This window comes from Phytophthora cinnamomi, assembly GCF_018691715.1.
Source record: "Phytophthora cinnamomi strain GKB4 chromosome Unknown Contig39, whole genome shotgun sequence".
In the NCBI taxonomy this organism is placed as follows: Eukaryota; Oomycota; class Peronosporomycetes; order Peronosporales; family Peronosporaceae; genus Phytophthora; species Phytophthora cinnamomi.
The window spans coordinates 1,234,909-1,356,804 of NW_027150972.1; the positions used below are offsets into that span (position 1 = coordinate 1,234,909).

The 121,896-nt window shown below is 54.8% G+C and overlaps 17 protein-coding genes across 17 annotated transcripts; 9 read left to right on the plus strand and 8 right to left on the minus strand.

Moving 5' to 3' along the window:
- Window positions 1-25,320: 25,320 nt before the first annotated feature.
- IUM83_10702 (uncharacterized protein) lies at window positions 25,321-27,212 on the minus strand (the record flags this gene model as incomplete). Its single annotated transcript, XM_067935218.1, has 2 exons — window positions 25,321-25,627; window positions 26,767-27,212. The coding sequence occupies 2 exons, from the start codon at window positions 27,210-27,212 to the stop codon at window positions 25,321-25,323; spliced, it is 753 nt and encodes a 250-aa protein (XP_067791576.1).
- Window positions 27,213-64,134: 36,922 nt separating this feature from the next.
- IUM83_10703 (Protein Kinase) lies at window positions 64,135-65,942 on the plus strand (the record flags this gene model as incomplete). Its single annotated transcript, XM_067935219.1, has 2 exons — window positions 64,135-64,603; window positions 64,684-65,942. 2 exons carry the CDS (start codon window positions 64,135-64,137, stop codon window positions 65,940-65,942), a joined length of 1,728 nt encoding a protein of 575 aa, XP_067791577.1.
- A 1,158-nt stretch (window positions 65,943-67,100) lies between these two features.
- Window positions 67,101-68,591, plus strand: IUM83_10704 (Glycoside-Pentoside-Hexuronide (GPH):Cation Symporter Family; the record flags this gene model as incomplete). Its single annotated transcript, XM_067935220.1, has 1 exon — window positions 67,101-68,591. One exon carries the CDS (start codon window positions 67,101-67,103, stop codon window positions 68,589-68,591), a length of 1,491 nt encoding a protein of 496 aa, XP_067791573.1.
- Window positions 68,592-84,424: 15,833 nt separating this feature from the next.
- IUM83_10705 (uncharacterized protein) lies at window positions 84,425-84,721 on the minus strand (the record flags this gene model as incomplete). The annotated part of the gene is made up of 1 exon (XM_067935221.1): window positions 84,425-84,721. The coding sequence occupies one exon, from the start codon at window positions 84,719-84,721 to the stop codon at window positions 84,425-84,427; it is 297 nt and encodes a 98-aa protein (XP_067791436.1).
- Window positions 84,722-86,402: 1,681 nt separating this feature from the next.
- IUM83_10706 (Transposase, Tc1-like protein) lies at window positions 86,403-87,713 on the minus strand (the record flags this gene model as incomplete). The annotated part of the gene is made up of 1 exon (XM_067935222.1): window positions 86,403-87,713. One exon carries the CDS (start codon window positions 87,711-87,713, stop codon window positions 86,403-86,405), a length of 1,311 nt encoding a protein of 436 aa, XP_067791502.1.
- Window positions 87,714-91,728: 4,015 nt separating this feature from the next.
- IUM83_10707 (uncharacterized protein) lies at window positions 91,729-92,694 on the plus strand (the record flags this gene model as incomplete). The annotated part of the gene is made up of 1 exon (XM_067935223.1): window positions 91,729-92,694. One exon carries the CDS (start codon window positions 91,729-91,731, stop codon window positions 92,692-92,694), a length of 966 nt encoding a protein of 321 aa, XP_067791574.1.
- Window positions 92,695-93,285: 591 nt separating this feature from the next.
- On the plus strand, window positions 93,286-94,071 carry IUM83_10708 (uncharacterized protein; the record flags this gene model as incomplete). Its single annotated transcript, XM_067935224.1, has 1 exon — window positions 93,286-94,071. One exon carries the CDS (start codon window positions 93,286-93,288, stop codon window positions 94,069-94,071), a length of 786 nt encoding a protein of 261 aa, XP_067791571.1.
- A 903-nt stretch (window positions 94,072-94,974) lies between these two features.
- Window positions 94,975-95,847, plus strand: IUM83_10709 (uncharacterized protein; the record flags this gene model as incomplete). The annotated part of the gene is made up of 1 exon (XM_067935225.1): window positions 94,975-95,847. The coding sequence occupies one exon, from the start codon at window positions 94,975-94,977 to the stop codon at window positions 95,845-95,847; it is 873 nt and encodes a 290-aa protein (XP_067791572.1).
- Window positions 95,848-100,764: 4,917 nt separating this feature from the next.
- On the plus strand, window positions 100,765-101,828 carry IUM83_10710 (WRKY transcription factor 19; the record flags this gene model as incomplete). Its single annotated transcript, XM_067935226.1, has 4 exons — window positions 100,765-100,843; window positions 100,910-100,984; window positions 101,417-101,566; window positions 101,638-101,828. The coding sequence occupies 4 exons, from the start codon at window positions 100,765-100,767 to the stop codon at window positions 101,826-101,828; spliced, it is 495 nt and encodes a 164-aa protein (XP_067791411.1).
- Window positions 101,829-103,182: 1,354 nt separating this feature from the next.
- On the plus strand, window positions 103,183-103,977 carry IUM83_10711 (rna polymerase ii subunit a c-terminal domain; the record flags this gene model as incomplete). Its single annotated transcript, XM_067935227.1, has 3 exons — window positions 103,183-103,409; window positions 103,500-103,806; window positions 103,876-103,977. 3 exons carry the CDS (start codon window positions 103,183-103,185, stop codon window positions 103,975-103,977), a joined length of 636 nt encoding a protein of 211 aa, XP_067791454.1.
- A 68-nt stretch (window positions 103,978-104,045) lies between these two features.
- On the minus strand, window positions 104,046-106,860 carry IUM83_10712 (DNA replication licensing factor MCM9; the record flags this gene model as incomplete). Its single annotated transcript, XM_067935228.1, has 3 exons — window positions 104,046-104,778; window positions 104,989-106,190; window positions 106,261-106,860. 3 exons carry the CDS (start codon window positions 106,858-106,860, stop codon window positions 104,046-104,048), a joined length of 2,535 nt encoding a protein of 844 aa, XP_067791453.1.
- Window positions 106,861-106,940: 80 nt separating this feature from the next.
- Window positions 106,941-108,482, minus strand: IUM83_10713 (protein early flowering 5; the record flags this gene model as incomplete). Its single annotated transcript, XM_067935229.1, has 4 exons — window positions 106,941-107,888; window positions 107,985-108,035; window positions 108,106-108,159; window positions 108,234-108,482. The coding sequence occupies 4 exons, from the start codon at window positions 108,480-108,482 to the stop codon at window positions 106,941-106,943; spliced, it is 1,302 nt and encodes a 433-aa protein (XP_067791452.1).
- A 1,263-nt stretch (window positions 108,483-109,745) lies between these two features.
- On the minus strand, window positions 109,746-110,126 carry IUM83_10714 (DNA replication licensing factor; the record flags this gene model as incomplete). The annotated part of the gene is made up of 1 exon (XM_067935230.1): window positions 109,746-110,126. One exon carries the CDS (start codon window positions 110,124-110,126, stop codon window positions 109,746-109,748), a length of 381 nt encoding a protein of 126 aa, XP_067791645.1.
- A 911-nt stretch (window positions 110,127-111,037) lies between these two features.
- Window positions 111,038-113,029, plus strand: IUM83_10715 (Dicarboxylate/amino acid:cation (Na or H) symporter (DAACS) family protein; the record flags this gene model as incomplete). The annotated part of the gene is made up of 1 exon (XM_067935231.1): window positions 111,038-113,029. One exon carries the CDS (start codon window positions 111,038-111,040, stop codon window positions 113,027-113,029), a length of 1,992 nt encoding a protein of 663 aa, XP_067791451.1.
- Window positions 113,030-114,533: 1,504 nt separating this feature from the next.
- IUM83_10716 (CAMK/CAMK1 protein Kinase) lies at window positions 114,534-115,984 on the minus strand (the record flags this gene model as incomplete). The annotated part of the gene is made up of 4 exons (XM_067935232.1): window positions 114,534-114,611; window positions 114,709-115,255; window positions 115,348-115,662; window positions 115,737-115,984. 4 exons carry the CDS (start codon window positions 115,982-115,984, stop codon window positions 114,534-114,536), a joined length of 1,188 nt encoding a protein of 395 aa, XP_067791450.1.
- Window positions 115,985-116,144: 160 nt separating this feature from the next.
- On the plus strand, window positions 116,145-116,768 carry IUM83_10717 (uncharacterized protein; the record flags this gene model as incomplete). Its single annotated transcript, XM_067935233.1, has 1 exon — window positions 116,145-116,768. The coding sequence occupies one exon, from the start codon at window positions 116,145-116,147 to the stop codon at window positions 116,766-116,768; it is 624 nt and encodes a 207-aa protein (XP_067791449.1).
- Window positions 116,769-116,813: 45 nt separating this feature from the next.
- On the minus strand, window positions 116,814-117,620 carry IUM83_10718 (Zf-CCHC type zinc finger protein; the record flags this gene model as incomplete). Its single annotated transcript, XM_067935234.1, has 1 exon — window positions 116,814-117,620. One exon carries the CDS (start codon window positions 117,618-117,620, stop codon window positions 116,814-116,816), a length of 807 nt encoding a protein of 268 aa, XP_067791448.1.
- Between the last annotated feature and the right edge of the window lie 4,276 nt (window positions 117,621-121,896).

Sequence of the window (121,896 nt, forward strand, 5' to 3'; positions counted from 1 at the left end):
GGCGGGTCCAGCCGGACGAAGCTTGGTGCCTGGAATCCCAGGTTGTCGTTGGCCATGACCGTAATGACAGTCTGCCACTCTGGAGGGACTGGGGTTCCAGACTCCAGATGGTCCAGGAGGTCCGGGAGCCTAGGCCAATTCATCATGACCGCCGCGTGCGCGTGGAGAAAGTTCATCACGTGAGCCGTTCGGAGACGCGGTCCGTGGAGCCAGGGGCGGTCGAGACGCCCGCGCGACCTTCAACTCCGCTTCCAAAGTCTTGACTTGAGCGCGCAAGCCCCGGACATCGCTCTCACGCTCCTCCATCAGAAGTAGGAAGTCAGCACACGCTTGAGCCATGGCCGCGTTCTTCTCTTTCTGGAGCCCCGCCACTTTGGAAACCCAGTAGTCCGCTTGGAACTGCTGCGCGCGCTTGAGCCGAAGAACTTCCTCCTGAAGTTCGACCTCCGACTTCACTGCTGCGTCCTGTCCCAGTCGACGCTTGATCATGTCGTACTTGGCTGTCACCTTCCGAAGGAGGGATACCGTTCCGAATGTGCGATAGGCTAGTTGCTTGGCGTCGAACTGAGACAGGATGCTCGCCAGCTCGCCCTTGACCCGGAAGCTCTTGAGTTGGGCTGTGAGCTCGGACTCCGAAAGCGGATCCTCGCGCGGAGTCAGGATGAAGTCGCTGATGACATCGTCTACCTCGAAGAAGTCGTAGAGGTGGGCCAACTCAGTGGCCCCCAGACTCTCCATCTGGACCAATGCCTACAGACAGCCGAAGCCATCTTGCACGAAGGTCCTGCCGTCGTAGTGTCTCTCGGTTGCCGGGATCCCGACAACTCGGACGGTGGTGTCTGGAGCCTCCCCTGGCGCGATGTCAAACGCCGCAGGCCGACTAGGCGTGGAGCCCTGCCCGGACGAAAGCCGACCCTGCGCTTGGAGAACCTTCGCTTGCTCTGTGTCGAGCGTTTGAAGGCTATTGAGGACCGCGGCACCTGACCCTTGTGGCTGATTCGCCGGGCTCGAGGCTCTTCTGCTGGGTGGAGGCGTGGGCGTCTTGTTCTTGGATCCGGAGGCCGGAGTCCCCCCTTTCGGGGCGGGCGGCTGCCACTCCGTCTCCTCCTCCTCCTCCTCCTCCTCTTCCTCCGCCTCGCTCTCATCGCTCGAGCTACGAGAGGCGCTCGGACGAGGTCCATCGCCTACGCCTGATGTGGCGGAGCCAGCCCCGGCCGGGGCGCTACTCGCGGCGCTCGCTGCAGGCGCGACCACCATCGTCTTGTTTGGTTGATGGGAAATCGCGATTTGGCTGCGTTTCGACGAAAGAAGTTTCCGATTGATGTTTTGCGACCCGATTGGCTGACGCGACATGGGACAAAGAAGGGAGGCCACATCTGCGAGCTGGGCTACCTTGCTGCCCTCCGGACCACTCCGACGTTTGGACATTTTCGTCCGCCTTGCTACGCGTGGTCTCATCGCAACCTATCAGTTCGGGAGTAAATTCCTCTATGAGAGATTGGGATGAGAGGGACGGTTGACACGAAGCGGCTCCAGAAAATTTGCCCAAGTCTCTGCTCAGTGACCCGGCCAGCGACAGGCCCGTAAGACATGCGACGGAAGAGCACAAGAGAAGAGCGAAGACACAAGCGAGAAAGAAGACTCAAGCAAGTCCAGACAGAGAGCCGAAGAAGATTGCTTAAGATCGTCCAGACTCCCGCCATAGTAAAGTTAAGTCAAACTCCAGACTCATTGGTCTCCGGACCCCGGACGCAGGATTCCAGACACCAGGCTCCGGACGAAGATCTTCGATGGGCGACCGGTCGCGCCCTGTCCCAGCCTGATTTGTACCCAGAAAGGCCTTCCAAGTTTCAAGTATACTCCGACCAAGATGTTAACGACCGACCAAGACGACCGACCATGATATGTTATGCACTGACCAGATTCCTGCCCTATCCATGACCTGCTCGACATGCGACGTGATTACGCCACGCCCCGACTATAGTGAAACCAAGATAAAAGAGCTGATTCCAGAGAGAACAGTGGATACAGAAGCCTAAGAAAAGATAATCAGAGAGTTCAATTTGCCAAGAAGGGCGCAAGTGCTTCCCCGTCCCCAGGGACGAGGTGTGCTGTCAAGTAAGCGAGAGGAACAAGCCTCGACCGGAGGGATTAACCCTGCCGGCGGCCCTAAGCTACAAGACCTGCGTTTGGACGCGTCGTGACCGCGAATACCGCCGTGGAACTCCCCCAAAGGCTAAGACCAAGTTAGGCGGTGATCGGGCGACGCGCGCTCCGAGGTGACCTGTCCTATTTCATATTCCAGTTGTTGGTCCTTCGTTCGGAGGTCCCATTCCATATTAACTGCGTTTCTAGGAGGTTGTGTGTAGTCACCCCTAGATCCGATCGATTGACTACTGTGTGATAGGATTGTATATTGTCTGACCGGAGGTTGTTCTCCTTTTTTTGGAGTTGAACGTTTGGAAAGTCTTCCGCCTGGAGCTAATTATCTCCTTGCGGGAGCTGGTGCGCGTGAGTGAAGGGTGCTTTCGGACTCGACCGGTGGTCCGGAAGAAACTCCAGTAGACCGGTGTACGGGCCCCCCGCTCAAGGCCCCTCCAAAGAATAAGTAGCGGCTGTATATTTGTATATTTGCATATTAACTCTCTGATTTTGAAGGTTTGGGCTGGAAGGATCTGCTTGTGATCTCAACCCAAGTCGTGGAGACCTACGTTTGAAGTAACGTAAGCGCTCTACACCAAGACCTTATCATTGTGAAGACAACTCATCAGGTGAAGTTCGTTCTATCGAAGATAAACGATACCTACAGGGATTCACAAGGTCACACGCCACCTCCGTTGGGAGCACCTAGTGCTGCTATCGGAGTCTGACCCCATTGGGAAAATCCGTAAGGAGGAGTAATTCTCCGGACGGGCGGCCCCGTGGCATCGTGCTATACACCTGGGCGGCAAAAGGCGCTCACCCGCCTCGCCAATTCCTCTAGGCGCGAGAGCTCGTCCTCGACCGCGCCGATCGTGCGCGGAGGTAACTGCGGACCAACCGCTGAATCGTCGTGCGGGAGCCGCTGCTCGACCTCCCCAGTAGCATGCGGGAGCCGCTGCTCGACCGCCACAATAGTTTGCGGGAGCTGCTGCTCCACCGCCTCGGTAGTACGCGGGAGCCACTGTTCGACCGCCTCGTTGACATGCGGGAGCCGCTGCTCCACCGCCTCGGTAGTACGCGGGAACCACTGCTCGACCGCCTCGTTCTTCATTCGCGAGAAGCGCGGATGCTCACTTGCTTGTCTCTCACACGCGCCCTCCCGCGCGTGTTCTTTCTCGTCTTCGCCAGTCAACAGCACTGCGTAGGTCGTGCAGAGAGGACCATCGCTCGCTCTGTGCACAATGCGGGTCGTGGACTCTCCGTCCACGACTGTGATGTGGGGCCAATCTCTTGGTGCAACCACGAGATGTGTGAATACCTCGCTCACGTCGAAGTCTTGGGGGACGCTTGACTGAACGATCCAGCCAGTCGATCTGGGGCTGGTACCGCGTCAACCATGGGATGCCCAGGATACAGTCAAACGCGTAATTCTTCTCGATCACGAGAAAGTCGTCGTTGCTGTGAAAGCCGTCAAACGTGTACGGCAACGAGACCTCGCGCCGCGCAACGCGGCGAGACTTTCCGTCAGCAAGCTTGATTACCACTTCGCCCGGACCATTCCGGACGCGAACACTATCGGGGAGCACCGACAGGCACGACGCGCGGAAGAAGTTGTTCGTCGCGCCTGAATCCAGGAGTGCGCGGAGAGGGCGCCGGGCGCCGGCGACAAACGACTGACGATGATGAGTCTCGAGTCGCCGCTGGCAGTGGTGGCATTGAAGTGTGCGTGAAGCACGGGGGGGGGGGGCTAGGAGGTCGGTCTGCCACCGGTGGACCCGGACCTCCGTTCCAACCAGTAGGGCACCCAGCCCCTACTGGTCCCGACCGTTTTTTGGTTGTGCGGCCGGGGTGGCCTCGCCGGACGTGGAATGTTCCACGTAGGTAATGACGGGAGCCGGCGCACCGCACACCGCCGCGCGATGTCCAGGCTTCCGGCACCGGAAGCAAACCATCGGACGGTCGTCTCGGCTGCTTCGTCCTCGCCTCGAGGACGGCCACTGCTGACGCTGCGACGCCTCAACGTCGTCGATCTCCATGGGTTCAGGACCCGGCTGACTAGTCTCTGTGGGGGTTGTCCTTGCATACGACGATGTCACCACGTAGTCCTCGCGTAACGCGTGGGCGAAAGCTTCTTCCAGTGGCGCGAGTTCGGCCCGCGTAAGACAATATCGCGTCATCCCTTCGCGCATCGCGGATACAAAGATATGGACCTGGGACGCCATGTCGATCGGCTTCGTGACGATGCAAGAAGCCAGATGGCGCGGCTTCTGGATATAGTCGCGCATGCACATTTTGCCTTGCTTGAGGGCGAAGAACGTCGTTCGAACGCGTGACTCGTCTTGTGGTGGTTCAAATGCGAGACGAAGGTCACGCTGGGGTGTGTCCAGGGAACGCGTGTTGGTCGACGACAAGCTTGCCGAGGGCCCATTCCTTGGCCTTGCCGGAGAGGCGGGATAGTAGGAAATTCACTTTGGCCGACGGTGCCTCGATTAACCTCGAGGCGATTGCGATATCAATCTCTCTGAACCAGCGGTTCAGAGGAAGACGATCTGGGCCTGTCCCAGAATATGGAGAGGTCTCCATCTTCACGGCGTCGTTCCGTGAGGGTTGCGAGGGAGTTGATACTCACCGCTTTGCTTCGGCGAGCTCGCGGACAATGAACGCTTGGATGGCTTGGCGCTGCTGGTCGGGGGTCGCTGAGCTCAGCAGCGACGTGACGACCACTTCTCTTGACACCGCCGCAAGGCGGTGGAGCGCCTGCCACTCGATGGACGTGAGGTGGGGGAAGGCTGCGTGCCCCAGCGTCATGGCATGGAGGACCGGCGGGCTGGTTCTCACTCATCTCGAACTTGGTCATGGGAAGGACTACAAAGTGCTACCAGGTGTAACGGGCCAGGTGTATGCCCGTTACTGGCTTACACCTAGGTGTTGAGGAAGCGTTTTGTTCTCAGTAAGACTGAGAACTAAGTATTAAGTCCGATGTAAATTCAACTCTGATTTATTATTAGACCGGGGCGCGAGCCCTTAGGACTAATGTGAACCACTCAAACAAAGGTCGACAGCTGATTGGCTGAAGATGGGGACTGGCTTCCCCACCTTTCAGCCATCAGAGGATGACGAGTCAGCACACGCTAGTCGTGTGCCGACCATGCCTACTTATGTAATATCGGAAAGATGTCGAGCTACTTATGTAAATGGAGGGCCATTACAGGGAGGAAATCCTCTCTAGCGATTACGAAACGAGCCCTTTGAGGGTTCGTTTTCGGGATACTATGGTCAACAATCCGCTCAACAATCCACCGGGTTGAGCCGCGGGCGTCACGGATCAGCGGCGGTGGGGGTGGGAACACGCCCCGGGTATGATCAGCCCCGGGCTGATCAGTATGCGCCTCTCCACGACCGGGTGACCGCCGTGGAACGTCTGCAGGGCGCTGAGTTCGCCGCCGTGAAGCAGGAGCTGGCGAACCAGAAGGCGTAAGTCGCGGCGGTCTCGCAGACCGCTTCGAATATACAGGTCGAGTTGGGGACCGGAATGAAGGGGTTGCTCCAGCGCGTCCGCGCGCTGGAGGAGAGGCTGCTCGTCGCCGAGGCCAAGGCTTCCGCTTCTGCCTCGGCTCCTGTCGAGGCTTCGGGTCAGCCGAGCTAGATGGCTCGTGCTGCAGATATGGCTCCAGCCGTCCGACGTAAAAGGTCGGATGGAGGCGCACACTAGACGGTATGTCTAGCGTCTAAGCGTTGCCGTGCCGTGCCAACACAGTGAACGGCCCGATGAAGCGCGGAGCAAGCTTGCTTGCTCCGAAGTCCGAAACTGCATGTTTAGGCAGGTTTTGAGTAGCTGACAAAACCAATGAACTAACTTCGAATTCGTTTGTGTTGCCTCTGTCCACATTGACTGCGTTCAGCTTCTGTTGATCAACAGAAGCTGCTATTGCATCTTGGACAAACCGAATCACGGTTTATCTTTTCGTAAGGAAGTTGATTGCATCCGAGCTGAAGTCATTCAGCTCGCTCTCCGCTAGAGGCCCGGCCTCTGCGTGGTTCTTCGCGGTGGCTGCTCCCTGCGCAGACCCGTGGTCTTTGTCCTTGTTGTTGGAGGAGTCTGCGCAGGGCGCAGACTCATGTGGTTGGTTCATTGTTGCAGCTGACACTGTGCAAGTGTCAGCGGTTTTCTGCGGCTGCTGTATTGCAGTCGTAGATCCTCCCCCACTTAAAGTGGGAGCCATCACTCCGAGTACACTCGGTAGACGTGGAAGCCACAAGGCATTCACGTAGAACGGTGTATGCCCGGTCGAGGCATGCACTGAGTTGTTGATGGCGAACGCTGCCACCGACAAACACTCGCTCCAGTATTGGAACGAGTGAGCGTAGCTCTTCAACATATCGACGAGCACGCGATTCACGCGCTCGGTTTGACCGTCCGTCTGCGGATGGTCCGCAGTCGACATTGAAAGTTGGCTCCCAAGAAGTGTAAACACTTCGTGCCTCAGGTGCGCTGTGAAGCGCGGGTCTCTGTCCGACACGATGTCGGTCGAGATGCCATGGTGTTTGAACACCACGTCGACGAACAGACGGGCCGTCTGTTTCGCGGTCACCTCTGCCGGCACAGCAGCAATATGTACCATCTTGCTGAAGCGGTCGACGAAGACCACAACACCGGTGTTCCCTCCGTTGTCCGGGGGAAGACCAAAGACGAAGTCCAAAGACACGGACTTCCAACACTCCGACGGAGTCGGTAGTGATTGTAGCGGAGCCTGCGCGAATGGCGCAGGCTTTACGCGTTGGCATACCTCGCAGGCACGGATGTACTTGCGCACCCACTTACACTGGTGGTGCCAGTAGAAGTCGCGCGTGAGAAGGACGTGTCTTCTCACGTCCGAGATGTCCCGCAGTCGTGGCATCATGGTATTCGTACATGGTCCTGAGTCACACGTCATGGTCATTCGGCACGACAACGCGATCCGCGTTGTCGTCGACTGCATTATAAAGCAGTATTCCGTCGTGCAGTGTGCACGCGCACGAAGGCGCTTGGGCAGCTTCTGACGAGACTTGTCAGAATGCGCTGTGCCATAGTCCAGCAAGAGTTTCATGTCCGCGTCGTGCGCGTACGCGGCCTTCACATCGTCCAATAGAGATGATGTGGGTTTGCTCGATCGCATGGTGTCAATTGCATTGACGTCAGCAGCTTCTGCATAATCCGGCCGACGTGATAACGCGTCGGCCACCACATTCCATCTTCCGGGTTTGTATTCGACCCGGAAGTTATATTCTGCAAAGAATGAGAGCCATCTCGCCATTCTTTGTGATATGTGTGGCGACTTCACTGCGGTACGCAGTGATGCATGGTCGGTGTAGACCACAAATGGTCTACTTCCAAGTAGATACACTCGGAACTTTGCGAGTGCGTATTTCATGGCAAGGAGTTCCTTGTCATGTACCGGATAGTTGCGCTCAGCTGGCTTCAGCTGACGCGATTTGTAGTAGACGACACGATCACGACCCTCGTGATCGTGCTGCATCAACGCGCATCCGATCGCGAAGCCGGATGCGTCACATACGACGTGGAATGGACGATCTTGGTCAGCCACTGCAAAGATCGGTGCTTCAGTCAAGCCCCGCTAGACTGCATCGAATGCCTTTTCACAATCCGTTGTCCAATTCCACACAGCTTCCTTCTTAAGAAGCTGTGACGACGGGCGGATCTTGCCCGCATAATCCTCCACGTACTTGCACAAGTACGTGGCCAAACCAATGAACTGCCTCAGTTCCTTGACACTTGAAGGAGTTGGCCGTTCATTAGTCACTCTGACCCTTTCCGGGTCAGGGCGAACGCCATTTTTCCCTACGAGACACCCGAGGACGGGTATCTTGCTCGCCCGGAAGATACACTTCTTCAGGTTCGCATAGAGCTTATGCTTTCGCATAAGCTCAAGTAGCTTCCGGAGATGCACCCTGTGCATCTCTACGTCGGTCTTCCCACCCACAGCCCGGCTGTGGATGAACACGTCATCGAAGTAGTTCAGCGCGAAGTCGCGCACCGAGCGCAACAAGTGTGTCACGCACCTGCTGAAAGTCGCAGGGTTCTTAAGCCCCTGTGGCATTACTAGCCATTCCCAGAGCATGCCGCTTGGCGTGCTCACTGCCGTGAGAGGGATATCGCTCTCACGCATTAGGATTTGATAAAATCCATCTCGCAAGTCGAGAGCACTGTAAACGGTGCTCCCGGCCATCGAATCGATGATAACATCTTTTCGTGGTATCGGCGTCTGCGCCGGTACCGTCGCATCGTTCAGCTTGTTGTAGGCATGAACGATGCGCCATCCGCCCTGTGGCTTTTTGACACAGAACGTCGGAGCACTGTGCGGGGACTTTGATTCCCGCACTTGTCCTGCTTTGCGACGACTTTCAAAGAAGCCGTCGATTGCTTTTACTTGCTCTCGCGGCAGTAGCCACTGCCGCGTGACACAGTACTTCGTGCCCGGCACGAGATCAATCTCGTGCTGAATGCCCTTATCCTGCGGAAGCTCCGCAGGAATGTCTTCCGGGAGTACGTCTTTGTACTCCCTCAACAATTCGTAATAGGGACTCGACTTCAGCGAGTCCCAGCCTTGTTCCTTGAAGCGCTCTCGCTTCGTCTTCGTACTGAGAGTGTCTTCACTCTCAGTGGTACTTCCCATGAAGAGCTGCCTCAGCTCTTCGCTCTCGCTCTTCGTTCTTTCGCTGTCCGAAAGAACGCAGACCTGCACGATGCGTCCATCGCGCAAGTCGCGCGTGAAGCGCTTCCAGCTCATGGCTGGAAGCGAAGTCAACTCCGACGCCGTCGTCGGAGGATTAGCGAGTTCCATGTCGCGATACTGGAATCCAGTATCGGTGCGCGTCAAGACGCTTAGCGTCTCGACGTCCGACGTCACCGCCTCAGTCTGCCCAGCAGACGGTTCTCGTGGCGTCTCGGCCTCGGACCGAGACTTGCGCAGCGTTCTTCCCATGTGCCGTCTTCTTGTTGTGCGGAGCCCGACTCCGCACAGTTGTTCTTCTGGTCCAGGCCCGGCCGTGGACAGTTGTTCGCCGGCAGACCCTGTCTGCGGGCGCGCGATATCAAGCCCGGCTTGATCGCATGGCGCTTCGTCGTGCAGCCCGGCTGCACGACAGCATGCAAATTGCGTCAGTGCGGTACGTTTGCAACCGTCCGCACTGTTTGCAGCGTCAACTCCCGGAGTTGACACGCCTTCGTCACCTCGACGCCATTCATTGGCGGAGTCCCTCATGACCGAGCATGACCGAGGGTGCGTCGGCTCCCGGAGCCGACGCGTCGTTGTCGACCTGACCGCTTCGGGTCAGGGATTGTCCCTTAAACACTTGAACGTGGGTGTTGGTTCCCGGAACCAGCCCATCTTTTTCATCCAACGTCGGCAGCATTGCCGACGTGGATCTCACCTCTTGGACACCCCGGGACAGCGGCATAAAGCGCTGTCTCGACTGGTGAGCCGCGCGCACCTGCTGGTGCGTGCGCTGCGGTAACAGGGCCATCGCTCTCTGTTCCGCTGTCGCGTCCGAAGCGCACGAGCGTGCGCTTCTTCCAGTCTATCACCGGATCATGCCGTGCAAGCCACGGCATGCCCATCACTACGTCGAACTTATCGTCCAGGTCCAGGACGATAAAGTGTTCGACAAACTCTCGTTGTTTGTACGAGAAGCGCACGTTCACGACGCGCTTCTCGGTCTTTACGATGGCACCTGTTGCCAGTCGTACCTCCAGAAGACTTCGAGATGTATATATCTCCTCGAAGTCAAGTCTCGGCAGGCTTCGTAGTCGAACAAAGTTGTTCGACGCGCCTGAATCTACCAGAGCTCGAAGAGAGTCACTCGCTCTCTTCGAGTAAACCTTCAAGATGACTAGGTTCGGCATGTCATCTTGTTTCTTGCAATGAGAGCTAGTCTCACTGGGGGCTGCAGTCCTCAGTGTCGCGTGCCCGATGTCGGCACGCGCGACTGCATTACCAGTAGGGCGCCCCGCGCCTACTGGATGTTCGCGTTTTTTGTTGGCCCGCAGCGATGCCTAGCATCGCCACGACGGCCTCCTCCAGGGGGCATGGGAGCTGTGCACTCCCGTGCAAAGTGACCGATCCTTCCGCAACGGAAGCATCGCACGTTACCTCCCTGCTGCTGGTGACCAGCAGCCGTTGCATTCGAGAGGTCCATTGGTTCCGGACCTCCCGTGCTCACTACCAAGCGCGGTAGCGGCCTCGGCACGTTCACATGCAGTTTAGCCTGCGGCAGGCTAAACTCTTCTTGCATGGCAAGAGTAATCGCACCTTCGAGGGTACTCGGGTACGCTCGGAAGAGATAGGTCTTCACAGGCCCATCTCTCAGTCCCTTCATGAACGTGACGACTTTAGTCGCCTCGTCTATCCGGTTGGTCACGATGTTCAAGACCAAGTACCGTGCACGCTGCGCGTCAGCATGGATGTCTTGCTTACCCTGCTGCAGGTCGAGAAATTCCGCCCTCGACCGGAACTCACTTTGCGGGGGCTCAAACACTTGTCTGAGATCCGCTTTGAATATTGCGTACGTGCTAAAGCACGTAGGATCTGAGAATCGGCGTCCGTACGCCCAACTCCTAGCGCGTCCGCCAAGGCAAGACATGGCGAACGCGACCTTCGACAGCGGGTCGACGATGCGTCGAGCCGCTATGGCTGTGTCGAGCTCGACAAGCCACCGGAGGAGAGGATCGCCCTCTCTTCCCACGTAATTGCTTACGCTCAACTTTAATGATTGAGCACGCGGCGTCGTCAGGGACGACGCCGTAACTGAGGAAGCAGCATCACGCTGCTCCTTCATGACCAATCCTAGAGCAACACCATGTTGCTCCGTCGGCGATAGCGTACGCAGCATCGTTGCTATCGCCGCTTCTCCAATGACAGTTGACAGTCGTTGGAGGGCTTCCCACTCTGGGTCAGACAGGTGGGGGCAGTCAGCGCGTGCAACATGCGTTGCAGGCGTGTTGGAGCTCTCCATGGGCACCTCCGTGCTCATGTGGTTCTCGGCTCCGCGTTCGTACACCGCGTACGAACGTCAAGCAGTCGGTCGTTGGACAGACTACAAAGTGTTACCAGGTGTAGTGGATCTAACTTGACTCACTACTTTTGCTTACACGTTGCGCCACGTGTATGAGAAAGTGTACGAGTTTATTAATAATTTGAATTAATTATACGTGAGTCCACAAGTATAATATAAATCAAATAAAACAGCAAGTAGCTAGTTTAAGATTAAATGAGAACTGTATTGTTTGTAAATTGATCTTCCTCCTCAATCTGCTAAAACTGTTTATCATCTATGAAAGGGTTGACAGCGGCTGGCTGTCAGAGCCCCGCCAATACGCACGTCTCTAATTCGTAGAAAGATGCTGCTTTCTACCAATATGATTTTTGGGTAGGTGTGGACCACTCATTGTGGTGGCCCACTTCAATGTATCCATTGGCGTGACTTACACCAAGGTGAGGAAGTATCTAAAACTTTTAACAGATATTTCATCTGTTAAAATCACAATTGGCTTGTAGCCACTTGTGTGTGTAACCCCGTTACAGCAAGTGAGTAACCGCATGTATAAATTCATAGCCATGCGCCGCTGAGCGTCTTCGTATGGCGTCAACTGCGCATTTGTACTCCACAACTCATCATTTATTCGTACACTCTTTCGCAATATTTTTGTCCCTACGAAATTGATGGTGTCGTCTGTTTCTCCAAAGAATCGCATGGCCTGTTTCCATGATGGTAGTTTCCGTTTTGTTGGTGTGGGGACAAGTGGTGGCGGACTTAGCAATGTAGCGAAAAACCCTGTTGGTACTTCGGGTGCTCGTTTGCGTGTCGTGTCAACACCTCCATGAGAATTCACAGGCGGCTCAGCGCCATCATATTCATATGAGAAGCCTTCGCCACGTAAGGTTGCCGCGGTATTCAACTCGGCTCCATCGTTTCTTCTTCATCCAAAAGGAATTCATTTCCTTCAGGTGTCTTGCTCTTCGTTTTCGTCATAACTTTGACTGGGTTAAATTGGAGCTTTTTTCGCGCTGGACGACCTCGACGAGCACTCAATTTATGTTCGATAGATTTACCATTGTGTTCGCAACCGCATCGGTTGCACGAAGTACAGAGAATACAGTGAGGTGAATGACATGTACAAGTTATAGCGTGCATCTCGGCAATGGTACCCAAAACATTTCTCCTAGACACAGCGCACACAAACACCGTACTGTTGTTACCAATATGATCAAAACCAAACTATCCAATGATCTTACCGTGTATTGCAACTTCTACCATTCGACCCTTGTTCCGTCGCCAGCACCGCCGAAGTTGTCGAAGTCACCACAGCCGTCTTCGCGACCAATGCCGAGGCCGGAGATGCCGGCAAAGTCTCCACCGGCTTTACATCAGCACCACCGGACGGCGCATTCGTTTCCAGCTCCCCCGTCAGCACCGTCGAGGTTAGTGATGCATTGGGCGATACCACGACACTTGCTTTTGTTGCTGCTCGTTGCCGCCTTGTTGGGATTACTAATGCGCGACTAGCCGATCGCCGCCGCTTCGCGGCGGTGGGTGTGTGGTTAGTCGGAGCCGGTTACGCTCGCTGTTCCAGCTCGCTCCACTAATCGAGATAGCCCCCTCTGCTTCGCTCCGGAGGGTGTACCGTTCGTCCCAACCCGTTACGCTCGCTGTGCCAGCTCGCTACACTACTTGGTATACCGTTCATCGCAGCCCGTTACGCTCGCTGTTCCAGCTCGCTACACTACTTGGCCTACCGTTCGTCTGAACCCGTTCCGCTCGCTGTGCTAGCTCGCTTCACTACTTGGTCTACCGTTCGTCTCAACCCGTTACACTCGCTGTGCTAGCTCGCTTCACTACTTGACTTCCTGTTGGTCGCAACCCGTTACACTCGCTGTTCCAGCTCACTCCACTACTGAACATACCGTTCGTTGCAACCCGTTGCCTACTATTCGTCCCAGCCCGATCCGCTCGCTGTGCGAGCTCGCTCCACTACTGAATATACCGTTCGTCCCAACCCGTTACGCTCGCTGTGCCAGCTCGCCCCACTACTTGACTTCCTGTTGGTCGCAACCCGTTACGCTCGCTGTTCCAGCTCGCTTCACTACTTGGTCTACCGTATGTCCCAACCCGTTCCGCTCGCTGTTCCAGCTCGCTCCACTACTATGCGATCGCGCGAGGTGCTTGAAGGTCCTGCGGGCTTGAAGGTCCGACGTGCTTGAAGGTCCGACGTGCTTGAAGGTCCGAAGTGCTTGAAGGCCCAGCGTTCTTGGAGGTCCGGCAGGTCGCGCTTGAAGGACCATTCATCGTAATCCGTTACGCTCGCTGTGCCAGCTCGCTCCACTACTACGCGATCGCGCTCGGTGCTTGAAGGTCCGGTGTACTTGAAGGTTCGGCGTACTTGAAGGTCCTGCAAGTCGCGTTTGAAGGTCCGGACTCACCCCTGTCCAGCGCACGTCTTGTATTTCGCGCGCTGTACCGCGAAATGTGTGTGGCACCCTGAATAGCAATGTATTCTAAAAGAGAGGGTTTCGGCCAATCACAGAGCAGTAATAATATATTATGTATTTATCCAGTCAACGCTCAAGCCCAGAAGGTCGTCGTCTATTCACTTTATTGACTTTAGGGCGTATATACGGGTTGCTATACCTTGTACGCAGCGCACCGTCGTCGCTGTGCGGTGCTCGCGTCCTGTGGTGCTCGCAGCGGCGCCCGCCGTCCGCGCGCTTCCTCGCTCCGCCGCGCGCGGAATTCAAAAAAAGAAATGTGAGCGCTGAGGCAAAATCGGCCAATCACAGCGCGTTATAATTATCACGCATGGCTATGTTGTAATATCGGGCAAAGATAAGCCAGTCCGGAAGATGGTGAGATTCCATAGGGCAGGCTACTAATGCGCTAATGCAGGGCGATAGGACGATGCTCTATGGCAGGCTGATGCCCCAAGGGCGGAATACGACGGACACCAGACAAACACACCGGATACTCTGTTAGTTGTTTAGGACTAGCCGAGCGCCGCCGCTTCGCGGCGGTGGGTGTGGGTTTGGCCACAGTAGTGTGGACCGCCCGCCTCCGCTTCGCTCCGGTGGGCTGGTTGGTTGGCTTATACAACGCTTGACGTTGGGGTATGGGTATGCCCGCCTCCGCTTCGCTCCGGCGGGCGATGGTTTCGTCAAAGGAATGCATTGCTAAAGTGAAACGCACTTCCAAAACAGATATGAAATTATGTACTTATGAAGTGTGTACTGCTGATCGCCTACTCCGCCTAAGCATCTTCGAATATCTGCCTGTACACAATGTTGTCAGTGTATGCACCGTCGTCTTCCTCCAGCTCCGGATACTCGATCAAAGCCTTGAACTTGGACCTGGATGTAACTCTCGACAGCGCCACGTAGAGCTGTCCGTGGGAGAAGCAGGGTGTCGCCAGATACAAACCTAGGTTCTGGACGGTTTGGCCTTGGGCTTTGTTGATGGTCATGGCGAACGCTGGTACAACTGGAAACTGCTTGCGTCGCAAGCGGAAGGGGAACTCGCGCACGTCCCCATCGCTGACGAAGACGATCCTTGGAATTAGAACGTTTTGGCCTAGGCGCTCGCCAGTCATGATGGTAGCATGAATAACGTGAGGCTTGAGCTGGACAACCCGTAGTCGTGTTCCGTTGCAGAGGCCCAAGTCGGGGTTCAGGTTTCTCATCATCATAATTGGTGCGCCTTCCTTCAATGTAAGCTTGTGTGGAGGAATACCGTTGATAGTCACCGAATGCGACACCTCCGGCTCGAAGAAGTTTCCTTCGTTGTCGTCATCCACTGAATCCACCGATAGATACTCGCGGGCCTCCCCGGAGAGTCGTTCAGAGACAGCTTGGTTGATGCGGTGCACCACGGCGTTGGTAGTCGTCAAGATGGTCCTGTTGGCGAAGTACTCGTCCGTAGCAACCTCGGGATCGTTGATGTCGGCGTACATCTTATCAAAAATGTTCTTCAAACCCCGTGGAACAGCTCCAGGTGCGATTGCTTCGTCTTCAATGTCGTCTCCTTCTTCGTAGATGTTGTCGATCAGCATATCGCGCGGAATCTTCACAAAGTCCCTGCCCAGGGACCTGTTGACCTCGTGTCTACCCTCTCCCACTTGAAGGAGAAACTCCGAGAAAGCCGCGAGCTCTGCGGCGGTGCTTTCGTTACTTGCCGATTGTACACGCATGTTTTCCGTGAGATGCAGCTGCCTGAAGTGTCGCCAGAGCGTAGATGACTTCAGACACGCGTCGATGGTCTCCGCTGGTGTGCCGCGCACTACCACCGGCAAAATCTGGCGGAAGTCACCCGAAAGTACAAATACTTTTCCTCCAAAAGGCTCCTGGTCGTTACCCATTATGTCACGCAAAGACCTGTCGACCGCTTCGAAGGCGTGCGTGTGAGTCATCGGAGCTTCGTCCCAGATAACCAAACTGGCCCGCTCGATCAACATCTTGAGGCGCGATTGTTTATAAATCGCACACGTCGACTTGTCGTTCAGCTTGAGAGGTATCTTGAACGTTGAATGCGCTGTGCGCCCACCCATGAGCAACAGCAAAGCAATTCCACTCGAAGCCACAGCAATCGCGATCTTCCCGGACAGTCGCACCTTCGCCAGGATATGCCGCAGCAGAGTTGACTTTCCTGTGCCTCCCGGGCCGTCAATAAGGAACAGCTTGTTGCCTTGAACTGGTGCTTCGGCCGCCTGGATGATTTCGTCGTAAATAGCTCGTTGGCCGTCGTTCAGCTGGCTTTCTTGGTCCACAATGGCTTGAAGGGTAGAGTGCTGGTACCCCTCCAGTTCGCGTCGAATGAGGTTGTTCCGCATCAGCGAATCCAGCACCAGCCGCGGGTATTCATCCAGCTGAGGGAGGTCAAAGTCCGCCACTACGTAGCCATTGATCTGGAGCAGGTCGTTAAGGTCCTTGAGTGTGTGGAACCTGATCATGTCTTCCTTCTCCTGTCCTTCCAAGCCCCGGTATGTGTGCGCGAAGTCTTCAGAAAGAACCTCGTAGAATCGATTCCACAGTACGCGAACCTCCGAAACTTGAGAATAAACGATGATCGTCGCGAAGAACTGGCGGAGTTGGTACGGCATCTTGAAGGCAGCGGCTTCTTCCATACACGCAATCCATTCTGCGTCGTCTTCAAGGTAGCCCAGTTTGAGTGCGGCTTGGCGGTACGACGCATACGTAGCACCATCCACTGTCCGAAGCTTGGCAAAGGACTGAGGTCCCTTGCGGTGACACAGCAGTACACGCATGTAGAACCGCTCCATGTCCCGAGGGGTCACATGAACCATCCGCCCAAGCGCCGCTTGGTATTGTTTGCGACGAACCCATTTCTTTGCCTTGTCATCCCATCGGAACAGCTTCGGAATGTCTTGGTACACCATGGTCTTTGCCACTTGGTTCTCCGGGGCCTCGCTCGCACAAAGTTCGAAGAAACGGGTCAACATCGTGTGCCGACCGCGAGTGAGAACTCGATCCGGGTTGTCGCTCGAACGGAAGGTCACGAATTGCTCGTTCTCTAGGTGAATCGTCAGCTGTACAATGGAGTGTGTCTTGCCTTGAACGGAGAAGTCGAGAAGCCGCATACATGCCTCTATCGGAGATATATACCTTGCGTTCAGGTACCGAAGAATCTCGTTGGGATCCATCCTTGCACCGTTCGACTCCCCGCCCACCGTTTCCACAGTTATTACAGCCTTGTCGGACCCCTTGTAGACGTACTTGTACAGGTATTTGACCGCCGTGAGGGCCGTACAAACCTCCACGTTGATATGGCAGTTGTACTTCTGCGAAAGGTAGGGGTTGTACGAGACCACCCACTGGTTAATGGTGGCGTTGTCGTACTCCCTTCCCTTGAACTTGAGTACTCCTGGAGGGCGGCGGCGACGTCTGCAGACAGGAAACCCGTTCACGTTTCCTTGGGTAACCTCTACCAACGGCTTCGGGTATCCCTTCGTACACTTTCCGTCCTTCATGCAGGGGCTGGAGGGGTTGGCCGCGCCACATGGACCATGCATCATGCAAGTGAGGATGGTCTCGTACAGCTGGGGGTTGATCTCGGCGTCCGGGAGTTCCGAAGAGCACAACTCGTCGATGATTTGTCTTGTACGCGGCTTGTCTTCGTCTGCGAGAATAATCAGAATGTGTGCGTGTGGGAGGCCCCTCTTCTGGAATTCCACGACGTAGATCCTCGCCAGAACACGTCCCAGTACGCCCTCATCCAAGTCTTTCAGCATCGCCGCGAGTTTCTGCTGCCAAACGCGGGCTACGATGTCCGGGCGGTCTTGCGCGCTTTGGTTTGGCTCCGGTATCTTCTCCTGGATCTCCTCCCACGTAGGGTTGCACGTCATAGTAACGAAGACGTCCGGGTTCCCGTACTCCCGCACGATAGCCATGGAATCTTGGTAAGAATTGTGCATGGCCCGCGGACTCCCCGAATGCGTGGCTGGTAGAACGATGCGCTTGCCGATTTGGTCCAGGAAGTGTCCCGAGCGGCGTTGCGGTTCGTCTGGGTGTTGTAGCGCCCCAGTTTCGCGGTTGTACTCCGTCAGCAGAGCTTCGCCCTCGCGCAGAACCGCCGTGTTTTCACTTAGAAGCGCGTCTTGAACCCCGCCGTACTGATCGGCCCGTAGTTCGGCTTGATGTGATGCTACCCAACGCAGTTGCTCTTGCTCGCACTTGGCTCGTTGATCTACACAGTACTGCTGAAATAATCGTCCACCCTGGTGCAGTACCGACTCGTCACCGACTTTCTGGAATAACCGGTAGGCTACGTGCTCGCGGAGGGATATTTCACGCTTCTTTCTGCGCACCACGTTGTTTGCATACACGTCTGTGTAGGTCCAACCCAGTTCTCCATGCGGAAGAAGTAGGGGATACTGCAACGGGTCATACACAGAGTGCGTCTCGAAGAGCCGAAGCAGCGAGTGATCTTTAGTACGCAGAAGGATGTCGCGCGGGCTGTCCAAGTTGCCGTCCTCGATAAGAGTCGCTCCAACTTCCGAGACCGTGGGTAGGTTGTGGGTTCGCGGGTTCGATCTCTTTTCGTGTAGCCGGAACACCATATCAACCACCTCCTTTCCTGCTGCCTAGTCGGCGCGCAGCTTCTCCGCGAAGTTGAGAAATTGTTGCGCGAACGGATTGGACTCCTCCATCATTTGCTCGATCTCCAGCAGTATTCCGGGATGGAGATCAGCGAAGATACCTCGGCGTCGCTCCGCTCGCTGTTGCATGTCTGGATCGACGATGTAGATCTGGGCAAACTTGGGAGGCATGGGCTCGTTTGTGAACGTATCGATACGCGGAAGTAGAGATCCCAGGTAGTGCCCCATGGCTCCTTGAATACGATACGTGTATACGCAACGTTGTCCAGCAACGCTCTCGTCTTGGTTCACGTCCCTGAAGTTGGACCGGTTGCTACAGGAAGCCCCAATCGACGTGAAGGCAAACACTTGGTTGTAGGCACGAATGCGGCGACGAAAGTCGGCATCCGTATACAACTGGTGCAGTCGCGGAGGCGCGGCTCGTAGTGGAGGTAACTGCACCGCTCCCTCCAAACAGCAGCCTTTCTTGGACTCTGCAGGCCATTTCCATGCGTTGCAATGAGGGCAGACCGTAGTCGGAGGCAATCTGTGGCGCCCATCGACGATATTGGAACCGCTGAGCATAGAGACTCTGAAATCCTCTTGGTTTGTGAGTGCATGACATCTGCGAAGCGTACTGCGCCGTATACGCTCCTGTTGTCGCCGCTCCTCTCTCTCCTCCTCCTCTTGAGCGTCTCGAACGGTGGCTTGATACTCCCGAAGAGCCACTCGCTCTGCTTCCGCTTCCTCTTGCGTCAGATTTGCCCTACGTTCTTCCTGACGCATACGCTCGCGTTCCTGGCGTTCTTCACGTTCATCAGGTGTTTCTTGCTGTCGGCGTTGTTGCTGTCTAAGCCGATCAACCTCCTGTGCAGTCCGCCGCTCATTCTCTGACTGACCCTCACGTCTCGCCGACTCTTCATTGCGCGTACGCTCACGATCGGACTCTGTTAGTAAAGCCCTACGTGCCCGCATGCGTTCTGCATCTCTACGTCTTTGACGCTCGCGCTGGGATCCCGTCATGTTAGCCCTTCTAACTCGGGCTCTCTCTCTGTCGCGGGCTCGCGTGCGTTCTTTTTGAGAAGCCGACATTGCCGCGCGCCGCCTACGCGCTGCCTCCGCCGAGGTAAGGGTGGGTGCTTGCTCCCTTGTGGTGGCAACCGCTGCTGCGACTGTAGGAACAACAGGCGCCACTGCCGGGACCACAGGCTGTTCACTCCGGACTGGCGGAGGCTCAGCAGTCGTGTTCCCAGTCGCAACGTTACTCTCGGCTGCCGTGACAGTTGCGGCTGTGTCTGTCACGTTAAGCGCTCGAAATTCCTTGTTCAAGTTGTATCGTCTAGCCCGCCGACGCGCTTGGCGGCGCTTTTTAGCGGCAGGCTCCTCTTCGCCAGCGGGAGTTGCGTTGATACGCTCGTTGTCCCGCAAGGCCTGCTCGATCTCCTCGCGCGTCCATTTCCTTTTCGTTCGAGCCATTTTGGCCTGCGTACACGCAACAGAGTCACATGACGCGTTAGACATAAAGTCTAAAAACACCGTCGCCGTTTCCAGGGTCCTATACACGCGCCCCGCCGCGGACACAGAAGCGCAAATAGGTGCGTCCACCTAAAGCGCCGGTCCCATACACGACCACTGGCCCGGGGATGAGGCAGGTCACCCGGCTTCGCCGAGATCTGCCCCATTCACCCCGGATTGGTATGAGATTTCCCACGCCGCTGGCGGGCGGACGTGGGCACCTCAGGGTCGCGGCTCCCAAGAGCGGTCGCTGCGGCAAGGGCACGCGAAATCCTACGTCGGCGGCGGGTGCCAGCTGCAGTCTTTCTTATCATCTTAAAATGGGTATTGCTACCCACTTTAGAGAAGGTAACGGTCAGTATAGTGGAGAGCTGCAGTACCCGAATGCCATTCTCCAAGGTAATTAAACCCGGGATGCAAGCAAGAGAGCAATGTTGCAGATTCGGGACGACCTGCCTGGCATCTGTGCACCAACGAGGGAGTCTCGACTACATGGCCGTGTTGTGGAACCCACTACAACTCCCCCGTGGCCCCACCGGAGTAGGCACCAGGCCGCCCTTAATCCCACACTATAATACCTCGACTGCCCTGAAGGTACCAGTTATCCCAACAGGCGGAACTCCCGAAACTGACACGTGTATTACAGTTTGGAAACTATGTAGTTAAGCGTACCTTAGTCCCTGTGCGGCGCTCGCGTCCTGTGGGGCTCGCAGCGGCGCCCGACATCCGAGCGCTTCCTCGCTCCGCATCGCGCGGAATTCAAAAAAGGAAATGTGAGCGCTGAGGCAAAATCGGCCAATCACAGCACGAATAAAAATAACGCATGGCTATGTTGTAATTTCGAGCAAAGATAAGGCAGTCCGGAAGATGGTGAGATGCCATAGGGCAGGCTACTAATGCGCTAATGCAGGGCGGTAGGGCGATGCGCTACGACAGGCTGATGCCGCAAGGGCGGGGACAAACGAACAGTGGACAAACTTACAGGATACTCTATTAGTTGTAGTAGATAACTGGGATCCTTGCCGATGAATCGACGTAGCCACTTGCTACTGGGAAATGCTGCTGGAATGGATTTACCACGGCTAATCGCAGTCGATCTAATTAGCTGTGCGAGCTCGTCTACGTTGAAATTTTCATATCTGGCAGCACGCTCCCTCACCAAAGCCTTCACCAAATGTTCGTCTTCTCCGCTGATATATCTGTCATGAGCTGAGGAGGATCGGTTGGTCATGATGCTCGCGTCGAATTGTTCATATAAGCAACGAGATCCCTCTTGTTACGTGTGCTAATTTCGATCCTGCGAGGGCCCAATCTTGCGTGCCACTCCAAATAAACACCAATTTGGACATTGCCATATTTTACCACACGAACGACACACCAATTTGGACATGTCCTTTGGAATCGCCGCGTTTAATATGGAAAACACTATAGTTTATGTGGAAGGCAATATGACGATGAACAAAACATGTTTGGGAGAACGTCTTTTGCGAAGATGCTTAAAACGTATGAAAGAGTGTGTGGTGACGGTTTGGTATCGATTGGGCATTTTCCGGATTTTCTCCTTTTGCAAAAGCCCCCAAGACGTGCCCAGTTCTTAGAGACTCCCTGTTAAGCATCTCGCGCATGCATTTGATGGGTGAGAGGATGTCATCTGCAAGTCCTGTTTGCCAGCTATCCAAACTGATGATCGCCTAACTACCACCAGAGCTTTTGAATGCGAGACGCGATGCTCTTCCTGCGATGGCGCGTGTGGAGTGCACTCGCAGAGATCTTTTGACCACCGTGATGTTGAATGTAGTGTGCACACGCTGGATGCGTCGGCAGATTCTGTCAGTGCCGCCTTGCCGCTCTTCTGACTTGTTGTAGCCACCTGCCCAGTCCATCGATGTGTGGAACAAAATGCGCAGTGTTTCATCGTGGCAATCTCCGTCCAGCGGAACAGAAATGCCAGATAACGCATAATGTTATCAATTTGACTGTCTATTTTAGGACCGATTACAGCGATTTGTTGCTGTTTACGTTTAGCTTGCAATGCTGCCATAACTATCCGCAATGCAAATCACGACAAATAGAAGCAGATCCGTCTGAAAGCAAGTCGTTTGCCAACTTGGATGCTCTCCCTTCGAGTACGCACGCGTGGACAAAGATCGCCCCACACGCTGAATCTAGGTGTAGAAGTGGTAGACTAGAAGTGGTAGACTAGAAGTGGTAGCGAGATGCACTAGCACAGAAATAGTGGACGCATTTTGTGTGGCCAGACGCGATGCGTTTTCATTCCTTTTCAACGTGTTCTTTAGCGCTATCCATCCGACTTGCTGCACAGCCGCCAGTGGAAAGAGAGATACTGCGATCCCTGCTTCTTTTTTTTTACAGCATAGAAAATCTTATACAATTGAAACGTTAACTGTAAGATACGATCGTCGTTTGCTTTTTCTTTGATTAGCCCTTATTGTGGCCGAGACTCACAGTAGAATTCAGCGAGCTGCGATGGCTCTCCTGCAGCTCAAGGATTGACCTCCAAGCTAGCTCTCATTTTCGATTCTGCGTCTTCGAAGGCAAGTCAACTACCCAGCCACCTGGCCACCTGGCCACCCAGCTACCCATCCGCCCCGCCACCCACCCGCTACCTCCAAGCATGGACCTGATGGGCAGTCTTCGTAAGGCGGCATTGACGCAGCGCGAAGAGGGGGTGGCCAACTTCTTCACGAACGTCGACTTGAGAGAGTTTATCAACAGTCGAGAGCCGGCTGCTGGTGTGAACATTACCGTCAAGATGTGTTGCTTCAGCTCCGAGCATCTCAGTGCGGAGAATGGATCATGTGTCACGCTGGTTAACGCCATCGCCCATCGCTCACGGCATGTTTGATGCAATCCAGAAAGATTTGACTGAGCTGAACGCTATTGTAATGGACTGGTGGCGCAATCCGGCTACTGTGGAGCAGATGCTCTTAGCGGTGAATGCGCAGACGACAGACGTGGACGTGGACGACGGGATGCAGACGTGAGCACGACCGAAGTGAAGTCAGTGTACGCTGGATCTGGCGGGTACGGCACCTTGAAGTACCTCGTGGAGTCCAGATCTGCTGCACGGAACGATCGTGGCGCACGACGGAGCGCCGACAGAACCGAATTTGCGACGGGAGACGCAAGGAGAATCCAATTTGCGCCGCAAGACGCAAGTGGAGAGCGAACGTGCACCATCGGACGCACGAAGACCGTGGAGAACACCGGAACGACAGCGAGCGAGCTGTGACGAGACGAGAACGAGACGAGAACGAGACGAGTACGAGTGCGAGAACGAGACGAGCACGAGTGCGAGTAGACCACAGGAGACGAGCTCCTGAGGACTGCGTGACGAGAACGAGACGAGCGCAGCGCGCGAAGTGGTGACTGAGTCACTACTGGGCACTGTTGCTGGACGTGTGGCTGGGCGACCGATTGGGTTTCAGGCGGTATCGGACGTGGGTGGGAGCAACGGCGGACGAGTACGGTCCGGGGGTGTTCCAGAAGCGTCTCGGTGCGGGATCTGGGGACAGTTGGTGGTCTAGTTGCTAAGACAGTAAGAGGAGTTGCGAACGAGTAGATTATTGGCTTAGGCTAGCGTCTATTTACTAACGAGAAATACCAAAATTGGAGCGGACGCGGCGCAGGCGGACGCTCCGGCAGGGGGGAACCAAGTGGTTCCTGACGGCCATCGACGGTGTTAAGTTGAAGCCGCGGCGGACAAACGACCACCGCAGCGTAGCTATACGATCTGCCCCACGACCAGGCAAGATAAGAGGTCCGTTACACTATCAACCGCAAGCCGTTCGTCGCCCAGATCACCGTTTGGGACAACAAGAAAAAGCTCGGGTCTCCTCAAAAGGGGTGCATGCACTTTCGCGTCAGTGCTGTCTACGAGTTCAAACAAGTCCACAGTGTAGGCTTTTTCTCCGAGATCCCCAAAGGAAGTGTACAGCTTGATGCCGCGATTGTGGACAGGGTGGTGGAGAGCCTACCTCCCTACAAAAAGCGCAAAACGACTGAGGCCGGATCGCCTGGGCGCCACCCAAAGTCTCGCGCGCTGGTCTTCCGTGATGAAGACGAGAAGAACGGGGGGAAGGGTGATGATGGTGTCGTTCCGAGTGTAACTCGTGCTAGTGGAAAAACGCCGGCTAAGTGAGTCTTGCTGAGGTCGTGACTTCACTTGGGACAGAAGGAAAGTTGCAGAGACGAGGGTGGAGCGACATGGACGAGCGGTAGTGTGAGTAGTGTAGTGTTAAGGGAGGAGGGACGCAAGGCTAGCAGAAGTACATATTTTCGTAAGAGCGTTCGAATTACTCAAATGTTACCCTTGACGATTATCTTGCCCGTCATAGTTTAGTCCTGGGTTTCAGATATACCCCGTCTGCTTTGTGCGGACTGGTTCTCCGCGGCGGAATAATGTTTCCATTGTCAATTATACGGGCCGGCTGCAATGTCGAGACGTCGAATCATTCAATCCTCCCTAGACAACTTCGTGCTATACGGCGACCAATCGTCATCTTATAGAGAAGATATATGGTCTTCACGGCTCGTAAGTGAGAAAACCTAATAATGTTTGGATATTCAAGTGTGACTGGGTAGCTGTTTGTAGTTGATCGAGGAGAGAAGCGTTCCTCAAGCGCTTACGGAGTACGAGCATTCAACACGTAACGTGTTTCGAACCAGAATGCCAGTGTCCGTGGAACAGGTAGGTGGGCCAGGATGTTGAGTACAAGCTGACGATGTAACTAATGTCGAGACTACATGTATCAATAAGGATGAAATACCAAAGTGTAAGTACATCACGGGTATATCATGGCGTGAAACGTGCGGAGGCCACTGCGAGAATCGCCAGGTAGGTTCCATACGTCTAATGAACTGTATCCATATACAATCCTGACGCAAATGGATGTACAGATGCAAGTTGAGTGCATTCGAGGTAAATGCGCGACGGGAGGCCATTGCAGCAACCAGACCATGCAAGATGGTATTAGCGCGTTGCTCACCGTGGTAAAGCTTCCCTGCAAAGGAAGGGTTTGATCAGCGACCAGGAAATCGGTCAAGGGGAGTTTGTGTGCCAGTACACGGGTGAAGTGTTTAGTCGTGCCACGTATCAACGTCGTCCACAGGTAATGTATTTTTTTACGACTCACAGCAACGTGTGCCTGCAACAAAACTCTGATCAGCGGAATGTACATCTAGGAATTGAAGGGCAACATGAATTTTTATGGCATGGCAACAACAAGGCGTGAGGTAATCGACGCACGCGAAGTTGGAGATTTAGCAAGATTTGCGAATCATAGCTGCAACCCAAGTTGCAACGTCGAGCGCTGGGAAGTAGCGGGCGAAATATGCTGCGGTTTCTTCGAGAAGAAGCGTATTGCCAGCGGCGAAGAAATTACGGTAGACTACGGTAGCGGGAATGCCGTGTCTAAGGTGAGTGGTGACATACCATATTAATATCGACCATCGGTGCAACAATCAGTGCAACTGCGTTTTGATTGGTAAAAAATCGCTCTAAACTACACGCGGAGCGCTGGGTGTCCGCCATTCTTCTTGTCGCGGCGAAGAGCTGTCAGGATCGCTGTCACTGGCCGCTGGCGTCCGTACGCTGCGTAGATCCTGTCGATAGCGATGTCGCTCGTGAGTCCCGCTCGAACGAGGTACGCCACACTATCCCAGAAAGCTTTCCGTCGTGAATATGCGAACTTATTTGCTCCTCTCTCTGCTCGTGTGAATTCTTTTGCAGGTTTGGTTCCATTCAAGCCGAACTCATACTCGTGCCACAACTGGAACAAATCTCGCGGCCTCTTGGCCAGCCGCACGACTCTGCGTGCACCAACACCAGCAGCAACGTCAGAAACCTCACTGCCCTCTGTCAGCGTTCGGACAACAGGCTGCAATGCGATGCGTCGCATCACAGCCATCATTCTTCGGTGCTCCTGCTGCATTTCTGTTCTCAGCCGAAGGACCTCATTCATGGTGTTTGAGAGCTGGCGCTGCACTCCAAATAACTGTGAGTGTAATGCTGTGAACTCCGTTCGAGTATTGTCTGCGCTCATCCTGGTGGGAATGTTGCTGTGTTCTACAGGTGTGTTGCTATCAGAATATGGGCCGTCTTCTGTGAGCCCAATAAGCTGGAGTTGTGCACCCTCCCCCACGACCTGAATGGGAACCCGTTTGACGGGATTTACCGTAGGGTTTCCGCCAGCATCCCGATACGCTGTAATCACGCGCTGTTTCAGCGCCGTAGGGACTAATGCATAGTCAAACGAGCCGTCGGGCACCAGCGACGCCCACAACAAGACTATACTCAGTTCGTGTGCTACGCCTTCTCCCATTTTCTGCTTGATGACGCTGCCGATTCGGTTGACGAGCAAGTTATCGGTGACAAATCTCATGCCATCTTCGATAACGTAAAAGCACGGGCCCAGTGGACCTGTTAGCACGCTGGCCGTTGCGGCGTCCGGATAAGGCTGCGTGTTATCAATATAAATGCGACGACACTCTTCTGGGCACGCCACCTCCCGCGACGATTTATAAAATCTCTGGTCAAACCACTTCTTGTCCCGTAAGTCGCTGCCCCTTTACGCAAGCTGTGAGTCCCCAGGTTGCCTTGCTTTAGCTTGTGAAATTTATCACCGTCAAATATCTCTTGCAGAAAGCGTCGGACAACACGATCTCCGTCCACCGCGTTCCCAAACACGTAGGGAGACGCACTACTACTCGCCATTTCAAGGTGAACAGCCAAATTCAACAGGACACACACTCGTGGGTCTAAGCTACCCAGCAAAATCTGCTCCGGGGCGTCACGCTCCTCGGAAATATTCTTTGACCAGCGTAGTTGACAGAGTAGTGTGTGAGGGTGCTGTATGTTAGGAGTGAAGCTGTCGAACTTTAGCTGCATCATGTCGTCGATTCTTGTAATCATGTGCCATTGCAAAGTGAGAACACTGCTAATGACGTACTTGATGCTGTCTTTGTCATGATTAGAGCGCACAACCTCGAGGAGGTTAATGAACTCTTCGTATTCGATGGGACGCCGGGCGGCGGACTGCACACCTTCTCGGCGAACCTCGAAGCGTTTCACCGTTTTGATCACCTTATTCACCAGCTCCGAGCGCGTCGGATTGCCTTCTTTTCGAATCGGGTCCCAGGTAACAGCAACACGAGGCATAAAGCACGAGATAGCTTTTTTGGCGAATGCGAGAGTGGAAGATCTGGCAAACACTGGCTTAGCGTCCTCGCCAGGGTATGGCTCACCAAACGCACGAAAATTCATCCACCGGCTAACATCTTCAGGTGTGATGGTTAGCAGCATCTCAGTCGTAAATACGGTCTCCGCAGTGTAGGCACGAGCATCGTTAAAGCTCATGAACTCCGTCAAAATCGCTCTGTAGCGCTTCGGTCTCATTTTTCTCCGTCTTGCACTCCACACCGCAAAGCCAGTTTTGCAACAAGGGGAAAAATGACCACGTCTTTTTTGTATGGAGCTGGTAGCATATCCATGCGACAAGACAAACGCCTAGAGCAACAGAAATTGCAAACGATACCTCAAAGTTAGCAGGGGTTCCGCCATCTTTGGGGGCGATACCACGGCCTAGAGCCGTTATCCACCAATAGGATCGCTCGCTCAGCGGAAATACTACCTTGGTTGCAAAAGGCCAATTACATGCGCGTACCTTTGTAAATGACATGCTTTTAATTTATGCGTCAACCAACATGCTGCAGAAAAGGAAGCCGTGTCATTGCGGAGCGCAACAATGCCGAGGTTACGTGCCTGAATAGGCATACCACGTTTTTTTTACCAATCACATTCCAGCTTCGAAGCACAGTGAGTAAACATCCCCCAGTCGTGAACTCCCCTCCTTTGCTATAGCTATTTCTTACTCTCTTCTTGTGTCTCCGTATCAAATAGAAGAACAGAGAACGGCGAGGAAGTGCGCTGACGACCCCGTAATAAGCAGAGATGTAATAACGAACGCTGTGAGCGAAGCTCCTCTGGACTGTTCCGAGAAGATACCAGATTCACCAGCTTCTTTGCCGTCCCAAACGCTTCAACAGTGCCGCGGTAGTAGTGCTTGTGATGGAGAGTTTCAACGTGATGAGGACTTGTATGCAAGCATTCCCCGTTTGAAGCCAATTTGGTCGACATACAGTGGCAGGAGTGTCTCGCTGTGCAACAGAACCGAAGACAGAGCAGTTCGCCACTCCACTTCTCTTCCGACTCGAGACGTGTCGTTGTGCAAGCATCCGAGTCGATGCAATCGGAAGCGCTCGGTCAAGCGAAACGGACAATTACACTGGTTGTGCGAGCCTCACCGACAGCTCCAAAATGCTGACCAGAGAAAGCGGAATCATCGGGTGAATCATGGAGCTCGGACCACTACGTCTACAGGAGAAGTTGCCTGCGATGATACAGAAGACCGGTCAACCACCACTGACGAGCATGGTCCGAGAGGGGTAACTCCCGTTGCTGTGCAGGCTCATGAGTGTACGTCAGGTTGCAGTACAACTTTGGATTCATCTCGGGCGTCCAAGAGCGACAGGTGCGCATTTTCCAGTCGGTGCAGTCAGCAGCGCACTCAAAAGCAGAATGGAGAGCAAAGATTGTGTGTGCGCCACCGGAGGCATACAAACCAACAACAGCGTGAACGAGGGCAACTACGACAATCGCTCAACAGGCGAGAGGACTACAGTGCATTGGAGACCGGACGTCCGGTGCTTGGAGATATTAAGGAGAGAAAACAGACTGCGGCGGACGTTTGGATTACCGCATCAACCACAAGTGCCAGTCATGGTCTTGAAGATTTGAGAGTAGCTCTGCCCATGGAGCGCAGATCGCGAAAGGTTGATGACGATAGCACAAATGCTCGTAAATATATCTTGTCCCCCCTTGCGGAGATCGCCAAAGTACAACGCGATGAATTAGCGCGACGAATGGAGGCCGACAGGTTACTACTTGCAAAATGGGATGTGATACTGACGGGACACTCGGAAAGAATGTAGTTAATTGCCTAAATAAAATATAGCGTGTTTGTTCGTCTGCAAACGTCTTTATCTTGTTCGCTCAGCATTGAGGGTGCTATCGACTATCTGATGAGTGTCATCGATGCAGCTGCCCGCTTGCAGCAAATCACTTCAAGAGTTGACTTGCTCCACTATGCCACCCACTGACAGACAGCGAATTTCTGCCGTTCACGGAAACATAGTTGAGTGTCCTCACGGTCCTGTCATTTACCGTCTAACCTTGCAAGAGTGTCGTGGTCCTCCTGTTCGTGTTTGTTCGTTGCTTTATGCGGGTAATCACCTATAAAATGCTAACTAGTGACAGTGTGTGTAGTGGGATATGGTGAAACCTGCCAAGAGCATACGAGCTGCCAAAGCGGCAAGACGCGTTCTTAGGACGGTGGAAGCACAATTAGGTTCATCACCAAAGAAGAAGCAGCGCACCGGTACAAACTTTGTTGTTACCGCGGAGGCAGAGGATACCAAAAATCGACTTGCGCGTAATGAGGAGACCAAGAAACGAAACGCTGTAGCACAGTTTCAGCCTCGTGTCGTAAAACGAACCCGTGTGAAGGTGGACATTCAAGCCGGCGCACACGAAGCCCGTGACAATGATGCAATAGGTAAACACTTGGTATATTTAATGTTGGGGCTATGTATTATGCATTGACGTTGTTGATTGCTGTAGTGAAGCTTTTTTTGCAGCTATCGAAGTTCCTTTTCTTCGTATTTGCGGCTGCTGCGGTGAATTAACAAAGTCTTCACGAGCGCTGCTGAAGAAATTCGACCCGAATGCCGACCACTTTGCACCTCTGCGCAATAGTGCTGGAGAGTGTGATGTTATAACAGAAGGGATTGTCACCGACCCAATCAAAAAAGGAGAGATGAATTGGCTCTGTTGGCGATGTGATGATTCCTTGCGGAAGAAGAAGGTACCAACGTTTTGCAGAGCAAGTGGCTTTCGAATTGCACCTGTGCTAAGCGAGCTTGCTTTGCTTAACCGCATGGAGTCGCGGCTCATTGGCCTAGGAGTTTCGTTTACGACATGTATTAATCTTTACTGCGGCGGACAGGATTTACAAGGGGGAACTCCATCAAATACTGGAACGATACTGTGGATGTCGTGTTGGAGCTTCCTAGGCCATTGAGCAAATGTGGTGTCGTATACCTGAAGGCACACAACGCGAAATCCTCGAACATTTTCAGGGTCTGCCCCGATTTAATTCGACGCGCACTATGCTGGCTAATCGATCACAATCCTCTCTACAAAAATGTGATAATATCAGAGGCTAATTTAGCTGCGCTTAGAGAGTTTGATGTCGAAATTGATATGCCAGCGACAACGCTTACGGAGGAAGAGTCACAAGCACTACGAACGAAGCAGAACCACGTAAATGCTGCCACAGCCAGCGTGAATGGTAATCAACATCAACCCTCGGAAGACTGTGACCAGGAGCTCTCAATCCCATCGCCGAGTATCGCTGAGAATACCAAGCATGTTTGCTTTGCTTGCCAAACCACCACCCAAAAATGTGCATCTTGCGGTGAACAACCGGTCGCCGGTGGTGCTACTGCGCTGAAGTCGGTTAGCGTTGCCACTACATCGGATGCTGCGGTCGACCATGACCAAATCGATGTCTTGAATGACTTGATCGAATCATTCGAACTCGGACAAAACGAACCAAATTTCCAGAGTGAATTGGAGAAAATTATTCAAGCGCCAATTTGAACCCGTCAATCCCTGTCCAGGAACTCAAACGCGCTACCGAAACTATTGACGAGTATTCTATAAACCTTCTAATGCAAAACTGCTTTCAGACACTGTTCCCAAACGGAGAAGGCGGATTCAATCCGCTTGACGGCGTCGAAATCAGAACCTATGAGACTCATCTTACTGAGTATTGTGCGCACCTGATGAAGTGGCACGACCGCCGCTACGTCATCCCTAGCAATTTTAAATTCTTTCATTTGAACCTTATTCAGAGGCGGTAAATTGATGGTTTAGTGCGTAGGGTGGCTAATGTGGATAACGCAAGCAACACCGACGGCCACTCCGATACAACACAGTCTACGCCAGATAAAGACGTAAGTAGTGCTATGCAAATCTTAGAGTCGCTCAAACCATATTTTCGAGTAGTGCGGGGTACCGGGTTGTATTGGTCTAATGTACGCGATGACTTCATGAGTATGATTGACAGTCGCGTGCTTCCGACTCGCTGGCCTACATTTTTTCTCACCTTGAGCGCAGCGGATACGATCTGGCCGGACTTTTTCCGAGCCTGCAACCCAGAGCTTACGTTAGATCAGTGCAGGCATTTACAGCCGAAAGAGCGAAGATGACTTTTAAATGAAAACCCTGATATAGCTGCTCGCTTCTTCAGCCACAGGTTCCAATCATTTTTTGGCAACGTGCTATGCGGATCCGAAAAGCCACTAGGCGAAATTATCGATTTTTTCTGGCGGGTAGAATTCCAAAAGCGTGGCTCACCGCATATACACGCGTTGCCCTGGGTAAAAGATGCACCGGACGTCTCGGAACTAGCAAAGACGGATACTGGACGAGACGAACTAGCTGCGTTTGTCGACAATAGTATGTCGGTGCTTTCGAAAAAGATTTCTGAGCTAGAAGCATGCCAGTGTAATACGTGCAAGTCTCAGAGAGAAGCCAATGAGGACGTTTTAGCGTTGCGTCCTCCTGCTTCGCAAAGTGAAGAGTGGAATTGTGATATATCTAGATTAGTACAGCGCGTTCAGCAGCATATTTGCTACGCAACCTCTAGCTGCCGAAAAAAGAGCAGTGAATGTAGGTTTGGATATCCTAAAGAGCTACACCCGCATACTTCAATAGATGCATCGATTGCCACGGATGGAACGCCATCGTTACAGGTCAATCGAAAGCGGGATGATGCTACTATCAATAACTACTCTCCTGTGCGACTGTCTACGTGGAGACCGAACATGGACATTCAGCTAATCGGAAATTCTTACTGAGCTGCTGAGTATGCTGGAGCATACGTAAGCAAAGCAGAGTCCGACACTGCCCAATTTCGAAAAGTAATTAGTAAGGCTGTGAAACGTTGCGATCCTAACTTACCTCATCACGCCATTTTGAAGCGTGTTGCGAATGCTGCTCGCTCTGTCAGGGAGATAAGTGCGCCAGAAGCTTATTTTATCCTACTCCGAGAACTGCCCATGCATGGCAAGTCGAGAAGTGTGACACGTGTAAAAGTGCTTCGTCGCAACTACCGTGTCGACACGCGCGAGGTGCAAAATCTCGAGGATTTCACAGATAGTGTGGTTCAGAGTACTTTGTGTACCAGGATGGAACCTGTCGAACGCGCATATATGAGCCGACCGCTAGATGCACACTTTGATTCCATGACTTTTGCTACATTTGTAGAGCAGTATGAGGCAGTGGAAAAAATCCGTTCAACCCTGGTGTCAAACGGTCTTTGGAAGCGAATCGACGGAGGAGGCTACATTAAGCGCCGCACAAAGCCTCACGTCATTAAAATGTCACCATGGATTTGGCCTGATGTAAATAATGCCAATTTTTGCTATGCTGAGCTCTTTCTACACGTTCCTTGGCGAGATTTAGATAGTTTGCCTGATAATGATTAGGATTGCATTGCACGGTTTCTTGAGGAGCAAGGTAAGTCTTTAGACAACGAATTGCTCGTAGAATCAAATGCAAAGATTGCTCGCCAGCACAATCTTGAACTAATCAAGAAGACAAAATCTACACATTGTTGTACTCATTTACCCCCTTCCGAATATGTCTTCGTTGAGGAATCTGGGCATCTGAGTGGTGACCAACAACATAACACACCTACCTCTCAAGACCCAGTAATAGCAAAAGAGTGGTCTGCAAAACATGAATATTCAGCGGAAGACATTCTAAGAGCAAGATCTTTCATTAAAAGCTATGTGAAGCCCTTTATGAAAGAGAAACGGGGAATTTCAAAGTTTAATGCCCGTAACGAAAGTACATGTCGCTGTCCGACTGCCGCCGAGGATAATAGCGTGGCTGTCATGTCAGACTCACAGTGGATACCTTTTGCCCTAGCAATGGCACAGTCACGAGCTCGATTTAAGTCTATTATTGATGGCTCATCTCGCAAACCCCTGCAACTAATCATTAATAGTGAGGGCGGGTCAGGAAAAAGCTGGTTAATTGAACACATAGCAAACGATGTTAGAAACGTGTTTTACGAAAGTAAAGAAGACCGAACTACAGATCGCATCCGACTGCTCGCTCGCCAAGGCACTGCTGCCTTTAATATTAAAGGTCAGACGTTGTGTTCTGCCTTAGGATTTAGTTCTTTTTCAAAATCAGCGTTCTCTGTACCTTATGTATCGCTGATGACGCAGGCAAATGGGGCAACGAAACTCAATTCTCTCCGACAATATAAAGATGTACACTTAGTGATAATAGATGAGTTTAGTGTGATTTCGTGGGGAATGCTGCACTGGATAGATGAAAGAATGCGTGAAATGTGGCCGTATCACAGTCAGCTACGCCTTGGCGGCCGCAACATTATATTTACAGGGGATGTCGCGCAGTTAGATCCTGTTGTCCCGTACTCGCTATCAACACCTGCGCACAATATTTATAACGATGTTCAACGAAAAGGACGCGAGCTTTGGGTAGATATTAGGTTTGTGTGCACGTTAACGACTCAAAACCGTGGCAAAAACGACCCTGAATGGTTTGACGCATTACGGCGTTTGCGGAAGCGAGTTGCTACACCTGCTGATATAAAGCTCTTTAACACAAAACATAATGCACAAACTCGAGTACCGTCCAGTTTTGCCAAAGCGAAGCATATAGCGCATAAGAATATTGACGTGAATGCTGCAAATAAGAAAGTCTGAATGCTGCTGACATGCCTGTCATCCACATCAATGCCCAACATCATGTTCAACAGAAACGACTTCACTGCCAGCGCGATATCCCGGAAGGAACTGTGCAAGCACTTCTTAGTGAGGCAAAGCAGACGAATTCAGATCGTGATCGAGTTGTCTCAACCAAGCTGAAATTATGCATTGGAGCTCCTGTTACTCTTACGTTTAACTTAGAGCAGTCCGCCGGACTTTGTAATGGCACTAACCGCATAGTTTACGATCTTATCTTTGCTTCAGACTGCGAATTGCCTATTGTGCTCATCCGAATCACTGACCCATATCTCGGACCATCATTTTTGAGCGACATTCCAAGTATTGTGCCGATTATTCCAAAGGAAGTAGCTGGGGCAAAAAAAATAGCGACTTTCGCGTTGTGAGAAGAGGTATCCCTTTGCGTCTTGCGTACGCCATAACAATCCATAAGGTTCAGGGTCTAACATGTGATCAAGTTGTGTTTCATAGCTCTTCTATTCCTGATGTGGCATTTGCCTACGTTGCGTTGTCGCGGGTACGGGAAAGATCTTCGATCATCCTAACCCAACCTCTCACCTACGACAAGCTGCAGACCTCGCCGGACAAATTGGCCCTTTTCCAGGCTGAAGAGTCCCGGGTTGCTGTGGCTGTTGCCAATACCATTCAGCAAGCGACTCCAATCGTGGAAGCGATGAAGGACACACAGCCACACTTCCACGATTGTAAACCATGCTCGTATATCTCCCGGACACGCGCCCGCTACATGATAAACACCGACGAACCTGGATCTTCTCGTGAGGATCGCGACGAAGTGAGATGTGCGCCGGGCGTTCGAAATTGACCACGGGATGTATGTGGTAATCAATGCTTGAATGGAGATAAACACGTCGAGTCTCCACATTGGGCGTCTCAGTCGGGTTGCCATGTCACGACCGCAGTTGTCGTACCACCTCGTGCATTTACCACGACTGTGGTACGGTGATCGTGCCGTATCAGGAACTACTGTGTAGACTACTCGATCATGGATCTTTCGCACCACACATTTTTACGAGCCTCGGAAAGTTGCTGGGTGAACACGTGCGGGTGATGACATTGCCCTTGCCCCGATCTCTCTTAGTGCAACTGGAATCGGATTGGGTCGCTGGACAATGGGCCTGTGAGTCACACGGTGATGAAAAACGCGTCTGGATTAGCCCTGAACGAGATGGATGTCGCCCCACAAGCAGTCCGGCTACACATACTAATATATAACGCGGTGAAGGCTTGAAAATGGGGGGAGGGGGAGGGCGTCTATAAACCGGCACATGTCGGTATTATACGTCGCCCCCTAAGCAACCCGTAGCGGGATGCTGCCATAGTAACGGTAAAGGACATTTCGGTTAAATAGAGTAATCGTAATGGACTTTTTATCGGATTATCTGACTTCGATCTCACATACTGATCTGCTTAAGAGTGAACGAAAATGAACCGAAAGCTACCGCGAATACGTCAAGTGCAAGTCAAGGATGACAGCTTGAATTTTTTGGCAGAGCGATTGGAAATGGCCGCTGTCACACTGGCACCAGTGTTGTCGTGGCATAAATTGTTCCGAGTATCCGAGAAGTTGAACTAGTCTTCGTCGAACTCGACTCCTCTGGCCTTGTGCAATCTCTTCATCATTTTGACGGCGAACGTGAGCTGACTCTTTCTTGTGGAGATATCATCTAATGGTATAGAAGCCAAAAGCTAGTTTAGTCGTGAGGACGAAAGTAAATAAGAAAGGTTGCTAACCTTACCAAGTGATGGCTCGGCAAACTGCTTCGCAAACTGCTCGATGCGATGTTCGATCGCTCCACAGGAAGCTAGTTGCAACCTCGTGTCATTGATAACGTTTCTCTAGAGCTGATTGCGCAGCGCGGTTCGCTTCTTGCTCCATATCACATTTCTGCTATCATTCCGCAATTGCGGGGGCGTACCCGTTGAACGCATTCTGCTCGTTGAGCATGGAAATAAGCCGGTTCATTTACTTCATAATTGCAGCTTGGTCGCACTTCCAAGCTTTTTTCTTCTTGGTCTGTAGCAAGTGACGCACAGTAACTCTGCTCCAATCTTTCATTGAGAGCAATCCGGTCATTGAGCCGGTGCCGTTCTTCGTCCTGAAGGAAACCTTGATCATGCAGCGAAGCTTGATTTCCATTCAGAGAGGCGGCAAATGCCGCGAGGTCGGCGTGACACGAAGCGGCTCCAGAAAATTTGCCCAAGTCTCTGCTCAGTGACCCGGCCAGCGACAAGCCCATAAGACATGCGACGGAAGAGCACAAGAGAAGACCGAAGACACAAGGGAGAAAGAAGGCTCAAGCAAGTCCAGACAGAGAGCCGAAGAAGATTGCTCAAGATCGTCCAGACTCCGCCATAGTGAAGTCAAGTCAAACTCCAGACTCATTGGTCTCCGGACCCCGGACGCAGGGTTCCAGACACCAGGCTCCGGACGAAGATCTTCGATGGGCGACCGGCCGCGCCCTGTCCCAGCCTGATTTGTACCCAGAAAGGCCTTCCAAGTTTCAAGTATACTCCGACCAAGATGTTAACGACCGACCAAGACGACCGACCATGATATGTTATGCACCGACCAGATTCCTGCCCTATCCATGACTTGCTCGACATGCGACGTGATTACGCCACGCCGCGACTATAGTGAAACCAAGATAAAAGAGCTGATTCCAGAGAGAACAGTGGATACAGAAGCCTAAGAAAAGATAATCAGAGAGTTCAATTTGCCAAGAAGGGCGCAAGTGCTTCCCCGTCCCCAGGGACGAGGTGTGCTGTCAAGTAAGCGAGAGGAACAAGCCTCGACCGGAGGGATTAACTCTGCCGGCGGCCCTAAGTTACAAGACCTGCGCTTGGACGCGTCGTGACCGCGAATACCGCCGTGGAACTCTCCCAAAGGCTAAAACCAAGTTAGGTGGTGATCGGGCGACGCGCGCTCCGAAGTGACCTGTCCTATTTCATATTCCAGTTGTTGGTCCTTCGTTCGGAGGTCCCATTCCATATTAACTGCGTTTCTAGGAGGTTGTGTGTAGTCACCCCTAGATCCGATCGATTGACTACTGTGTGATAGGATTGTATATTGTCTGACCGGAGGTTGTTCTCCTTTTTGGAGTTGAACGTTTGGAAAGTCTTCCGCCTGGAGCTAATTATCTCCTTGCGGGAGCTGGTGCGCGTGAGTGAAGGGTGCTTTCGGACTCGACCGGTGGTCCGGAAGAAACTCCACTAGACCGGTGTACGGGCCCCCCGCTCAATGCCCCTCCAAAGAATAAGTAGCGGCTGTATATTTGTATTTTTGCATATTAACTCTCTGATTTTGAAGGTTTGGCTGGAAGGGTCTGCTTGTGATCTCAACCCCAGTCGTGGAGACCTACGTTTGAAGTAACGTAAGTGCTCTACACCCAAGACCTTATCATTGTGAAGACAACTCATCAGGTGAAGTTCGTTCTATCGAAGATAAACGATACCTACAGGGATTCACAAGGTCACACGCCACCTCCGTTGGGAGCACCTAGTGCTGCTATCGGAGTCTGACCCCATTGGGAAAATCCGTAAGGAGGAGTAATTCTCCGGACGGGCGGCCCCGTGGCATCGTGCTATACACCTGGGCGGCAAAAGGCGCTCACCCGCCTCGCCACAGCTGGTGCGCGTGCCCGGATTTGGTAGTCCGTGGAATTTCACCGAGTTGTTTTTATATTATATTGATTGAGATCTAGGGTGTTGACTGCTAACGATCTTCTAACCGTGGTTGATATGGCTGGAAGTGGAAGCAGGAAGAAGGAAGGGCGACGGCAGTCGGCGGAGTCTGAACCAAGCCGGCAGTCGCGCCGAGTCGCGAACTTGGGAGTCGAGCCGCATCGACCTCTGGAAGACGTCGAACGTGATGCCCGGAAGGCCAACGCGGCAAAACGCAAAGCTGCCAAGGAAGCGAAGGAAGCGTCGGCTCCAGGCGAGACGACTTCTGGACCCGCTGTTCCAGACGCGCACCAAGTGTCCGAGGACGGCGACCAGGAGACGGCTCCGGGAGATGCTGACACTTCCATGTCGGCGGACTCGAAGCTGGGTCCGGATGACGAGGACAAGTCCGCTCCGGACATGTCCGCCAAGGCGTCTGCGGGAGGCGCCGATATGGTTGAGCCCCCGGTGGGTGGTCGAGTTTCGAACTCCCCCCAACCGGAACATGAGGTCGAGGCTTCCGACGTCGGCGACGAAGTCCAATACGTTGGGACGAAGAAGTCTTTAGAGGGTCCGGCTGACGACGTCGAAGTTGTCGAAGTTGACTCCGAGCCGGACGACGAAGTGCAGCGGGTGAAGGTCGAACCGGCGGTCAAGAAGGAAGCCCACCTGTCTACGGTTCAGGAAGACCAAGTGCTCGAGGACACGGAAGTGACTTCGCCGAAGTCCCCCGCAACGGCTTCTGCCCGAACGCCGACTCAAGTCCGAACGACACCGGTGTCTCCATCGGAAGTTCAAGTGAAAGCGTATGTGGCTGAACAAGTGCGACGATGGGAGAGGGACGTCTCCGAAAGAAGTGTTCCCCCGAACATCAAGTATGAATGGCCTCAAACTCATCTGGATTCAACGACCTACATGTCTGCTATCCTGACTACCTCCGAGTACTTACGGAATCGGACATCGATGGCCGTGGAGGCGGACGCTTGGATTGCCGAGATGGAGCTTACACGTCGGACGTTTGGAGTCACCCGAGACTGGACGGCTGCGACGATTCCGGTCGGACTCTTCTCCCCACGCGAGTGTGTTGCGGTCCTTCAGACGCAATTGTTCGAGTCCGGCTTCAGTTTTCTGAACTTGGTTCCTGGCTGGTTCCGGACACGAGCTAACAAGGCGCACCCGGACTTGGTCCGCCACGTCGTCGAAGAGATGCTCCTGCTGCTGTCCATCGAGATGGCCGAGCTGAAGCAGCTGACGACCAAGGCGTCCGAAGTCCAAGCGCAGACGGCTCGCCCCGAACGACCGCGTCCAGACTTGGCTGCACCGGAGTTTGACTCAGAGATGACCGACCACGAAGTCGAGTTGCTGGGACGCGGCTACATCCAGATGCTCAAGGTGTCTGGACTTCAGACGCCGCGAAGTCCGAGGAGCCCCGCGGTGAGTGAGCCTGGACCCAAGCGCGTCCAACGTGTGCCGGCGCTCGCACCTCCGTCGTCCATCCCGACGCCTGAGTCCCCGCGATCTGTGTCGTCGTCCGCTTTCCGAAGTCTGGAAAGCACTCGACCTGGCAGTGTGGCGTCCGGTCTGGATGCCTCGGTCAAGTCGGGATCTCGAGCATCATCAAGCCTCTTCGGGACGTCAGGTGGCTCGGACGAGTCGCTTGCTAGCGCCACGTCAGGATCGCGAACCTCGAGGGACAGCTCGTCCGGATCTTCGAGACTGATCTGGGGTCGGGACGCTGGATCACACATGCCGGCCGTTCCAAACGCGATGACTGCCCAGGCGCTTGGTGGTGTGGCTCCGGTTGAATCCGCGATGGCCATATACGTCACCCAGGAAGCATTCCCTCCGAACCCAGTGCGCGTGGATCAGGACGATGTCGTTATGTCGGAGTCCGAACGGTCGCACGCCCGGGGACGGGGGTCGAAGACATTCCGACGTCGCTTCAAGCGTCGAAGTCCGTCGCCATCCGAAAGCTCCAGTAGCGACTATGATAGCCGACGCCGCAGGTCCAGCCGACGCTCCCAGTCTGAACGTTCGTACCGCCCGGGACGATCACATGATTCAGCCAGTTCTGGAAGCACACAAGTCGCCTTGAACGCCATGTTCCAGGTGCAGGAGGCGGTCGCCCGGATGGAGAGGCACCAGGACTCCGCGCTCGAGAAGCTGAACACCAAGCTGGACTTGGAAGTCGCTCGGAGGTTCGGACCCCCGGCTCGGGACCCATCTGCGAAGGTGGAGTCTACCCGGAGCCCGGCCGACGACACTTGGACACGCCGCGAGGCGGAGACCCGGGAAGCCGCTCGACTGGAAGCCGCGCGTCTGGAACGTGAGCGAGCCGACGCACTCCTGGCACAGTATCGTGCCCAGACGGAGGCATGTCAGGCCGACGAAGCGCAGCGCGTGGCGGCCATGATGGAATCCTTGCAGCGCGAGCTGGAAGACATGCGCGCGGGGCGGGCCCAGGAGCGAGATGCGGCCAAGAATGTCCAGATGTTTCTGACTGGACAGTTGCGCGACCTTCGTGCAACATCCTCCCAGACTCCTCCGCGACCATTCGCATTCAGACCTGATTCGGCAACTCGGGACCCTCATGTGACAACGGAAAATCCAGTGGCGACCAGTCGTCAGGTCAGGCGTCCAGAATCCAGTGGCGTAATCAGTGATGACGTAATCAGGGGAAATGTCACACGGACCTCGACGAACCTCGACGAATTCCTGGCGGCCCAGCTTCGGGCGACTCTCAGCGCCGCCACCAAGGCTGACGCCGCGCCGCCGCGGGTCAAGACCGAGAACGCCCCCGATGCCCCCGAACGTGGACACGCCGACGCGCGCCCTGAACGAAAGGCGCAGGCGGAGGGCGTGCCGCAGCGCAAGGCGCAAGCTGGCTCGGCGAGGTCTGCGAGTGGCAAGTCGACAGTGCGAGGGGGAAGGGACACCTCGTCCCGTGGAGAGAAATCGAAGAAACCCCCCAAGCACCGTGGTGACCCGGATAGTACCGATTCTGGCTCAAGCTCCGACGGGAGTTCTTCGGACTCCGAGAGCTCCGAGAGCTCGTCGTTTAAAGATGTCACCCCGAACACACCGACTGTTGCAGGACCTGGAGGGACGCTATTCACGTTCTGTAGTGGGTCTAACTTGACTCACTACTTTAGCTTACACGTTGCGCAACGTGTATGAGGAAGCGTAAGTACTTAGTAATTACTTAGGTTAATTATATTTGAGTACACAAATATAAGTTAACTTTAGACAAGACTCCAAGTAGCTAGTTTAAGGTAAAATGAGAACTGTATTGTTTGTAAATTGATCTTCCTCTAAAATCTGCTAAAAACTGTTTATCATCTATGAAAGGGTTGGCAGCGGCTGGCTGTCAGAGCCCCGCTAATATGCATGTCTCTGATTGGTAGAAAGATGCTGCTTTCTACCAATAGGATCTTTTGGGTATGTGTGGACCACTCACTGTGGTGGTCCACTTCAATGTATCCATTGGTGTGTCTTACACCAAGGTGAGGAAGTATCCAAAACTTTTAACAGATAACCTATCTGTTAAATTCACAAGTGGCTTGCAGCCACTTGTGCGTGTAACCCCGTTACACCATCCCCCCCTTAAGGTTAGACGCGCGGGGTCCCCGCACGTCAATCTTTTGGAACTGACCATTCGTCAATTCTCCGCGTAAGGAGAAGAAAATCCGCGCTCATTCAACGATGAGCGCGCCTCAGAAGAAGTCCGCAAAGTCGATGGGGAGTCATCTCTCCATCGACGACTACTTCGAACGCCAGAAGGCGAAGTATGGTGACGTCGTCGACTTCGACGACGACGATGAAGACATGGAGGGCGAGGAGGACTCGCCCTCAAAGCGTAAAGACTCAGTGTCGAGCGAATCACTCGACCCTCACGCTAAGAACGTTCGTCCGCGTGAAGGGGACGAATCGGACGCTTCGAGTTCGAAGCGTTCGCGTACTGAGAGCGATACCCCACTCGCTTCCGCTGGGGCTCTCAGTACTCCGCGCGCTGCTGCTGCAGCGCGTGATGTCAAAGCTCAAGGCTCTCCGCGCGCTGCGCCTGCAGCGCGCGATCCGTGGATGCCGTCCGCATCCGAGATTGCGGACCGGTTTGGGAACTCGGTACCTCCGAATGAGGTACCGCTGTACGTATGCAGGGCCATCAAAGATGACGCTGTGGCTGCCGAGCTGCACTTTGATGCGGAAACGCATCAAAGGCGCGATTACTACATCGGACTCTTTCATGAGCTCCGATGGTTTCAAAGCAAGAAGACTTCTTCTCGCAGCAAAGTGCCCGAGTGGCAGGCACTTTGTCAAAGTTGGAACGCCTTTGTTGATAACTTCAACAAGAGGCCGAGTGCTTACCGTGATCGGATTAAGCAAGCGCGTGATCGCTTCGAGACGTACTCGAAGCGTGGAAAGCTGGAGCAACTCCACGTTGCTGCGGAGGAGGCGAATGTGCCGTGCGCTGTGCCCGAGGGCTTTCAGTGCACGAAGTGCTTTCCAGGCGCGGTCCGCTTGAGCGACCGCGACCTGAACGGGTACACGTCGTTCCGTGTGCCCGAGAGTCTCAAAGAGCTCCGTGCTAAGTTCTTAGCACGTGAGGGCTCGGGCGCTGGCGATGATCGCAGCGCTCGTGTTACTTCCGGTGTGCCAGCGCGTACTGCTCCTCGTACGCCCTCACCATTTCCGGAACGTCCTCCAGCAAGACGTTCCGCGGCTCCCATGTATCTCGATGGGGAGGAAATCCTCTCCAACGAATACGAAAACGAGCCCCTTGAGGGTTCGTTTTCGGGATACTATGGTCAACAATCCGCTCAACAATCCAGCGGGTTGAGCCGTGGGCGTCACGGATCGGCGGTGGCGGGGGTGGGAACACGCCCCGGGTATGATCAGCCCCGGGCTGATCAGTATGCGCCTCTCCACGACCGGGTGACCGCCGTGGAGCGTCTGCAGGGCGCTGAGTTTGCCGCCCTGAAACAGGAGCTGGCGAACCAGAAGGCCCAAGTTGCGGCGGTCTCGCAGACCGCCTCGAACATCCAGGTCGAGCTGGGGACCCAGATGAAGGGGTTGCTCCAGCGCGTCCGCGCGCTGGAGGAGAGGTTGCTCGTCGCCGAGGCCAAGTCCTCCGCTTCTGCCTCGGCTCCTGCCGAGGCTTCGGGTCAGCCGAGCTAGATGGCTCGTGCTGCAGGTATGGCTTCAGCCGTCCGACGTAGAAGGTCGGATGGAGGCGCATGCTAGACGGTATGTCTAGCGTGTAAGCGTTGCCGTGCCGTGCCAACACAGTGAACGGCCCGATGAAGCGCGGAGCAAGCTTGCTTGCTCCGAAGTTCGAGACTGCATGTTTAGGCAGGTTTTGTGTAGCTAACAAAACTAATGAACCAACTTCGAATTCATTTGTGTTGCCTCTGCCCACATTGTCTGCGTTCAGCTTCTGTTGATCAACAGAAGCTGCTATTGTGTCTTGGACAAACCGAATCACGGCTTGTCTTTTTGTAAGGAAGTTGATTGCATCCGAGCTGAAGTTATTCAGCTCGCTCTCCGCTAGAGGCCCGGCCTCTGCGTGGTTCTTTGCGGTGTCTGCGCTCTGCGCAGACCCGTGGTCGTTAGCCTTGTTCTTGGGGGAGTCTGCGCCCTGCGCAGACTCATGTGGTTTGTCCATTGTTGCAGCTGACACTGTGCAAGTGTCAGCGGTTTTCTGCGGCTGCTGTATTGCAGTCGTAGATCCTCCCCCACTTAAAGTGGGAGCCATCACTTTGAGTAAACTCGGTAAACGTGGATGCCGTATGGCATTCACGTAGAACGGTGTATGCCCGGTCGAGGCATGCACTGAGTTGTTGATGACAAACTCTGCCATCGATAAGCACTCGCTCCAGTATTGGAACGAGTGGGCGTAGCTCTTCAAAATGTCGACGAGCACGCGATTCACGCGCTCGGTTTGACCGTCCGTCTGCGGATGATCCGCAGTCGACATGGAAAGCTGGCTCCCAAGAAGTGTAAACACTTCTTGCCACAGATGCGCTGTGAAGCGCGGGTCTCTGTCCGACACGATGTCGGACGGCATGCCATGGTGTTTGAACACCATGTCGACGAGCAGACGGGCTGTCTGCTTCGCGGTCACCTCTGCTGGCACCGCAGCAAGATGTACCATCTTGCTGAAACGGTCTACAAAGACCACAACACCGGTGTTCCCTCCGCTGTCCGGGGGAAGACCAAAGATGAAGTCCAAAGACATGGACTTCCAACACTCCGACGGAGTCGGTAGTGATTGCAGTGGAGCCTGCGCGAATGGCGCAGGCTTCACGCGTTGGCATACCTCGCAAGCACGGATGTACTTGCGCACCCACTCTATACTGGTGGTGCCAGTAGAAGTCGCGCGTGAGAAGGACGTAAGTCTTCTCACGTCCGAGATGTCCCGCAGTCGGGGCATCATGATACTCGTACATGATCCTGAGTCGCAGGTCATGGTCATTTGGCACGACAACGCGATCCGCGTTGTCGTCGACTGCGTTGTAGAGTAGCAGTCCGTCGTGCACACGAAAGCGGTGTGCACGCGCTCGAAGGTGCTTGGGCAGCTTCTGACGGGACTTGTCAGAAGGCGCTGTGCCATAGGCCAGCAAGAGCTTCGCGTCCGCGTCGTGCGCGTACGCGGCCTTCACATCATCCAACAGAGATGATGTGGGTTTGCTCGATCGCATGGCGTCAATGGCATTGACGTCAACAGCTTCTGCATAGTCTGGCCGACGTGATAACGCGTCGGCCACCACGTTCAATCTTCCGGGTTTGTATTCGACCCGGAAGTTATACTCCGCAAAGAATGAGAGCCATCTCGCCATTCTTTGTGAAATGTGTGGCGACTTCACTGCGGTGCGCAGTGAAGCATGGTCGGTGTAGACCACAAATGGTCTACTTCCAAGCAAATACACTCGGAACTTTGCGAGTGCATACTTCATGGCAAGGAGTTCCTTGTCATGCACCGGATAGTTGCGCTCAGCTGGCTTCAGCTGACGCGATTGGTAATAGACGACACGATCACGGCCCTCGTGATCGTGCTGCATTAACGCGCATCCGATCGCGAAATCGGATGCGTCACACACTACGTGAAATGGGCGATCTTGGTCAGCCACTGCCAAGATCGGCGCCTCAGTCAAGCCCCGCTTGACTGTATCGAATGCCTTTTGGCAATCGGGTGTCCAATTCCACACAGCTTCTTTCTTAAGAAGCTGTGACAGCGGGCGGATCTTGCCCGCATAGTCCTCCACGTACTTGCACAAGTACGTGGCCAAGCCAAGGAACTGCCTCAGTTCCTTGACACTTGAAGGCGTTGGCCATTCGTTAATCACTCTGACCTTTTCTGGGTCAGGGCGGACACCATTCTTCCCTACGAGACACCCGAGGACGGGTATCTCGCTCGCCCCGAAGATACACTTCTTCAGGTTCGCGTAGAGCTTATGCTTTCGCATAAGCTCAAGTAGCTGTCGGAGATGCACCCTGTGCATCTCTACGTCGGTCTTCCCGTCCACAGCCCGGCTGTGGATGAATACATCATCGAAGTAGCTCGGTGCGAAGTCGCGCACCGAGCGCAACAAGTGCGTCACGCACCTGTTGAAAGTCGCAGGGGCATTCTTAAGCCCCTGTGGCATTACTAGCCATTCCCAGAGCATGCCGCTTGGCGTGCTCACTGCCGTGAGAGGGATATCGCTCTCACGCATTAGGATTTGATAAAATCCATCTCGCAAGTCGAGAGCACTGTAAACGGTGCTCCCGGCCATCGAATCGATGATAACATCTTTTCGTGGTATCGGCGTCTGCGCCGGTACCGTCGCATCGTTCAGCTTGTTGTAGGCATGAACGATGCGCCATCCGCCCTGTGGCTTCTTGACACAGAACGTCGGAGCACTGTGCGGGGACTTTGATTCCCGCACTTGTCCTGCTTTACGACGACTTTCAAAGAAGTCGTCGATCGCTTTCACTTGCTCTCGCGGCAGTGGCCACTGCCGCGTGACACAGTACTTCGTGCCCGGCACGAGATCAATCTCGTGCTGAATGCCCTTATCCTGCGGAAGCTCCGCAGAATGTCTTCCGGGAGTACGTCTTTGTACTCCCTCAACAATTCGTAATAGGGACTCGTCTTCAGCGAGTCCCAACCTTGTTCCTCGAAGCGCTCTCGCTTCGTCTTCGCACTGAGAGTGTCTTCACTCTCAGTGAAGTACTCCCATGAAGAGCTGCCTCAGCTCTTCGCTCTCGCTCGTCGTTCTTTCGCTGTCCGAAAGAACGCAGACTTGCTCGATGCGTCCATCGTGCAAGTCGCGCGTGAAGCGCTTCCAGCTCATGGCTGGAAGAGAAGTCAACTCCGACGCCGTCGTCGGAGGACTAGCGAGTTCCATGTCACGATACTGGAATCCAGTATCGGTGCGCGTCAAGACGCTTAGCGTCTTGACATTCGGCGTCACCGCCGCAGTCTGCCCAGCAGACTGCTCTTTGTTGCGTCTCGGTCCCGGACCGAGACTTGCGCAGCGTTTTCCGCTTGCGCCGTCTTCTTGTTGTGCGGAGCCCGGCTCCGCACAGTTGTTCTTCTTGTCCAGGCCCGGCCGTGGACAGTCGTTCGCCGGCGGACCCTGTCCGCGGGCGCGCGGTATCAAGCCCGGCTTGACCGCATTTTCCTTCGTGCAGCCCGGCTGCACGGTAATGTCCTTCGCCGGCAGACCCTGTCTGCGGGCGCGCGATATCAAGCCCGGCTTGATCGCATGAGCGCTTCGTCGTGCAGCCCGGCTGCACGACAGCATGCAAATTGCGTCAGTGCGGTACGTTTGCAACCGTCCGCACTGTTTGCAGCGTCAACTCCCGGAGTTGACACGCCTTCGTCACCTCGACGCCAATCATTGGCGGAGCCCCTCATGACCGAGGGTGCGTCGGCTCCCGGAGCCGACGCGTCGTTGTCGACCTGACCGCTTCGGGTCAGGGACTGTCCCTACACGCTTGAACGTGGGTGTTGGTTCCCGGAACCAACACATCTTTTTTCTGCCGACGTCGGCAGCATTGCCGACGTGGGTCTCACTTGTGCGCGCCCTCGCGCACTTCCTGGCACTCCGGGACAGCAGCATGAAGCGCTGTCTCGACTGAGTGAGCCGCGCGCACCTGCTGGTGCGCGCGCTGCGGTAACAGGGCCATCGCTCTCTGTTCCGCTATCGCGTCCGAAGCGCACGAGCGTGCGCTTCTTCCAGTCTATCACCGGATCATGCCGTGCAAGCCACGGCATGCCCATTACCACGTCGAACTTATCGTCCAGGTCCAGGACGATAAAGTGTTCGACAAACACTCGTTGTTTGTACGAGAAGCGCACGTTCACGACGCGCTTCTCGGTCTTCACGATGGCACCTGTTGCCAGTCGTACCTCCAGAAGACTTCGAGGTGTATCTACCTCCTCGAAGTCAAGTCTCGACAGGCTTCGTAGTCGAACAAAGTTGTTCGACGCGCCTGAGTCTACCAAAGCTCGAAGAGAGTCACTCGCTCTCTTCGAGTAAACCTTCAAGATGACTAGGTTCGGCCTGTCATCTTGTTTCTTACAGTGAGAGCTGGTCTCACTGGGGCTGCAGTCCTCAGTGTCGCGTGCCCGATGTCGGCACGCGCGACTGCATTACCAGTAGGGCGCCCCGCGCCTACTGGATGTTCGCGTTTTTTTGTTGGTCCGCGGCGATGCCTAGCATCGCCACGACGGCCACCTCCAAGGGGGCATGGGAGCTGTGCACTCCCGTGCAAAGTGACCGATCCTTCCGCAACGGAAGCATCGCACGTTACCTCCCTGCTGCTGGTAACCAGCAGTTGTTGCGCTCGAGAGGTCCATTGGTTCCGGACCTCCCGTCCTCGCTACCGGGCGTGGTTGCGGCCTCGGCACGTTCACATGCAGTTTAGCCTGCCGCAGGCTAAACTCCTCTTGCATGGCAAGAGTGATCGCAGCTTCGAGAGTACTCGGGTACTCTCGGAAGAGATAGGTCTTCACAGGCCCATCTCTAAGTCCTTTCATGAACGTGACGACCTTGGTCGCCTCGTCAATCGGGTTAGTCACGATATTTGATACCAAATATCGTGCGCGCTGCGCGTAAGCATGGACGTCATGCTTACCCTGCTGAAGGTCGAGGAACTCCGCCCTCGACCGGAATTCGTTTTGCGGGGGCTCAAACGCTTGTTTGAGCTCCTCCTTGAATACTTCGTACGTGCTGAAGCACGTAGGATCGGAGAGTCGGCGTCCATACGCCCAACTCCTTGCGCGTCCGCCAAGGCAGGACATGGCGAACGCGACCTTCGACAGCGGGTCGACGATGCGTCGAGCCGCTATGGCTTGTCGAACTCGACAAGCCATCGGAGGAGAGGCTCGCCCTCTCTTCCCACGTAATTGCTTACGCTCAACTTTAATGGTTGAGCACGCGGTGTCGTCAGGGACGACGCCGTAACTGAGGAAGCAGCATCACGCTGCTCCTTCATGATGAATCCCAGAGCAACACCATGTTGCTCCGTCGGCGATAGCGTACGCAGCATTGTAGCTATCGCCGCTTCTCCAATGACTGTTGACAGTCGTTGGAGGGCCTCCCACTCTGGGTCAGACAGGTGGGGGCAGTCAGCGCGTGCAACATGCGTTGCAGGCGTGTTGGAGCTCTCCATGGGCACCTCCGTGCTCATGTGGTTCTCGGCTCCGCGTTCGTACACCGCGTACGAACGTCAAGCAGTCGGTCGTTGGACGGACTACAAAGTGCTACCAGGTGTAGTGGGTCTAACTTGACTCACTACTTTAGCTTACACGTTGCGCAACGTGTATGAGGAAGCGTAAGTACTTAGTAATTACTTAGGTTAATTATATTTGAGTACACAAATATAAGTTAACTTTAGACAAGACTCCAAGTAGCTAGTTTAAGGTAAAATGAGAACTGTATTGTTTGTAAATTGATCTTCCTCTAAAATCTGCTAAAAACTGTTTATCATCTATGAAAGGGTTGGCAGCGGCTGGCTGTCAGAGCCCCGCTAATATGCATGTCTCTGATTGGTAGAAAGATGCTGCTTTCTACCAATAGGATCTTTTGGGTATGTGTGGACCACTCACTGTGGTGGTCCACTTCAATGTATCCATTGGTGTGTCTTACACCAAGGTGAGGAAGTATCCAAAACTTTTAACAGATAACCTATCTGTTAAATTCACAAGTGGCTTGCAGCCACTTGTGCGTGTAACCCCGTTTACACGTTCCGGCCGTATGTGAATGCGAACAGCCTGGAGGATTTCGACGAGAAGGCGTCGCTGGCGGTTCGGACAAGGTGGCTGGAGAGATTCCAGAGCATCACGGCTCAGGGCGGATGGACGGACACGGTCAAGATATACGAGATGAAGCTCAAATTGTCCGCCGCCGTCCGGAACTGGCGCGCGAACCTTCGTCCGAAGGTGAGACGAGACTGGAAGAAGTTCCTGAAGGAGTTCCGTGAGATGTATTGCAAAGCAAAGACCTCAGACTCCGAACGCTACTACACGATGGTTCAAAGGAAGTCCGAAAGCCCGCTAGACTTTTACTATCGCCTGAACAAGGTGGCAGATAAGGCGGGTATTGACTTCGACTCGTCGTCCAAGCAGCGGGAACGTCATCTGAAGGTATTCACGAAGAAGCTCTTGGACTCACGCCTTCGATCGACGTTGCAAGGCCAACGCATCCGGAGACTACGTGACTTGGAGTACGTCCTAAAGCAGCACGAAGAGATGACCCAAGGCTACGACTACGATGCCCCTCAGGCCAAGCGGGACTTCCGGGCGGACAATGTTCCGCACGGACGGTTCCAGTCGAAGCGTGCCGGCCGCGCGTATGTGGTTCAGGACGAAGATGTTTCGGATGAAGATGAAGATGATCGGGAAGTGCGTTTCCAAGATGTGGTGGAGGAAGTTCCTGCCACTCCGTCGACGGCAAGTTCTGCTGTTGGAGGTGTGCCGACCGGAGCTGATTCCAGACGAGACGAAGATCGCGTGCAAGATATTTCAAGCACTGTCTTCCGGATTATGGAGAACTCAGGTTGGAGACCTCCTTCGGGCGGAGACTTCCGAACACCACCTCGGTCTCCTCGTTTCGACACTTCGAACCCGCACCAATTTCTGTGAGCGTTGCAATGATTTTGGACACTCTACGGAGAGCTGCTGGACCGACCTCAAGTGTGATCGCTGCGGCCGGAAAGGGCACCCCGCCCGCCTGTGCAGAGTTCGACCTTGCCTGTTCGGCAAGAAGTTTCATGATGACCAATGTGAAGAGTGGAAGAAGTTCCAAGCTGTGAAGACTCTCGCTCGTCAAGGGACACTGGACCTTCCGTCCGCTATCCGGAATCAACTACTGGATGGGGACGTCGATTCTGGGGAACAACAGTTAAACTAACAAGCCCGCTGGATGGGGATCCAGAACGCGTCGGGCTCAAGACTAACCCGGAATTGTTTGTTCTAGTGTATATTGGACCAGAATTGAGGAGCAAGCACCAAGATAACCATCAATGCATGACTGTGTTTTCAGAGGAAAACGACAAGTACCTATCCGATCAACAGCGTTTGGAGCGGTCTCGGTTGGAAGAAAGTCGTCTGGGGAATAATGATTCGGACGACCCTCCCGAATTCCGACTGGGGCCTGGCCAAAGGCACGGATGGTGGAAAGAGCACAACCCTGAGGACACCAAGAAAGTGGCGATGGTGCATGGTGCTGTGAACAACCGTCGAACGGATATCCTTCTGGACTCCGGAGCATCTGTTAGCATGGTGAGTTTGGACCTTGCGCGTAGGCTCAAACTCCGACTTAAGTTTTGCAAACAGCTCCGGGTGTCTGGACTGGGTGGTGTCCCGACGATTATCACGGCTACTACCGAGGTGAAGATTACCTTGGGACCTCGCGTGGTCTACATTATGGAACTATGGGTCGCGAACATTGGCGAAGGTGTGGATGTGCTTCTCGGTATGAACTTCATGTACTCGGCTGGGGTTCGATTGTGCGCTCAGGAAGGGTTGGTCAAGCTGCCGGACGAAGAGACGGTACTGTTAGCTGGCCGGACTGCGGACCACATGGGACGTGGCCTGGACCTGGCCGTCACTCCGAAAGAGAGTCTGTACTTGGCCCCGGGTGAGTCGGCCGTCGTCCGAATTGGCTACGGTCAGAGCAATCCGCAGCGCGAAGTCGTTTGGGCTGGTCGAGGTGACCGCTGGGTTACGCAGATTATCTATGCTGCGAAGTCCTGGCCAGTTGCTGTGAAGGTGGTCAACATTTCGGACAAGACAGTCTGGATCGACTCTCGAACGGCAGTGGCCCGGGTTGTGGAGTTTGGATTTTTCCCGACGGCTGGAAGGTTTGTCCGTCCGGGGCTACGGAGGTATCGAGAATGGCAAGTGATGATTTATGAAAATACCAACTCGAGGGAGCTCAGAGAGCTTGAGGAGCGACTCGCTCGAGTGCATCAGAGTTCCGAACCACCGTGTGTCCAGACTCCCGATTACCCGTGGCCCACGAAGTTACTCACTCGGTCACCAGTTGATTCGGCACAGGTGCACATGGTGCGCCTGCAGCCTAAACCTGGCGTGAAGGAGGAAGGGCGTTGTCCGGATCAGACTCCTCGACTTTCGGAAACCGAGAGTTCCGGAGCGTCCGAAAGAGAACGCACGGTTCCTGAGGCTGCTCCAAGTGAGGTAACTGGACCAGGCGAGAACGTTGAGAATGCTAGCTCGGTGTCTGAAGTTGCAAAGATTCAGCCGGAGACGATCGAAGATCCTGAGAGGAGCCCGGATGAGGACTCTGGTTCGGACTTGGACGTGTTTTATGACGCGATCAGTTATGACGATGAGTGTCTGACCAAGTGCGTTCCGGAAATCCCGGTTGGAGTCGAGTCGAATGTTGAACGGAGCCCTGAACGATCGTCTATTCCGGTCCGAAGGCTCGAAGTGGAGTACGAACGATGCATGCAGATGAGTGCGGAAGAGCTGAACCTGGAACCAGCCGTGTACATCCACGAAGGTAGTGAGTTGCTGGCTCAGCTGCGCGACGAACTGGCCATGCTTCCGGAACTCCAAGAGTTGAGTCCAAGATGTGATATTTGAGAAGGCCGACGTTGGAGAACCTGGACGGACTACTTCGGCCGAAGAGGAGAAACTTCGAATGCACCTGAGGTATCACCACAAGATATTCTTGGGAGACGGGAATGCTGCCCTCGCGCCGGCTCGTGGAGTGTGGTGTGATCTAGATGTCGGTGATGCTAAACCTGTTGCTCAGCGTCCGAGGTCAATCGCCCCACACTTAGCGATCAAGGTCTACGAGTTGCTGAAGAAGCTTTTGGAGACAGGGCTGATAGAACACTCCGAATCGCTGTGGGCTTCCCCGATCGTCATCGTCCTGAAGAAGAACGGCGTGGACATCCGGATGTGTATCGACTACCGAGTGGTGAATGGATTCATTCAACTGTCCAATTATCCTCTGCCTTTGATCGACGATCTATTGATTGGCTTTGAGAGTGCAATGTGGTTTATGAGTCTGGACATGGCGAGTGGATTCTGGGCCATCCGGATGACTGAGCGTGCGAAGCTGATCTTGGCCTTCGTCTGTCCGTTCGGGCACTTCCAGTGGGTTCGGATGCCGTTTGGACTCAAGAATGCCCCTCTCGTCTACCAGGCAGTGATTAATAACTGCCTATGGGGATTCGTGAGACTGTCTCCGGAAGAAGATTCGGAGGTGGACCAAGATGTTCTGGACTTCTTGAGTTTGGACCCGTCCAGGAGTGATTCTGAAGACCAAGTGTTGGCGTTGACGGATACAGCGACGGTGTTCCAGAGGAACATCCCTGCTCCAAACAGCATGGGTCCTGTCTTGGGACGGAGCTCGTACATTGATGACATCGCACATGGCGCGCCCACCTGGGACAAGCTTTGTGAGGATCTGAATGCTCTTCTATTCCGCTTGCGCTACTGGAACATTTCTGTGAGTCTCCCGAAAAGTGAGTTTGGAAAGCTGTCGATTCCATACCTGTCGCACGAAATTAGTGCAGAGGGGATTCGGGCAGTTCCGAAAATCGCTAAGGGAGTTCAAGACCTGCCATTCCCGAAGACTCTGAAAGGAGTGCAGTCTTTCCTTGGAAGTCTGAACTACTATCATAAGTTTATTGAAGACTTTCCGGTAGTGGCTGCAGTCCTGTACGAGCTTTCAGACAACCAAGTGCAAGCCGGACGAGATCTCACCAGGGCCAAGGCTGCGTTCGAGATTCTCAAGAAGAAGATCGTTTCGACCCCACTGCTCCGGCACCCGGACCGGACAAAGCCGTTCGTGATCGTCCCGCATGCCAACCGTTGGGCTGCTTGCGCGGTCCTCGGCCAGGAATACGATGGAAAGTTCCAACCGGTGCTGTTTACTGGACGCGTTCTGAACGACGCTGAGCTCCGATATCACATAGCTGAGAAGGAGGTGATTGCTGTGTTAAGAGTCCTTCAAGTCTTCCGGACGCTTCTCGAGGGTTGTCGTCTGGAAGTCTACACTCGACACTCAGTCTTCAAGTGGATTTTCCAGTCGAAATCTGCCGACGGACGCTGTGTTCCGTGGGGAGTTATGCTCTCACACTGGGACATCGCTGTCCGGAAGGTCCAGAAGGATGAAGACGGTCTGGCGGCTATCATGGGAGCTGGGATCACCCCCACGTGAACATTTGGACGAAGTCGCAGAAGCACTGATACCTGCCAAGGGACGCGTACGGAAGCCACCAGTTCTCAGTGTGGAAATGCTCGACGATACCTATCAGGGCGTCGTCCTGAGTTTCGATGGTGCGGCCAAGACGTCGACTCGGCGAGGAAGGTGCGGATGTATTCTCTGGCAGCTACCCGGCTGGAAGGTGCTTGAAGCACGAGGTTTTGTTTTGGACGACGTGACAGTCAACGATGCGGAGTATCATGGATTTCTGAAAGGACTCCAGATGGCGCTCGACCGTCAGGTCGAAGACTTGGTGGTTGTGGGAGATTCTCGGATCGTGATTCAACAAGTCCAAGGTCTCATCAACTGTCACCAGCCGAATCTCCAGAAACACTTGGCTGAGTGTGAAGTCCAGAAGGACAAATTCCGGACGTTGCGACTGGTCCATATTAAGCGCGAATACAACCAAGCTGCCGACTACCTGACGTCGAAGACGCTGGCGCTCGGAGGGTCCTGGACTGTTCAGGATTCCGAAGAGCGGACACACCTGGAAAGAGTGTCGAAGATCGCAGAAAAGCTAATGAAGCCAAAGGTGGTCCATCTGGACGGAGACCCATCTCCCCGTCCTGAGACTTCGGCCCGGATGGAAATTGACGCAGTGGCTGCAGACCCACAGTCCGCGCCGCTCTCTCGTGCGGCAAGAGTCTTCGCCGCGTTGACAAGGTCGAAAGCCAGGGACGCCGTGCATCCAGATCCGGGAGTTGAGGACACTGCTCCTCCTGGTGATGGTGAACCTCAGCGACCCATGGATCCCCTCGAGTATCAGGCCGAACGGTGGAGACGTATCAGGACGCACCAGGATCAGGATGCCTATTTGTCCGAAATCAAGTCGTTCTTGAAAGGGGATATCGAGAAATTCTCACCGAGAAGGCTCCGCAAGATTGCCAAGGTGGCGGACTTGTTTGTGTTAGATGCTCGAAATGTGTTATACCGTCTGGCCCGATCGACTCGAGACCGCCCTCGCGACTTTGTAGATGAGCCGAGACTGGTGATCCCGGAATCCCTGCGGCCAGACATGCTGCACTACGCACACGAGGATTTCCAAGGTGGTCACCAAGGCATCCCCGGACGTACGAGAGACTCCGTTCGGAATTCTACTGGCCGGGGATGTACGCCGATGTTGAGCGCTGTGTCAAGGAGTGTGTCGACTGTGCGAGTGGCAAGGGACGACCGCCCAACGAAGGACCGTCGCCCGGGAATATTGAGTCCAGACGTCCGTTCGAAGTTGTCTCGATGGACTTTGTCACTCACATGCCGGAGTCCGAACGTGGAAACACCTTTCTGCTGTTGTTCCAACATGCGTTTTCCGGATTCGTGATGTGCAAGCCCATGCGGTCGACTACTGCTCAGGACGTCGCGGAGGTCTACGAAGAATGTGTGTTCCGGAGGTTCGGAGCGAGCTCCATGATCCGACATGATCAGGACCCCCGCTTCATGAGTGAGGTCTTCACACGGTTCAGAGAACTTCTGGTAAGCAAGCAGCGAGCCACTCTCGCTTGTCGTCCGCAAGCTAATGGTCAACAGGAGCGGTCCGTCCAGACTGTCGTTCGAAGTATCCGAGCGTACATTGCTGAGGCGGACCAAAGTGACTGGGACGACCACGCGGAGAGGCTCATGTTCGCTCTGAACACGTTGTTCGATGCCACGCGTCTGGATACACCCTTCTACCTGGTGCACGGTTGGGACGCTCAAGGGACGTTGTCTGCGATGTTGGGTCCGAAACCCTCTAGCGTTCCGGAGCGGACTGCCTATGAGTGGCGTCGGAAGCTTCAGCGGCAATATAGCTATGCGCGAGCATGTGCCGAGGATCTGCAGAAGAAGGCAAAACACCAGCGTTCTGAGGTCCAGACGCAGAAGTGGAGAGAGCTGTCCGCACGACTGAAGTCTGGGTTCGAGAAGGGAGATTCGGTCTGGCTATACATTCCAAAAGTCCAGCCGGGTCTCAGCCGTAAACTTGCCCACATGTGGCATCGCCCCTTCCGGATTGAGGAGATGCACGACGACTTCCGAGTCAAGCTCAAGATTGATGACGCTGGGTACCGGGTTAATCCCTGGGTACATGTCAGTCGACTTAAGCCACGTGCCCTCTTCCCGAAGCGTCCAGTCGGAGAGGTCGAAGTGTCCGGAGACGATGACTTCGATGCTGCCTTACTTCCGGAGGACAGCTGGGAGCCAGACTCAGAGCGTGACGAGTATGAAGTGGAGAATATTCTGGACCTCAGGTGGTCCAAGCGGACACGAACGTCTAGACGCACTCGAGAGTACCTCGTTAAGTGGAAAGGGTACGACGACCCCGAATGGTTGCCCGTGTCTCAGCTCAGTTGTGGAGCATTGCTGTACGCGTTCAATCAAGGTGCACGTGCACGAGCCCGGTTCCAGACGATGCAGGCTGGGGACGATCATCCCAGAGCCTAGTACATGTCTGAACTGGATCGACTGCGTGGATGTGCCCCTCGACGGAATGTGCTTTGAATCGATAGATTTGCGATGTGAGTTCAGATATGATATTTCGGAGTTTCAAGTGGAGAACGAGTGGAGAGTTTTAGAAAGATGAAGCTTGGAGTTTGAGAGTTTGGAGTTTCAGGACTAAGATGACAAAAGGAGAAGAATGAGGAAAAGCAGAAGATGTATTCAAGAGGAATTACGCAGAATGAGTGCGGACGCTACACCTGCGACTTGGTCCGGAGATTAATCTTCGATTGAGTCACGCTGTCCGGCTGGAATCAGAGTACGGCGAACATCTTCCGGCAGATGGGCGATGCGCTCATCGTCCGAAGAGCAGAACCCCCACTCCGTACGAGCCGGCTCGCGAGCATCCAGAAGCTCCATCTGTTCCTTCAGAGTGTAGCGGACGTCGGTTCCAGGCTTGGTGTGGTCCCGACTACCCGGACGGTGGTGTCTGGAGCCTCCCCTGGCGCGATGTCAAACGCCGCAGGCTGACTAGGCGTGGCGCCCTGCCCGGACGAAAGCTGATCCTGCGCTTGTAGAACCTTCGCTTGTTCTACGTCAAGCGTTTGAAGGCTCTTGGGGACCGCGGCACCTGACCCTTGTGGCTGATTCGCCGGGCTCGAGGCTTTTCTGCGGGCGGGCGGCTGCCACTCCGTCTCCTTCTCCTCCTCTTCTTCCGCCTCGCTCTCATCACTCGAGCTACGAGAAGCGCTCGGAGGAGGTCCCTCGCCTACGCCTGGTGTGGCGTAGCCAGCCCCGGCCGGGGTGCTGTTCGCGGCGCTCGCTGCAGGCGCGACCACCGTCGTCTTGTTTGGCTGATGGGAAATCGCGATTTGGCTGCGTTTCGACGAAAGAAGATTCCGATTGATGTTTTGCGACCCGATTGGCTGGCGCGACATGGGACAAAGAAGGGAGGCCACTTCCGCGAGCTGGGCTACCTTGCCGTCCTCCGGACAACTCCGACGTTTGGACATTTTCGTCCGCCTTGCTACGCGTGGTCTCATCGCAACCTATCAGTTCGGGAGTAAATTCCTCTATGAGAGATTGGGATGAGAGGGACGGTTGACACGAAGCGGCTCCAGAAAATTTGCCCAAGTCTCTGCTCAGTGACCCGGCCAGCGACAGGCCCATAAGACATGCGACGGAAGAGCACAAGAGAAGACCGAAGACACAAGGGAGAAAGAAGGCTCAAGCAAGTCCAGACAGAGAGCCGAAGAAGATTGCTCAAGATCGTCCAGACTCCCGCCATAGTGAAGTCAAGTTAAACTCCAGACTCATTGGTCTCCGGACCCCGGACGCAGGATTCCAGACACCAGGCTCCGGACGAAGATCTTCGATGGGCGACCGGCCGCGCCCTGTCCCAGCCTGATTTGTACCCAGAAAGGCCTTCCAAGTTTCAAGTATACTCCGACCAAGATGTTAACGACCGACCAAGACGACCGACCATGATATGTTATGCACCGACCAGATTCCTGCCCTATCCATGACTTGCTCGACATGCGACGTGATTACGCCACGCCGCGACTATAGTGAAACCAAGATAAAAGAGCTGATTCCAGAGAGAACAGTGGATACAGAAGCCTAAGAAAAGATAATCAGAGAGTTCAATTTGCCAAGAAGGGCGCAAGTGCTTCCCCGTCCCCAGGGACGAGGTGTGCTGTCAAGTAAGCGAGAGGAACAAGCCTCGACCGGAGGGATTAACTCTGCCGGCGGCCCTAAGCTACAAGACCTGCGCTTGGACGCGTCGTGACCGCGAATACCGCCGTGGAACTCTCCCAAAGGCTAAAACCAAGTTAGGTGGTGATCGGGCGACGCGCGCTCCGAAGTGACCTGTCCTATTTCATATTCCAGTGTTGGTCCTTCGTTCGGAGGTCCCATTCCATATTAACTGCGTTTCTAGGAGGTTGTGTGTAGTCACCCCTAGATCCGATCGATTGACTACTGTGTGATAGGATTGTATATTGTCTGACCGGAGGTTGTTCTCCTTTTTGGAGTTGAACGTTTGGAAAGTCTTCCGCCTGGAGCTAATTATCTCCTTGCGGGAGCTGGTGCGCGTGAGTGAAGGGTGCTTTCGGACTCGACCGGTGGTCCGGAAGAAACTCCAGTAGACCGGTGTACGGGCCCCCCGCTCAAGGCCCCTCCAAAGAATAAGTAGCGGCTGTATATTTGTATTTTTGCATATTAACTCTCTGATTTTGAAGGTTTGGCTGGAAGGGTCTGCTTGTGATCTCAACCCCAGTCGTGGAGACCTACGTTTGAAGTAACGTAAGTGCTCTACACCCAAGACCTTATCATTGTGAAGACAACTCATCAGGTGAAGTTCGTTCTATCGAAGATAAACGATACCTACAGGGATTCACAAGGTCACACGCCACCTCCGTTGGGAGCACCTAGTGCTGCTATCGGAGTCTGACCCCATTGGGAAAATCCGTAAGGGGGAATAATTCTCCGGACGGGCGGCCCCGTGGCATCGTGCTATACACCTGGGCGGCAAAAGGCGCTCACCCGCCTCGCCACAGGCGTCCTTGCGCTGAAGCATCCTATTTTGTTCTTGTAAGCACTCCTTGAGCGCTGCAAAGCCTTATTCAGTGAGAGGAGTGCTGCGTGAGCCAGCAGCTTGCGACGTTGCACTTGGAGGCATCACAGGATTACCATCCCCTGGAGTGATGCGCTGATTTTCTTCATGTGCACGCGTCTGTTGCGCGTGCAGGTCCTCAGGAAGCGTCTCTGAACTTGCTAGTCTCGCCAGTAGCGTCTCCACTCTTCGATCCATCTCTGCAACTTGGAGCTGATGCGTGACCCTGGACCCGAACCAACTCCTCCTTCCACTCGGGGCTTCGATCAGGCCGGTCCCTGGTATCAAGTGCGTGCTGTTCCTCAAGCGCCGCCTTCATTTCTGCAATGATGGAGGTTTCCATGGCGGCCAGCACGCGCGGGTGCTCTCGGAATGTAGGGAAATGACAGCTGTTGGTTAGGGTAACGTAGTCGACAGTCCTCGCTGAATTGCAAGCGGCCTTGTAAACTTTCGCGAATAAAACTTTCTGGTTGTCCGCTAAGCGGGATTTTTCTGACTTGGAGCGTCTTCCGTTCTGTCGCCGTCCTTGTCTGTCCCGATCTAATTTCTTTTCCAGCGCGTTGCATGCTTCCCTCACCTCCGGTGTCGTCATTTCCGGCGCCGGATCTGGTGCTGGAGCTGGCATAGGAGAGCATGTGCATTCCGTGGCTATCAGGTGGGTAGTCACACTGGCACTGCAGCGTCCCGATGTCTTGCGCCGCTTCGATGTGTATGTGTTCGTTGCGGCTGAATACGCTTGGTGTTTGTGTCCCGCCATGCTGTAGCTGCGACGTAGCCTTTGTGACTTGCAGCTTCTCTTCAACGAAAACGTGGCTGAAATGACGTATGTTCAAAAAAGCATAAGAGATAGGATATGTGCTGATCGGATTCGCAAGGGTATGTAGACCACATAAAAGGTAAAATAGATAAGAAATGACCACATCAGATCTGAAAGGTATTTTGTAAACAATCTTAAAAAACGTAACTACTGGCAAGCAGATTGTTTTATTTACTGACTATTCGTATCATTTGAAAGCTGGAGGTGATTGAATTCAAGCAGATGGGCTACGTGCGCGCTATGTAGTGGCACCAAGCGGTGTAGAACATGGTTGATGACTTCGGTGCTACTGCGAGAACAATTCTTCCCTGTTCATAAGCCAGTGGGGTGACCAGAACTGTGTGTCTAACAACCAGTCCTCGTTTAGTTCACATATGCATATCATTATTCGTGTCTTTCGTACCATCAAGCACATACGACTACCTGTAAGCCGCGCGTTTTCTCACTTCCCCTGTTCTGCAGTGAACGGTGGTCGAAGACGTTGCAATCACGCATTACCGTTGTCGGGAGCGGGGCTACGCTCACTGATCCCCACTATGGCATACGTCAAACATTAAAAGCTGCGGTTTCGTATGTACGCTAACGTAATTGGTGTTGACACATCACCTACGCAGTGTACAGCACTTCACGCCATGCAGGCAATAAAACGACAAACGTCTTCTATAGGTCAAAATTTATTTAGGGATAAGAAGGATTATGCCTACACCACCATAGGACTGCCAAAGCTCCCTCCTTCCACTCGAAGGTGGTGTCTTTTGTCGATCACAAAGCTTCGGATTGTAGGTTCAGTGCTTGGTCGATATGATGAACTGGTTTCATCGCTCAGTAACACTGTTGGTTTAGGAAGACACGGGTAGATCAGTTAGAGGGAGTTTTAATGCTCAATAAATACAACGGCCTGTTTAAGAATACTAATACGTGAAGATGGTGTCCGCGAAGAGGTTGTGGGAGGTCGCACATTACGCTAAACACTCTAACCATGCCAACATCACACTCGGCATCCAGCTTCAATCACACAATGCTCTCTTTTATACTGTCTAGTACACACTGCCGACGGGGTATATGCCTTGGGCGTACTGTGACGGCAACCTAACTGCCTGGTCGTCATCGAAAGTGGCCTCGATTACTTGATCGTCGTACACATAGTGAACGTAGCTCCGACGCAAAAGAACGTCAGTCCACGAGGGTCACGCATCGCCAACGGGTGCAAAACGAGATACTTTCAAGGCGAGATGCTTATAGCACCATCTTCACAGCAACTGAAAGCCACTAGTTGTATTAATAGCCAATAGAATACCTCGCTATGCTCATGTGAACTACATGAACTGTGTTCCAGCTCATAAAAACATTAACTTCCACAGAAATGCCTTTGAAACGCTTCGGTTGCACTTGGGCGCTCAACTTGAAGTTAAAAAAATCACTCATACTAAATCGAAGCGATAGGTCCAAGTGACCCCTCAGCAAGCTCAAGGTGCAAGAACCCGTATTAAGACGCCCCTTTGTATTGGTCCAAAAGCGGATCATTTGGCAACTTACACAAACCCACGGTGGATACTTCGCGACCCTTCGCTACAAACGTGGCGCACATCACTGAAACTTTGGCACTTTTTTGCGTGTAACTACATTTCTAAAACGATCACGATACAAACGCGGATCTACTATAAACTTAGCCGAGAGAAATACCGTGGTTTGCTGGAACGTTTAGTGGGTTTGACCTGGGAATTAACCGAGTTACCGGGGAAAAAAATTGACCACATATACAAGCACGACGCGCGTACCGTGCAAAGCTTACGTACATGATGTCCTTACAAAGAGCAAGTTAGCAAATGCACCCATACGTAAATAAGCCGCTGTAGCCATCTTTTTTTATGAAATATGTTTTAAACACGCAAATGTTGGAAAATATAGTCCAAGAGAGCGTTATATTTCAGCTTTAAGGCTGATAGAACATCCCCTCCCCAAAAAAATGTTTCAAGGCGCAGGCCGCAGCCGGCTCGCTTGATCGCGATAACCCGCAGTCATTCTAAACCGAGAAGTTGAAGACGCTGAGCAAACGTCGTATAGTTAAAGTACCGACTTCCCTGGCTTGTAGTAGAAACCCCACTTACCGGCACAGTGTACCAGGCAAAAAAAGCCTTTGCCTTTTTCGGTTACCGGTATGCATACCGAATGAGGCTCAGTTTGAAATATTATTAGCCTCTAGTCTTCTCGACGTCTCTAACGTCGTCGTCCGAGTCGATCTAGCACGGGTTCTAGCTCTCATGGACACTTGTGTCGGGCTTTGAAGGCGTGCAACCAGGGCCACGACCCTCCAAAACCCGCCACACCAGACTCCTTTGCTGCTGTCTAGGCCTCTAGCGTCAGCGTTAGACTCGAAATGGGCACGTCCTCCTTTCGGAGGTCATTGACCCACTTTACGAGCTCCGGCTCTACCTCCAGTGGCAGCTTCGTGTCGATTCAGGTGGGGTGCGCTTTCTCCTTGTTGCTGCCATTCTTGGCAGCACACTGAAAAAACAGCGTGCTCTTGAGTCGTACCCACTTCATCACTAGTTTACGTCTAGACTCGTAAGCAAACTCGCTAAGGTTAGGATAGTACTCACAAATACCTAGCCTTGCGAACGTCGTTGCACTCCTCTACCGCTCGGACAACAGTACGCTTCTCGCTTAACGAGAAGGACGTGCGTCACTACTTGCGGCGAGGCGAGCGCGCCCTCCGTCTGACTTTCGCTCTGCACCCCTTGCGTTTCTCGCTCCCTAGCGCTGCATTATGGCGGATGACGACGGCTCCTCCGTGCGCATGGCCGTGCGCATCCGGCTGCTCATCGAGCGCGAAAAGGTGGAGAGCTGCGACGAGTGTGTGTCCGTGGGAAAACTCCGGCATCTCCAGGCATTTACAAATAGGGAATTCCTCGCTAAATAAGGCAATCGCGTCTTATCCTGTTTTTGGCTGAAGCCCTAAATAGTTGGGTCGTCCGCACATTGACAAAACGGATTTCGCGAAGGGCACCTGCCTGCTAAGAAGACCTTCCTGCATCATATATTGAAGTATTTGCCTTTGTTCCGACAGACCTACTTGCAGTAGCTGTAATGGCACGTGCAAAACGTGGCAAAGCGAGCGACAGCAACGAAATGCCGTACGACCGCATACAAAAGACCGCCTTAAGTGCAGCGTCCGGGCGATCAACTTCATTCCAGGAAGCACACCAACTTCAGTACGGGCTTCGAATTTCAGAACGCACACCGACCGATGGTGTAGTGATCTCAGTAGCATGCCGATTCTGTATTACGTACGGTCATGAAGAAAAAGTTGGTGCCAAACGTAAGCCAACTGCAACACGAAGTACTTCAAAACCCGTTTCGGCCGGAGCATTACCGCCAGCACCTCGAGGGCCAGCACCCGTCTCGATGGGCACTACCGAGGGCTGTCTAACGAAATCCGACATGCGTATTTCGACAACGTCAAACCACTTCGTGCAAGCATTCTGGGGTTTGTAAATGAACAGCAAGCGCCCATTGTCGTGCGTATCAACCGTGACATTATAGATGTCATAGTTAATCGGGTACTACTGGACGATGATGATACCGACATGTCCTGGAAGCAAACGATGTCATCGTTGGATCTGGATGATTCCCAATCGCAGTACATATTGAAATTAAGAACCCAGTTCAGTTTTATCTGATTGTTGACTACTTAAGCGTGGGGATGTCATTTCGAATGGCACTGGCGGTCTTAACTAAGACTAAAAACCGGACTGGATTGGCTTCTATCGGATCATGTTCACCTAGGCTCACGTCGAAATATACTCGATACGTTTGTGCGATGAACCTACAGAAAAGCACGCAGATACTTTCACGAGCTTGGACATTCTCGCTAGCTTTGGATATGTCAACTCACATGTCTATATCGTATTTAGACGCCCGGATTCGAATCTACTACAATAAAAAATGGTCAATTTGCATTTATTTGCGATCCAATGGGAGAAAGTCAGAGCGCATGCGCTATGTTTGGTGCCATCACCCAGGTGCTTGACGTAATCTGTCCAAACTGGAAGAACATCATGTTAGCTGTCACAACTGACGGCGAGCGCAAAATGACTGGCCAATACAGAGGGTTGGCTACACGCTTTCAAAATGTGTGCTCGGCTGGATTTATAAGAGTTTGGTGTGGTTTGCACCAATTAGATCTCACACTACAAAAAGCATTTACGGCAGTGATGAACGGCGAATTTTATGGATACATGACTCAGACAATTGGACACTTACGATGCCAGCAAAAACTGATTCGCCAAATGGGAACTACTGCCCCACTACTGCCAGGTACACGTTGAGAGTCTATGGGAAGGTGCTGCTCCTGGTTTAAAACCCATCGTATCGCACTGACAGCGTTTTTGGGGGATACCAATCCTGTTTGCCAACCTCCAGATCAGTGGTGGCTGATTCTTTCGTTGGTAGATAAACTCACATCGCGAGCAGTGATCACATTTCGGTCACTAGAGGGGCGCTCAGCACTTGTTACGGAGCAGGAAGCAGAGTTAATCCGATTATCAGGAAATCTTCTAGGCATTTTTGGGGCGTGCGTTGTGGAGAATAAAGATCAAGAATCTGTTGAAGACCACATGCACTCAGATGAAGGCACTATTTCTGTAGATCCAAAACGTATATTCGACATCCTCCTGCAAACGCTGCAGTTTAGCGAGCTCGAACAGATTATAACCCCTACAAACGAACCAGACGGATTCCCACTAGCGCTTTAGTGCCTACATCGGTCACAGACGCTTATTCAATACACACAACTTTCATTTTACCTTGGGTTTAGTATATGCCCTATCAATGCCCAATCCTATTGCGCCACAATGCCCCGAATAAGCTACTTAGTGTAGATTCGGCATATGCCCTATTTGTAAATGCCTGGGCATCTCTGCTAGTGGCAATCAGAATCACAATACTTGTGCCAAACCGGTAAATTTGTATCTAAATGATTATAGCGGAACTTATTCTGGCTCTAAATACTGCAATTTCATTAGCCGCTCTGTATGCAGTTGTCCACTACAAGCCAGGGAAGTCCGTAAACGTCCGAAAAATGGCCACTTACTTTCGTGTGCTACACACCAAATCGTTACATGTGTATCTCCCCAGGGTTACCCTCCCTCATCCACTTCCACTTCCGGACGTACCCCTCGGCATGGAGTCACCCGAGCCGGCGCTGCGCCGCTCCAAGCGCGAGCATCAGCCGAGCGCCAAGGCTGCCGCCTCAGCCTCTCTCTCTGCTCCTGCGCCGAGCGCCTCGCGCCGCTCGCACCGGCGCCGCGTAACCCACGCGTCGTCCCCGGCCTCCACGCCGGCCTCCACGCGCAACTCGTCGCCCGTGCGGGGTACGCCGTCGTCTCCCGCGACGTCCAGAGACCTCGCGGCGGTCGTGGTGGACGCTGTGGGTCCTAACGGCCAGCGGCGGCGGCTGCGCGCGGCGGCGCACACGGGCACGAGTTCCAGTGTAACCCAGGGGGTACGCGTGCGAACGGGGGTACACGACGCCGGCAAGATGCTGGGCCGCTACTCGAGCCACGACTGCGCGCTGCTGTGCGAGGTGATTCTGGCGCAGCTGAAGCGCCAGACGCTGGCGCCGACGGTGCTGGACGAGCGCAAGTCGCCAGGTAGGTGGGGTACACAGAGCGTAACCTAGTGTAACCTGTGCAGTGACTGAAGGGTTATGTTGATGTTGTTGTTGCTGCAGCGTACATCAAGTGGGAGCCCGTGGCCAGGAAGATGGAGACGAGTCACAAGCTCCGGATGACGCCCAGGGAGTGCCAGCTCTTATGGAAGTTCCTGGCGTACGGCCGAGTTCCAGCAGAGCAGGAGGACGGCGCCAAGTTGCTGCCCGACTCGGACGAGGAGGACTTCCACAAGACCCCAAGGCAGGTCAACGCGGAAGTGGCGGCACGAGCAGCAGAGCAGAAGATGACGGTGGTGGTTGCTGCACCAGACTCGACCGCTGGAGCTCAGGGTGATCAGGTTGTGGAGGGTGCGAAACCAGCACAGGACAGTGAAACTGCATTCAAGGACAAGGCAGACGCGTCCGCAGCAGAACCGGACAAGGAGGACGCACCCGAAGCTGAAGGGGAGAGCGAGGAGTCTGCGGTGCGGCTGTACCCGACGTACTCGCTGCCTACGGGGGCGCCGGACGCCTGGTACCGTCCTTTTGCCCCGAAAGACGCGCTGCCACTGACATTCGTGGCGTCCAGATTTCTAAGGCGAAAGGCCAATCCACTGCCGACGCAGTCTGTGTTTTCGCAGGTGGCAGGTTCACAGGTGTCGAGTGCTGCAGGGGTGACAGACCTCAAGCGGAAGCAGCCCATGCCTGCTGTTAGTACTATAGCCAAGAAGCCGAAGGTGGCTACGCCTACGCTATCGACGCCGCCTCGAGTATACACGCCGTCGTCGACGCCTCCTCCTGCCGCACAGCGCGCTCGCTCCGAGCTCGAGTTCTTTGAGATCAAACTACGACAGGAGCTCGCAAAGACGTCCCCTGGGAGCAAGTTCGAGCTGTTGGCCGCAGACATTCAGCGGCGTTTCGGAGAGGCATCGCCTGAAGTCCGACGGCAGTGCCAAATACAGGCTACACAGGACGTGGAGCGGTTCAACCGAGAAGTTGTGCGTGTGCGTATCTGGCAGAAGGCGATGGGGGCGAACAACACCAAGCCGCTGTCAGCGCTGGCGCCAGCACCGACGACTTCAGCGAAGCCGGCGCCTTCGCCCCCACACGTTGGTAGCGCCAAGCAAACGAATACAAACTCTGCAGGAACGGCAGTTGCAGCGAACCCCACTACCACCAAGAATTCGGGCCCTACCGCCGCCCTGCTCGCGCACGCTGCTGCTGTTGCCGCGACTGCCGCCAAGGCCAAGAACAATGAATCAGCGAATACGACCGCGCCAAAAGCCACACAAGAGCAAAAGGATGAAACCTCAGCCACGACAGAACCCGAGACGAAGTGATCGACGCCGGAGATCGGGCTTGAAGTAACAGGGATGCGCAGGCTCTACTGGTGCGCGCAAACGATTACCCGTCCGCCACGGAGTTGGGCAATGCGAGAACTGCAACCGCGGCTTTGAGTGACAATATTTTTTTCAACCAGCCCCGCTTACTGTGCATGTATTACTGGGTAGCTCACACATGTAAGTGGCTTCGAGGCATCTAATTGTTTTTTTTTTTCTCTTTCTTCCAGGATGTCAAGTTGAGCTTGTAACTTGCACTTTGCGGTGCGGCACGCGTCAGATCCGACGTAACTGGAAGCTTTAACCCTGCAGGGCTCAATTGCGACCCCCTCGTTCCGGTTTACGCCTATTACCGATCGACAAGCAACATCAGTTGGCTTAGCAATGCAAGTGTCACGAAATACCCATCCCAACTTGGGATTCCCAAGTCTACGTACACACTCATGGTTAGGAGCTCCAAAACGTTTCCGGCGGTAACGATACCAGGTCCGACTGATGTTGCTTGCCTCTTTAGTGGCAAATGTAAGCGCATGCAGTTGCTGTTGAACGAGATCGTTCGTGCGCAATGTAGAACTGCCACAAGTTCCAAGGCGGCATCCCCAACGCAATAGAACAATTGCCAAGCTCGAGCTGTTTGCATCGAGCTATAGTAGATGCCAGGCAGCAATCGCAAGCCGAGTGATCCTGCGCGATATCAATGCAAGCACACAACTGGATCGCACGATGGCGCTTAGGGGCTGCGGCGGCCGCTTTCCCGGCAGGCATAAACGGTTGAAGTGCTCATCACCCATGACAAGCCGCTCACTTGAGCTGTGTATGGGAGCAAAGGGTGGGACCCGTAACGGCCAACTTCAACTTGTTGACGGGTCCACTTTGGCTCGACTAGTCAAAAGGCTGCGCGTCCTGCGGTCTCCACTGCTGCACACGCGCTGGCCGCTATCCAGTGGTGCTGGGGCTGCTTCAACCTCCGCTCCCCTCTCTGCAGAGTGTTTGACAGCCCCAACGTGCTGGTGTAGGCTATCTACCGCTGCGTGCAGATCCCACTCTGAACAACACGCCTCTGTTCCGCTCGCGGGCTTCGAGGAGAGACCTGCCTGCCATTCCTCTTTTTGCGCCGCGCCGCGCACTTGTCGTGAGTCTTCCGAGTCCATCGCTACCATGTCCAACCTGCTGCTCAAGGAGGCGGCCGCGCACGCGCCCGCGACGGGGGCCGACTACGAGAACCTCATGTCGCCCGTGCTGCGTAACAGCAGCACCGCCGCCAAGCGGCCTGACCTGGAGGCTGGGGAGCTCAAGGGGCCCCAGGGATCCTCGTTCTGGGTCCTGCTGGCCGTGTCGATGCCGCGCATGGCCGTCAACATGGCCTGGGCGGCGCAGTGGGCGGCGCTAGGCCCGTACCTGAGCACCATGTTGCCCAACTACGCCGTGCAGCTCACGTCGGTAATCGGACCGGTGGTCGGCATCATCTTCGGCCCCGTGATCGGCGTGCTGAGCGACCGCAGCACGTCGCGCTTCGGCCGGCGCCGGCCAATTCTCGTCGTTATGGGTGTGCTCAGCATCATCTGCTGGATCCTCATGGGCTACACCAGCGAGATCGGCGAGGCGCTGGGTGACGTCGGCACCGGCCAGGCAGGACAAAAGACGGACCGCAAGTGGACGGCCATCTTCACTCTCATCTTCTACCTCTGGATGGACATCACCGTGACCTGCAGTCAGACGCCGACGATGCTCATGGTGGCGGACTTTGCCGGCGACCGACAGACGCTCGGAGCTGCGCTTGGACTCGGCTGGGCCACTATGGGCGCCATCATCCCCGCCGTCTACATCCAGATCTGGGGTGCGGCCTACCTGACGCTGCACTGGTTCATGGGCCTGCTCTGCGTCGTCATGTTCGTCAGCGTGACAGTCGCAGTTATCTTTGGCAAAGAGACGCTGCTCGAGAAGACGGATAACGTTAGCACGTGTCAGAGCGTCCAGGACTCGTTCGTGACCATTTTCAATGGCATCAGGACCATGCCGCCCATGCTCACCGTGTACGCGGCAATCATGTTCTTCGTGCTGTACGGCTACTCGGCGTACAACGGCAACAAGGGACAGTTCTTCGGCCTGGTGGTCTACGGCGGCAATGCCGACAACGCCGACTCGTGCAACCCGTGCTCGGCCGAGCAGATCGCGTACAACCGCGGCGTGAGCAAGGCCAGCGGACTCGGTGATCTGCTCTTCAACATCGTGGGCTACGTATACTCGTGGGTGCTGCCGTTCTTGGTTCGCCAGTTCGGCGCTCGCGTGGTGCTGTCTGGCTCGATGCTGGCGCAGGCACTGCTCATGGCCATGGCGTTCTGCTCCAGTGTGGGCTTTGACCTCTTCGTCGTCGCCATTCTGTCCGTGGCGCAGGGTTCTGCCTTCGCCCTCATGGTCCCCACCATCATCCACGTCTTCGGCGGTCGGAGCGACGTGGACATTGGTATGTACGTGGGAGCGCTCAACTCGGCCAATTGCTTCGGCCAGTTGCTAAACTTCGCTATCGGCACGGCCGTGGTGCAGACGTCGCTGGGCTATAAGCTGCCGGTGTTCCTGGGCGGCGCCATGAGCTTCTTGGGGTTCCTCGTCAGCGCCTTCCTCTTCAAGGTCAAGATGCACTCCATGTAACTCTTGAATCCGAGCTTTGATGTAAGATAGCGCACTTTTCAGCCGCTTGGTATGATGCACAGTTAATATAAACCTACTTCCGTGAGTACATATCGACTTGTAACAGGTGTGTTGAGCAGCGAGGCCCACGTGAACCAGACCATGGTGACGGACGGCGACGCGAAGTTGGTGGCCGAGCAGCACGGCACAATCTTGATGGGCAGCACGATGGCGGTCCAGTTGATGGCGACAGCACCGGTAGAAGCCCGGTGTGTAGTGGGTCTAACTTGACTCACTACTTTTGCTTACACGTGGTGCTACGTGTATGAGGAAGCGTAAGTACTTAGTAATAGCTTGAGTTAATTATATTTGAATACACAAATATAATTTAAATCAGATAAAACTCCAAGTGACTTAGATTAGGTAAAATGAGAACTGTATTGTTTGTAAATTGATCTTCCTTCTAAAACTGCTAAAACTGTTTATCATCTATGAAAGGTATTGACAGCGGCTGGCTGTCAGAGCCGTGCACACCGCTTTCGAGTGCACGACGGATTACTGCTTTACAATGCAGTCGACGACAACGCGGATCGCGTTGTCGTGCCGAATGACCATGACCTGCGCCTCAGGATCATTTACGAGTATCACGATGCCCCGGCTGCGGGACATCTCGGACGTGAGAAGACATACGTCATTCTCACGCGTGACTTCTACTGGCACCACCAGTACAAGTGGGTGCGCAAGTACGTCCGTGCTTGCGAGGTATGCCAACGCGTAAAGCCTGCGCCATTCGCGCAGGCTCCTTTGCAATCACTACCGACTCCGTCGGAGTGTTGGAAGTCCATGTCTTTGGACTTCATCTTTGGTCTTCCCCCGGACAGCGGAGGGAATACCGGTGTTGTGGTCTTCGTCGACCGCTTCAGCAAGATGTACCATCTTGCTGCGGTGCCGACAGAGGTGACCGCGAAACAGACGGCCCGTCTGTTCGTCGACATGGTGTTCAAACACCATGGCATGCCGTCCGACATCATGTCGGACAGAGACCCGCGCTTCACAGCGCACCTGTGGCACGAAGTGTTTACACTTCTTGGGAGCCAACTTTCAATGTCGACTGCGGACCATCCGCAGACGGACGGCCAAACCGAGCGCGTGAATCGCGTGCTCGTCGATATGTTGAAGAGCTACGCTCACTCGTTCCAATACTGGAGCGAGTGCCTATCGATGGCAGAGTTTGCCATCAACAACTCAGTGCATGCCTCGACCGGGCATACACCGTTCTACGTGAATGCCATGCGACATCCACGTCTACCGAGTTTACTCGGAGTGATGGCTCCCACTTTAAGTGGGGGAGGATCTACGACTGCAATACAGCAGCCGCAGAAAACGCTTACACTTGCACAGTGTCAGCTGCAACAATGAACAAACCACATGAGTCTGCGCAGGGCGCAGACTCCTCCACCAACAAGGACAACGACCACGGGTCTGCGCAGGGCGCAGACACCGCAAAGAACCACGCAGAGGCAGGGCCTCTAGCGGAGAGCGAGCTGAATGACTTCAGCTCGGATGCAATCAGTTTCATCACCAAAAGACAAGCCGTAATTCGGTTTGTCCAAGACACAATAGCAGCTTCTGTTGATCAACAGAAGCTGAACGCAGACAATGTGGGCAGAGGCAACACAAATGAATTTAAAGTTGGTTCATTAGTTTTGTTAGCTACACAAAACTTGCCTGAACATGCAGTTTCGGATTTCGGAGCAAGCTTGCTTGCTCCGCGCTTCATCGGGCCGTTCACTGTGTTGGCACGGCACGGCAACGCATACACGCTAGACATACCGTCTAGCATGCGCCTCCACCCGACCTTTTACGTCGGACGGCTGAAGCCATATCTGCAGCACTGCATGTAACGGGGTTACACGTACAAGTGGCTGCAAGCCACTTGTGAATTTAACAGATAGGTTATCTGTTAAACGTTTTGGATACTTCCTCACATTGGTGTAAGACACACCGATGGATACATTGAAGTGGACCACCACAGTGAGTGGTCCACACATACCCAAAAGATCCTATTGGTAGAAAGCAGCATCTTTCTACCAATCAGAGACATGCATATTAGCGGGGCTCTGACAGCCAGCCGCTGCCAACCCTTTCATAGATGATAAACAGTTTTTAGCAGATTTTAGAGGAAGATCAATTTACAAACAATACAGTTCTCATTTTACCTTAAACTAACTACTTGGAGTCTTGTCTAAGTTAACTTATATTTGTGTATTCAAATATAATTAACCTAAGTAATTACTAAGTACTTACGCTGCCTCATACACGTTGCCCAACGTGTAAGCTAAAGTAGTGAGTCAAGTTAGACCCACTACACCTGGTAGCACTTTGTAGTCCGTCCAACGACCGACTGCTTGACGTTCGTACGCGGTGTACGAACGCGGAGCCGAGAACCACATGAGCACGGAGGTGCCCATGGAGAGCTCCAACACGCCTGCAACGCATGTTGCACGCGCTGACTGCCCCCACCTGTCTGACCCAGAGTGGGAGGCCCTCCAACGACTGTCAACAGTCATTGGAGAAGCGGCGATAGCTACAATGCTGCGTACGCTATCGCCGACGGAGCAACATGGTGTTGCTCTGGGGTTCATCATGAAGGAGCAGCGTGACGCTGCTTCCTCAGTGACGGCGTCGTCAGGGACGACACCGCGTGCTCAACCATTAAAGTTGAGCGTAAGCAATTACGTGGGAAGAGAGGGCGAGCCTCTCCTCCGATGGCTGTCGAACTCGACACAGCCATAGCGGCTCGACGCATCGTCGACCCGCTGTCGAAGGTCGCGTTCGCCATGTCCTGCCTTGGCGGACGCGCAAGGAGTTGGGCGTATGGACGCCGACTCTCCGATCCTACGTGCTTCAGCACGTACGAAGTGTTCAAAGACGAGCTCAAACAAGCATTTGAGCCCCCGCAAAATGAATTCCGGTCGAGGGCGGAGTTCCTCGACCTTCAGCAGGGTAAGCATGATGTCCATGCTTACGCACAGCGCGCACGATATTTGGTATCAAATATCGTGACTAACCCGATTGACGAGGCGACCAAGGTCGTCACGTTCATGAAAGGACTTAGAGATGGGCCTGTGAAGACCTATCTCTTCCGAGAGTACCCGAGTACTCTCGAAGCTGCGATCACTCTTGCCATGCAAGAAGAGTTTAGCCTGCGGCAGGCTAAACTGCATGTGAACGTGCCGAGGCCGCAACCACGCCCGGTAGCGAGGACGGGAGGTCCGGAACCAATGGACCTCTCGAGCGCAACAACTGCTGGTTACCAGCAGCAGGGAGGTAACGTGCGATGCTTCCGTTGCGGAAGGATCGGTCACTTTGCACGGGAGTGCACAGCTCCCATGCCCCTGGAGGTGGCCGTCGTGGCGATGCTAGGCATCGCCGCGGACCAACAAAAACGCGAACATCCAGTAGGCGCGGGGCGCCCTACTGGTAATACAGTCGCGCGTGCCGATATCGGGCACGCGACACTGAGACTGCAGCCCCAGTGAGACCAGCTCTCACTGCAAGAAACAAGATGACAGGCCGAACCTAGTCATCTTGAAGGTTTACTCGAAGAGAGCGAATGACTCTCTTCGAGCTTTGGTAGACTCAGGCGCGTCGAACAACTTTGTTCGACTACGAAGCTTGCCGAGACTTGACTTCGAAGAGGTAGATACACCTCGAAGTCTTCTGGAAGTACGACTGGCAACAGGTGCCATCGTGAAGACCGAGAAGCGCGTCGTGAACGTGCGCTTCTCGTACAAACAACGAGTGTTTGTCGAACACTTTATCGTCCTGGACCTGGACGATAAGTTCGACGTAGTAATGGGCATGCCGTGGCTTGCACGGCATGATCCGGTGATAGACTGGAAGAAGCGCACGCTCGTGCGCTTCGGACGCGATAGCGGAACAGAGAGCGATGGCCCTGTTACCGCAGCGCGCGCACCAGCAGGTGCGCGCGGCTCACCAGTCGAGACAGCGCTTTATGCTGCTGTCCCGGAGTGCCCAAGAAGTGCGCGAGGGCGCGCACAAGTGAGACCCACGTCGGCAATGCTGCCGACGTCGGAAGAAAAAGATGTGTTGGTTCCGGGAACCAACACCCACGTTCAAGCGTGTAAGGGACAGTCCCTGACCCGAAGCGGTCAGGTCGACAACGACGCGTCGGCTCCGGGAGCCGACGCACCCTCAATCATGAGGGGCTCCGCCAATGAATGGCGTCGAGGTGACGAAGGCGTGTCAACTCCGGGAGTTAACGCTGCAAACAGTGCGGAGGGTTGCAAACGTACCGCACTGACGCAACTTACATGCTGTAGTGGAGCCGAGCAGCACGACGAAGCGCTCATGCGATCAAGCCGGGCTTGATATCGCGCGCCCGCAGACAGGGTCTGCCGGCGAAGGACATTACCGTGCAGCCGGGCTGCACGAAGGAAAATGCGGTCAAGCCGGGCTTGATACCGCGCGCCCGCGGACAGGGTCCGCCGGCGAACGACTGTCCACGGCCGGGCCTGGACAAGAAGAACAACTGTGCGGAGCCGGGCTCCGCACAATAAGAAGACGGCGCAAGCGGAAAACGCTGCGTAAGTCTCGGTCCGGGACCGAGACGCAACAAGAGCAGTCTGCTGGGCAGACTGCGGCGGTGACGCCGAATGTCAAGACGCTAAGCGTCTTGACGCGCACCGATACTGGATTCCAGTATCGTGAGATGGAACTCGCTAGTCCTCCGACGACGGCGTCGGAGTTGACTTCGCTTCCAGCCATGAGCTGGAAGCGCTTCACGCGCGACTTGCACGATGGACGCATCGAGCAAGTCTGCGTTCTTTCGTACAGCGAAAGAACGGCGAGCGAGAGCGAAGAGCTGAGGCGGCTCTTCATGGGAAGTACCACTGAGAGTGAAGACACTCTCAGTGCGAAGACGAAGCGAGAGCGCTTCGAGGAACAAGGTTGGGACTCGCTGAAGTCGAGTTCCTATTACGAATTGCTGAGGGAGTACAAAGACGTACTCCCGGAAGAGATTCCTGCGAAGCTTCCGCAGGATAAGGGCATTCAGCACGAGATTGATCTCGTGCCGGGCACGAAGTACTGTGTCACGCGGCAGTGGCCACTGCCGCGAGAGCAAGTGAAAGCGATCGACGACTTCTTTGAAAGTCGTCGTAAAGCAGGACAAGTGCGGGGAATCAAAGTCCCCGCATAGTGCTCCGACGTTCTGTGTCAAGAAGCCACAGGGCGGATGGCGCATCGTTCATGCCTACAACAAGCTGAACGATGCGACGGTACCGGCGCAGACGCCGATACCACGAAAAGATGTTATCATCGATTCGATGGCCGGGAGCACCGTTTACAGTGCTCTCGACTTGCGAGATGGATTTTATCAAATCCTAATGCGTGAGAGCGATATCCCTCTCACGGCAGTGAGCACGCCAAGCGGTATGCTCTGGGAATGGCTAGTAATGCCACAGGGGCTTAAAAATGCCCCTGCGACTTTCAACAGGTGCGTGACGCACTTGTTGCGCTCGGTGCGCGACTTCGCACCGAGCTACTTCGATGATGTATTCATCCACAGCCGGGCTGTGGACGGGAATACCGACGTAGAGATGCACAGGGTGCATCTCCGGAAGCTACTTGAGCTTATGCGAAAGCATAAGCTCTACGCGAACCTGAAGAAGTGTATCTTCGGGGCGAGCGAGATACCCGTCCTCGGGTGTCTCGTAGGGAAGAATAGTGTTCGCCCTGACCTGGAAAAGGTCAGAGTGATAAATGAATGGCCAACGCCTTCAAGTGTCAAGGAACTGAGGCAGTTCCTTGGCCAGCCACGTACTTGTGCAAATACGTGGAGGATTATGCGGGCAAGATCCGCCCGCTGTCACAGCTTCTTAAGAAAGAAGCTGTGTGGAATGGACACCCGATTGCCAAAAGCATTCAATGCAGTCAAGCGGGGCTTGACTGAGGCGCCGATCTTGGCAGTGGCTGACCAAGATCGCCCATTTCACGTAGTGTGTGACGCATCCGATTTCGCGATCGGATGCGCGTTGATACAGCACGATCACGAGGGCCGTGATCGTGTCGTCTACCAATCGCGTCAGCTGAAGCCAGCTGAGCGCAACTATCCGGTGCATGACAAGGAACTCCTTGCCATGAAGTATGCACTCGCAAAGTTCCGAGTGTACTTGCTTGGGAGTAGACCATTTGTGGTCTACACCGACCATGCTTCACTGCGCACCGCAGTGAAGTCGCCACATTTCACAAAGAATGGCGAGATGGCTCTCATTCTTTGCGGAGTATAACTTCCGGGTCGAATACAAACCCGGAAGATTGAACGTGGTGGCCGACGCGTTATCACGTCGGCCGGACTATGCAGAAGCTGTTGACGTCAATGCCATTGACGCCATGCGATCGAGCAAACCCACATCATCTCTGTTGGATGATGTGAAGGCCGCGTACGCGCACGACGCGGACGCGAAGCTCTTGCTGGCCTATGGCACAGCGCCTTCTGACAAGTCCCGTCAGAAGCTGCCCAAGCACCTTCGAGCGCGTGCACACCGCTTTCGTGTGCACGACGGACTGCTACTCTACAACGCAGTCGACGACAACGCAGATCGCGTTGTCGTGCCAAATGACCATGACGTGCGACTCAGGATCATGTACGAGTATCATGATGCCCCGACTGCGGGACATCTCGGACGTGAGAAGACTTACGTCCTTCTCACGCGCGACTTCTACTGGCACCACCAGTATAAGTGGGTGCGCAAGTACATCCGTGCTTGCGAGGTATGCCAACGCGTGAAGCCTGCGCCATTCGCGCAGGCTCCACTGCAATCACTACCGACTCCGTCGGAGTGTTGGAAGTCCATGTCTTTGGACTTCATCTTTGGTCTTCCCCCGGATAGCGGAGGGAACACCGGTGTTGTGGTCTTCGTCGACCGTTTCAGCAAGATGGTACATCTTGCTGCGGTGCCGACAGAGGTGACCGCGAAACAGACGGCCCGTCTGCTCGTCGACATGGTGTTCAAACACCATGGCATGCCGTCCGACATCGTGTCGGACAGAGACCCGCGCTTCACAGCGCACCTGTGGCACGAAGTGTTTACACTTCTTGGGAGCCAGCTTTCCATGTCGACTGCGGACCATCCGCAGACGGACGGTCAAACCGAGCGCGTGAATCGCGTGCTCGTCGATATGTTGAAGAGCTACGCTCACTCGTTCCAATACTGGAGCGAGTGCTTATCGATGGCAGAGTTTGCCATCAATAACTCAGTGCATGCCTCGACCGGGCATACACCGTTCTACGTGAATGCCATGCGGCATCCACGCCTACCGAGTTTACTCGGAGTGATGGCTCCCACTTTAAGTGGGGGAGGATCTACGACTGCAATACAGCAGCCGCAGAAAACCGCTGACACTTGCACAGTGTCACCTGCAACAATGGACAAACCACATGAGTCTGCGCAGGGCGCAGACTCCCACAACAACAAGGCCAACGACCACGGGTCTGCGCAGGGCGCAGACACCGCAAAGAACCACGCAGAGGCAGGGCCTCTAGCGGAGAGCGAGCTGAATGACTTCAGCTCGGATGCAATCAGTTTCATCACCAAAAGACAAGCCGTGATTCGGTTTGTCCAAGACGCAATAGCAGCTTCTGTTGATCAACAGAAGCTGAACGCAGACAATGCGGGCAGAGGCAACACAAATGAATTTAAACTTGGTTCATTAGTTTTGTTAGCTACACAAAACCTGCCTAGACATGCAGTTTCGGATCTCGGAGCAAGTAAGCTTGCTCCTCGCTTCATCGGGCCGTTCACTGTGTTGGCACGGCACGGCAACGCATACACGCTAGACATACCGTCTAGCATGCGCCTCCATTCGACCTTTTACGTCGGACGGCTGAAGCCATACCGGCAGCACGAGCCATCTAGCTCGGCTGACCCGAAGCCTCGGCAGGAGCCGAGGCAGAAGCGGAGGACTTGGCCTAGGCGACGAGCAACCTCTCCTCCAGCGCGCGGACGCTGGAGCAACTTCATCTGGGTCCCCAGCTCGACCTGGATATTCGAGGCGGTCTGCGAGACCGCCGCGACTTGAGCCTTCTGGTTCGCCAGCTCCTGTTTCAGGGCGGCGAACGCAGCGCCTACAGACGCTCCACGACGGTCACCCGGTCGTGGAGAGGCGCATACTGATCAGCCCGGGGCTGATCATACCCGGGCGTGTTCCCACCCCGCCACCGCCGATCCGTGACGCCCGCGGCTCAACCCGCTGGATTGTTGAGCGGATTGTTGACCATAGTATCCCGAAAACGAACCCTCAAGGGGCTCGTTTTCGTATTCATGGAGAGGATTTCCTCCCCATCGAGATACATGGGAGCCGCGGAACGTCTTGCTGGAGGACGTTCCGGAAATGGTGAGGGCGTACGAGGAGCAGTACGCGCTGGCGCAGCGGAAGTAACACGAGCGCTGCGATCATCGCCAGCGAACCCTCACGTGCTAAGAACTTAGCACGGAGCTCTTGAGACTCTCGGGCACACGGAACGACGTGTACCCGTTCAGGTCGCGGTCGCTCAAGCGGACCGCGCCTGAAAGCACTTCGTGCACTGAAAGCCCTCGGGCACAGCGCACGGCACATTTGCCTCCTCAGCAGCAACATGAAGTTGCTCCAGCTTTCCACGCTTCGAGTACGTCTCGAAGCGATCACGCGCTTGCTTAATCCGATCACGGTAAGCACTCGGCTTATAGTTGAAGTTCTCAACAAAAGCATTCCAGCTTTGACAAAGTGCCTGCCATTCGGGCACTTTGCTGCGAGAAGATGTCTTCTTGCTTTGAAACCATCGGAGCTCATGAAAGAGTCTGATGTAGTAATCGCGCCTTTGATGCGTTTCCGCATCAAAGTGCAGCTCGGCAGCCACAGCGTCATCTTTGATGGCGCTGCATACGTACAACGGCACCTCATTCGGAGGTACCGAGTTCCCAAATCGGTCCGCGATCTCGGACGCGGACGGCATCCATGGATCGCGCGCTGCAGGCGCAGCGCGCGGAGTACTGAGAGCCCCAGCTGAAGCGAGTGGGGTATCGCTCTCAGTTCGCGAACGCTTTGAACTCGAAGCGTCCGATTCGTCCCCTTCACGCGGGCGAACGTTCTTGGCGTGAGGGTCGAGCGATTCGCTCGACACTGAGTCTTTACGCTTTGAGGGCGAGTCCTCCTCGCCCTCCATGTCGTCATCGTCGTCGTCGAAGTCGACGACGTCGCCGTACTTCGCCTTCTGGCGTTCGAAGTAGTCGTCGATGGAGAGATGACTCCCCATCGACTTTGCGGACTTCTTCTGAGGCGCGCTCATCGTTGAATGAGCGCGGATTTCTTCTCCAAACGCGGAGAATTGACGAATGGTCAATTCCAAAGATTGACGTGCGGGGACCCCGCGCGTCTAACCTTAAGGGGGGGATGGTGTAACGGGGTTACACGTACAAGTGGCTGCAAGCCACTTGTGAATGTAACAGATAGGTTATCTGTTAAACGTTTTGGATACTTCCTCACATTGGTGTAAGACACACCGATGGATACATTGAAGTGGACCACCACAGTGAGTGGTCCACACATACCCAAAAGATCCTATTGGTAGAAAGCAGCATCTTTCTACCAATCAGAGACATGCATATTAGCGGGGCTCTGACAGCCAGCCGCTGCCAACCCTTTCATAGATGATAAACAGTTTTTAGCAGATTTTAGAGGAAGATCAATTTACAAACAATACAGTTCTCATTTTACCTTAAACTAACTACTTGGAGTCTTGTCTAAGTTAACTTATATTTGTGTACTCAAATATAATTAACCTAAGTAATTACTAAGTACTTACGCTGCCTCATACACGTTGCGCAACGTGTAAGCTAAAGTAGTGAGTCAAGTTAGACCCACTACACTGCAGCACGAGCCATCTAGCTCGGCTGACCCGAAACCTCGGCAGGAGCCGAGGCAGAAGCGGAGGACTTGGCCTCGACGACGAGCAGCCTCTCCTCCAGCGCGCGGACGCGCTGGAGCAACCCCTTCATCTGGGTCCCCAGCTCGACCTGGATATTCGAGGCGGTCTGCGAGACCGCCGCGACTTGGGCCTTCTGGTTCGCCAGCTCCTGCTTCAGGGCGGCGAACTCAGCGCCCTGCAGACGCTCCACGGCGGTCTCCCGGTCGTGGAGAGGCTCATACTGATCAGCCCGGGGATGATCATACCCGGGGCGTGTTCCCACCCCCGCCACCGCCGATCCGTGACACCCGCGGCTCAACCCGCTGGATTGTTGAGCGGATTGTTGACCATAGTATCCCGAAAACGAACCCTCAAGGGGCTCGTTTTCGTATTCGTTGGAGAGGATTTCCTCCCCATCGAGATACATGGGAGCCGCGGAACGTCTTGCTGGAGGACGTTCCGGAAATGGTGAGGGCGTACGAGGAGCAGTACGCGCTGGCGCAGCGGAAGTAACACGAGCGCTGCGATCATCGCTAGCGCCCGAACCCTCACGTGCTAAGAACTTAGCACGGAGCTCTTTGAGACTCTCGGGCACACGGAACGACGTGTACCCGTTCAGGTCGCGGTCGCTCAAGCGGACCGCGCCTGGAAAGCACTTCGTGCACTGAAAGCCCTCGGGCACAGCGCACGGCACATTCGCCTCCTCCGCAGCAACGTGGAGTTGCTCCAACTTTCCACGCTTCGAATACGTCTCGAAGCGATCACGCGCTTGCTTAATCCGATCACGGTAAGCACTCGGCTTATAGTTGAAGTTCGTAACAAAAGCATTCCAACTTTGACAAAGTGCCTGCCATTCGGGCACTTTGCTGCGAGAAGATGTCTTCTTGCTTTGGAACCATCGGAGCTCATGGAAGAGTCCGATGTAATAATCGCGCCTTTGATGCGTCTCCTCATCAAAGTGCGGCTCGGCAGCCACGGCATCATCTTTGATGGCGCTGCATACGTACAACGGCACCTCATTCGGAGGTACCGAGTTCCCAAATCGGTCCGCGATCTCGGACGCGGACGGCATCCATGGATCGCGCGCTGCAGGCGCAGCGCGCGGAGTACTGAGAGCCCCAGCTGAAGCGAGTGGGGTATCGCTCTCAGTTCGCGAACGCTTTGAACTCGAAGCGTCCGATTCGTCCCCTTCACGCGGGCGAACGTTCTTGGCGTGAGGGTCGAGCGATTCGCTCGACACTGAGTCTTTACGCTTTGAGGGCGAGTCCTCCTCGCCCTCCATGTCGTCATCGTCGTCGTCGAAGTCGACGACGTCGCCATACTTCGCCTTCTGGCGTTCGAGTAGTCGTCGATGGAGATGACTCCCCATCGACTTTGCGGACTTCTTCTGAGGCGCGCTCATCGTTGAATGAGCGCGGATTTCTTCTCAAACGCGGAGAATTGACGAATGGTCAATTCCAAAGATTGACGTGCGGGGACCCCGCGCGTCTAACCTTAAGGGGGGATGGTGTAACGGGGTTACACGTACAAGTGGCTGCAAGCCACTTGTGAATGTAACAGATAGGTTATCTGTTAAACGTTTTGGATACTTCCTCACATTGGTGTAAGACACACCGATGGATACATTGAAGTGGACCACCACAGTGAGTGGTCCACACATACCCAAAAGATCCTATTGGTAGAAAGCAGCATCTTTCTACCAATCAGAGACATGCATATTAGCGGGGCTCTGACAGCCAGCCGCTGCCAACCCTTTCATAGATGATAAACAGTTTTTAGCAGATTTTAGAGGAAGATCAATTTACAAACAATACAGTTCTCATTTTACCTTAAACTAACTACTTGGAGTCTTGTCTAAGTTAACTTATATTTGTGTACTCAAATATAATTAACCTAAGTAATTACTAAGTACTTACGCTGCCTCATACACGTTGCGCAACGTGTAAGCTAAAGTAGTGAGTCAAGTTAGACCCACTACACTGCAGCACGAGCCATCTAGCTCGGCTGACCCGAAACCTCGGCAGGAGCCGAGGCAGAAGCGGAGGACTTGGCCTCGACGACGAGCAGCCTCTCCTCCAGCGCGCGGACGCGCTGGAGCAACCCCTTCATCTGGGTCCCCAGCTCGACCTGGATATTCGAGGCGGTCTGCGAGACCGCCGCGACTTGGGCCTTCTGGTTCGCCAGCTCCTGCTTCAGGGCGGCGAACTCAGCGCCCTGCAGACGCTCCACGGCGGTCACCCGGTCGTGGAGAGGCTCATACTGATCAGCCCGGGGATGATCATACCGGGGGCGTGTTCCCACCCCCGCCACCGCCGATCCGTGACACCGCGGCTCAACCCGCTGGATTGTTGAGCGGATTGTTGACCATAGTATCCCGAAAACGAACCCTCAAGGGGCTCGTTTTCGTATTCGTTGGAGAGGATTTCCTCCCATCGAGATACATGGGAGCCGCGGAACGTCTTGCTGGAGGACGTTCCGGAAATGGTGAGGGCGTACGAGGAGCAGTACGCGCTGGCGCAGCGGAAGTAACACGAGCGCTGCGATCATCGCTAGCGCCCGAACCCTCACGTGCTAAGAACTTAGCACGGAGTTCTTGAGACTCTCGGGCACACGGAACGACGTGTACCCGTTCAGGTCGCGGTCGCTCAAGCGGACCGCGCCTGGAAAGCACTTCGTGCACTGAAAGCCCTCGGGCACAGCGCACGGCACATTTGCCTCCTCAGCAGCAACATGAAGTTGCTCCAGCTTTCCACGCTTCGAGTACGTCTCGAAGCGATCACGCGCTTGCTTAATCCGATCACGGTAAGCACTCGGCTTATAGTTGAAGTTCGTAACAAAAGCATTCCAACTTTGACAAAGTGCCTGCCATTCGGGCACTTTGCTGCGAGAAGATGTCTTCTTGCTTTGGAACCATCGGAGCTCATGGAAGAGTCCGATGTAATAATCGCGCCTTTGATGCGTCTCCTCATCAAAGTGCGGCTCGGCAGCCACGGCATCATCTTTGATGGCGCTGCATACGTACAGCGGCACCTCATTCGGAGGTACCGAGTTCCCATACCGGTCCGTGATCTCGGACGCGGACGGCATCCACGGATCGCGCGCTGCAGACGCAGCACGCGGAGAGCCTTGAGCTTTGAAATCACGCGCTGCAGTTGCAGCGCGCGGAGAACTGAGAGCCCCAGCGGAAGCGAGTGGGGTATCGCTCTCAGTTCGCGAACGCTTCGAGCTCGAAGCGTCCGATTCGTCCCCTTCACGCGGGCGAATGTTCTTGGCATGAGGGTCGAGCGATTCGCTCGACACTGAGTCTTTGCACTTAGAGGGCGAGTCCTCCTCGCCCTCCATATCTTCATCGTCGTCGTCGAAGTCGAAGACGTCGCCGTACTTCGCCTTCTGGCGTTCGAAGTAGTCGTCGATGGAGAGATGACTCCCCACCGACTTTGCGGACTTCTTCTGAGGCGCGCTCATCGTTGAATGAGCGCGGATTTCTTCTCCAAACGCGGAGAATTGACGAATGGTCAATTCCGAAGATTGACGTGCGGAGACCCCGCGCGTCTAACCTTAGGGGGGGATGGTGTAACGGGGTTACACGCCCTAGTGGCTGCAAGCCACTTGTGAATTTAACAGATAGGATATCTGTAAAGTTTTAGATACTTCCTCACCTTGGTGTAAGACACACCAATGGATACATTGAAGTGGGCCACCACAATGAGTGGTCCACAACTACCCAAAGATCCTATTGGTAGAAAGCAGCATCTTTCTACCAATCAGAGACATACATATTAGCGTGGCTCTGACAGCCAGCCGCTGTCAACCCCTTTCATAGATGATAAACAGTTTTAGCAGATTTAGGAGGAAGATCAATTTACAAACAATACAGTTCTCATTTTACCTTAAAATAGCTACTTGGTGTTTTATTTGATTTATATTATACTTGTGGACTCAAGTATAATTAATTCAAATTATTAATAAACTCCTACGCTTCCTCATACACGTAGCGCCACGTGTAAGCTAAAGTGGTGAGCCAAAGTAGACCCACTACACAGCGCGTTGCCACCTAAACGATCTGAGACAGCAAGTGTAAAAGCCGGATGATAGCATGCTTTTGGGCGGCTCAAGGTACTCGTCTCGCCGTATCGCCACTTGTGGTCGCACTCGGACTACGTAATGATATTCTTTAACGTAAAAAATTAGGTATCTGGGAGGACACTGAGGCAGTAACACTAAGCGCCACTCTCCGAACCAAACACGGTGCTGAATCCTAAAGTTTTGACGGGCTCACCTCAATTTGCCTCAATTTGCAAATTATGATATTGTTCGCGCTGTAATGCAAAACTGGATGACTAACAGATCCCATGCTCAATCATGTCGCTCCTCTCGAGTTAAGGTAGCGATTTTACCGGTGAAGTTCGACTCGAACAGTGTGAAAATCGTGACGTCGTTGGGTTGTTTGGAATTGGTAATTCCGAATTGCCTATGTGTCGCCATACATGCACATGCACAGTAAGGTTCAACAGGAGGAGAACTCTCCTCATCTGATTTGATATCCACTCAGATGTTTGTCCCGACAGTAAAACTTGTACACTCACTGCTTTGCAAGTCCGAAGTGTTGAATATGGACGAAGGCGAGCGAACATACGCGAGCAGCTCCTGATCAAGCAGTTCGAGGCCGCAGATCATAGCGACTCTTGAAGTTCGGCTAGTATAGAGTCGAGTCGATTACGAGGCTGTTTATGCAGTTGCAGTGTTCATGAGGCGCAGGTTTCTTCGAGCACTAGCTGACTTGCATGTAGCAGAGCTAGTTCTCGAGACCTTTGCAGTCATTTTGCTCATTAATAAATATGCTTCGTGGCAGGTGTACCGTACCGTTGAGGGACCCAAAGTTTAAGGGATCACGCAGTTCAAACTGGAATTATCCTTTTTTATATGCGCACAAGGTTACCGAGCGACAGCATCGTGTTTAAAACAAAGCACTTTATTGAACTACATCCGATGAACTCACGTCTTGTTGAGTTTGGGCAGGGGCCAACATCACGACACTGTAATCTACACGCGCTTCCTCTTGGGAGCCTTGCATTTGTCCGTTGTCGAGGGCGTGACAGGGGCCGGTGCCTTCGACGCCATGGCAGTAGTTTGCGGCGTTGTCGCATCTTTGGATGTCAGGGCTTGAGCGGTCTGATCTCCGCTAGCTGGACTTGTAGCGGGGGTCTCTGTAGACGAGGAACCAGTCGAGGAGCCCCCCTCCCCCCCCCCGCCGTTTGAGTTGTGTTGGATGCAGTCGAAGCTGTGCTAGTTTGACCCGCAGTTGACCCTGCCAGCGGCACGCAGTTCTCTGTGTGGCACAGCGTTAGCGGAACTCTTACTCATCGATATGAGATCGTGACGTGCTGTAGATTTGCCAGACGTATTTACTCTTGCCGGTAGTGCTCCCCTGGAAAGCCAACCAGTAGAAGCGCAGCATGCACCCGCTTGACGAATAAGACGAGTAGTCGATCGGCTTGAACACTGACTTCATCGTTTCATAGTCGGTGTGGTGGGTTTCGCACAAGAACACCAACCGGGGGAGCTGGCACTCCCTAAAGCTTCTTGCCTGGTGTATTTGCTGGCAAAACTTAAACTGACTCTTACTATTGCTATGTACGCTACTGCCAGATCGGGCAGCAAACCTACGATCGTCGTACCATCAACTCGATGGTTGGCAGTGGCAACTCGCCACTGCCAATCTGAAGATCAGCCTGCCGCCCACTGCACGGGCTGGATGAGGCTATCCAACCTCAAACCCACTACGTCGGAGGTGCCGAACGTCTTCGCGCAGTCATTGTCATGAAGGACCATCGTGTCGTCCAGCCAGATTTCACATGGACCCTGTTCATAGACAAGAGGTAAGTTAATAACGTCGGCTCATGCAGAGTCCCAGTTGTTCCTCTTCGTACATGGTGGGCAACTCCGCGCGAGAACGTGGCTGTGCCATCAGACGGTGGCTGCTTGGGTCAGCGTTCGGATCGCTGTAGCCGCAATCAGCGCCGTACAACTTCGCGTCGCTGTCTAACAATTTCTTGATGTTGTTCTCGTACCCAGCCGCCTTCGCCTTCTCCGCGTACAACGCGATGAGCTCGGTGTCGTCAGAAACCGAATTCCAGTCGGCATCGAACTGGGGCTCGATCTGGACAATCCACGACGACATCGTCTTGTCCTTCTTGTGCTTTACGAGAGGGACCGCTTGGGGTATGTACATGTATCCATGGGCTTGGACTGTATTAAGGCAGCCGGTCACTGCCTAGGCAGTAACAGCAAAGAGGGACGCAGTTGAAACCATGACCGGTTGGATTGTAACTGCTTGATCCGGGAAACTATAAATGTCGAAATGGCGAGTGAATTCGCTGGGGACCTCAACCTGTGAAGGTACAGAGGTGGTAGAAACGAAGTGTAAAAGGGTTCCCATCTCAAATTGTGATCTCGAACGGGCTTGTTGATTTTTTTTATTTTAGTGCAATGATCGCGTAAGAAAAGTTTTTTTGGGAGGAGGCAGTTCATCACTTTGTGGGGAGGACTGTTGATTCTAACATCATGCACGGCGCACGATAAACGGGATCTACATGTACTTTGAAAGTACGCATCTGATTGTTCCACCAGCTGCTACGGACGAGCCAATCCGATATACGCAAATATCACGAAAACCATGCTCCTTCCAGATGTCTAGCCTTCTTCATACGACGAAGCCGGTAGGTCGTAATGTTGGAAAGCTTTTTGTTCAACTGTGGTGGCCGAGTTTCGAAAACCCACCAGGCGCGAAATTTGCCAACGTTGTGCTTTCTCGTACTTTATATCTCACTTCAGTACAGATTTCCCCGGCAAAGAGAGAATTGCGAGCAGCTATTTACTTCGGACAAAGAATGTGATCGTGCAAGGGATTTGCAGTGGACAAGGACTAGTTCTACTGAAACACGGTAATGTAGGCAGTCTCGCGGAAAGGATGCACGCATGCAGGTTGCTAGGTGACAACGAGAAATGAAAGGCTCGCAGTGACATTTTCTTTTTGTAGTGACGGCCTGCGTGTGCTACTTCTCTTCAATCATCAAAAGGTCACGATGCCGACAAAGCCCAAGTCCAAAAACCTGTCGTCGAAGAAATACCTAAGACCCATCAGACTATTAAATGTAGTAATTCAGTACGTTTGCCTTTCTGCGATGGCCGTACCAACTTTGTAGCTTCGCAGACTTTATTGGTCCGACCTTTCTCTCTTTGCCGGGGAAATCTGTATGACTCTCGTGACGATACCGTGCATCAATTGAGAGTGTGCGAATGAGGCTTGGTAGTCGAGTGAGTAGTTGGAAGGAAATCCGAAAGTGAGCTCGATTTAGGTTAGTGTGTTTGCCAGCTAGCAGTCCCTACTGTATGCAATGTTCCCTAGTAGGTGAGGCTTGTAGATGTGGTCCAAACGATCTCGGCTGCGGTCCAAACGAAGTTGCCAGTCGTAAGACTGATCCGCCTAGTCACGGCTGCGGCTCAAAACGGTTGACTCAACACATGCAAATCATAAGCACCCAAATTGAAGTTGTCGTCCAATCGCATTCCAGTATCAGAGATAGTCCAGCCAATCAGGTTGCGAGATCTTCCCATCTTCAACCACAGACCCCGGTGGCATGTGCTAGCATGCGCAGGCCGTCTGCCTCGCGGTAGGGATCCAGTCGATCAGACAGCGAAGTGCAACCTCAACAGCATCGTCGTCGCAACGACTCATTTTCAGTGTGGGGTCTAGTTTGTACGACAGCGCGACGTAGAGTGTGTACTACTCCATCTCAAAATTGATGTCCTATCCCACTCTTTTTTTGTCTCAAAAATGATGTCCTCAAACTGTATTTGATTTAACTATGGTGAGTAGTCTGTTCCCTGTAACGCTGCAACACAATTACGGCTGTTTTGGGGGAGCACTGAAGGCTCAGAGGAAGTCTTCCCTCCCGCTGAAGCTTCGCTTTGGCCATGTGAGGAGGCTTGAACGTGTTGCCTCCTGTATCCTGAATGCACAAGTCCATCGACCCCTGCAGGCTTAAGAACGCGGCATTAATTGTCGATGGCGGCAGCTCCCAGTACGCTGCTGTAACGGCATCAATGAGCTCATCAAAGCTGCGAGGTGTGCGCAGACGTTGGCGGGCTTGTATGGCTGCGAATAAGCCTAAGTCCAAGCAGTTGAGATCCGGGGAGTTCGGCGGTTGGCAGCACAGCTCGATATCCAGCTCCTGCTGCTGCACGGCGTCGGCAAACTGAGCATCGTCAACGCTAATATGGGCAGGGGCGTTGTCTTGCTGCACGCGCACATGCACACCGTCTCTTGCGGCCGGCCAGCGCTCGCGAACAGCAGGTAGAAGCTTCTCAATCAACATTGCACGATAGGTGCCTTGATTTACGCGGCCTTCCTTGGTCACGATTGTCCCCGCCGGACGCCTGGAACTGCTGCGGACAGCAGCTTCCCGCACGATGAAGGGCCATATGCCTAGCTTTCCGTCGAAAGAGGAGCCCGAGGCCTCGCCCCATCTTGGTCTTCCTACCGCAGCAAGCATCATCACCTTAGTGATGTAGCGCTTGGAACGAACTTGGCGGTGGGGCTCTGCTTCGCCAGGAAGAAGATAGTATCGGCGGCGGACGGTTGTCATGTAGAATAGTTTTTCGTCTACATGAATGGTGTCATTCATGTCTCTAAACAGCAAAGACAATGGCTCAACATGCCCGATGCACCAGGTTAGTCTTGCTACCTTGTTCTCTTCCGTCAGGAGTGGCTTTACATTGCTAGTGTGTGCCACGAGCTTCCCGTCCTTGACACGACGCTGCAGGGTTGCTCTCGACACACCGCATGACAACGCTGCAGAGCGCAATGTGCTGCGCTGCTCCAGCGGGGTAATCCGCAGCCGCTCCAGCTTGGCCGACAAATCCGCCATTGGGCGGCCACGATCACGGCGGCGAGACTCAGCACACAGTCGGCCCGACTTGGCCTCCTCCTCCTTCGCGCGCCGCCATAACCTTGAGATCGTGCGAGGGCTGACTTGGTACTTGTCCGCCACCCCCTTCACGGCGCCTCGTCGAGGAACGCCGTTCACCGATCGCTGCAGCAGCGACACAATGACCTGCTCGCGGTCGATGTCAGTGAGCTCCCGCCTTCGCGGCGTGCTTGAAACCTCCATTGGACTGGGAAAGTAGGAGAATGAGCGGATCTGGACGCTTGGTTTGAGGAGGAAGGGTGACATCTGCGATCTGCCGCCCTGTCCCAGCTCTTAAATCACCTCCGAGGCCATTCATTTCGTCACTCTGCTGTCAAAACTAACCGGGCTGAGTAAATAAGCACACGGTTCAAACCGTGAGAACGCGCCGTGTCGTATTTTGCCAAACCGCGCTGCAAAATACCAAATATTGACAAAACGCGCATGTGTTCTACAACAATGGGACATCAATTTTGAGACGGAGGAGTACTGTACATGATGTGCGTTAGACTGTGGTGATCTGTCCAGAGGCCACCGAAATGTACACTCGCCATCGACGATGTTGTATACATCTACTGGAGTTCCAGTACTGCTCAATGTACGCGAACGAGGGTTCGATGGTGCTGAAGCTCTCGATTGGGCGGGACGCATGTAGGAATTAACTTTTTTCCAGTGGGACTGGAAAGCGGTGTCTTCTCGTGGGCTCCTTCCCAAAAGATATGCATACATGTAACACGTTTTCGTAGTGTTTGATTACAATTTTAACCCAACGATGGGTTAGAATGAAACCGGTTGAAATGCGACTTTAGATTCATTTTCAGGACAAGGGTAACCACGTAGTGGGAAAGGGGCCCTGGGATAAGAGTTACTGGTGGCGGGGTAAGTTTTTTTCAAGTAGGAAGTCTCCCATACCCCCCCCCCCCCCAAGTTGCTTGCAGCAGCTCTTGGAATCAATGTCAAGGTGCCAGGGCAGTGCAATCCATTAAGCTGTTTGGCATTCGTTGCCAAAAGCTTGACCACTAGTGTACGATTAGACCGTTGCGATACTAGACCCTGCTCGAAGTCGTGTAAAAGCCCCGATACATGTACATTTAGTCCCGTTATGCGTGCCCCGGATTGTTTTAATCTTGGGATAGCGAGAAGAGCTCTCGGTTCGGACACGGACACTGGGTGAAATAAAAAAAAATCGATGAGCGCACTACTGAAGCAACCCCTTGCAGTACATGGTTCACTTCATTGATATTACTGGTTGTCTATTTAACGGTAGATTGCTGCAAGGTGTGTAGGTACCATAGATTGCGCCGGAAGACTTACAGGCAGCGATTGACGGTAACACGAATTTTCCCGAAACTACTGTATTAATAGGGCAGCTGTGGCTACCGACTTACTGTAGTAACATTACTATCATTTCAGGAGATCTCCATAACTGTAGTAATACTACTGTAGCAATGTCCAGTAATTCCTAGTAGTTTCAGTGGTCGACCTCCTGCATCGTCAGCCATCGCTGTCAGGCTCGGATTCCCGCTCGATTACGCTTGAGAAGGGCCTGCATTTCCGCGCGTTCGTTGTCGGTTCTCGTCCGAAAGCTGCTCATCACAAATCCCCTTGTCGAGAATACACGCTCTCGGAACGCGTTGGAAGGGCTACACCGCGACAGATGGAAACTTCACGCTACCGACATCGCGAAACCAATGGAGAATGTCGAATGTCCACATGCTCGCAGAGGGCCTCCACAAGCCAGCAAACTACTCCATTTCGACGAACCGTCAGCAACGGAGTAAAGTCGTTCGTGCTCACCCCCTCCTGCGCTGATTGCTGCAGTGCCACGGCGGTCCAGCCCATCGAGTACTCAAGCCACCTTTGCAGAAAACGCTGTCGGCTTACTGCACAGATGATGAACTCCACTCTTGCAGGCGACACACGGATCGGTCGTCGTCAACTCGGCGAACGAACAGTCGCGCATTTCATGGGGATGAAGAGTGGCAGGTCGAGAGTGTTCTTGGTCGTTGCTGGTGGTTCTGGTGTTGCTGGAAAATTGCAGAATGAGGGCTGAGAAGTCTAGATCTGCAAGACTGGTGTCACCAGCACGACGACCGGCTTGCTCGTGTGACGATTGAGCTCTTGCAAATGCTGCCCGGACCTAGAGACCCCACACGTCTATCCGTCTCCAATCAAGCAGTGATTCACATGAGCTTGCGTGAGGCCGAACCAGAATTCCTGCTTTGTGGAAGCGGGAGATTGCCACACGCCTCTGGATTTCTTCAAGTATGCGACAGTAGTTGATAGTAATACATGGGGTCGATCTGAGTTACTAGCTACTGCAGTAATATTAGTTGTTACCTCGTCCCAGATTACTAGCTACTACATCATTTTGAGCATCATTTTTACTATAGGTATCAGTGAATTGTAGTACTTTTAATCGGATTACTGTCAATCCCTGCCTACACCCTTTTTCGGTGTGCCAGTTCGCCATGATTTGCTGCAATCTTGGACACCCCGAAAAAAGTCGCGGACACTGCGTTCAACTTCCTTCTCCTGTCAACAATAAAAATCGCGATGCTGAGAACCCAGGCTCCGCGAGGAGGAACGTGACGAGAGCCCATTCAGACATTTTCCTTCGAGCAGGTAAGTCGCGTCACGAAACCAGCGCGGCGGCGATCATGCGGCGAACGAATGATGGGGCGCTGCCATGCGGTACCTAGTGGTGCTGGGAATTACCAGCGCGGGGCAAGCAGTGAGTCCAAGGCGTTCGGTTAGCACAAGCGCGTTTTGGCGCGGACGAAGCCAGGGGTGACTAACGAGGCAGCACGGCAGCACGCAGATGGTCAACCCGCTGGTCTCGCAGAGAGCGGCTGGTACAGTATGCTACTGGGAAGAGGGACGGCCAGACGCCAAGAGCGACGAGGCTGAAGAAATGACCACTGCGACGAAAATGGTGGCTGGACAAGTTCATCCGCCTGTGTCCAGCATAAAGCGACTGCCAACGGCCTTCGATTAACAAGAGCGACCAACGGACGATGTGGACGACCTTCGTGGGGAGCCAAGTGCGCTTCGCTTTTACTTCCACAACCAATGACAGCAATTAGTTGTGGTACCAAGATTTGCCGCGGCACACGCCAGCAGCCTCTTCCATCCAGCCGGTCAAGGGATCGGGTCCTCAGATGGGGTCGCTTGCCGTCGCGCAGTGATGCCTTCACTGAAGGAGAGGCAAGCGTCGATAGAAACCTGGAGGAGCAAGTGTAAATTGGCGAACATACTTACGTCCATTAGGTACTGTAACTGTGATGTTAGGCAACTCGGGTGATGTAAAGTCCTGGTCACGGCAGTCGCATCGCGGAATCCAGCCGGGCCAACGGAATATGTGAAGGTGCCAGCACATCCTGACAGTGTCAGTGACACGGCGGAGACTGTCGTTCATGCAGTCTCGCACAACCCCACGAATCACCAATCACCGATCTTGAGCGGATGGCCCGCAGTCGCTGCGATTGGAAATGGGATAGGGTGGCGTCGTTCAGCGTTACGTTACATGTATCGGCTTTCTTGTGCAACAAGCACATGCATTTTGTGGCTAGCGCCATGCACATACTGTATCGACGCGGCAGCTGCACGCGTACGCGAAGAAGTACCGACGGATTTCTGGAGGTTGCCACCGTTGCGGTGGTCTTTTAAATGACCAACTCGACACCGAGACGAAGATGCAGTCGAAGTTTGAAACCATCCGACACCTGCGACCATCAAATCCCAGCTGGTGATATAATACGCCGTTCGAGCCGACAGTGACAATACAGGTAGGTACATATGTATCAACAGAGACACTAAGCGACACTGTACAGCCGGAAACCTGAGCAAACTGGACTTGGGCGGTGGAAGTATGGATACTCTGGCCGTATGTTCTACGTTTTTGAGAAGCCTCATTGCGTCGTTCGCGTTCATCACAGCCGCTCCACTCCAGATGCTACGAATTCACGCTGTCCGAAAGCAAAATCTCGAGAAAAAATGCACCTTCTTAATCAACCGGCAGGCAACTAATACAGAGACTAACGATCCGTTAATCTGCTAGGTTTTTGGACAGGGGGGGGGGGGGGGGGGGACGGACGTAAAATGTCGTAAACCCGCCGGATCGCCGTCGTTTTGGTCCCGCTCGACGATGTCTGGGCTCATTCCTCAATTTGCAGCGCGTCTTCACCACTTTTCGACAACGCAGTTGTACAGAACAGCAATGGTGTCCTCGACGTCAATTCTTGCCATGGTGGCGGCGGTTGCCACGACCGTCGACTACGTGCAGGCCCACGGCTACATCGCCAAGCCGGAGCCGTCGTGGAAGGACAAGAAGACCAACGACTGGGTGGTCGAGATCGCGCCGCTGTGGAAGGGTGGCTGGGACGAGTCCAAGGGTGACGAGGGTCTCCTGTCCATGTTCAAGAAGCTGGCCCCCGCCAACAACTACAAGGACGTCCGCACGCTGATGGACGGCAACAAGGCGTTCGGCCAGGACTGCGGCTTCACGGACCCGAACGGAAAGCCTGTGGATCCGCCTACGGACGGCACCGCCACCTTCTCTCGTGGTATTGTGCACGCTGGCCCGTGCGAGATCTGGCTGGACGACAAGATGGTCCTTCAGAACGACGACTGTCAGAGCGCCTACGGCGACGGCACCCAAGCGACGACGGCTATCTTCAAGCCTGTGGACTACTCGTCGTGCGCTTCGGGCGGCTGCATGTTCCGCTTCTACTGGCTGGCGCTGCAGCGTCTCAATGGCAAGACGGTGTGGCAGGCGTACAAGAACTGTATCCCTCTGACGGGCCCTGCCGGCGGAGGTGCTTCGCAGAACACGCCGTCGACCGGCGATGGCTCAAACACTTCGCAGACGTCTCCGTCCACCGACGATGGCTCCAACGTCTCGCAGACCTCGCCTTCCACCGGCGACTCGAACTCCCCTTCGAGCAGTGATAAGGGCGATTCGTACTCGCCCTCGAGCAAGGACAAGGGCGACTCAGACTCTCCATCCATTGGCGACTCGCCTTCGACGGGTGACTCGCCCTCGACCGGCGACAACTCGCAGACTCCTACCACCCCCGCCCCGGAGTCGCCGACCACGTGGACGCAGGCGCCGTCGGCCGACACGCCCGAGATGGCGCCGGCCCCGAACAGCAAGTGCAACGGCCGTCGTCGTCGCCGCAATTAGACTCCGAGAGGAAGGAGGGCGCTATAGCGCGAAGATATGTAAGTGAGTATATGTTTGGGCGTTACACCGACTTGAAGACACAGGTTAAGCCCGTTTGTCGTACTACGAGCTGATAGAGCCCACACGTTCAAACAGCAATTACATGTAGGGAAAAATGGATGCTTTATTTTCAATTGAGAGTCATCGACATTTTCTAGCTTTCTTGGTACTTGTTCGTGAGTTTGTGAATCTCCGCGATCTACCCTCCTAGACAGGGCTAGCTGAAAAGCTCGACTTTACATGTGCAAAGCAGCCCGTCAGTGGGACGAGACCACCTACACTTGCCCTGCCAGCTTGCCCTGGGCACACTCTACAGCAGTGTAGAGTCCCTCGCTGCTGCCTTAATACCAGATGAAGCTTATCAGTACAGTGCTCACGCTGTCCGAAGAGGAGGTCGGCCGTCTTAATTGGTTAGTCGATACGGACTAATGGGGGTAATTTACTAGGCTTTTGCGATCTGCCTCGGGCACTGCTACGACTGACGTATTCCGGTTCTTACTCTACTGGCGCCCTCATTCCCGAATTTGCGGCCTTTTCGCTTCTAGCCACGCAATGGTGTCCACGACGTCCATCCTGACCGTGGCTTCGGCCGTTGCCCTGTCCGCCAACTCTGTGCAGGCTCACGGCTACGTGGAGAAGCCCGAGTCCGAGTTCAAGAAGAAAAAGACGTCGGAGTGGATCGTGCAGATCGACCCCCAGTGGAAGGGCGACTGGGACGGCGCCAAGGGCGACGAGGGCCTTGTGGCGCTTTACAAGGAGCTGAAGGCGTCTAACAACGCGAAAGATATTCGCACGCTGCTCGACAGCGACACCTCCTTGTACGGCGCCGACTGTGGTTACACCAATCCGGATGTGACGCCCAAGGACCCTCCTACCGACGGCACGGCCACCTTCTCTCGCGGCATTGTGCATGCCGGTCCGTGCGAGATCTGGCTGGACAACACGATGGTCCTTCAGAACGACGACTGTCAGAGCGCCTACGGTGACGGCACGCAGGAGACGATTTCGGTGTTTAAGCCCGTGGACTATTCGTCGTGCGCGTCGGGCGGCTGCATGTTCCGCTTCTACTGGCTGGCGCTGCAGCGCCTCGACGGCAAGACCTACTGGCAGGTCTACAAGAATTGCATCCCGCTGGCGGGTCCTACCGGAGGAGGTGCGTCTCAGTCCACGCCGTCGACTGGTGATGACTCGAGCACTTCACAGAACTCTACGTCGAGCGGTGAATCGGGCACCCCGTCGACGGAGACGACTCCAGCGCCCGAGACTCCTTCGGCCAATTCTCCAGAGCTGACGCCAGCTCCAAGCAGCAAGTGCAATGGCCGCCGGAAGCGCAACTAAATGTTGAGAAGGTTTTGAGGTGGCGATGTGTACGTTCGTAGGTTGATGAGATCAATGCGTGCAAGTTTACTTGAAAGATTTTTCAGTAAGAAGCGTGTTATCTCAGTAAATGCGTGCTGAGACTTTTTGGTGGCTGATGTCTACCTTAGGTGTTCATGCATGTTCAATTTCTTGATTTGTAGGAAGTTGGGATAGACTGACCGGGGATAGCCTTAGCGTAGCTCCACAAAGACAGACTTTTTGAGGGTTCGCTCTGTGGCCATGGTACAACGCATGAACTGTCATGAACTCCTTCAGGACAGTGGTGGCTGAGTGCAGTGCATTCACAGGTAGGGCGATTGACGATGAAGGATCGGACGATGTGTGTCCGCCGTGAGTGTCGAAGGTGGGTTGGCTGCATGTCTGCGCAGAGCTTTCTGGGGATACAGCAGTCGAAGGGCATCTTCGTTAACACTACGGCAATCTGATGGAGACCATCCGGCCGTGTATTCCTCTCGCTCTTCCTGCTCACGAGGTGGGTCGATTCCACGACAGAGCGCTTCTACACGTGCAGAACCGCCCGCCGGAACGAGTTGCGCCGCAAGTTGCGGTGGGGATCATCTCCGACGTGATGCGCGTTGCTAACAGTGCCGTATGGTCGCAAGCAAGGGCACTTCCCACCGCTCGTTGGCTCTGCTCGAAGGGAACGTCTTGGCAAAGCCCAAACTTAATCCAGAACTAGTAAAGTACGTAGGGTAATTTGCGTTAATAATTTGCCAGCTCTTTGTGATCTGCCTTCTTTACGAGCTCTATCAAGGAAGTACAACGTATCGGTATCCACCCCACGCTTTGACGTAAACCCTAGCGAGTTGTCGTTTCGGATAGCCATTCTCCAACTTGCTACCCAGCCTTTCGAACACAGCGATGGTGTCCTGGACGTCCTTGTCTGCGGGGCTTGCGGCCTTCGCCTTGACTGCTGAGAATGTGCAGGCTCACGGCTACATGGATAAGCCTCTGGCTCATTTCAAGGACAAGAAAACCTCGGCTTGGGTCGTCGAGATCACCCCGCAATGGAAGGGGGACTGGGACGGCGCTAAGGGTGATGAGGGTCTTGTGGCCCTCTACAAGCAGTTGAAGAAGTCCAACAACGTCAAGGACATTCGCACGATGCTCGACAGCGACACCAAGCTCTACGGAGAAGACTGCGGCTTCACCGACCCCAAGGCAGAGCCGCAGGCCCCGCCGACCACCGGTGACGCTACCTTTTCACGTGGAATCGTGCACGCCGGTCCGTGTGAGATTTGGCTGGACGACAAAATGGTGCTGAGCAACGACGACTGTCAGAGCGCCTACGGTGACGGTACGAAGGCAACCACCTCAGTCTTCAAGCCTGTGGACTATTCGTCGTGTGCCGCAAGTGGTTGCATGTTCCGCTTCTACTGGCTCGCGCTTCAGCGTCGCGACAGCAAGACCTACTGGCAGGTGTACAAGAACTGCATCCCTCTCAGCGGCCCGGCTGGCGGAGGTAGCTCGCAGACCTCCCCATCATCGGGCAACGGCTCGAGCACCTCGCAGACTTCCCCTTCCAGCGGTGAATCGGACTCGCCCTCCAGCGGTACATCGGACTCCCCTTCCAGTGGTGATTCGGAATCACCGTCGAGCGGAACGTCCGATTCGCCTTCCAGCGGTGAGTCGGATTCCCCGTCAACGGAATTTACCCCGGCACCCGAGTCGCCGTCGGTGGACACTCCAGACGTTTCCGCTGGCAAATGCTCCATCCGCCGCAGACGTCACTAAGCTCCGAATGGGAAGGAACGCGCTGATCCCGGGAATACCCGTAGCCACCTCAGCCGTCGAGTCCGAATCCGTGTTCGTACGATCTAAATACATGTATCAATTGAGTTCCAAAACTTTTGGTAATTCCATTTCGGTGAATTTCTTGGACGCGAATGCATCCGCAAGGTGCTGTAGAGGCTATGAGTGTGTCAGTGCTATCCGCGGCTGTTTTCAGCGCAGAGTAATCGAAAGTTATCTTCCTGGTCGATTCCAATCCAAGTGAGGCTTCTGACAGACGGATATTGGTTTAGTCGTTAAATGACTGTATCTGCTAATCTAACATCAAAACTAACCAAGTCTGTGGTCGTACCATCTCACCAGTTGGTCGCCGCTGCCAGGCCTCACTTTCGTTTTTGCAGCGGACGCAGCATTTCAGTCCACAGTCTTTTAGCATGGCAAATCTATCAAAACTATGGTGTCAAGTACCGCCATCTTATACGTCGTGGCAGACTTTGTTGCTTCGGTATCGCAGAACAGCGCGCACGGCTACATGTACATTCCGCTGGCGAATTCACGGACTCGTTGACGTCGGCATGGATCGTGCAGATCGAGCCGCTATGGACTGGCGACTGGGACAGCTGCAGCACTGTTTGACGACGCTATATCCGCGGTGAAGAAGACGAACGGCTACAGCGACAACCGCACGCTGCTCCACAGCGACACTTCACCGACTGCGGCTCACTAACCCGGATGCTACTGCGATGGACCCGCCCACGACTGGCGACGCCACCTTCTCGCGTGACATGGTCCACGCCGGCCCATGCGAGATTTGGCTGGATGACACGAAGGTGCTGAGCAACGGCGACTGCCAGGCTGCGTACGGGGGCCGACACTCAGCAGCAGGTGTCGGCCTGTGGACCACTCGTCATGCTTGACGAGCGGCTGCATGTTGCAGCTCTACTTGCTGGCCTTCCAGCCTGTGGACAGTAAAATCGTGCGGCAGGTGTACAAGGAGTGCGTGTCGCTGACGGGTCCTGCTGACGGCACCACCAGCACCAACTCGACGACCTTGACCTCGACCTCGACCGCAACGACTACCAGATCTTCCTCGACGGACAGCTCGGACACACAAGAAACCTCAATGTCAAGCAGCAGTGGCACGTCGGCGGAGACTGAGGCGCCTAGCACCCACGCCCCAGAGACCACATCGGCTACCCCCACCGCGAATGAAGCAAGCACGGGGACTGCAACGGACGCATCCGCCTCGACGCCGTCATCGACGAAGTGCAACTCCCGTAAGCGCCAGTAAACCATCGACGGCGGTGAAATCTATGCGTAGTGAGCGAAGGCAACAAGTCGATGTGATTGCCAGCTTCTCAAAAAGAAAGCAGTTGGGAGCAATGACCGCGCGATATTCCGTCTTGTGTCGTAAACAGTAGATAATGAGCTTGGTGTTCAATTCTGCCTCGAGTTTCATCTGTCATGGCCCTCGACGATCTCTCCATGTTAGACCACACTCATTCAGTCCATCGGTGCGGTCTAGAGCTCAGCTCCAACTCCACCCAAGAGAATATCCTACAACGGAGCTTTTAAGCCGATCTCCCATGTACACACTCAGATCCCCCCGTGGTCATTTTAACGTGGCATATTGAATACGCCCTAACACGTCTGGGTCGTCCAATATCAGAAACTGCACTTGTTCGCGAAGTCCTCATTCGACACCATGACCGAACGACACAATCGAGATACACCGCACCAGTCATGACCTCACCACTGATAGCAAGCTGATAATGAAGAGTGTCAGAACTACTTCAGTATAATCTTCTCACTCCGAAGCAGTACAACCGTTCTGATGGCAGTGTCGTGCCTTTCCAGGTGCGAGAACAAGTAGGGCGTCATCCCAACGCTCACGACGACATGGTGCAATTTGTTTTACGTCGCCCCTGGATCGTGCCGAGTAGCAAATCGAGGTAGCTGGAAACGTTAAAAAGGAATCGGCATTTCCTCGCGGCATGCGCCGCATCCTACGGAGCCCGCTGGACGACACTTCGATACCGATTAACGAATAATCAGCCGGACCGCCACGGCCATTTCGTGCCACTGAACTACTCGTCGTGCTCGACTAGCGTTGGCATTGGTCGTCCACTTCAACAACGTCCACTTCAACGTGCGATGTCGCCCAATGCGTGGTCCACACTGCATAAACGTTGCTCGAATGTCGTCGGACGATTTTGAGTCAGGGCGGACGATGATGGCCTGCCTGCCCGCGACATTGGAAAGCCTTGCATGCCCGCCGGTGTATATCGCTAGGCAACATTGCGCGCCGTCGCTAATGAAATGCGCGCTGGATAAGCAGAGGGAGCTGAGTTTCCGCGCATTCGCATTTTTGCGTGCAGTTGGGTGACGAACGGCGCCTAGAGCAGTCCACTGCCAGACGGAGGTCACTGCCGACGCGATGGCTCCCTTCGAGCACCGACAGATAACTCACGCGTGTCGAGCGTCAAGCGAGGTAGCCCGCCACGTTTTAACCCGCTGACGAGCGCGTCCGCCGCTGAGTCCGGCGGTCCCACTGCCGAAAACCGATGCGCTTGCCAGCCTCGACGTCTTCTTGAGTCCTCGTTGCAAAAATGCTCGCAGCGCCGTACCAAGTCTGCTGTAGACGAGCGCACTCCTCCTCGGGGAAGGTCGGACCTTCCTTGCCTGATAACGACCGGGAGATACACCGAAAAGCGGCGGCATAGGTCTCGACAACCCCGACGCTACGCGCGTATCCGATAATGTGCTCGATGGCAACGGTGTCTTCTAGCAGCCAGCACAGCACGACGTGCAGTCACACACCAGACTGCACCAGCGACCGAGGTGGAAGCCGCGTCCCCGGCAGGCAGGCCGCGCAACTTGGACGAGCCCGAAGAAGACCGCCGCTGGATTTCTTTTCTGACGGGCGACTAGAAGTTCGCCGCCGTAGAAGTCAAGGCCGCGCGTACCCAAGTGGCGTCAGCGCTTGCAGTCCGCGCCACCATCGCAGCGTCTTTGGGCACCGCGGCCACCGAGGCGAGCGGGCAACAGCCGGCTGTCCATAGGGAGCAGATTGCGTGTGGGGCTGCACGCGCGAGTAATATGCCGTGCGCTCGTAAACAGCCTGCTGCTGCGTTGGCCGCGCGAAAATGGCGCCCAGCTGGCGGCGGCAACGTGCATCCGTCAAGAGAGCCGCCACCGAGAAACTCACGAGTTCGACGGTGGTCCCTCGCAGTTGCGGCGCGACTTTCGGGCAGATTCCGCTGGACGCCGCGCTGGCCCCACGCGAAACGGGCTTCTTCACGAAAATCCTCCCCACGGCTACCTGTAGTCGTCGCGCCTTGCCTTTTGCAGCGCAGGCTTTTGCGTTTCACAAAACGCGCACTCAAGGCCTCATTGTCCCGCGTCGTCGTTTTGTCGCGCTGCGAGGCCGCGAGCCCTACACCAGAGCCTCAGCATGACGTAGCAACCGCATAAGCGCTGCTCAGCGCGGGCTTGACGCCGGCACCTGCCGCTAAACACGCCGAGTTGGCACAAAATGTTCCCAAATTTTGCGTTAGTGAGCGCCGCTCTGCGAAGCAGTTCGCTGTGGCGAGCACAGTGCCGCGCTGGGCTTCGTGAGACTTGCAAATTGTATGTCGCACTGGGAATAAGATCCTCTTTAACCGTAGTTCGTTGAACTGCGGGGGGGGAAGGTTGTCGTACAGTACCTGTTCTCTTCGTGTGTTCGTCGGCTCGTCGGCGCGAGGCGCCCAGAGCCACTCATCAGCTGCGTTGTTGGTCAGCGCCACCGCGCCGCAGAGACTTGCTCGAATCAGACTCTCACGCGTCAAGGTCATCAGTCTCACTTGCAGCTTCGCCACGCGGGACTCGAACCCCCTCGTCCAGCGTAGCATTTGCGCCGCTTGAGTCGGGACCCAAGGGCTGGGGCGCCAGTTGAGTAACCTCAGCACCGCCACCACCACCACACCCCACGAAACCAGACCATACGCTGGCGTGGAACCGAGAGTAGAAGCGGCAGGAGGGGACTCAGTGAGCGCCTCAAGTGCAGGCACCGTTGTGAACCTGGGTGGAACGACTAGTCGGTCGGTCGATCGATCGATCGGGTCGAGTGAAGAAGCTACGCTAGCACTACACATACCCCAACTTCCGCCACGCGACCAAGAAGGCTTCCGCGCAAAGAAAAGGGAGACGACGCCTCGACGTGCAAAGTCGTGGGCGTTGGACGCTCAAGATCAACCAGCAGCGTCTTCTTCTCTTCTCCGGCTGCCTCACTCCGAGTCGGGCGCAGTGAGCGACGGACAGGCCGCAGAACCATCCGCCTTTTGCTCTCCTGCCTTTACGAGAAGCTGCAGTCTGTGCGGCTCGGGCTCGTGCAGCTGGCCGTTCCAACCCGCTGCAGCAGCCCCCGTTGCAGGTGCAACGCACTGCTGACGTAAGTCACCAACTCGCGCTGTGCTTGTGGTTGGGTCGTACGCGAAATCCCCAACGCGTCGCAACTTCGAGCGGTCAGGCAAAGACCGTCACATCAGCTTTCAGGGCCCGACCGGGACGCTGGTACTCATGGAACGCCGCGGCGACGCCCAGCGAGGCGCGGCAGGAACAGGAACAGGAGCAGGTGCAGGAGCAGGAAATACAGGCACGCAGGACGCAGCAGCGACTTCAAGTCGCGGCTTGAAGCACGAGAATTCAGCAGGACAGGCGGCCACGGCCGAGGAAAATTGGAGTGCACTCAGCAACCTCCGCGTTGCAGGAGAAGCGGAGAGCGGCGAGGAAGCAGCAGCAACTTCATCAACATCAACAACAGCAGCAGCAGCGCAGACGCAACCCGGCTCAATCAGGGTCAGCGCCGGCAGTAGCAGTAGGCATAAGGTTAGACGAACGAGCAGCCAAGTGCACCCGACCACGCCACAGGACGATGCCATGCTCCACGACCTGGACGCGGTCAGCAAGTCGTCTCTGAGCTTTATTCTGGACGACCAGGCGGCTTCGGCGGCTGCCGGTAAGCTCGGCGATTGCATTCGCGGCTGCAGTGGTGCACTGAATGTCTGTGCGTGCTATTCGCTAGGCGACGACTTCACATCCGGGGGCAAACGAGCCGCCGCGTTAATCACCAGGAGCAGGAGCACAGGAGACTTAACGGGTGAGACGCCCGCCGCTGCAGCCAGTCGCGCCGCTCGTGCTGGAGGGAAGCAAGGCGCCGACGGAAAGCGCCGCGCGCGCAGGCCGCCCAGCCGCATCTGCAAGCACGAAGGCTGCGAGCAGTACGTAGTGGACCAAGGGCTCTGCGTTCGACATGGAGTACGTGAACTATTTATTGTGGTTTTAGCAACTGATTGTTTTCATCTGTAGCCGCCCAAGTAGAGTTTACTGCTGGGCAAACCACTAGCGAGGCTGACGCGTGGTCTTGCAACGAACAGGGCGGCAAACGTTGCTCGACTAAGGGATGCACCAGTCGAGCCAAGCACCAAGGGCGCTGCTGGCGACACGGTACGCTCACTCAGTCAGTACTCGTTGCGTTGCTGGGCTACAGTTTAGCGGTCTAATAGTAGCTGTCTATTCCGTGCGAGGACAGGTGGCTCAACCGAGTGCAAGGTTCCGAGCTGCATCAACCGCGCCAAGTCGCGCGGCTTCTGCTGGTCGCACGGCGGCGGCACCAAGTGCAAGTTCGACGACTGCGAGAAGATCGCTATCTCGAACGGATTGTGCTGGGCTCACGGTGGAGGTGCGTCTTTCTGCGCTATTCCTCCCGGACTCGGGAGGTTCAGAGTTTTAATCTCGAGCATTGTGCTGCAGGCAAGCGGTGTGCGGTGGAAGGCTGCATGCGCCAGGCATATGAGCGGACCGACAACCTCTGCAACAACCATTACCAGGAGCGGCAGCAGGGTGGGACCATTGTAACGGAGGAACCGGGTGAGATCGTCGCCGCATCGAGCGTGCACCCGGACGACGAAGAAAAGCCGCCAGCACCTCCTTCCGACCATTGAGTCGCCTGGGCAGCTCGTCCGTCAAATCCCAGGACGCCGTTGGCACATGAGTAAGGAAGCAAAGCGGTCGTTCGAAGGAGCGCCACACAACTTGGTAAATTCGTTGAGTTAAAGCACAAATAGAGTCCGATCGTCGCGCCTATATTCCGTGAATTAACTTCGCGATGAGGTGCAATGGGGCAAATCCCTACAACTTCAACTCGAAGGCCCGCCGACACGACGACGAGGTTCGCCAGCAAATTTTCCGTTCGTAACTTACATACACATATCCCTCAGGAAAAGCATGTACTTTGCCAATCGCGGTCGACGTCGGCGCGTCCTGTCCACGAGGTCGACAGACTCTCTTCGTAAGCTGAGTCAACGCAGCTCGGCGATTTGCTGCGTCCAACAAAGCGACAATACGACACCGCGCGCAGGGCCTATGCGAGCCGCACGAAGCCACACGAAGCGCACTGAACATTGCATGCCAGTGACTGAGACAAGAACACGACCGAAACAGAAGACTACCGATACGACGACGTCAATTCGGCTTTACAGCTCTGTACTACGGCTTGTTGGGCAGATCGAGAGCGTAATAGACTCTTCCACCGCATTGGCCGTCAACTTGACCACCATCAAGCCCAACAGTCGACTGTCATTGCGCCTGTGGTGTGCAAAAAACAAAGCTGTGTTTTCAAGCCTCAAAACAGGTAAGGTTGCACTGGTACTACATGTAGCATTCGCAACGCCACTCGCATACGAGTTGCCCCACTTCGTTCTACAGCTTGGACTTGGCCGTGAGCTGCGCTGATAATGACGGACTCGACGAAGTTGCGGTCGTTTGCAGAGGTGCTCATGGTCGTTGCTTGTGAACATTCTTCCACCGCGAGCCTGGTTGGCTTTGGAGTTTGCCGACAAGCCCAGTGCGTCGGAGATCGCGGTGCAGGTGTTAGCTTCGTGAATTAGACACGAGCTCGCTGACGACGAAGTGAAGCATAGCTTTAGCTATTGAGATGATAACGCAAAAACTCGTACGAGTTCAATATTACGACGACAGGTACTGGAATCAATGATGGCAACGCGTAGATGGCGTAGTAGACACCTTTCTCCTAGGCTGCATGTGTGTTACTCTCGCGTTTCACACGTCCAACACAAGTGTGGGCATAATTGTGAAGTCTAGATAGATACCGGTAGTCGCAAAGCCTCTCGATACCAAAAAGGCTTCTTCTCAAAAATCACAAAAACCTCAACCCACCACAAAAAAACACAAATATACACAAAATAAACTAAACGTTACTAAAGCGACGGACCAATCACAGCCGTCCAAAACACACGCTTTCCACAGCATTTCCTGCAGCAGGTACATCGGAAGACGATGGCGGAGGCGGCGCGCCCCATGTTCGCCATGCTGTGCGCGAACAACGTGAACCGCAGCACAGAGGCGCACGACCACCTGCACGCGGCGGGGCTGAGGGTCTGCTCCTTCGGCGCCGGCAACCGCGTGCGCTTCCCGGGTCCGTCGCGCGATGACCCGCGCATCTACGAGTTCTTCACGCCCTACGAGACCATGTACCGGGAGCTCAAGGCCGAGAACGCCGAGCTGTGAGTGCGCGTCAACATGGCTACAACCATGTAGCCATGTTGCTTGTTGATGGAAGATGGCTACACCACCTAACGCCGTCATGGCTGCAGCTTCAAGCGCAACGGCGTGCTGTCCATGCTGGAGCGAGACATGCTGACCAAGAAGTGCCCGCAGCGCTGGCAGGACCTGAGCGTCAAGGAGCTGCAGGGCCTGGACGTGGTGCTGTGCTTCGACGACCGCATCTTCGAGATCGTGCTGGAGGACCTGCAGCTGCGCGGCGCGGCTGGGGGGCCCGGCGGACCGGGCAACGAGCCCACGACGGCCTGGCGGCCGCTGCATCTGCTGTGCCTCGACACCAAGGACACGCCCGAGCACGCCAAGGTGGGCGGCTCGCTGGCGCTCGAGCTGTGCCAGGCGGTGCGTTGGCTGCTATGATGGGTACAGTCTTTGAAGTTGAAGTGGACTAACGACTGGCTGAACGGACAGATCGACGTGCTCAACAGTCTGGACGACGGCATCGTGGACGCCATTCAGGACTTCGAGGGTCGGAGGAACGTACACCTGCTGTACTCGCTCATGCACGTGTAGTGCGGTGGTGGCGGCAATGGACTGCGTTGATCAACCGAGAGTTCCGATGTTGCTTTACTCTATAGCTTTCACTTCTTCCACTTGCTGATGATAGATTGGCTGGCCTCGGCCTGCTGACTCCAGCGACCGAAATTGAAGCGCGGACGCGGAGGAACTCGCGGCTGCTCCTCTGCGTGCTGATTTTGCTGTTGACTAGGCTGCTGACTTTGCTGCTGTTGACTGGGCTGCTGGCTTTGCTGCTGAACAACTCGGCGGTAGTCGTCCATGATATCCAGGTCTTCGTCCTCCACTTGCTGTTGTGAAGCAGATGCAGATCCAAATGATTGCCTTCGCTGACCCCACAGCACACTTTGCGATGCAGGGCTTCCTCGGCGCTGACTCCACGGCAGGCTTTGAGATAGGGCGTCTTCGCGGCGCTGTTTTCGCTGGGAGGGGAACGCGCCGTTTTCTCCGCGCTGTTGCTGACTAGTTGACCATGACCGCTTCCCTGTAGGCACCTGTTGCTCTTCAGTCCCCGGTATATACAGGTCTTCAGCGAACTCGCCGTTGCTGTGAGCTTCTTCGTATTCGCCGGCACCCAGCGGAAAGCTTGAGACAGGATCGGGTCGTTGCTGCGAGAAGCTTGCAGGTTGGGACTGAGATGGGACATCGTTAGCTGTGCTCAGCTCCTGCAGCATGAGGTAGTCGAGAACGAGCTTCTCCTGCAGCGCGTACTCTTCCTCCGGGTTATCGGAGAAGTTGGAATGCAAAACAGACTCCACTCCTCCTTCCAACATGTCCGAGCAATTGTCCGTGGATTTGCTCACCTCCATGACAAACACTGCAATCACTGCGTCCATGACAGTCACTTCGGAGTGGCACATCAGCCGTGCGTGAGCTTGGGCAAGTCGCGTAAGACTCTCCAACAGGCGAATTGTTGTGCGTGCGGCGCTGCGACTGTCGGATGCACGTTGTCGCTGGTAATACCGCTGGAGGATCAGCATCGCGCCACGGCTCAGTTGAGGCTGATACTTATCCTTCACGTGACAGATGTACGCTTGCAGCTTCTGGATACTCCACAGCGTTGAGTCTTCCTTAGAGGATCGTGCTCCCTGCTTGTCAACTGCGTCAAATGACGAGTCACCTTCGTCACGTTCAGCCTCCTCTTTGAGGCTCGTGTTCGTGCCGACTGCCTGTTTCAAGATGAAAGAGGAGACCACCTGGTCCCATCGCGGATTCATTCGGTCCAGGAGCACGAGAATGAGATCAAATCGACTCAGCAGTGGGCTCGCGATGCTGGTATTCACAGACACGTCAGCTGTCGGGTCATACCGGCCTTTCGGGTTCGTGACGGCGAAAATGGTGGTTCGCGCGTTCAGCTTGCAGACCAAGCCGGCCTTTGCCACGCTCAGTGTTTGCTGCTCCATGGCTTCGTGGATGGAAGTGCGGTCATTGCTGCGGATGCTGCTAAACTCGTCAATACAGCAGACGCCGCGATCCGCGAGCACCAATGCTCCAGCCTCGAGCATCCATTCTCCACCGTCTTTGACGGCTGTGCAGGTCAGTCCTGCACTTGTGGTTCCAATTCCTGTTGTGAGAACTGAGCGCGGGCTCAGCTCTGCCGTGAATCGTAGGAACTGCGACTTGCCTGTGCCGGGATCACCGATGAGCAGCATGTGCGGCTCGCCACGAGTCTTCATCCCGGTCTCATCCACGTACGAGACGCCACCGATGACAGTGAGCGCCACCGCGAGCTTCACGATGAACAGCCCGTAAACCTTTGGGCAGATGCTGGCGACGATCTCGTTCCGCGCGCGGATCGGGTCTCGCCTGTGCTTCGCCCAGAACTGCGCGAACTCGGCCCGCAGCTCCTCCGTGACGAGAACCTGCGACGTGGTGGCGTTCTTGATGCGGATGCTGTTGGCCTTGATCGTGGTCTCCAGGTCGCAACGCACACCGCGCACGCACGGCTTCCACGTGCGCATGAGGATGCCCACAACGGTCACCTGGTCGCCGGCCTTGACCGAGTCCACGAGGTCGTCCTCCAGCACCACCAAGATGGACCTGGGGATGGAGCCAACGCCGAGCTTGGACGCCTGCTCCTGGATCTTGATCACCTGGTGGTCCGACACGACGCTGCTGTCCGCGCCGCCCACGGGCATGAACTGCGTCGACTTGCACGGCTTCTTGCCGCCGCTGCTCGTGCCCCCGGAGCTGTCCGACGGACACGCTTTCTGCCAGCAACAACCACAGCAACCAGCTCCGTCAGCACCACTCCGTCAGCGCGTACGCGTACGCACGCACCGGGATCTCGAGCACGTTGCCCTGCTCCGGGTCGGACTTGACGAGGAACCGGTGGCCGCAGCGCGCGTTGCAGCACTGGTACTCCCGCTCCGTCTCCTGCATCTTGATGAGCCCCGTGCGCACCACGGTGCCCGCGATCTGGATGAGCTGCTTGACGTCGTTGGACCGGATGGCGCTGATGGCGGCCTTGCGCAGCGGCGGCACCGGCGGCAGGTTCTCCACGCGCGCGCGGAGCTTGCGCCGCGCCTTGAGCGGCACGGCCGGCAGCCCGCCGCCCTCCAGCGGCTGCCCGGCGTTGCAGCTCACCTCGCGCGCCAGCGCCGCGTGCAGCAGCGGCAGCAGCGGCTCCGGGTGGCGCAGCAGCAGCGTGCCGAGCTGCGCGTTGAAGTCCAGCAGCCGCTGCGCGCATACGCGGAGACTAAAGGCCTGCGCGCCCTGCTCGGGTGCCGCCAAGGGCGCGGCCGCGTGGCGCAGGCGCGCGTGCAGCTGCTGCAGCTGCGCGCGGTAGTGGCGCCGCAGGAAGCGCGCGAACGCGGCCTGGTACTCCGGCGCCAGGCGCTCAAAGCGCGCGCCCGTGGCCTCGTCGTCATGCGCCGCCATGTTGGCTGGCTGCACGGGATTTGTTTGGGGAGACAAGATGGCTACACTGTCTTCAACGCTAGTGTTAATGGAGCTCGTGGCTAGAGCAGGTCTTTGACCTCGTCCATGAAGGCGTCGAACTCTTTGGATACGGACAAGTTGTCGCTGGTGGATGTCGGCTTGGCTGTGGGGCGTGGAGGTGGCGGCGGCGGCGGCGGCGTGATGCCTGCAGGCCGAGGAGCTGGCGCGGGAGGAGCAGGAACTGGTCGACGCGGAGCTGGAACGGAAGGCGCGCTGCTGATGCTCGAGCTGGAGCTGCGAGGGGCGGCCACGTGACGCTGCACTCGCAGCGCAACTGGCACGAGCGAGCGGAGCTGCGCGTGGCTCTCAGCGGCGCGCTCGGCGGCTTCCTCGTCCATTTCTTGCTGCTCTTCGGTCCGGGAGTCGGCGAAGTCGGGCTCGTCCGTCGTCGGGTACGGGGCCACGACGCTGTCCTCGTGCTCCATGTCCACGTCTGCTACTTGCGCTTGGTCGGTCTCCATCTCCGCCTCAGTTGCGTCCGCTACAGCAGGCAGCGTTGGGTACGGCGGAGGTGGGGGTGGTGGCGGTACCATTCTAGAGGCTGGCGCTTGTGTAGACGGCGGCGGGGGTGGCCGAATTGGAATCGCGCCACTCGGTAGCGGCGGTCTCGGAGGCACCTGAATTGTCCCCGGAGGCGGCGGCCCTGCCGGCAGCGGAGGCCGCTTCCCAGGCCGCCTAGCCATCAGTCGAGGTTGCTGCATGGACGCAGGAGGAGGAGGACCCCGTCCTTCGAACCGTGGCGGCCCTCGAAAGCCTCGTGGAGGTGGCGGCGGGCCCCGATGTCTCTGCTGCTGCGTATGCGCTTCACTTCCTCCTTGTCTCGGAGGCCCGCGCCCGAACTCCCGTGGCGGCGCTCTCGGTGCACCCAACAGTCCGGCAGGTCCGGAAGGCATGTTGCGATACACCTGCGGCTTCCCCGGCGGCGGCGCTCCGAACGGGTTCAGCGTCGGGTGGTAGTAGATCGAGTTCTACAGCAACAATAGCAACAGCAACATCACCAACGACACGATGGTCAGCTCCGTCTTCACCTCGCCGTACCAAGAGGTCAACACCCCTCCCCGCACCTCCGGGTTCTGGAACTTCTCCTTGTTGGCCTCCGTGAGCTGCGCCATGCTCTAGAATTCCACGACGACGACGGTCAGTACTAAAGCAACTGCTGCGGTCTCGGCACGACTTGCCGCTCACCATCGGCGGTGGGGGTGGCGCGTCCTTGAGCTTCTGGCGCTCCTCCTCCGCCATCTACACGGCGCCACAGCACAGACAGCACAGCCGTGAGCCCCCACTAGCAGCAGCTCTGTATCGCCACCACCGACCTCCTTCTGCCGCTTGACGACGGCGCGCAGCGTGTCCTCCAGCTCCTGCTTGCGCTTGCGCGTGGGGCCGTCCGTCGGGTTGGCGGCCGCCTGGCGCTCCAGGTTCTTGAGCTGCGCGCGCAGCTCCGCCGGGTCCATGGCGCCCAGCTTGGCCTGCTTGTCCTTCTGCCGCTCCTGGCGGTGCTTCTTCAGCTCCTTCTTCTTCTGCTCGCGCCGGAACGCCTCCATCGGGTTGAGCGCCTTGGCCATGGTCGTCTAATAACGTTCACCTGGGCACCGTACAGTGTAGTGACCAATAGTGACATTTGTCGACCACCGAAACCAAAATGTAGCCATCTCTTGCGGAATGGCAACGCAGGTCAGCACGTTCAAAAAGGATCAACATGACCTGTAGAGCGCCCGAGTGTTCTGCTTTGACCAGGTTAACCCTTTAAGTTGCGGGTGAGCCTTCGGTGACCAGTACCTAGCTCCGATGTGTTAGTGCTTCACCACCGAGCAACATACATGTAGCTGGTCAAGGTTGTTCACAGCAGACTTGACAAGTGCCTCAAGGATGGCAAGTCGCTTATCATCGAAGGTTTCCACATCTATCCCCGTCTATACCAGAAGACTATTGGCTCTCCTGAAAAGGGTAGCAACGCCAGGTGCTCGGGTATTGTGGTGCCATTCTTGCTGACTCTCGATGAAGCCGACCACCGCAACTTCATGACAAACTCGCCGGATCCTCGATACCGTGGTGATCAAAACGCGGTGGGCTTCCGCAACTTGCACGACGTGCAGAGCTACTTGGTTGCGCACAGCCAAGAGGAAGGCATGCTTCCGTTCACCGAGATCCGTATTAACCTGCATTCGTTCCACGCCACGCTTGACCATCTTCATGATGTAGTGCTCAAGCGCATTGAGGAGGTATTTGTGCGTAGCAAAGCAACTAAAAAGGAAGTAAATAGCTAAGTTTGCAGCTTGTCAGTCTGTTCATTGTCCATTAAAACTTATTAACTGGTGCTGCGGCGTGTCAAGGCCAAGTAAGCATCGCGGCCTCATGTTCCACCATCGCTGACAGGATAAGCTGGGGATCCCAACTTGGGGGCATCTGCTGTTGTCTTCACATTTAGACTGATGGCTGGAATCCATCCACAAGATAGAGCATACATGTCAGCATGCTGTGGAAGGTCCACTGCCAGAGTACTTTACAACGGAGGGGGGAATGCACTGCCCAATGCTGACAGGGGGCAAATCTGCGGTGTGACGCCGTCAGAGTCTGGACCAAAGTGATCAAAAGTGACCCCATTGACGACTGCCATGACGATATACTTACATTTTGTCTGCTTGCTTGAAGTGCATGGATAACAGGTCGACAACGATAACGGCACAAGAACCAGTGATGCTGTTGGTATAAGAAGCAGTGAAGGCGAGATCATCGTGTAGACTTCCAGTAGTTATGTTACAAGGTTACATACAGTAGCGACGTCTTCTTTCGACGTCATTTTCATCGTCCGAGCTGAGCTACCACAGCTACGCACTGCCGCGGCCGAGCATAAAGGCCGACTTGCAGTCGAGCGAGCAGAAGTCGGCGTACTGCCGACTGAGACTCAGCGGCGAGAACTTGCGCCGACACATGCGGCAGACCTGCCACCTGCTGTCCACGGCGCAGCCGCCGCCGGAGCTGTCCGTCCACTGTTCGTGTTCCGCCCCCGACGGGGTGCGTGCAAAGTGGTTGCACTGGGTCGAAGACCCGACGAAGCCTCTGCTGGCTCCCGCGAGCGCAACGGGTTGGAGCGCCGTGGTCTCCATGGCCTGGCGCGACCGCCTCTTGGAACGCAGCTTCCGCAGCGATAGCTTGGACGCCACCCAGCGCGTCTTCTGCTGGATCACGCTCTTGATGTCGAGGCCCATGGTCGCGCTATTTAATACCTGGCGAAGTGTCCCGCTTTGCTTTGCTTGCTTTGAGTCGAATTACAATGTGGCAGGAGTGCACGCACGATGGGGCTCGCCTCGTCTCGGCGTCGCCCACTCCCGAGCGCATTGAAAATGGGATGGTTCGATGCAACTTTGGCTGGTGGTTCGATCCAGAGCCCGAACTTGTGGCCCGACGTCCATCGACAACAAGCACCGATCCAGCTGGACGCGAAATATCCATCCATCGCCGCAACACATGCGATTACTTCCAAGTACATATCTCAATGACCCAGCGGCGGATCGTCAAGCTGCTGCAGCCAGCTTACACGATGCGGCATAGTGTGCGGCGGACGGAGACTCCACGAACGAAGCGCTCCATGTCTTGAATAGGTAGAAGTGCATTCGACATCTACTGCTCACGAATCTCTATCCGCACGGGAGAACGCTGTGCACGCACGAACAGAATGTAGTTCAATGAAGGGCACGCACGTTCGAGCTGGGGTGGGGCTCCGTCACGTCAGAGATGCGGCACCACCACCACGACAGCGGTGGCACCCCAGAATTCCGGCACAGGAAGTCAATCAATGCGTGCACGGCCACTAAACCTACGTTAAACCCGCGCCATGACGGATTCCATGAATCGAGTTGACCCCCGATTCTTTCGTGCAACGAGTGCACTCGCCTTCGCCAGCTCGACGTGGAGCTGATTCATGACTGAAGGCTAGCCGCACCGACTCTCTTCGGCTCAAATCGGGGGTCGTTATCGCGAGCCCTAACTTAGGAATAGAGTGCTATAGCAGCAGCCGTCGTGCATGGAATATCGGAGACCGTTGCGTTTTGAGCAGGGGGACAACGCTCTATTGCTCAGCCAGCTCGTGCTATAGTCTCGAATTGTCGGTGATAAACCCATGGACGTCTTCGCCAATGCCGTCGTCGTGCGGCCGCCCGTGTCCATCGTCCTGCTGGACGAGGAGCAGCAGCGAGTCCTGCATGAAGGTCGAGAGCAGCATCAACAACACCAGCAGCACAACCCGCAGCCCCCGCAGGATGAAGAGGACGAACCCCCGCGACAAGACTCGGGCGGCAACGCGCTGTTCGTGCCCACGACTCCCCCGATGCTGCCCATTCCGCAGCACGTTCCGCCCCAGGCGCCGCCTCCGCCCACGACCAATTACCTGCGCACGGACTTCACGACCGCCCGACGTCCGGCCACCACCACCGCTGCCATGCTCAAGTCCCGCGAGATCGGACTTGGTGGCGACGCTATCCGCACCGACTTCACCTCCAACCGCAAGACGCCCAACCCGGTCGCGGCCTTCATCAACGGCCAGCTGCAGGACGCCCAGAGCGGCGACTCGCCCACCGACTACGCCAACGTGGAGCCCACGGCCATGCCGTTCGTGTCCAGCACGGACCCCGTGGAGGAAGTGACAACCGACCCGACCAAGGGCTTCCGCGGCAATGGCAGCAACCTCAAGCTGTCGGTCCGGTACATGATCATCGGCGCCGTGGTCGGCCTGGGCCTCGGCATCTTGTTCGCGCACGTCGGCGTGTCCGACATCGCGGCGCAGTGGATCTCGCTGCCCGGCGACCTGTTCCTGCGCGCGGTCAACTCGCTGGTCGTGCCCTACGTGTTCTGCTCCGTGGCCGTGGCCGTGGGCGACATCGTGTTCGTGGGCAAAGTGTCGATCGTCGGGCTGCAGACGCTCAAGATTTTCGCGACCGGGTGGGTCGTCTCCACGACGCTCGGAATCGCTGTGGCCTTGATGTTCCGCCCCATGTTCCAGCTGAAGAACCACTACGCCAGTCCGGACGCTAATGCCGTGGGCTTGACCTGCCCCAACGGACTCATGCTGGAGATGCTGAGCAACAGCAGTATCACCTGCTCGTCCAACACGACGGAGTTGTCGGTGGACAACGCGTTCGTGCTGGACGACGTGAACAGCGTCTTCGAGACGAACAGCGACGCTGTGATCACCGACCTGACCCTGAGCAAGCAGCTCATCTCGACGCTCGAGTCCGTGGTGCCGGACAACATCTTCTCCTCGCTGGCGGACGGCGACCTGCTGTCCATCATCACGTTCGCCATGGTGCTGGGATCCATCGCAGGCCGCAGCTACTTCTCCAAGACCCGGCGTGTGAATTACCTGTACCTAGTACTGCTGCAACTGCGCAACACCTTCTTCTTGGCCATGGAGTGGGTCATTTGGGTCACGCCTGTCGCCGTGGTGTCCACCATCTCGGGCGCGTTCGCGTCGAACCAAGACGCTGTGAGCCAGCTGCCCAAGGTTTACATGTTCCTCGTAGCCTGCATGACAGCCGCAGCATTGCAGATCTTGGTCGTGTACCCGTTCGTCATCTTCCTGCTCGCGCGTTGCAACCCCTACAAGCACATGCACCACATGATTCGGTCCTACCTCTTCGCGTTCGGGTCATCGTCGTCGCTGGCTACGGCACCCGTCACGCTTGGCTGCGTCCAGAAGGCTCGAGTCTGCTCACAGTCGATCGCCACCTTCGTCGTGTCCATCGGCGTCGTCACGAACATGTCAGGCTCTGGATGGTACTACCCGATCGGAGTTATCTTCTTGGCCGAGTCGTCTGGCAACGGAGACCAGATCACGTTCCTACGGCTCGCAGTGATTTTTTTTCTCACCATTGTGGCTTGTGCGGGTACACCACCAGTACCAAACGGGGGCGTCGTCGTCATGTCCACCATGTACAAGACTGTGTTCGGCGTCAGCACGCTGCCTTCCACCTGGGCGCTGTACCTCGCTATGGACTTCTTCGCAGACCGCTTGTCAACTATTTGCAACGTGAATGACGACATCATGGCTCTGAAGGTTATCGCAGAGAATACGGACGAGACCGTGGCAGGTGACCAACTCGGCCAGCGCAACTAGTTTATAATGTTTTTTTTTTAATATTTTTCGCCGGGTGGTTTTTCGTACGTGTATGACATATAAATCATTTGGTTTATACATGTACTACCTGCTGTAGAGAGCAGCCATAATGCAATCCTGCGACTCGCACTAGTACATTTCGTCGTCATTCAAGTAGAGATATCCAATCGCAGGCGAAGAGAGCAAAAGTGAAGTCGCTTGGAAGTGAAAACTTACACCATTGTCGTCGTGCAGTCATCACTCTCTTTTTCCCTGCAGCAAACATGGATACCGTAGGTAATTCTCGCCATCGATGTTTACCCTATCCTAGTACCTAGATACGAGTATTTAATACTAATAGGTACATGACATACATGAACATGGTTGCTGTGCGATTGCAGTCAGCAATGATGACCACCACGAACCGATTGGATACCGTGGTGCTGTGGTGTCAAGATGTCAGCATGTTTCTAAAAGAGCCATCTTGGTAGCGTTAGGCGTTACTTGGCGGTGGGCTTAAGTCAACAAGTGGTTGCTAACAAAACGTCTTGGGTGCACTACCGGCCTTGAACATGGGCCGCAGGTCAAACTAGATATAACAAATAACAAATCCGCGTGCGTATCCATCAACTCAATTGTTCATCGTGATAAAGTGACTATAAGGCATCGTGATCGTTTTTCGAATGTGATGTGAGGGGCGCTCGGGGGGGGGGGGTCACAAAGACGGTGGTAACTGCCCAAACTTATCCCCACTCCTGTAAAGAGTTCGGGTGGCTCTCCCGAAAACGTGAAGCTATCAGCCCGGGCAGTTGGTGGGCCTTCAGTCCGGCTGGTTATTTCGCAATTCGCCCGCAGCCCGCAAAATCAACAAACAGCTTTAAGCTGAAGCACAAAATGCGTCTCTCCTTCATTCTAGCCGGGATTTTCCTTGCGAACTGCGATACTATCGTAGCTGACGTGACGCTAAACAAAATGAAACGATGGTTTCGTCTGACGAAGTTCCCTCGATTGGGGTTAGCCGGCGCAGTGTGAGGGAACCTCGTTTCCTCCGGGTCCACAACGACAATGAAGAGCGTGATTTCAACACAGCGAAGTTTGACCAACTGATGAATGATGCGACCTACCGCAGCATCCGGTTTGGGAATTGGGTCTCCAAGAAGTACACCAGCACGAACATCTACGACAAATTGAAGCTCAACCAGTATCCCAAGTACACGCGCATATTCAACAATTACCAGACTTACCTGGAGAAGTTCGCACGTAACCTGAACCACTGAGTTGTCACTAGTTGATCAAGTGCATGGGCACCAATGCGGTGGGAATCCCCGAGACGTAGTGAATCAACCAGCTGTGATAGTATCGAATACATAGTTCCCATGGCGCTGGTATTTCAAAGGAGCACATGTACACACTGGCATCACGGTCTTTTTTCGTTAAATAGTTCGATTGAGAGTGTTTATCTTTCTGCCCATTACATCTCAGTTAGTACTTGCACAAAAGGTGTCCATCGTTGCCAACCGATACTTTACTTCAGCTGACCCGCTGATGCCGCGCTTCCATCGTCGTCGTCACCGTCGTGATCGCCGTACGAACCAAAACCCAACTAGAGAAGCAAGGCCACCCAGACCAAACCGCACAATCTCGAGATACCGTTAGACCACCTAACATCAACGAGGATAGTCTCATCACAAGCACCATACCTTCTGCTTGGTGTGCTCCCGGTACTTGGCCAGCTCGTAGTGAATGCTGGGCGACAGGGGCATTTCCGAGGCATGAAGAGCCGCAGGGGAAGCCCCACTGATCCACGGATGTTCCAGCACTTGGGCCATGCTAAAGCGCTCGTCGGGGTCGAGCACCAGTAGATGCCTGACCAGGTCCTTAGCCCCATCGCTGATGGTCGCCCATCCGTCGTCGTCGAACTCGAAGTTGCACGCCTTGATGCTCGCAATCATCTCGTTGTCGGACCGCTCGCCCTGCGGGTCGAACGGGTGGTAGCCGCACAGCAGAATGTAGAGGATAGTGCCCAGACTCCACGAGTCCACCTTGTCGTCGTAGCCAAAGGCCGAGCCGGAGCCGGAGATCATCTCCGGCGCTGAGTACCCCCACGTGCCGCATTTGGTCTTGAGGCTCGTGCCCGTGAACACTTTGGCCAGCCCGAAGTCCGCCACCTTGACCACCGCGTGGCGGTCGTCGGGCGTCGACAGCAGGATGTTCTCCGGCTTGAGGTCTCGGTGCACGATGCCGCACCTGGCAGCAGCAACAAATAACAACAACAACATCACCACCACCAACATTAGACTAAGCTGTAGGGCCTCGAGCTGAGACTTGTATCCACGTACTCGTGCAGGTACTGGACGGCGCGCGCCATGCTGCGCACGTGGCGCACGCAGTCCGCCTCCGAGTACGCGCCCTTGTCGGCCAGGCGCTCGAACAGCTCGCCGCCCGTGCAGAGCTCCAGCACCAGGTGCACCTCGCGCGTCGTCTCGAACACGTCGACCAGCTCCACGATGTTCGGGTGCTGCTTCACGCGCCGCAGCGCCGCGATCTCGGCGCGCAGCCGCATGGGGTCCGTGAGGAAGCGCTTGATCTTCTTGATGGCCACTTGGCGGCCCGAGCGGCGGCAGCGGCCGCGGCACACGACGGCGTAGTGTCCGCTGCGGCAACAAGAGGGCGGATTAGGCTCCAGAACGGCTCAAACGACGCGGAAAAGACGCGCGCGTCACGCTACCGCCCGAGCAGCTCGCTCTGCACGTCGTAGAAGTCCTCCACGCGGCGGCGCGGCGTCGCTGCAGCCGCTGCTGCGTCGCCGGTGTTTCCAGGCGGTTCTGCGGCCGCGGACGCCTCTGGAGACCCGCGCAAGGGCGCGCCGGACGCGCCTAGCTCCGGCGGCAAGTCCAGCACACGGGCGTTGCGGCCGTCGCGCAGGTTCTGGCGCGCGGCGGCCTCGACCTCCATTGCCGACGCCTGGTTGCCCATCTTCGTCCTGACTGTAGAAATGCGCTGCTTGGGTCGACGACCTGGCGAACAGCGTGCGGTATGTAACGGTATGCTATCCGAAAGGTTTCTGAGCAACATGGCTACATTTCGATGACGCGTCTCAATACCGGTACTGGATAGTCTCAGTCTCACTTGCGCGATGGACGAGTTCGACGTGGACGTCGAGCGGCTGGAGCTGCCGCCGGCGCCGCGCTCGCTCTGGGACTTCGTGGGCGTGCTGGCGCCCGTGCTCAAGTACTACGTGGCGCTGCTGGTGCTGTTCCTGGGCGCGCGCTGGTTCAACCGGCAGCTGGACAACGAGGCGGCGGCGCAGGAGCGGCAGGCGCTGAGAGCGCGGCCGAATCTGTCGCCCGAGCTCATCGTGGAGAGCTCCGAGGAGGAAGAGGAGGAGGAGGAGGAGGAGGAAGAAGAAGAGGAGATCCAGGAGCTCGTGACGGACGGAGACCGCCTCGTGCCCGTGGAGGCCAAGCAGAAGCAGAGGAAGAAGAAGCCCAACCCCACCAAGGAGCTGTTCGACGGCCTGCGCAAGGTGGAGCAGGAGCTGCGCGACAAAAAGGACAAGGAGGGCGCCGAGGACAACGTGAGCTGGAACGAGCTGCACGCCAGCATGCTGCGCCGCTACAAGGACAAGTACCCGAACCACGGCCCGCGCGTGGCCGACCCCGCCACGGACAAGTACGACGACGAGTTCAACGAGCTGCTGCGCAAGAACAACATCGACCCGGAGGCGCTCAAGAGCCGCGGCGACAAGAAGGACGAGTGAGTGACTCGGTCGGTCAGCAGAGAGGTGAGTACATGTATGGAGAGTCTAGAATTTGACGCGCTTGACCTGCTTCCTGCCGCGCTTCTTGGCTGCGTGCTGCTTCTCCTCCTCGTCGCCGTCCTGCTCGCCCTCCAGCCCGAGCTGGAACGAGTCGAGGGCGTCGCCCGTCTTGTCGCCGTTGTCCTCGGGCACAAAGGCCTCGTCGTCGTCCGCGAACGTGAGCTTCTTGTTCTGCTTGGCGCCGCTGCTGCCGTCCACCGAGATGTTGCCCACGGGGCAGTCGCGCGCCAGGTGCTCGACGCTCTTGCACAGCTTGCAGCAGCCGCCCTTGGGGTACACGCCCGTCTTGCTCTGCGGGCACCTGCTGCTGAGGTGGCCCTGCTGACCGCACACGAAGCACGTGGCGAACGTGGCGCCGCCGTTCTCGCGCGGCTTGGGGCAGTCGCGCAGCGCGTGGTCGGCGGCGCCGCAGTTGAAGCACACGGCGGCCTGCTGCTGCTGGCTGGCCCCAAAGCCACCGCCGCCGCCGTTCTGCGGGCAGTTGAGCGACGTGTGGCCGCGCCGGCGGCACTGGAAGCACGTCTTGTTGAGGTCTCCGGCCGCGCGGTTGGGGCAGTCCTGCTTGCGGTGCGAGGCCTCGCCGCAGAGCCAGCAGCCGTCCTGCGCCGTGGCCTGCTGCGCCTCCTCGCGCTTGGCGCGGATCTTGGCCACGATCTCCGCCTTCTTTTCGCGCCGCGCCTGCTGCTTCTGCTGCTTAAACTGCTTGGCCTTTGCCTTCTTGGCCTTGCGCAGCTCGCGCCGCCGCTGCAGGATCAGCTTGCGCTCCTCGGTCAGCGGCTGCTCCTCCGTCATGGCGTGTGTGCGTGTGTGACGTGTGAAAGGCAACTGAGCGGAGCTTTTGGTTGGCGCGCACCACGTGGTGTGGAAGACACAAAATAACACGATCATTACGGCACAACGACTTGAACTGGCAGACTGGTTGGATTTGGTAGTTACCGGTACTGGTAGATTCTTCTATCCGTTGTCTCCTCTTCACTGTTGAGCTCGCTCAGCTTATTTACTGATCAGGTGCTTCGCGAAATGCTGCACGTGATTTGGTAGCAGTGGAAAATGCGGCTGTAGATCTGGAGCTGACCCAGTCTCCCGTTACTATTCCTGTCCGTGTACCGACGCTTGACCCAGTTCTTGAACTTGTTGACTCGATAGCTCTCGTCGTTCAATCAGTGTCGTTAGCTTCTCCGTACTGAAAGCGGCACGCTCTTCGTGGATCCTGTGGTCTCCAGGTTTGTTGGCTTTGTGAACTCGTAGGAATCCCTTGTCGTGTTCATCGTTCTGCACCGCTCCAATTCCGCGAGGCTCATCAGACGAAAATATCGTCGATATGGCCATGGATGGCCACATGATGTTGCTGCCAGTCACAAAGAGCGCGGCGGTCAGGAAGAGGAAGGAGAGCTGCTTGAGCTTGGGGTCTTTGGGATGAATTGCGGAATGAAGCAACAATAGAAGACAGCAGCTCGCCATGTAGGTACATCAGAGTCGATAGGAAATGTATCAGTCTGTGGTTTTAGATACTAAGCATGGTTACTGAGGAGGTGCCGATGGTGGCCGTCCAATAGTATAAAACTACGACACTTCGCAAACTTTCGAAACTACTTTACGAACGGTGTAAACTGCAACGCTGCCTAAACAAAAGGAAAATACAACTTTGGTGACGAGCACCAACATATATAACGGCATGAATTCATGTACGGGGTTCTTCATACATCACCGAGGCAAAGATTACAATTCCCAAAAAGCGCAGTATTCGTCATGTCCTGAAAGTCGTATGATGCATATCGGTGAAGCTACAGGTACATGTAGTTCAAGAGACTGCACCCTTCGTGTGGATTGAATTTGGGGTTTGTGTTGGCAATGTCGTGCTGTACAAGGTTTTGTATTTTTGTACAGAACTCCGAGTGCGGCGCGGGCGCGCATGGGGTCACGTGCACGTCGCCAAGATACTGCCGCCAAGTCATGCTGGAATTTGCCTTTTCAAAATATGTCTTGAGTGATGTCGAAGAACACTCGGGCACGCAACAACTTTTATATGAGTTTTTTTTAGGAAATTCCAAATTACGTCCGTAATTTTGACTAATTCCAGAATACGTCAATCTGGAGTATTTAACGGGAGAGCGCACTACATGTAATAAGTCGCATTAAATTACTGTCCGCTGTTACATGTGCTGGTTCGTCCGGTCACATTGCTACGAGTACATATAACAGCGATACCAGTGTATGGTATTGTATACAAAGTACATTTTGCATACATGTACATACTACATGTACAAAAGGTGTACACTAAAGGAGAGAGAACCTCTGCGATATGGAGTAGTAGTGCGCACCCTGGAACCACGGGCATCCTTCTCCTGCCATGGATATGTCTTCACTGTGTCGCTGCCAAAAGCGTCGATGAACAGTTGGCAAGCGCTTTGTCAGTTTCCTGTCCTGTAGTTCTTAGAACGGTTGTTTGATCTCACGACGGCTGCGAGCCTTCTTACCGAAGGGATTGTAGAAGTAATATAGCGGTGTGCATTCGATCTGAGTGCTTGTTATACGAGTTTTATCACAAAGTACGTTTGGTGCACGTAGCCTTCTCTTGTGGTGATTACTGTTCTCTACGGATCTCTTTTGGAATTTCTCCATAATAATATCCACAACGAGTCTTCATAGATCGCAACGAAACGGTCGCCTCAGTCAATCAACACTTGTGCGAGAGGCTCGCACAGATTTACAGTATTGGCGCAGTCTTAAGGGGCGGGTCGCACCTCTTCTCTTTTTGGCTTTTTATAGCTAATAAAGTGGAGGTCGGGTCACAGCACATTTTCGCATTTCCCTTAAGAAATTCACATGCGAGTCAGTGTAACTTTTGCTCACAGTTAAGCATGGCCAGCCGCGCAGAAGAAGCCTACGAGTGCAGCGTATATGCCGTCAGAACCAGCCCACGGAGAAGACTGGTTGGGACTGAATCATATCCCAGTCAGCTCGCGGCACGGTATACTGGTGTTGTGGAGGCTCGGGCCACATGCGTTTGTCGGAGACGACGGCGGCAAGCACACATATCGAGGCCGCTGCGCATGTCAGAGTCGTGTCGTCTAGATTCATGACGGGAGAGAATGATAAATGTTACGATAGATATGTCAATGCGTGTCTATAACAGAAAAAGAGACCAAAAGACCTCCACTACCTCTTGTTGGGAGTGTACATGCAAAAAGAGGTGAGGGGTCGTTTGATTGGCGGATTTTCTTTCTGCGACCTCTTTTATTAACTGCGACCCGCCCCTAAGGAGATCCAACGCTCAAGGAACCAACCAGCTGGCTCTTGGTGAGATTATGGCACTACCAGTACGTAATACATCCAGTGTACTGTATATGTATGTATTATTATCGGAAGTTTTAGGGAGACGCAGTCCCCACCTCGTCCCCACCCCGTCCCTCGCCCGTCACTCTGATATGTCAACTATCTGAAGTTTGGACTTCCGGATAACAGCACATATCCACGTACTCAATACACAAAAAACACATTTGCACAACACACATTTAAACAAAATCCATTTGACAGAACGCAGCGGCACCAGCGCACTGGGCGGGGCACCACACGGACGTCGACCGCGCCGGCGCCGGAGAGTGATGGCCAAAGGGCGGTGCGGCGAAGCAGAGCAGCAGGGCCAGCGCTGCTACGACTAGCGCGCCGACGACGACCGCGCCGACGCAGGAGGGAGTGATGGCCTGAAGGGTGGCGCGGTGGAACAGAGCAGCAGGGCCAGCGCCAGCGCTAAAGAGCGGCAGTCAAGTCTGTACGTGCAACAAGGGGGAGGGGGCTGAGCATGGATTGAACTACTAACTGGTTTTGAAATTGGTTTTAAATGTGAACTAGGGTTTGCCTTTGAGACTGCCGCTCAGCGCATTGAGTGTAAGCTTGCTCTGTGTACGGTGTGCTTCGACAGCACAGACGGATTGATCGCGTTCGTGTTAAACGGAGGATTTGCCCACAACTTATGGGATGGATGCACTTCACGCAACATGTAGTGGGTCTAACTTGACTCACTACTTTAGCTTACACGTTGCGCAACGTGTATGAGGAAGCGTAAGTACTTAGTAATTACTTAGGTTAATTATATTTGAATACACAAATATAAGTTAACTTAGACAAGACTCCAAGTAGCTAGTTTAAGGTAAAATGAGAACTGTATTGTTTGTAAATTGATCTTCCTCTAAAATCTGCTAAAACTGTTTATCATCTATGAAAGGGTTGGCAGCGGCTGGCTGTCAGAGCCCCGCTAATATGCATGTCTCTGATTGGTAAAAAGATGCTGCTTTCTACCAATAGGATCTTTGGGTAGGTGTGGACCACTCACTGTGGTGGTCCACTTCAATGTATCCATCGGTGTGTCTTACACCAATGTGAGTAAGTATCCAAAACGTTTAACAGATAACCTATCTGTTAAATTCACAAGTGGCTTGCAGCCACTTGTACGTGTAATCCCGTTACACCATCCCCCCCTTAAGGTTAGACGCGCGGGGTCCCCGCACGTCAATCTTTTGGAATTGACCATTCGTCAATTCTCCGCGTTTGGAGAAGAAACCCGCGCTCATTCAACGATGAGCGCGCCTCAGAAGAAGTCCGCAAAGTCGGTGGGGAGTCATCTCTCCATCGACGACTACTTCGAACGCTAGAAGGCGAAGTACGGCGACGTCGTCGACTTCGACGACGACGATGAAGACATGGAGGGCGAAGAGGACTCGCCCTCAAAGCGTAAAGACTCAGTGTCGAGCGAATCGCTCGACCCTCACGCCAAGAACGTTCGCCCGCGTGAAGGGGACGAATCGGACGCTTCGAGTTCGAAGCGTTCGCGTACTGAGAGCGATACCCCACTCGCTTCCGCTGGGGCTCTCAGTACTCCGCGCGCTGCTGCTGCAGCGCGTGATGTCAAAGCTCAAGGCTCTCCGCGCGCTGCGCCTGTAGCGCGCGATCCATGGATGCCGTCCGCGTCCGAGATCGCGGACCGGTTTGGGAACTCGGTACCTCCGAATGAGGTGCCGTTGTACGTATGCAGCGCCATCAAGGATGACGCTGTAGCTGCCGAGCTGCA